General features: G+C 48.8%; 2 protein-coding genes across 3 annotated transcripts; both read right to left on the bottom strand.

The window, feature by feature from the left end:
• Window positions 1–12,684: 12,684 nt before the first annotated feature.
• On the bottom strand, window positions 12,685–27,208 carry LOC142920213 (uncharacterized). 2 transcript variants are annotated; one of them, XM_076062698.1, is made up of 6 exons: window positions 27,140–27,208; window positions 20,084–20,442; window positions 19,385–19,620; window positions 18,459–18,669; window positions 17,439–17,620; window positions 12,685–15,728 (listed from the first exon to the last, which is right to left on the bottom strand). In XM_076062698.1, the coding sequence occupies exons 2-6, from the start codon at window positions 20,229–20,231 to the stop codon at window positions 15,693–15,695; spliced, it is 813 nt and encodes a 270-aa protein (XP_075918813.1). In that variant the 5' UTR covers window positions 20,232–20,442; window positions 27,140–27,208; the 3' UTR covers window positions 12,685–15,692. The 2 variants fall into 2 exon arrangements, with proteins under 2 accessions (XP_075918813.1, XP_075918814.1); XM_076062699.1 differs by having other exon boundaries at window positions 12,685–14,321.
• Window positions 27,209–65,595: 38,387 nt separating this feature from the next.
• LOC142920212 (uncharacterized) lies at window positions 65,596–142,226 on the bottom strand. The gene is made up of 11 exons (XM_076062697.1): window positions 142,083–142,226; window positions 141,202–141,400; window positions 139,841–140,019; window positions 76,704–77,182; window positions 76,126–76,291; window positions 75,240–75,599; window positions 68,711–69,013; window positions 68,040–68,196; window positions 67,825–67,885; window positions 66,609–66,710; window positions 65,596–66,456 (listed from the first exon to the last, which is right to left on the bottom strand). Exons 1-11 carry the CDS (start codon window positions 142,174–142,176, stop codon window positions 66,409–66,411), a joined length of 2,148 nt encoding a protein of 715 aa, XP_075918812.1. The 5' UTR covers window positions 142,177–142,226; the 3' UTR covers window positions 65,596–66,408.
• Window positions 142,227–142,463: the final 237 nt, after the last annotated feature.

The raw sequence follows: 142,463 nt of genomic DNA, 5'->3' as shown, positions 1-142,463 counted from the left end.
GTTACGCAACAGCGCGTAGTTAACACCTCTACAGAAGCACTACGACAGAATGGCTACAATACTTAAATTAACAGTGCACTGAATGCCAAATCACGATCGCAAAGCAATACTGCTGAAAGCGATCAGATTGTTAAAACAATAAAAAAATCCATATATCTCAGGAGTAACTGACAAATTAGCCCGTGTTTTGCAAAAGCAAAACATTACAGTAAGATTTGGTACAGTACACAAAATTCAAAAATTAGTATCTTGCACTAAAGACGCATTACCAAAATTATCAACCGGTGTAACATCAGCATAAGACTAAAAGAACATCAAAGAAATATTAAATTATCTCAAACACAACTGTCGGCAGTGGCAGAACATGCTTGTCAACAAGGACACTCAATTGATTTTGATAACGTTGAAGTGTTGTGTAAAACGAATTATTACTGGCAAAGACTAATTAGAGAATCCATTGAAATTGAGAGGAATAGAAATAAGTTTAATCGCTCTGATAGCTACAGGCTTAGTGCGGCTTGGAAGCGTATTATTAAATAATACATATTACAATTCCTTATAGGGGAAACACATACTAATAAACGGACTACTAACGTAGCATATAATCACAATAACACACATTACAACTAATTACTAATCTACAACTCATTACTAATCATAACCATTGACTGATTACCAATCGATTATATAATTTCAATACCCTCCATCCGCCTCTAATCACTGCACCTGATATGAGTTAAATGATGACGTCAGCCTGCTGCTGCTCTATTTAAGACTGGGAGCAAGCGAGGGCTTTACCATTCTGGTGAATTGCCCGATGATGCTGGATGTAATTGTGGTGCCACAACAGCGAAGCCGCTCCGTCGAAATAGGGGCCGTCGCTGTGCTGCTGCGACCGAGAAGCCACCCGGCTCCCATCACAGCACTTCAACCGCCACCCCCCCCCCCACCTAAACACACACACACTCAAGTAGGGCCTCATGGGGAGGGGGGGGCACCTGCCCTGAGTTGTTACCCGAGAGGCCCCCTCGTGGGGATGCTCCACGGTTTCTCAGGGTCAGGGAATTGGCACCCCCCCCCAGGCCAAATGGCACTGCGGCGCCGTGGCTTAACTTAGAATTAAATGACCACGGCGAACTCACTGAGAACCGCAGTGAGGAGATGCTCAAGACACACGCGGACCAGCAGACAGGTGGGGAGCGGGGCAGCGCGGGTTAAGCGTCTCTACCCATGGTGCACCGCGGGCTAGCGTCTCTACCCATGATGCACCGCGGATTAACGGCCTGACCCGTGATGCACCGCGGATGGGCGGTGCGAGGGCTTTGAAAGGAGCATAAAAAGGGACGCTTTGGGGAAGCACGGGGCCATTTTTTTTATTTGACTGGAGATCAACAGGAGGGAGGGATCGAGGAGCCGTCACCTGACTGTTACTCGCACGTCCGTGAGATGGGGCAGAGAACAGCCAGATTCTGTTTACAGCATCATCTATCCGCGACCTCCATTGCTGCGAGGTTGGACCGTAAGTACGAGGGAGAGAGGTAAGACAAAGGGACGAAATTCGGAGAGAAAATAGAGGGCAGACAGGTCGATTAGGTATCAGGCAGTAGCGAGATAGGTTAGACCTGTCCTGCTGGTCCGTACTGACACGCACAGTCTAGTTCGTTTATTCGTGGGGAATAAACCGTCCGTAGGGTATAAACCGTGTCCTGTTGTCTCTGTGATTACGGAGGGGCGGTGCGTGGTGTGGCGAGCCTACCCGCGGTGATTCTTTTGTTTGCGCGTGAGTGAGTAATTTTACCCACGTGTTTACGCCCGCACGGGTGGGTCCACTCGGGGCTCGACGCGCATGCCGGGGCAGCAGTAACGTGCTATCACCCTGGGAATTAAAGTACGGGTCCTTCGATCATTAAATGCACTCGTGCGTGGTGTAGTGAGCCTCTGCATCGTGTGGTACTGGTTGCACTTCGCCCGCGCCAGTACGGGGGCGTGCAGGAGCAGCGGCGCTCACGGCACGCGCCGCGCGTGTAGCGCGTAGAGATCAATTGGTGAGCGGGTATTCCGCAGCGCAGCCTAATTAGTTGCTTCCGACCGGCTGCGAAGGTAAATGAAACAAGATTACACAATTCAAGCACGCGATGCTGCTGGCGGTGGTTACCGCGTGAGTAGAGCTGTGCCGTGAGGTACACGGGTACCCACGGGCATAATCATACACCGGGTGTTGCAGTTGTGGTAGTGGTATGAATTTAACGGAGGAGTCGGGGGCCAACGGCCCCGACAATTCGGTGATGGCGGGGGATGGTAGCCCCCACAAATGCGCATTTTTCTGTCTCCACCACCATAACCACAACCTTAGTAATGTGTGAACAACAGATCAATGTTGGTGAACCGATATACATGGGTTATCTCCACTGTAATGAAGGTGAGTGGTGCTGTTCAACAAAGCTGTAAGTATATTTGTACAGCCACTATACTGCAGTCTTTTTTCGGGAAGACTGGTTCCCATTAAGTGAAAAATGGATCTCCCCTTCTCACGCATCAAATTAGAGCAGAAATGTAAATATACACACAGCAGATTGAGCAGTTGCTAACATTCATCATCCATATTTCATTAGAATATTTACCCAGGAAAGCACCACCGAGACTGAAGACTACGTGCATAGATAAAAATGAATGCTCTTACAGACACCACAGTGCTGCCCTGCAAGTCGGGCGTGCAGAGTTTTACGATCTCTGCGTGATCCATAAACTCAGAGTTGCTGTGTAAGAGGAGTGTGGGCACCGTACTCCGCTGATGAAAAAAAGAGCTCCATCCTCTGCTTTCACAGATACCATTAAAACATTAACCTTGTTTATATAAAGTGTTTTAGAAATGCTTGACAAATTTCTTCAACTTCCTGGGAAGACTGTTAGAAAGTTCACAGACCTTCAATAATGCACACCATAAATTTCATCAATGTGGTATACTTTCATAAAACGTATATTTGAGCTTATTTCCATTCACATTAATGAATGGCATCTCGGCTTAAATAAAATTAACGTTATGCACACTTGAAGGTCAGAAGCTGTATTCCTGTATAATCATGTTTGAATGCAAAATGCAACCTATATGTTAACCTTATCCAGAAACACAAAGCAAAGTGTCACCATTGTCAAATATACATCTATCTGAGCTCGAGGGTGGAAGTTACACATTTATTGGCAGGCACCGGTCTCTGCATAGGATGACTCTTCTATTCTATTTAAGATGTATAGCAAGGTTGGCTACGTACTGTGCGAAAGAAGTTCAACATACACACATGAGGATTACAATAATCATAACGCGAATGATTTTTGTCCAGAATAGCCTCCTTCAGTCTCGAGATATTTGTGTCGAGAATACTGCCATTGGGATGCTGTGATGACGTTGATAGGCGACTGCAAACGTGGGAGGATGAGCACCCGGAGAAGATTCCTGACCTTCACGCTTCAAGGTCGCCCCTTCTTCATATTTCACCGTCACTCGTGGCCACGTAGCGAAGCGTTTTTCTGGATTTTGTTGTTGTTATTCTGTCTCTCACTGTTCAAATAAACGTATCATTAAAATTATAGACTGATCATTTCATTGTCATGGGGCTAACGTACAAAATCAGCAGGGGATCAAATACTTTTTTCCCTCACTGTAGACTCAACACTACCATAGACTCAACACTACCATAGACTCAACACTACCATAGACTCAACACTACCATAGACTCAACACTACCATAGACTCAACACTACCATAGACTCAACACTACCATAGACACAACACTACCATAGACACAACACTACCATAGACTCAACACTACCATAGACTCAACACTACCATAGACACAACACTACCATAGACTCAACACTACCACCCACAGACTCAACACTATCATAGACACAACACTACCATAGACTCAACACTACCACCCACAGACTCAACACTACCATAGACTCAACACTACCACCCACAGACTCAACACTACCACCCTTAGACTCAACACTACCATAGACTCAACACTACTATAGACTCAACACTGCACATACACTCAGCACTGCCCATAGACTCAGCACTACCCATGGACTCAACACTATACTATAGACTCAACACTGCCCATACACTTAGCACTGCCCATAGACTCAGCACTACCCATAGACTCAACACTACCACCCATAGACTCAACACTACCACCCATAGACTCAACACTACCACCCATAGACTCAACACTACTATGGACTCAACACTGCCCATACACGCAGCACTGTCCATAGACTCAACACTGCCATAGACTCAACACTGCCCATAGACTTATGGACCACAACGCCTGTGTCACCAGACTTATGGACCACAACGCCTCTACGTGTACAAATAATGTTTTTTACCAATTCCACTTTACAGTAAAATTGTAGACACGGCACAATATATATTTCTGAATCTTTATTTTTACTAACATTTTTTAAAATATTCTCCGTTAAGGCAAAATTCTGAAATATTGGATTTTTAACAAAGTCTTGTGAATTCACCTTGTATCTGATGAACAAGTTCAATTTGTGCAAATATTTTTTTCAAACGTATAAATAAAAATCATTGCTTACAAATATCAGCTCTATGTTTTCAAGTAAATACATTTTGGGTAGTGAATAAATTATAGTCTAAATAAGCTAGACATTTTTAAACAATCACGTGGTCCCTGTAGTCGTCCTTAGAGACACAAAATCTGCTTGAAACAGTTTATCAACATATATGAATACATTGATTCGAATAAGCAGAGTTAATTTCCTATTTATGGCATGCCGGTTATGTGTCAGTTATCGATATCAACATCACCTTATAAAAGAATAACATTTAATATATAAGCGCACAACTTTATCCGTGATGAACGCTGCACTTTGTCGTTTTCCTGCAGGGGGCGCTGTAAACCTACATGCGCCCCCTGCATGCGAACGACGGAGGCGCAGGGACAGACGCTCGATTACGTTGGAATCGATCTGCAGACGGCCAGCAGCTCCGTGTCGCCTTATCTCGATCCCGCGATCCCCTACCAGGTGAAAGTCCGCATCGAACCGAACCCCCGGCAAGGCCATCGTCTACTTAACGACGAGAGAACATTCACGCGCAATGTCCTTTTCAACGAAGTCTTCCAGATGTAAAATGAACTTTTAATGAAGAAATAATGTAAATCAAAACACAACACAATTCAAAGATGTTTCATTTTAAAACTTCAAAACGGAGCATCGGGTACTTGTGTGAATGCGTCCCTTCGTGTGCAAATGTTGTGACTTTCCTGGCCTGAAGGCCGTCAATGTGTTGGACCATTAAATGGTGCACAGCGTCTCAACAACAGCAGTGGGGTTTGCTTCAACCGATAGGTAACGAACATCCAGACGTCAATCAGCAAGGTGCACTTCTAGTCCCAGTTAGACAAAATCTACGTCAACACGTAAGACAAAACTATAATTCGTGTTGTAGAGAATGTACCTCCTCCCATACGTGTAACTTTTAAGTGGTATGCCTTGTAACTGATGAATGATCCGAGCGTGCTCCCTATTGCAAAGACAATGAGTTGCTCCAGAGGCAGACGCTTTGTGAAACACAAAAGTACCCTTTGACCTGTATTACAAGAACAACGGGTCTCACCCGAGTGATCTGTACAGGTTACTTCCAAACACACACACTTTGTCCTAATATCACTTAATCTAGATTTGAACACTTAATCAATGTTTGACACTCATAGAAAAAATGTTACATGTACACGCACAATCAGACAAGTATTCATTCTTAATTATTAACAGGCATATTAACAAAATTGAATTACTGCAGTGAAATATCCTGCATCAGGTTCCATCGTATTCACAAGAAGCTATTTTTAAAAATACGCACCGTCTGCTTAACAGTGTATGTACATATTCTTGGTTCTCAGTGCAGTCGAAACGTCGTGAGAATACTATTGTTTTATATTTTTATTATTTTATCATTTCCCTTCTACGTGACTTTACCAAAAGAACAAAGAATATGAATCCCTGCAGTCACGAAAGCTTTAAATCAAAAGTGTATGTACACCGTACTATTGCGGCATTCAAAACGAGTAGGCCGTTGCATGCTGGCGTCTGGGTCAAAATGTAGCAAATTCTAAACATTACACTACAAATAATAGATGAGGGCGCTTCGATGGCAACACAAGCAATCGTCATCAGGTGGGACAAGCACAGCAGCAATAAGAAGAAACTGCTGGAGTAGGCGCCTACTACTTCAGCAGTTTCTCTTGCTGTGGTTGTCCCACCTGATGACGATTGTGCGTGTTGTGATCTAAACGCCGTGACCTGTTATGTTTCTACCCACGTGGTGACTTTACCGAAAGAACTCAAGAGTGTGGATTCCTGCAGTCGCAAAAGCTTCGAGTCAATATTGCCTACAAACTACACAACCGAGATGACGCATCAATCAACGCCCCCTACTGACAGGCTCTTGTCCACATGCAGGCCGGTGCAGGGCCACCACCCTGTGCCACACAGGGGCAGCTGCTACTTGGGGATGCTCTTTGAGTGCTTCAGACGAGATACAAAACTCCGAGTTGCTGAGGCGTTAAGCAAGCACCGTGTAAATGCAATTATTATAACATAGTGAATGCTTGGGGGCTTGTCTCTCGCTCCTGGTTAGAGATCTACCCAACCCACAGGTCCACAAAGACTGGCCGCCCTTACTCTGCAGGTTGAACCTAGGAAATGAGTGTTCAACTTCACATTCTTGTCATTAAAGGCCTATGACAAAGGCGCATCTATTGGAGCGAGATAGTCTCTGGCTTACACATCTACCGCGTCTCCACTTGACTTTGTATTGTCTCGGAGGAAGTCCACCCACACCTCCACTTCCACAAACTGCTGGGAGTTGCCTCGCTCTGCCTCAGTCAGAATTCACCTCTGGCTTCACGTTGCCTCCACCAATGTGAAGGTCCGATTTTGGAGTTGAATCTTCATCTTCACATTTCACCTTCACTTCTTCGCTCTTCACCATCACTTCTTCACTCTTCACCATCACTTCTTCACATTTCAAATCGATACCTTTAAAAGTGTCCAAGCTGTGATTTTCTTCCGGTTCGTGTTTCATGAGGGATGGGCTCATTGCGGCACTTTGACTTTCACAAGCTGATTTCAGACTGCACTCCTTGTGGATCTTCTATTGCTTGTGTTCTCTGGTGTACTTGAAGATTTGATGAATGTGCAAATGCCTTCCCGCACACACTGCACTTGAAGGGTTTCTCTCCCGTGTGTGTTCTCTGGTGTGATTTAAGACCAGATGACCGTGAAAATGCCTTCACACACACACTGCACTTGAAGGGTTTCTCTCCCGTGTGTGTTCTCTGGTGTGATTTAAGACCAGATGACTGTGAAAATGCCTTCCCACACACACTGCACTTGAAGGGTTTCTCTCCCGTGTGTGTTCTCTGGTGTGTTTTAAGAGCAGATGAATCAGAAAATGTCTTCCCACACACTGCACAAGAAGGATTTCTCTTCCGTGTGTGTTCTCTGGTGTGTTTTAAGAGCAGATGACCGTGAAAACGCCTTCACACACACACTGCACTTGAAGGGTTTCTCTCCCGTGTGTGTTCTCTGGTGTGTTTTAAGAACAAATTAACATGAAAATGTCTTCCCACACACACTGCACTTGAAGGGTTTCTCTCCGGTGTGTGTTCTATGGTGTGTTACAAGATTACATGACTGTGCAAACGCCACCCCGCATATCGTGCACCTGAAGGGTTTCTCTCCCGTGTGTGTTCTCTGGTGGGTCTGAAGAACTGATGGCCATGCAAATGCCTTGTTACACACAGTACATTTGAAGGGTTTCTCTCCTGTGTGAGTTCTCTGGTGCCGTGGCAAGTTTCCAGTCCGATCCGTGCTGTATGCACGCTGGTCGCATTGTTGACTTGTCGTACCGAGCTGCGCTGAGTGCCTTTGCTCCATCAGACCAATTCTGCAGAGGAAGCGTCAGCTGCAGACAGAAAAAAAGAATATCCACACCATCTACACGTCAGGCACAGAGGAATGCACACTTGACTTACACGTCTATACTTATTAATATATTCATGATGTAGTGAAAAAGTTTCCCAAATTAATCAGATTTGATGACCGTGCAAATGCCTTCACGCACACACTGCAACTTGAAGGGTTTATCTCCCGTGTGTGTTCTCTGGTGTACTTTAAGATGTGGTGACTGTGCAAACGCCTTCACGCACAGAGTACACCTGAAGGGTTTCTCTCCACGGGCTGTTATGGCACACAATGAGAGGGAAAATGTCATAAATATGCCTGGAAGCCTTCATATCTTCAAGATGAATGTTAACCCAAAACTCTTAAGCACACAATTTCGGCTGTCTGACTACAAAATGAATATTTATGAAAGCTAAACTCAGCTGACAAAGCAAAGGGTGTTGAAAACAATACTATTTGTGTTATGCAGAAATGCATAAATTAACGTTCGATCATAACTTAGAGGTGTGAATCCAGGCTCAGATGTCCTTGAATGCTGGGATGAACGGTTCCGACTTCAGCTGAATGTGTGTGGTGTGTTCACCTCCTGTTTCCATTCTTATAAAGAGTTCCAGAGGAAAACAAAAATAAACTATTGTTTTGATAGAACCTCCGTGTTCAACAGAGTTAATAGACTTTACTGCAAACACAAACTTGACACTGTGACACACTGCCATGAGTAAACAGGTGGTGGTGTGACCAGAACCATGCCTGGCCACCTTCATCTGCTCAGCATTAATTCTTCCTCACTCCACCAAGTAATTAATCGAGGATCAATGAACATAGCCGAGGCTATCCGTGTCTGTCTCTCTCTCCCCGTGGTGAAGGTGTTCCCCTCCACACATTCAGAGTCAACAGCGGCATACGCTTAGCGTCTTTGACCGATAGACATTGACACACGTATTGTTGGTTCTTTCAGTAAAGTCACGTAGATAGAAAATAAAAATAACAGATTAAATTTAATAAGATAAAAACCACTTGTGTTGCAATCGAAATGTCGTGGGTTTTTTGCTTTATTTAAAAAAATATCTTTTTCATTTAATTTTATTGTTATTTTCATTGTTATTTTCTATCTACGTGACTTTACCGAAATAACCAAGAATATTAATTCCTACAGTCACCAAAGTTTTAAGTCAAAACATTCACACACGTTGACAAAGCCTCACCTTGTGTTGTTGTGGGCAGGTCGCTTCTGATATCAAGAGCGGTATAGCAGCTCAAGCGGGCTTGGCCTGGTGAAAAAAATAACGAAAATAAAAACTGCGTGAATATTTACAATAAAACAAAGTTACAAAGTGGCGAGCCGGGTGAAGACAAATTAAACTTAAGCGAGATTATTAAAGTAAACGCAATCAGGCGAGGGCAGGAGGCAAGGCCCCGCGTGGCTAGGCCCCGCATTGTAAAGTTCCAACCTGGACATCGATTCCCATGCTCACTGCTACTCAACTGACATCCCTACGAGAGAGAGGCTCTACCTTGGTAAACAACAACAACCACCACCACCATGAGAATTTCTCACCTCGGATTTCAGTGCAAGCGTGGATCGGCAGCCTCCTGTTACCTCGCGACGTCACGCGGAAGCAGGTTGGGGGAGTGTGAATACCTTGGTGACATGACGTCACTAGCGAGGTACACCTCCCGCTGGCACTTCATGCCGATGAGGTCATGCTGAGTGGTGACGTCACAGAGCGGGGATGGAGTTTAAGTTGATTTAGCTTCATTTTTCATTGCCCCCTCCCTTGAGTGCGTGAACTCAGCAACAACAACGTGGACATTATTGTGTGTACAGTGTGTGTGTACACTGTGTGTATGTACACTATGTGTATACACTGTGTGTGTACACACTGTGTGTGTACACACTGTATGTGTGTGTGTACACAGTGTACACGTACAGACTGTGTGTGTGTACACTGTGTGTGTGTACACTGTGTGTGTGTACACTGTGTGTGTGTGTACACTGTGTGTGTGTAGTGGGGGGCAAAGGCGGTGCATTGGCCAGTCATCTCAGTCAGTCGACCCATGGCATCTTATCATCAATTAATTTAGAAAAATTATTATTTTTATTTATTTGTATATTTTTTAATCTTTAATTTAGTTTATTTTTTGTATTCTATTTACGTGACTACCGAAAGAACCAGGAATATGGTAGTGCATTCTCTATTTGTTGCAGAGGTTCAAAGTTCAAATCCGACAGGCACACCTGGCTACCCCAGTAACATTCACCACAATATGCGCTGTTCTGCTTCACGGCGGATGTAAAACAGAGTATTGTGTCACTCACAAGGCACAGGTCATTGCATGCTGGTGTCACGGTCAAAAATTGTGGTTAATTCCAAACGTTGTCCAGAAACTCTACAACGGAAATGTTTGGCTACGTACGGTTTGAAAGAAGTGTTAGTCAAACAGAATGTGTGTTTAAACGTATCTTTGTACGAGCGGTAGGGCAGCGGTTAGCGCTACGCTGCGCTACGAACCCGGAGACCCGGGACCGTTTCCCGCTCACGGCCAACACCGCCAGTGACGATTATCTGAACCGGTCCTGGGCCTTCCCTAGGTCGACTCAGCCTAAAAATGAGTACCCAGTGTGATGTGAGCATCGCCACTCGGGAGACAAAGGTGGCCGGGCGCGGTGCTGGCTACCCACCCCCTCGTGTGCCGTGCCATCCTTCATAGGTGCTCGCTAACAGCACTTGCCCCTAGAGTCTGTTAATGCTCTACCGGGGATCTTTGTTCTTGTCGTTGTGTACGAGTGGGGAGCGGTAATTTAGTGGCTATCGCACTGCACTCATTAAACCGGTGACCCAAATTGGATTCCTGCTCATGACACACAACAGTGGCAGATATTTAAACCAGTCCTGGGTTTTCCCTACATCGATGTCGTCTTGAATGACTTCCGAGTGTGGTGTGTAAATATCAGGGGAGACAAAGGCGGCCCGGTGCGGTGTTGGCCACCCTCCCCCTAGAGTGCCGTGCGTGCCGGCGTTTATAGCTCACCATCAGCACTTGCCCCAGCAGTCTGTTGAAGGCTGTACGGGGGATCTTTGTGTGTGTTTGTGAGTGTGTGAGTGAGTGTGTGCAATAAGATCAGGCAATGACTGGCAGAGAAAATTGCTTGAGATTATTTTAAAAGCATGGGTTTAGAAAAGTGAACAAAGCATGTCTCTATTATGTGCATTACCATTGAAGGGTGCATTGGGTTCAAAGCCATCCGCATAGCCTCAAATCTGCATTAATGCCAATTTGTCTCTGTATTCTGCAGCAGGTACAAGCTAACCACTCAGCTATCTCAATGCTAAATTCTATGCTAATTCCATTGTCAAGATGTGTATGCCTTAACTTAGCTATTTCAATGCTAAATTCTATGCTAATCCCTTTAACAATGGGTGCCTCTGCGGGTGTGTATGCTTTAACTTTTAACATAGCTATTTCTGTGACCAGTCACAAGCTAATAATTCAGCCATTTCAATGCTAAATTATATGCTAATTCCTTTGTCAAGGCGCTTTGTTCCTCTCACACAGCTTAAAGGCCGTATCTGAACGTGGCTCTTTCACTCCAGCGCTGTCCTACCAGACAGTCTTGCCCCCTTCACCTGATGAAGGCCGCTTGTGTTGTGGCCGAAACGTCGTGAGAATATTATTGTGTTATTTTATTTTATCAATTTATTATTTTATTATCATTCTACGTGACTTTACCGAAAGAACCAAAGAAGAAGATCATAGTATTACAGATCCTCTCATGCGCTAACCCAGACTGATGTGAGTGCACGATTTCTGTATTACAGTTGTTTTTATTGTCCTTCACTGCATCGCGTTTCACGGTGAATAACCGTTGCCTGGAACATGTATGCTTAGTGGAAAAGATTTGTACATATTGGGCCAAATTTGCATTGTCTTAGAAATTACATGCAAATCAATCAATATGCAGTTCAGGTCAAATAAGACATTCCTTTTTAACGCTTTCCAACCAAGTTTGAGATGTTAATGCATTAGCTCTGTTCGTTCATAACTGCCCATCTGTCTGTAGCATGGCATTTCGATAACCCTCTTAAAGATGTATGGACTGATGCTGTACAAGAAGGATGTGGAGCTGAGTGGGCTTGCCGATGACCGGTACCAGCGGTGTCAAGATCGGCCTCTGTGGAGGAGGCTCGTGAAGCACGCTGCTGGGCAGTTGGAGGCAGTCGCCCTCCAGTAACAACGGAGGGCGGATGAGCGACGCTCACAACAACCAGCGGAGCGCCGGCCACACCAAGTCGGTGCAGTGGTGCCTCTGTCAGTCATCTTATTGAGCACACGGCACTTGGGTCTGTCCTGTGAGCTGGCAGAGAGCCTTCGACACATCACGTGGCCTCAACACGTAAGACAAAACTATAATTCGTGTTGTAGAGAATGTACCTCCTCCTATACGTGTAACTTTTAAGTGGTATGCCTCGTAACTGATGAATGATCCGAGTGTGCTCCCTATTTCAAAGACAATGAGTTGCTCCAGACGCTTCGTGAAACACAAAAGTACCCTTTGACCTGTATCACAAGAACAACGGGTCTCACCTGAGTTCTCTCTACAGGTTACTTCCAAACACACACACACTTTGTCCTAACGTCACTTAATCTATGTTTGACCCTTATAAATTAAATGATGCATGTACACACAAAATCAGACAAGTGTTTAATCGAAATAATTGACAGGCATTTTAACAACATTTAATTACTGCAGTGAAATATACTGCATCAGATAATATCTGATTAAGAAGCTATTTAAAAAAATATGCAGCGTCTGCTTAACAGTGGATGTAAAACATACTATTGTAGTGTCATTCAAAAACGAGTAGGCCATTGCATGCTGGCGAATTCTAAACATTAGCGACAAATTGCAGAGGGGTCAAATACTTATTTCCCTCATTAAAATGCAAATCAATTTATAACATTTTTTGACATGCGTTTTTCTGGATTTTTTTGTTGTCATTCTGTTCTCTCACTGTTCAAATAAACCTACCATTAAAATTACAGACTGATAATTTCTTCGTCTGCGGGAAAACGTACAAAATCAGCAGGGGATCAAATACTTATTTCCCTCAATGTACATATACACTGTGTGTACACACTGTGTGTGTGTATACACAGTGTGTATACAGTGTGTATACACTGTGTACATACACACTGTGCATGTACACACAGTGTGCGGGTTGACTGAATGAGGCGGTGTCCAGGTCTGGCTCAGGTGTCACTCCGCCACTTGACGGTTAGCCGTGACGGAGACTCAAACTCGGGCGGTGGAGTTCATCGCGCACCGCGCTCACCGCGGCGACAACCGCTCCACCCCACGCGTTATTGAAAGATGAAATTTTCACCGAAAACTTTTGCGGCTGCAGGAATTAAAATATTCCTCATTTGCCGTCTACGTGACTTCACCGAAAGAACCGAGAATATAGATATATGAAACACAACACACGATTCGCAATAGCTAAACGGTTTGCGCCTCGGTACATGCTAATTTGTGTCCCATTGTCTCTGAAACCCAGTCCCTCCATCTCTGGCTATTTAAGGCCTCGGTACAGAGCTGCTTCACCTCTTAACTGTTTGCGTGTCTCCCCCCATAGGTCTCTCTACGGTATGTATTCTATCACTATCTTAAATTTCACGCTCAACTTACAATTTAACAATCTTTGAAATAGCGTATTCAACCAGACCATGCGTTGTGTTTTAACCGACCGTCTGTGTTGCTTTGTACAGTTTCCAAATTTTGCTAAACCCTGTTTGATAAGTGTGATGCTCCATCTCTCTGTATCCCCTGGTATATCTGTGTTAATTCCTTCTCCTTAAGGTCTGTATATATATCTGCGGTTGTGTTTCCTCTACCTGATGATGATTGCTTGCGTTGCAATCGAAAAGTCGTATATTATGTAATTTTATTTTTTCTCATTTCTACGTGACTTTACCGAAAAAACCAAAGATTAATTCAGTGGATGTTTGTTCGATGCGACGTCGGTGTTGGCGCGTAGGGGGCTGCGTATTTGTGGAACGTCGTCGGTTCAGACTCAGAGTTTGCTGCCAGCGGCGGAGACCGCTGTGGCTCGCAGCTGTGGGCTTGTCGGAGCAAACCCCGAACTTGGGGGGGCTTGCCCCACTTCCTCCTCCCTCGGTGGCCGTACCAGACGAGAGCCGCTGACTTCTTTGCCAATGGAACCCATTTCAAAGCGTCTCTTCTTCTGCTGCTGCTGCTGCTCACCCAAGCATTGCCGCCACCCTTCCCAGATTGGCAGCTGTGAGCTCGTCGTGAAGATCCCTCATTGCTGCGACGCGAAAGACGACCACGATTACAAACAGCGTCTTACAACGACAATGCAACTGAAGATGTGGATAGCGGCGACTGGGCGCATTGGCAGCTCAGGCTACAGTACGGGAGAGTTTGATGTGTGCACGACCGTGTCTCGCGTTATATATTAATACATACGCCTACTCGGGATGTGTTTTTTAAGAGAGAAGGGCCTTTGTGGTGCTCGGTTTTTTTGTTATCACCTCTGACGGATTATGGCCCAAGTCGAACTTCGACTTTCATTTGAATGTTCAACCTCTTGACCCCGAGTAAGACTATACGCAGTTAATACCGCTCAGCTTATACAACAACACCTCGCTTTTACAGTTGTGTTTGATCAACCTCTTGACCCCGAGTAAGACAATACGCAGTTAATACAGCTAAGTTTTTACAACAACACCTCACTTTTACAGTTGTATTTGATCAACCTCTTGACCCCGAGTAAGACTATACACAGTTAATACCACTCAGCTTATACAACAACACCTCGCTTTTACAGTTGAGTTTGATCAACCTCTTGACCCCGAGTAAGACAATACGCAGTTAATCCCGCTCAGCTTATACATCAACACCTCGCTTTTACAGTTGTATTTCATCAACCTCTTGACCCTGAGTAAGACTATACACAGTCAATCCCGCGCAGCTTATACAATAGCCTCGCTTTTACATTTGTATTTGATCAACCTCTTGACCCCGAGTAAGACTATACACAGTTAATCCTGCTCAGCTTATACAACAATACCTCGCTTTTACAGTTGTATTTGATCAACCTCTTGACCCCGAGTAAGACTATACGCAGTCAATCCCGCGCAGCTTATACAACAATAGCCTCGCTTTTACAGTTGTATTTGATCAACCTCTTGACCCTGAGTAAGACTATACACAGTTAATCCTGCTCAGGTTAAACAACAATAACCTCGCTTTTACAGTTGTATTTGATCAACCTCTTGACCCTGAGTAAGACTATACACAGTTAATCCTGCTCAGGTTAAACAACAATAACCTCGCTTTTACAGTTGTATTTGATCAACCTCTTGACCCCGAGTAAGACTATACGAAGTTAATCCCGCTCAGTTTATACAATAGCCTTGCTTTTACAGTTGTATTTGATCAACCTCTTGACCCCGAGTAAGACTATACGCAGTTAATTCCACGCAGCTTATACAACAATACCTCGCTTTTACAGTTGTATTTGATCAACCTCTGCACACCTTATTCGTACGTAAATGGAATTGTAAATCCACGTGAGGCAGGTAGGACTTGTGACAGCCTTTATTACGAACGAGCTTTACTACCAGGCTTCGCCCGGGACTTGGATTATCGTCTTGGATTAATTTAATATTCCCTTTTATTTCAGTGGAAAACCCTGAAAAAACATTGATGCCTGCAAGAAAGAAAAACATCCGAAACAAATCAATTTAACTAAATCGGATTTCTTTCACTCAAGGAAATTGAACCTTAACCAGGCAACTCGGAAATGGAATGATGTGGCGAGCTGAGAATCGTCGCGTTCCCTTAGAAATTCCAGACGGCGTAAGCTGTGCAAATTTCATGACGATTTAAAGCTTTCGTGACTGCAAGGATTCAACTTCTTTGGTTCTTTCGGTAAAGTCACCAACACGTAGAATGAGAATAAAATAATAAATTAATAAAATAACACAATAAAATTCTCACGACGTTTTGGCCACAACACAAGTGGCCCTCTTCAGGTGAAAGGAACAGACCTGTCGTCCAACCTGAAGAGGGCCACTTGTGTCATGGCCGAAACGTCGTGAGAATTTTATTGTGTTATTTTATTCTATTAATTTATTATTTTATTCTCATTCTACGCGGCGACTTTGCCGAAAGAACCAAAAACGAAATTTCATGACGTTGGAGGGTCAGCGTTCGAGAGTTTTTTGCCGCTTCGCACAAACAGACGAATCTTTATTTTATTTCGATTTAAAGCTTTCGTGACTGCAAGGATTCATCTTCTTTGGTTCTTTCGGTAAAGTCACCATCACGTAGAATGAGAATAAAATAATACATTGATAAAATAAGATAATTTTATTGTCTTATTTTATTTTATCAATTTATTATTTTATTCTCATTCTACGTGGTGACTTTACCGAAAGAACCAAAGAAGACTTTATTTTATTATTTTATTGTTTCCCTTCAACGTGACTTTCCCGAAAGAGCTAAGAAGACGAACCTTCTGCTTTGTGTTTATGAGGGCGAACTGGAAACAGCCGCGTTGACTCAGAACATCGAGACAACGATGCGGCGCGTCTGTGCGGGACACACGGCCTACGCGGAGGCTTGGGGAGGGATGACGTCAGCAGGCAGACCGCGTGACGCTGCCGCATGCCGGTGACATCACAGACGTGACGTCACCGCTCACTTGACGTGCAAAATACACGAGTCTATTTTTATACTTTTTGCATTGTGTACAGTCTGGAAGCTACCCAAATGCCAAATTTCAAGTTTGTTTTGCATGTTGGGAGGCACACTAAACATTACTGCTCAGCGCCAAACGTTTGTTTAACGTTTGTTTAATGTTGTGAAAAAGAGTGCCGGGGTCACTCTTTTCACAGTGAACATCTACGTAGCCACCGTGATGAGGATGATGATGATGATGGCAGAGACATGCAAACTACTCCCCCTTTATTATCATTGTTACCATTATTATCGTTGTTTTTATCATTATCATTGTTATTAAAACTAGTTTATTGCACTTACAAGTGACTGCCAATCCACCACCACCACCACCACCGCCACCACCACCACCTCCATCACCACCGCCACAGCCACCTCCACCTCCACCACCACCTCCACCGCCACCGCCACCTCCACCGCCTCCGCCACCGCCACCACCACCGCCACTACCGCCTCCGCCGCCACCGCCACCGCCGCCGCCGCCTCCGCCTCCGCCGCCGCCTCCGCCATCGCCACTGCCACCGCCACCGCCGCCACCGCCACCGCCACCACCGCCACCACACACCGTCACCGCCACCTCCACCGCCACCACCACCACCACACACCGCCACCGCCACCTCCACCACCACCTCCACCACCACGACCACCACCACCCCCACCACCACCACCTCAACTGTACCTGCATCTCCACCTCTCCGCCGGTCGACTCTCTCCTCGCCCTCCGCGTCTGCGTGAGGCAGAAGGCGGCGACGCCGGCGATGGCGGTCAGCAGGAGGAAGCCGGTGGTGCAAGAAACGTCGCCCGCCGTCAAGGGAGCGGCCGAGACGGCCTCCACCGTGACGGAGACATCGGGAAACATCGCTGACACGCACACGGAGAGCACACACACGGTGACACACGGGGAGCATACACACACACGGTGACACACGGTGACACACGGTGACACACGTGGAGCACACGCACGGTGACACACGGTGACACACGGTGACACACGGGGAGCACACACACACACACACGGTGACACACGGTGACACACGCACGGTGACACACGGGGAGCACACGCACGGTGATACGCGGTGACACACGGTGACACACGGGGAGCACACGGTGACACACCGTGACACACGGTGACACATGGTGACACACACATGGTGACACACGGTGACACAAGGTGACACACACACGGTGTTACACGGTGACAAGCGGGGAGCACATGGTGACACACGCACGGTGACACACGGTGACACACGGTGACACACACATGGTGACACAAGGTGAGCACGGTGACACACACACGGTGACACACAGTGACACACGGTGACACACGCACGGTGACACACACACGGTGACACACACACGGTGACACACAGTGACACACGGTGACGCACGGTGACACACGGTGGCACACGGTGACACACACGGTGACACACGGTGACACACACACGGTGACACACGGTGACACGCGGTGACACACACACAGTGACACACAGTGACACACACACGGTGACACACGGTGACACACACACGGTGACACACGGTGACACACGGTGACCTTGGGGTCACTCTTGTTGTCACACCTCCCTAGCCACCGTGATGATGACGATGAGGACGATGACAGAGAGAGACGCAAACTCCACATATACAGCAGCAGCAGCAGGCGTCGTCAGGGTCGGGATGGAACCCACGACCTCCTGCGTACCAGGCGAGGCAGTCAACATCTTCCCGGCCCCCGCGGTCGTCGTGGCGGCGAGCGTGCGGCCCCCCGCCGGCACGACGAGCAGCCAGGCGGAGCGCCGAGCGAACCCCACGGCGTTGACCGCCAGGCAGGTGTAGCGGCCCGAGTCGTCCGTGCTGACGTTGCGCAGGTAGAGGACGTTCGTCTCCACGTCCGTGACCTCCACTCCGACCGTCTTGACGCGAACCGACGGGCGGCACGGAGAGAGCGAGGCGAGAGGAAGTCAGAATCTTGCGTTCCCACGCCAACGTGGGGTTCATTTTTTTGTATTTGTTGTTACTCAGCGAACGCGTAGAGTCTGAGCCAAGCCGGGAGCTTCTGGGTCCTGTTGTGTTGAGGGCGACGTCGGCCTCCGCTGAGTTTGGGTGGGTGGGTGGGTAGGTGAGTGAGTGGGTGGGTGAGTGGGTGGGTGAGTGAGTGAGTGGGTGGGTGAGTGAGTGAGTGGGTGAGTGGGTGGGTGAGTGGGTGGGTGAGTGAGTGGGTGGGTGAGTGGGTGGGTGAGTGAGTGGGTGAGTGAGTGGGCGAGTGTGTGAGTGGGTGAGTGAGTGGGTGAGTGGGTGGGTGAGTGTGGGTGGGTGAGTGGGTGAGTGAGTGAGTGAGTGGGTGGGTGAGTGAGTGAGTGAGTGGGTGGGTGGGTGAGTGGGTGGGTGGGTGAGTGGGTGAGTGGGTGGGTGGGTGAGTGAGTGGGTGAGTGGGTGGGTGAGTGAGTGAGTGAGTGGGTGAGTGAGTGAGTGGGTGAGTGAGTGGGTGAGTGGTAAGTGAGTGGTGAGTGAGTGAGTGAGTGGTGAGTGAGTGGTGAGTGAGTGAGTGGTGAGTGGGTGAGTGGGTGAGTGAGTGGGTGAGTGGATGAGTGAGTGGTGAGTGAGTGCCCCCATGCCTCGCTCGCTCACCGTGACAATGCGTACGTAGGGCGAGCTGTTGGGCGCCTCCAGGCTCCCGTTCACCTCCACGTGCTTGAGCCACTGCACGTGGTGGTGGTGCTGCTGGTGCTGGTGGTGGTGCTCATCGCCGCCATCGCCGCCCTGCTTCAGAACGACGCAGCGGAGCTGAGCGTCGCTCCCCACCACCGCCGTGACGTTGGCCGGGAGGCCGTCCTGCAGGGAGGGGCGCTGGGGCTGGCCCCGCCCTGCACGCCGGGGGGAGGGGGGGAGGGGGGAGCCGCCCCCCGGGTGGTGACGGGGTCAGGACGAGCGTCGGGGGTCACGGGGTCAAGGAGGGAGGAGAGGGAGTGTTACAGTGTGTGTGTGTGTAACACACACTGTGTGTATATAACACAGTGTGTGTAACACACTGTGTGTATATAACACACAGTGTGTTATATACACACAGTGTGTTATATACACACAGTGTGTTATATACACACTGTATGTAACACACTGTGTGTGTATAACACACACACACTGTGTGTGTATAACACACACACACTGTGTGTGTGTAACACACACAGTGTGTGTGTGTAACACACACACTGTGTGTGTAACACACACACTGTGTGTAACAGTGTTACTAACACACAGTGACACACACTGTCACACAGTGTGTGTGTGACAGTGTAACACACTTTGTGAGCTCCCCACTCGTCTCGTTACCTTCGTGAGCGGTCACCACCGCGTAGACGGCGGTGGCGGCGACACAGACTGCGAGGAGAGACCCCGGGAGAGACCCCAGACGCCTCCTCCTCCTCCTCCTGCTGCTGCTGCTGTACAGAGACGCCGTGCGGACAAATCCCGAGGCCATGGAGCTGATGGTGGTGGTGCTGGATCGTGGTGCTGGTGGATCGTGGTGGTGGATCGTAATGCTGGTGGATCGTGGTGGTGGTGCTGGTGGATCGTGGTGGTAGTGGATCGTAATGGTGGTGGTGCTGATGGGTGGTGGTGCTGCTGCTGGTGGTGCTGGTAGTGGTGGTGCTGCTGGTGCTGCTGGTGGTGGGTGGTGCTGATGGGTGGTGCTGGTGGTGTAAAAATTCTGCGTGCGTACAGGGAGGGAGAGAGGTGGTCAAGTTTTGACAGATTTTTGCATGTCTACTAAATGAATGGCCCCTTAATGGTTTTATTATATTTCATGTTATAATATTAAATATATAATACACCTTTTTGTTCGTAATTCTTTTTATAGATTTATTTCATATAATATAGCATTTTGTTTTAATGGATATATTATATTTTATATTTAGTATGTTATAATAAACCATTTTTTACGTAAAAAAATATATATTTATAAGTCTCCACAGAGCTACGTAGCTATTTTTTCAGAAGCGACCTGGCCACAAATGAAAGTTTAACTTAGTTGGCTTATCACGTGGACATGGATCGCAGCCAAATACCGGAGGACCCGGAGAAACATCCACACGATCACGGAGAGAGAGACACAAACTCCAAATATACAGCAGCAGCAGCAGGCATCGTCAGGGTCCGGATCGAACCCACGACCTCCTGTACATCAGGCGAGGTAGTTAACATCTCATAGCCACCGTGATGAGAGGCACACAAACTCCAAATATACAGCAGCAGGCATCGTCAAAGTCAGTATCGAACCCACGACCACCTGTATACCAGGCGAGGTAGTTAACATCTCACAGCCACCGTGATGAAATGCACACAAACTCTAAATATACAGCAGCAGCAGGCATCGTCAAAGTCAGGATCGAACCCACGACCTCCTGGATACCAGGCGAGGTAGTTAACATCTCATAGCCACCGTGATGAGAGGTACACAAACTCCAAATATACAGCAGCAGGCATCGTCAGGGTCAGGATCGAACCCACAACCTCCTGTATACCAGGCGAGGTAGTTAACATATCTCAGGGACATGATCTAACCCACGACTTCCTGTATACCAGGCGAGGTAGTTAACATCTCTCAGGGACATGATCTAACCCACGACCTCCTGTACACCAGGCGAGGTAGTTAACATCTCACAGCCCCCGTGATGATCGTCAGGGTCAGGATTGAACCCACGACCTCCTGTACACCAGGCGAGGTCGGTAACATCTCAGCCACCGTGATGAGAGGCACACAAACTCCAAATATACAGCAGCAGCAGGCATCGTCAGGGTCAGTATCGAACCCACGACCTCCTGTACACCAGGCGAGGTAGTTAACATCTCTCAGGGACATGATCTAACCCACGACCTCCTGTAAACCAGGCGAGGTAGTTGACATCTCTCAGGGACATGATCTAACCCACGACCTCCTGTACACCAGGCGAGGTAGTTCACATCTCTCAGGGACATGATCTAACCCACGACCTCCTGTACACCAGGCGAGGTAGTTAACATCTCTCAAAAACATGATCTAACCCACGACCTCCTGTACACCAGGCGAGGTAGTTCACATCTCTCAGGGACATGATCTAACCCACGACCTCCTGTACACCAGGCGAGGTAGTTAACATCTCTCAGGGACATGATCTAACCCACAACCTCCTGTATACCAGGCGAGGTAGTTAACATCTCTCAGGGACATGATCTAACCCACGACCTCCTGTACACCAGGCGAGGTAGTTAACATCTCTCAGGGACATGATCGAACCCACGACCTCCTGCACACCAGGCGAGGTAGTTAACATCTCATAGCCACCATTATGAGAGGTACACAAACTCCAAATATACAGCAACAGCAGGCATCGTCAGGGTCAGTATCGAACCCACGACCTCCTGCACACCAGGCGAGGTAGTTAACATCTCATAGCCACCATTATGAGAGGTACACAAACTCCAAATATACAGCAACAGCAGGCATCGTCAGGGTCAGTATCGAACCCACGACCTCCTGTACACCAGGCGAGGTAGTTAACATCTCTCAGGGACATGATCTAACCCACGACCTCCTGTACACCAGGCGAGGTAGTTGACATCTCTCAGGGACATTATCTAACCCACGACCTCCTGTACACCAGGCGAGGTAGTTCACATCTCTCAGGGACATGATCTAACCCACGACCTCCTGTACACCAGGCGAGGTAGTTAACATCTCTCAGGGACATGATCTAACCCACAACCTCCTGTATACCAGGCGAGGTAGTTAACATCTCTCAGGGACATGATCTAACCCACGACCTCCTGTACACCAGGCGAGGTAGTTAACATCTCTCAGGGACATGATCGAACCCACGACCTCCTGTACACCAGGCGAGGTAGTTAACATCTCTCAGGGACATGATCTAACCCACGAACTCCTGTAAACCAGGCGAGGTAGTTGACATCTCTCAGGGACATGATCTAACCCACGACCTCCTGTACACCAGGCGAAGTAGTTGACATCTCTCAGGGACATGATCTAACCCACGACCTCCTGTACACCAGGCGAGGTAGTTCACATCTCTCAGGGACATGATCTAACCCACGACCTCCTGTACACGAGGCGAGGTAGTTCACATCTCTCAGGGACATGATCTAACCCACGACCTCCTGTACACCAGGCGAGGTAGTTAACATCTCTCAGGGACATGATCTAACCCACAACCTCCTGTATACCAGGCGAGGTAGTTAACATCTCTCAGGGACATGATCTAACCCACGACCTCCTGTACACCAGGCGAGGTAGTTAACATCTCTCAGGGACATGATCGAACCCACGACCTCCTGTACACCAGGCGAGGTAGTTAACATCTCATAGCCACCATTATGAGAGGTACACAAACTCCAAATATACAGCAACAGCAGGCATCGTCAGGGTCAGTATCGAACCCACGACCTCCTGTACACCAGGCGAGGTAGTTAACATCTCTCAGGGACATGATCGAACCCACGACCTCCTGCACACCAGGCGAGGTAGTTGACATCTCTCAGGGACATTATCTAACCCACGACCTCCTGTACACCAGGCGAGGTAGTTCACATCTCTCAGGGACATGATCTAACCCACGACCTCCTGTACACAAGGCGAGGTAGTTAACATCTCTCAAAAACATGATCTAACCCACGATCTCCTGTACACCAGGCGAGGTAGTTCACATCTCTCAGGGACATGATCTAACCCACGACCTCCTGTACACCAGGCGAGGTAGTTAACATCTCTCAGGGACATGATCTAACCCACAACCTCCTGTAGACCAGGCGAGGTAGTTAACATCTCTCAGGGACATGATCTAACCCACGACCTCCTGTACACCAGGCGAGGTAGTTAACATCTCTCAGGGACATGATCGAACCCACGACCTCCTGTACACCAGGCGAGGTAGTTAACATCTCTCAGGGACATGATCTAACCCACGAACTCCTGTAGACCAGGCGAGGTAGTTAACATCTCTCAGAGACATGATCTAACCCACGACCTCCTGTATACCAGGCGAGGTAGTTAACATCTCTCAGGGACATGATCTAACCCACGACCTCCTGTATACCAGGCGAGGTAGTTAACATCTCTCAGGGAAATGATCTAACCCACGACCTCCTGTATACCAGGCGAGGTAGTTAACATCTCTCAGCGACATGATCTAACCCACGACCTCCTGTACACCAGGCGAGGTAGTTAACATCTCTCAGGGACATGATCGAACCCACGACCTCCTGTACACCAGGCGAGGTAGTTAACATCTCATAGCCACCGTGATGAGAGGCACACAAACTCCCAATATACAGCAGCAGCAGCAGGCATCGTCAGGGTCAGGATCGAACCCACGACTTCCCAGCCACCACTGCGCCCACTACTGACGGTGCTCGTGTGAGTCTCAATGCGTGACGCGTGATTTACCGACGGCGATGTAAAGTGGGGGGTGGGTGGAGGCCTCCGTCTGTTGCTGCATTGAGAATGACCGCAGTGGATATCCAAACCCTTTGTTCTGACTGCTGCAACGTCCCTGCTGCATTGTGGGAGCGGCGGTGGCGGTGCAGCGATTTGGTGGCGTGGAGCTGCAGCCTCCAGAGGGGTCCTGCTCCCCAAGGGTGAGGGCACGAGCTGGATTGGCTCTTGACCATCACCCCGCTCGTGACCTTGACCCTGATGCTCCTGACTTTGACCTTTACCCCATGCCTGACCTTGACCCTGCCCCCCCCCCCCCCCCCCCCCGAGGGCGGTGCCGCCGTAGGTGCTGCTGCTCGCTACTAGCACCACTTGCCCCTACAACCTGTTACAGTCTACATGGGGATGGGGAGATAGTTGTCTTGGCATTGACATTTTGAGTTTAAGTTTCGAGATACAAAAAAAATAATGAAAGTGAACACAGACATTGGGATGATGTTTGTATTTTATTTTTCTTTGCAACTAATTTTTCTTCGTGAGAATTGTAAAATGCAAAGGGGGGGTGGGAGGTGGTGGGGGGTGCAGTAATGAACAGTCACGTGACAACTCAGTGGCGGTCAATGTTGTCGGAGGGCCCCTGACGTGAAATGAACCAAACGGAAGTAAAAATCGAAATTCGTTTATTTTGGGCGACTCCGTCCCCACCGCGCACGTAAACGCCGTGACCCACCTGGCGCTGAGATAATTCTGTCCTCGTCATGGTGCGTCGTCCAAGCACAGCAGCGAGGACGAATGCGCAGACTGAACAAAATTTTGATTAGCGCATCGTGTAAAGCTCGTCGAGAGGAATAGTTCGCCTTGAACAGATATAAAATGACGTCGCAACGCAGTTCGTGCGAGAGCCGGGGGCTTACGGGACCCCGAGGTCCCACCATGAGGTTCGAATGTGTGAAGGTCTAACCAGATTCAGAGGGCACGGGGTCCACCCAGTTGAAATGGATGGTGGAGTCTTCCGGACTAGAGACACGAGGCAGTGTGCCCAATGAGACGAGAGAGAGACAACCACGCTGAGAGGTGTCACAGCAACAACAGCAGCAGCAACAACGGCAAGAACAGCATTAGAGGCACGGTTCCACGTCTACACGGACATCAGTGCCTCGCCGACCACGAGTTTGGGCCTAGTGGGTCGCCCACGTGGAAGAGCCTGGGTCGGGCCTAGTAATGCACGGTGTTGTGTCTGCTGCTATATTAACCAACTATTCGACCAAAACCATAAAAACACACAAACTACAGTTATAGTGTGCATTGAATAATCCGTGGCTGAAAGTTACGTAAAGTAGCTTACCTGATAATAGCGAGTGGAGTTTGTATTATATCCTTCTGTTTTGCAAAGTGAGCGAGGGTAGAGTTTGTATGATCTCCCCCTGTTCTAGAGAGTGGAATTTATATGATATCCCCCTGTTCTAAGAGAGTGGTGTTTGTATGATCTCCCCCTGTTCTAGAGAGTGGAGTTTGTATGATATCCCCTGTAGTGGAGTTTGTATGATCTCCCCCTGTTCTACAGAGTGAGTGGAGTTTGTGTGATCTCCCCTGTAGTGGAGTTTGTATGATCTCCCCCTGTTCTAGAGAGTGGAGTTTGTATGTTATCCCCCTGTTCTACAGAGTGAGTGGAGTTTGTATGATCTCCCGCTGTTCTACAGAGTGAGTGAAGTTTGTATGATCTCCCCCTGTTCTAGAGAGTGGAGTTTGTATGATATCCCCCTCTTCTACAGAGTGAGTGGAGTTTGTATGATCTCCCCCTGTTCTACAGAGTGAGTGGAGTATGTATGATCTCCCCCTGTTCTACAGAGTGAGAGAGTGGAGTTTGTATGATCTCCCCCTGTTGTAGAGAGTGGAGTTTATATGATCTCCCCCTGTTCCAAAGAGTGAGTGGAGTTTGTATGATTCCCCCTCTTCTACAGAGTGAGTGGAGTTTTTATGATCTCCCCCTGTTCTACAGAGTGAGAGAGTGGAGTTTTTATGATCTCCCCCTGTTCTAAAGAGTGAAGTTTGTTTGATCTCCCCCTCTTCTACAGAGTGAGGGCAGTTTGTATGATCTCCCACTGTTCTAGAGAGTGGAGTTTGTATGATCTCCCAATGTTCTAGAGAGTGGAGTTTGTATGATCTCCCCCTGTTCTACAGAGTCAGTGGAGTTTGTATGATCTCCCCCTGTTCTAGAGAGTGGAGTTTGTATGATCTCCCCCTGTTCTACAGAGTGGAGTTTGTATGATATCCCTCTGTTCTACATAGTTAGAGAGTGGAATTTGTATAATCTCTCCCTGTTCTACAGAGTGGAGTTTGTATGATCTCCCCCTGTACTACAGAGTGAGTGAGTGGAGTTTGTATGATCTCTTGCTGTGCTACAGAGGGAGTGATTGGAGTTTGTATGATCTCCCCCTGTTCTTGCTGATGGTTTTCTTGCTGATGGTTTTCACACCTGATGATGATTGCTTCTTGTGTTGCAGTCGAAACGTCGTGATAATTTTATTGTTTTATATTTTTATTATTTTAATGTTCCCCTTCTACGTGGTGGTGACTTTACCGACAGAACCAAGAATATGAATCCCTGCAGTCAAGAAAGCTTTAAATCAAAAGCTCACTTAATCAAACAAACTGAGTAAAACTTGGAAATGTAATGCAATGCAACACTGAGAGTCGATCAACACACAATAAACGCAAAGCCTGGTAGATTACTTTCTTACAAAGATTGCTCAACTAAGCGAGATAATTAAAGCAAACGCGATCAGGCGAGGGCAGGAGGCAAGGCCCCGCGTGGCTAGGCCCCGCGTTGTAAAGTTCCAACCTGGACATCGATTCCAATGCTCGCTGCTACTCAATTGACATCCCTACGAGAGAGCGAGGCTCTACCTCGGTAAACAACAACCACCACCAAAACCACCACAACCGCGATGAGAATTTCTCACCTCGGATTTCAGTTCACGCACGGAGCGGCAGATTTCTGTTACCTCGTGACGTCACGCAGCAGCAGTAGGTGACGTCACTTGCGTGGTACAAGAACACTCCCCTCCCGCAACGAGCGGGTCTTAATTTAAATAAATTATGTTAATGAGCCCGGCCCATACGTGGAGGGATGGGGCGTGGGTGCTGAACCCGTCGCAATAAACTCGCGACAGTCGACACGAATATATTATGTCAATGAGCCGCCAGTCACCGGGCGTAGCTTTGCCCAAATAAGGATTGTACTTGAACAGATAACGCAAGTTGACCCAGGCAGAGGTGACGTCACGCTCAAGGGCGCGGTAGACGGGGTGGGGTGAATACCTTGGTGACATGACGTCACTAGCGAGGGACACCTCCCCCTGGCGTTTCACGCCGATGAGGTGATGCTGAGTAGTGACGTCACAGAGCGGGATTGGAGTTTAAGTTGATTTAGATTCATTTTCCATTGCTCCCTCCCTTGAACTCAGCAACAACAACGTGGACATTGCATCCCACTGGGATTTTTAGCACACAGCGTTGGTGTACGGTGCTTTTCTCAGGAACATTTTGCTGTTTTTTTCATGGATTTTCTGTTTGCAGAGTCACACAAAGTAGTAACTTTAAGATGTGTTTTTTGTTCTTGTTTGTGTTTGTTGTGGTTGCACTTGATTCAAGAGCCGAATGGCTCACAGGGGTATACCAAATATATATCAACTGAAACTATTGTGTACACACTGTGTGTATGTAAACTGTGTGTGTACACTGTGTGTGCGTACACTGTGTGTGTGTACACTCTGTGTACACGTATACAGAGTGTGCACTGTGTGTGTGTGTACACTGTGTGTGTACAGTGTGTGTACACACTGTGTGTGTGTGTACACTGTGTGTCACTGTGCCTGGCATAAGCGTCGTGGTGACGTCACCGCCACTTAGTAGAGAATGGCGGTTGTTGTTGTGTCACTGTGTGTGTGTGTGTACACTATGTGTCACTGTGTGTGTCACTGTGTGTATATACACTGTGTGTGTACCCTGTGTGTGTACACTGTGTGTATACACTGTATGTGTGTACACTGTGTGTGTACAGTGTATACACTGTGTGCGTGTACACTGTCAGTGTGTACACTGTGTATACACTGTGTGTGTGTACGCTATGTGTGTATACACTGTGTGTGTACACTGTGTGCATGTGTACACTGTGTGTACACTGTGTGTACATTGTGTGTGTACACTGTGTGTGTGTACACTGTGTGTGTACACTGTGTGTGTGTACACTGTGTGTACACTGTTTGTGTCCGAACCCCCGGCAAGGCCATCTACTTAATGACGAGAGAAAATTCACACGAAATGTCCTTTTCAATGAAGTCTTCCAGATGTAAATTGATACAAGCTTTTAATGAAGAAATAAAATCATCTAATTCAAAACACAACACAATTCAAAGATGTTTCATTTTAAAACTTCAAAACGGAGCATGGGGTACTTGCGTGAATGCGTCCTTCGTGTGCCGTAAATGTTGTGACTTTCCTGGCCTGAAGGCCGTGAATGTGTTGGACCATTATTGGTGCACAGCGTCTCAACAACAGCAGTGGGGTTTGCTTCAACCGATAGGTAACGAACATCCAGACGTGAATCAGCAAGGAGCATTTCTAGTCCTAGTTAGACAAAATCTACGTCAACACGTAAGACAAAACTACAATTCGTGTTGTAGAGAATGTACCTCCTCCTATACGTGTAACTTTCAAGTGGTATGCCTTGTAACTGATGAATGATCCGAGCGTGCTCCCTATTTCAAAGACGATGAGTTGCTCCAGAGGCAGACGCTTCGTGAAACACAAGAGTTCTCTGTACAGGTTACTTCCAAAACACACACACACTTTGTCCTAACATCACTTATTCAATGTGTGAATCTCAGACAAAATATTACATGTACGCGCACAATCAGACGAGTATTCATTCTAAATCATTGACGGGCATATTAGCAGCATTGAATTACTGCAGCGAAATTGACTGCATCACGTTACATCGTATTAACAAGAAGTTATTTTACAAATACGCACCGTCTGCTTAACAGTGTATGTACAACATACTATTGTTGCGTCATTCAAAACGAGTAGGCCGTTGCATGCTGGCGTCTGGGTCAAAATGTATCAAACTCTAAACATTACGCTACAAATAATAGATCACGGAGTTTCGATGGCAACACAAGCAATCGTCATCAGGTGGGACAAGCACAGCAGCAATAAGAGGAAACTGCTGGAGTAGGGGCCTACTACTTCAGCAGTTTCTCTTGCTGTGGTTGTCCCACTTGATGACGATTGCTTGTGTTGTGATCTAAACGCCGTGATCTGTTATGTTTCTACCCACGTGGTGACTTTACCAAAAGAACTCAAGAGTGTGGATTCCTGCAGTCACGAAAGCTTCGAATCAAGATTGCCTACAAACTACACAACTGAGATGACGCATCAATCATCGCCCCCTACTGACAGGCTCTTGTCCATATGCAGGCCGGTGCAGGGCCACCACCTTGTGCCACACAGGGGCAGCTGCTACTTGGGGATGCTCTTCGAGTGCTTCAGACGAGATACAAAACTCCGAGTTGCTGAGGCGGTTAAGCAAGCACCGTGTAAATGCAATTATTATGATAACATAGTGAATGCTTGGGGGCTTATTGTCTCTCGCTCCTGGTTAGAGATCTACCCAACCCACGGGCCCACAAAGATTGGCGTCCTTACTCTGCAGGATGAACCTAAGAAATGAGTGTCCAACTTCACATTCTTGTCATTAAAGGCCTGTGACAAAGGTGCATCTATTGGAGCGACATCGTCTCTGGCTTACACATCTACCGGGTCTCCACTTGACTTTGTATTGTCTAGGAGCAAGTCCACCCACACCTCCACTTCCACAAACTGCTGGGAGTTGCCTCGCTCTGCCTCACAGTCAGAATTCTCCTCCTGCTTCACGTTGCCTCCGTCAATGTGATGGTCCGATTTTGGAGTTGAATCTTCATCTTCACATTTCACCTTCACTTCTTCGCTATTCACCATCACTTCTTCCCTCTTCACCATCACCTCTTCATATTTCACCTCGATAACTTTAAAAGTGTCCAAGTTGGGATTTTTTTCCGGTTTGTGTTTCACGAGGGATTGGCTTATTGTGGCACTTTGACTTTCACAAGCTGATTTCAGACTCCACTCCTTGCAGATCTTCTGATGCTTTTGTGTTCTCTGGTGTACTTGAAGATTTTATGAATGTGCAAACGCTTTCCTGCAGAGTGCACCTGAAGGGTTTCTCTCCCATGTGTGTTCTCTGGTGTACTTGAAGATGTGGTGACTGTGAAAACATCATCCCGCACAAAAAGCACCTGAAGGGTTTCTCTCCTGTGTGTGTTCTCTGGTGTATTTTAAGAGCAGATGACCGTGAAAATGCCTTCCCACACACAGTGCACTTGAAGGGTTTCTCTCCCGTGTGTGTACTCTGGTGTCTTTGCAGATTTGATGAATGTGCAAACGCCTTCCCGCACATCGTGCACCTGAAGGGTTTCACTCCCGTGTGTGTTCTCTGGTGTGTTACAAGATTACATGAATCTGAAAATGCGTTCCCACACACAGTGCACTTGAAGGGTTTCTCTCCTGTGTTCTCTGGTGTTTTTGAAGATGTGGTGACTGTGCAAACTCTGTGTGTGTACACTGTGTGTCCACTGTGTGTGTACACTGTGTATACACTGTTTGTGTATACTGTGTGTACACATTGTGTGTGTGTACACTATGTGTGTGTAGTAGGGGGCACAGGTGGTGCATTGGCCAGTCATTTCAGTCAGTCGACCCATGGCATCTTTTCATTAATTTATTTTCAATATATTTTTGTTATTTGTATTATTAAATTGTTAATTTATTATTTTTTATTTTTCTATCTACGTGACTTTACCGAAAGAACCAGGAATATGGTAGCGCATTCTCTATTTATTCCTGAGGTTCAAGGTTCAAATCCGACAGGCATATCTGGCTACCCCAGTAACATTCACCACAACATGCGCAGTCTGCTTAACAGCGGATGTCAAACAAACCACTGTGTCACTCACCACGCACATTGCATGTTGGTGTCACGGTCAAAATTGTGGCAATTCCAGTAACACTATCCAGAAACTCCACAAGGGAGATGACGCGTCAATGATCGCCCCCTACCGACAGACTCATGTCCACGTGCAGGCCGGTGCAGGGCCACCTTGTGCCACACAGGGGCAGCTGCCACTAGGGGGCGCCCTTCCATTGTTTGAGATGAGGTTCGATACGAAACACCGAGTTGCTGAGGCAATTAGGCAAGCGACTTAAGAGTGCAAATGTTTTATATATATTATTGGTTCTTTCGGTAAAGTCACGTTGAAGGGAAACAATAAAATAATTAAAAATATATAAAACAATTAAATTCTCACGACGTTTCGACTGTAACACAAGCAGTCATCATCAGGTGTGAAAACCAACGGCAAGAACATTTGAAAAAAGTGGCGGTTTGTATTTATCTTAAACATTAGCACCGCGGAGAGCGATTTGACAGTTTATTTAGAAGGACGAGTCCATCTATGTTCGGAAAAGAGGAGGGGGGAGACGAAAAATTAATGTATGTTGCCTGAAAGCCACCGTAAGCGTGAACAATCAATTAAGACCCGAAATGGTTTATCAAATCCTTCCAATGATTGCTAAGCCAGAATCCATCTTCTCGGTTGAAATTGTCTCTGTCGTGAGAATTATATTGTTTTATATATTTTTATTATTATTTTATTGTTTCCCTTCAACGTGACTTTACCGAAAGAACCAAGAATATTAATTCCTGCAGTCACCAAAGTTTTAAGTCAAAACATTCACACACGTTGACAAAGCCTCACCTTGTGTTGTTGTGGGCAGGTCGCTTCTGATAACAAGAGCGGTATAGCAGCTCAAGCGGGCTTGGCCTTGTGAAAAATATAAAAACTGCGTGAATATTTACAATAAAACAAAGCTACAAAGTGGCGAGCCGGGTGAAGACAAATTAAACTTAAAGCGAGATAATTAATCAGGCGAGGGCAGGAGGCAAGGCCCCGCGTGGCTAGGCCCCGCGTTGTAAAGTTCCAACTTGGACATCGATTCCCATGCTCGCTGCTACTCAACTGACATCCCTACGAGAGAGAGCGAGGCTCTACCTTGGTAAACAACAACAACCACCACCACCACCACAACGATGAGAATTTCTCACCTCGGATTTCAGTGCAAGCGCGCACACGGCAGCTTCCTGTTACCTCGCGACAGCAGGAAGTAGTATGACGTCACTTCCCTCCCTAGGGTGGCTCTGTAACTTAACAAATTATGTTAATGAGGCCGGCCCATATGTCGAGGGATGGGGGCGTGGGCGCTGAACCCGTCGCAATAAACTCGCGACTGCTTTAACGGAACATTATGTTAATGAGCCGCCAGTCACTGGGCGTAGCTTTGCCCAAATAAGGATTGCCACTGGAACGATATCGACCCAAGCGGAGGTGACGTCACGCTCAAGAGCGCGGTGGACGGGGGAGGGGTGACTACTGTGGTGACATGACGTCACTAGAGAGGTACACCTCCCCCTGGCGTTTCACGCCGATGAGGTAATGCAGAGTGGTGACGTCACAGAGTTGGAGTTTAAGTTGATTTAGATTCATTTTCCATTGCTCCCTCGCTTGGGTGTGTGAGCTTAGCAACAACGTGCACATTATTGTGTATACACTGTGAGTGTTTGTACACTGTGTGTATGTACACTATGTGTATACACTGTGTGTGTCACTGTGTGTCACTGTGTGTTGCTGTGTGTGTCACTGTGTCACTGTGTGTGTGTCATTGTGCCTGGCACAAGCTTCGTGGTGACGTCACCGCCACTTAGTGGCGAATAGCGATTGTTGTTGTGTCACTGTGTCACTGTGTGTGTGTCACTGTGTGTGTGTGTCACTGTGTGTGTGTCACTGTGTCACTGTGTGTGTGTCACTGTGTGTCACTGTGTCACTGTGTGTACACTGTGTGTGTATACTGCGTGTGCACACAATGTGTGCTACTGTGTCACTGTGTGTGTGTCACTGTGTGTATATACACTGTGTCCGGCAAAACAACCCCCTACCTCCTTGCGGTGCCAGACGGGCAACTCTGTCGTGGACAGTGCTGTGGGGGGAGGTCCAATTTTTGATTGGCTCCTCCCCTCATGGCATCTGTGTCCACCACAGGGGCTAAACGGGGGCTCTGGACTGGGTGCGAGGGGCTGGTAACCCCTCCACCTTCAATTAATTACCACTAAACCACGAGTTAAACTGAAATATGTAACTAATAAGCTTGTGCCGGAGGCCCCGGGGGGCCAGGCGTCTATGACGTCTCCTGGCCAAACCCCAATTGGCGGAGCCAGGAGATTGAATATTTACCCTCGGGGCTCCTCCAGAAACAACGAAAAGCCACTACGGGTGGCCACGTGGAATGTTCGAACGGTCACTGCGGAGGAGAGGCTGCCACTCCTCTGTCGGGAGCTGGACCAGTACCGCCTGGATCTATGTGGCATTCAAGAGGTCCGGTGGACCGGCTCTGGCTCCTGCCACCATGAGAGGTGGACAGTCCTCTACTCGGGGCAGCAGACTGCCAAACAACAGGGTGTGGCTCTTCTTTTGAACAAAAGAATGAAGGGGGCGTGGGAGCGTGGCGGTGAGGTGTGGGAAGCTGTAAGTCCCAGGCTACTTTGGGCTCGCCTTCCCATCAACCGGAGGCGAGGAATGGTGGTCGTGGTTACTTATGCCCCCACCGAAGATGAACATCCGTGGAGGGATGCAGGCAAAGCCAATGAGTCAGATGCCTTCTATGACCTCCTATCACAGATGCTGGCTAAAGTGGCCCCTCAGGATAGAGTCATCATGTTGGGTGACTTCAATGCCCGAGTTAGTCATGATACTGGCACCTGGTCTGGAGTGATTGGAGGGCATGGGCCAGATTAGCTCAACAACAACGGAAGGAGGCTGCTAGATTTTTGTGCAGCCCATGGGCTTGTAATTACCAACACGCTGTTCCGGCATCGGCGCATCCACACAACATCATGGATGCATGCCGGGTGCAAGCAAGAACATCTGCTGGACTACATAGTGACGGACCAGCAGATGTGAGCCCATGTCCTTGACACCAGGACCTACCGTGGAGCTGATCTGCCATCTGACCATCGGCTAGTCATCTGTAAGATGCGCCTGCCATTCTTCCACTCCTGTGGTGGGTGTACACCCAGGACCCCATTCCAACCTAAAGTGGCCTGGTCTCAGTTATCTGATGAAAGTTGCAAGCGAGAATTTCATCATCGCTTGCGGCTGGGATTGGCATCGTCCCCGACTCCTGATGTCGTGGGTAAATGGGCGAGGTTTAGGACTGTGACTCATGCAGCTGCAATGGCTGCTTTGGGTACGTGGTCCAGACCTCCCCTGAGACCCTGGCTGACAGAGGAGGTGTTCAGAATGGTTGAGAAAAAGCGACAGGCCCACTCTCAATGGCTACAGAATCCCACGTCAGAGAATGAGGAGGCTTACCGCAGCCTTCGCTCAGAGGTTCGGAGAGCCGTGAGGCGCTGCAAGGATGGGTGGTGGTCCCAGGTTGCTGAGGAGATGGAGTCTGCCTCAGTGGCCCGTGATCACAAATCTATATTTAACTCCATCAAAAAAGTAATCTGCAGCGCCACACCTATTACCATCATTAGGGGAAAATACGGTGACCCAATCTCCGACCCCCAGGAACAGGTTTGCAGATTTGCTGAGCATTTCTGTGAGGTCCTGGGGGAGGGAAAATCCTTCTGCCAGGAAAACATCGTGGCACAAAGTGAGGATGACCCTGCTGAGGCTGCGGTGCCTCAAATATTGGAAGAAGTCACCCCCTGTGAGTGGCTGGCTGAGGTGCCATCTGTTGAGGAAGTACTGAAGGCGATCCGGAGTCTGAGACCAGGAAAGGCAGCAGGCAGAGATGATCTCCCAAGCGAAATGCTGAGGGAGGGCGGCGTTTGTGCACAGACTGCCCTATATGACATCATAACAACAGTCTGGACCACTGGACGGGTTCCGCAGGATTGGAACGATGCCCTGGTGGTCCCCCTTTTTAAGAAGGGGGACCGCACAGACTGTAACAACTACAGGGGCATCTGACTCCTCAGTGTGCCGGAAAAGGTCCTGGCAAGGATTATTCAACATCGCCTTGCCAGGCACGCTAAGGAGAGACTTGCGGAGCCCCAATGCGGTTTCAGGAAAGGGCGGTCCTGCACAGATGCCATATTTTCTGTCCGTCTGCTACAGCAGAGGTATAGGGAATTCCAACAAGACCTACATCTCTGCTTTATTGACCTGGTCAAGGCCTATGATACCATCAGTAGGCCTTGGCTCTGGGTTGTTCTTCGTGCTTTTGGAGTACCTGACCCTCTGCTCACGATCATTAAGGACCTTCATGATGGTGAGCGGGCCCGGGTAAAACTACGTGGCCGGGAGTCACAGCCATTCCCTGTTAACCTTGGGGTGCGACAGGGATGTCCTCTGGCTCCCACATTATTTAACATCTATTTTGACCACGTCGTTCGTGAAGCCTTCAATAGCTGTACCGGTGGAATCTCCATATGGTAAAGATATAATGGGAGGCTGATCGACGCCCAGGTGCGGTCAAGGGATGGCTCCCTATTGCTCAACCACGTTATGTATGCTGATGATTTGGTATATTAATATTAATTCCTGCAGTCACCAAAGTTTTTAAGTCAAAACATTCACACACGTTAACAAAGCCTCACCTTGTGTTGTTGTGGGCAGGTCGCTTCTGATAACAAGAGCGGTATAGCAGCTCAAGCGGGCTTGGCCTGGTAACAAAAGAACGAAAATAAAAACTGCGTGAATATTTACAATAAAACAAAGTTACAAAGTGGCGAGCCGGGTGAAGACAAATTAAACTTAAGCGAGATAATTAAAGTAAACGCAATCAGGCGAGGGCAGGAGGCAAGGCCCCGCGTGGCTAGGCCCAACCTGGACATCGATTCCCATGCTCGCTGCTACTCAACTGACATCCCTACGAGAGAGAGAGGCTCTACCTTGGTACAACAACAACAACCACCACCACAACCACCACCACCACAACGATGAGAATTTCTCACCTCGGATTTCAGTGCAAGCGCGCACACGGCAGCTTCCTTTTACCTCGCGACAGCAGGAAGTAGTATGACGTCACTTCCCTCCCACGAGCGGCTCTAACTGAATAAATTATATTTATTCTATCTGAATAAATTATGTTAATGAGGCCGGCCCATATGTGGTGGGATGGGGGCGTGGGCGCACAACGCGTCGCGATAAACTCGCGACGGCTTTAACGAACACATTATGTTAATGAGCCACCAGTCACTGGGCGTAGCTTTGCCCAAATAAGGATTGCCACTGCAACGATATCGGCAGTGACCCAAGCGGAGGTGACGTCACGCTCAAGAGCGCGGTGGGCGAGGGGTGAATACCTTGGTGACATGACGTCACTAGCGAGGTACACCTCCCCCTGGCGTTTCACACCGATGAGGTATTGCAGAGTGGTGACGTCACAGAGTTGGAGTTTAAGTTTAGATTCATTTTCCATTGCTCCCTCCCTTGGGTGTGTGAGCTCAGCAACAACGTGGACATTATTGTGTATACACTGTGTGTGTGTACACTGTGTGTCACTGTGTGTCGCTGTGTGTGTCACTGTGTGTGTCACTGTGCGAGGCACAAGCGTCGTGGTGACGTCACCGCCACTTAGTGGCGAATGGCGGTTGTTGTTGTGTCACTGTGTCACTGTGTGTCACTGTGTCACTGTGTGTACACTGTGTGTGTACATTGTGTGTACACTGTGTGTGTGTACATTGTGTGTGTGTACACTGTGTGTACGCTATGTGTGTATACACTGTGTGTCACTATGTGTGTGTACACTGTGTGTAGTGTGTGTGTACACTGTGTGTGTGTACACTGTGTGTGTACACTGTGTGTACACTGTGAATGTACACTGTGTCTACACTGTGTGTGTGTACACTGTGTGTGTGTACACTGTTTGTGTCCGCATTGAACCGAACCCCCGGCAAGGCCATCTACTTAATGACGAGAGAAAATTTACACGAAATGTCCTTTTCAATGAAATCTTCCAGATGTAAATTGATACAAGCTTTTAATGAAGAAATAAAATCATCTAATTCAAAACACAACACAATTCAAAGATGTTTCATTTTAAAACTTCAAAACGGAGCATGGGGTACTTGCGTGAATGCGTCCTTCGTGTGCAAATGTTGTGACTTTCCTGGCCTGAAGGCCGTCAACGTGTTGGACCATTAAATGGTGCACAGCGTCTCAACAACAGCAGTGGGGTTTGCTTCAACCGATGGTTACGAACATCCAGACGTCAATCAACAGGGAGCATTTCTAGTCCCTGTTAGACAAAATCTACGTCAACACGTAAGACAAAACTACAATTCGTGTTGTAGAGAATGTACCTCCTCCTATATGTGTAACTTTCAAGTGGTATGCCTTGTAACCGATGAATGATCCGAGCGTGCTACCTATTTCAAAGACAATGAGTTGCTCCAGATGCTTCGTGGAACACAAAAACACCGTTTGACCTGTATCACAAGAACAACAGGTCTCACCTGAGTTCTCTGTACAGGTTACTTTCAAACACACACACACACACTTTGTCCTAACATCACTTAATCAATGTTTGACCTTTACAGATCAAATGTTACAAGTATGCACAAAACCAGACAAGTATTCATTCTAAATCATTGACAGGCATATTAACACAATTGGATTACTGCAGTGAAATATACTGCATCACGTTACATCGTATTAACAAGAAGCTTTAAAAAAAAGTTGCACAGTCTGCTTTACAGTGAATGTAAAACATACTATTGTGTCATTCAAAACGAGTAGGCCATTGCATGCTGGCGTCTGAGTGAAAATGTCGCAAATTCTAAACATTACCTACAAACTACACAACTGAGATGACACATCAATCATCACCCCCTACTGGCAGGCTCTTGTCCACATGCAGGCTGGTACAGGGCCACCACCCTGTGCCACACAGGGGCAGCTGCTACTTGGGGATGCTCTTCGAGTGTTTCAGACGAGGTACGACACAAAACTCCGAGTTGCTGAGGCGATTAAGCAAGCACCATGTAAAAGCAATTATGATAACATAGTGAATGCTTGGGAGCTTATTGGCTCTTGCTCCTGGTTAGAGATCTACCCAACCCATGGGCCCACAAAGTGTCCAACTTCACATTCTTGTCATTAAAGGCCTGTGACAAAGGTGCATCCATTGTAGCGACATCGTCTCTGGCTTACACATCTACTGGGTCTCCATTTGACTTTGTATTGTCTAGGAGCAAGTCCACCCACACCTCCACTTCCACAAACTGCTGGGAGTTGCCTCACTCTGCCTCAGTCAGAATTCTCCTCCTGCTTTACGATGTGAAGGTCCCATTTTGGAGTTGAATCTTCATCTTCACATTTTACCTTCACTTCTTCGCTCTTCACTTCTTCACATTTCACCATCACTTCTTCATATTTCACCTCGATACCTTTAAAAGTGTCCAAGCTGGGATTTTCGTCCGGTTCGTGTCTCATGAGGGATGGGCTCATTCTGTGTTCTCTGGTGTGTTTTAAGAGCAGATGACTGTGAAAATGCCTTCACACACACTGCACTTGAAGGGTTTCTCTCCCGTGTGTGTACTCTGGTGTGTTTTAAGAGATGACTGAAAATGTCTTCCCACACACACTGCACCTGAAGGGTTTCTCTCCCGTGTGTGTTCTCTGGTGTTTTAAGAGCAAATGACTGTACAAATGCCTTCCCACATACAGTGCACTTGAAGGGTTTCTCTCCCATGTGTGTTCTCTGGTGTGTTTTAAGAGATGAATCTGAAAATGTCTTCCCACACACAGTGCACTTGAAGGGTTTCTCTCCCGTGTGTGTTCTCTGGTGTTTTTTAAGAGCAGATGACTGTGCAAATGCCTTCCCACACACAGTGCCCTTGAAGGGTTTCTCTCCCGTGTGTGTTCTCTGGTGTGTTTTAAGAGCAGATGAATCTGAAAATGCCTTTCCACACACACTGCACTTGAAGGGTTTCTCTCCTGTGTGTGTTCTCTGGTATGCTATCTTAAATACTGCTATCTTAAATATGAAGCAGAACATTCCATCTGTTTGTTTGTGCGAAGCAGCAAAAACCTCTCCAGCGCCGAGCTCTGGCGTCGTGAAAATTTGCACAGCTGACGCTGTCTGGAATTTCTAAGTGAACGTGACTATTTTCAGCTCGCCACGTCATTATTCCCTTCCCGAGTGGCCGAAATCGACCTTACGTAGAAGTGGGGTAAGAGGTTGAATTTCCTTGAGTGAAAACATCCGATTTAGGTAAATTGATTTGTTTCGGCTTTTTTCTTTCTTGCAAGCATCAATTTTTCCAGGGTTTTTCAGTGAAATAGAAGGGAATGTGAAGTTAATCCAAGACAATAATCCAAGTCCCGGGCGAAGCTGGGTAGTGAAGCTCGTTACTAATAAACCCCAATGATCCTATCAAAATTAGGGATTTCGATCGGATCGTTGGGGGGGCACGTGCCACCCCACCCCCCACTGGCTCCACCACTGTCACACACTGGCATGGTTCACAGGTGGTGGTGTGTCCAGACCCACGCCTGGCCACATTCACCTGCTCAGTATTAATGCTTCCTCACTCACCAAGTAGTTAATTGAGGATCAATCAACACAGCCGAGGCTGCGTGTCTCTCTCCCCATGGTCGTGTGGATTTCCTTCCCGATCCCCCGGTCTCCCCTCTACATGTAGAGAATGAACACCGCCACGCGTCTAGAGTGAACACCGCCACGCGTCTAGAGTGAACACCACCCCGAGTCTAGAGTGAACACCGCCACACATCTAGAGTGAACACCACTAAGCGTCTAGAGCAGTGGTTCTTAACCTTGTTGGAGGTACCGAACCCCACCAGTTTCATATGCGCATTCACCGAACCCCTCTTTAGTGAAAAATAAAATGTGATTTTTTTCAAATTCAAGACGTAGATATGTTTTTTACTGGTACACAAAATGAGCCGTGCATGAACATTACCTTGTTCAAAGAATAAAACCAACACAATGCATAAACTCACAACAAATTACATACCTGGAAATCAATGTGACTTCTGCTGTTGCCTTTGAGAGATCAGTTCAGATATGCGTGGCTTCACCTTGGCAAGTGCCACTCTCATGTCATTTTCACAGCAAAGTCTGTTCCTTTTCTTCGTTTTTATGTCCAGCATCCTCGAAAAGGATTGCTCACAAAGATATGTTGTAACAAATGGTATAAAAAAAATCCAGGGCTTTCTGAGCAATAACTGGATACTTGTTCATTTGTCGACACCAAAACGTTGAGAGCGTTGTTGTTCTGAAGAGTTGCTGTTGAACCTGGCTCTGCTGAATTTCAATGATTTCGTCGAGGAATTCATCATTGACATCTGCTGTTTCAACAGCAAACGTGAACGGCTGTCTCACCCATGCTGGATATGACTCTCTTGTAGGGAAATATCCGTCGAGAGACTTTGCAAGCTCATCTAAGTGCGTGGCAATTGTTTGCTTCAGTTCCGTGGATACAGAAATATCTCCGATTCCAGACACATCTTCGATCTTACTTGCACAGTCGTCCAGAAGCGGGAAGTTTGCGAAGTTATTGTTCTCTGTTCGTCGTTTCCATAACGGTAGCTTTTTTTTAAAAGCCTTCAGGTGTTCTTCCGCTTCCATGATATTGACTCCACCACCCTGCATCTGCTGATTGAGATGATTGAGAGCTGCGAATATATCAGCCATGTACGCTAAAATGAGAATGAACTCAGGATTTTTGAAGCAATCTGCATGACAGTGTTGGTGCTCTTGCAAAAACAGGGCTAATTCCACACGCATGGCAAAAACACGATTCAGCACCTGTCCCCGGGATAACCACCGAATATTAGAATGGAGCAGAAGTACCTCAAATTCAGAGCCCATTTCTTTACACAGCTCACTGAAGATGCGGTGCCTCAGAGCACTTTTTCGCACATAGTTCACACATTCCACCACAGTTTTTAATACTTCTGCCATTTTTAGAGGTAAGGTTTTTGTTGCCAACGCATGCCTGTGCAGAATACAATGCGTCACAATGATGTGTGGTGCATCGGCCTTTACTAGCGCACCAAAACCAGACTTTCTTCCCAGCATGACTGGAGCTCCGTCCGTACAAACTGCAGAAACCATATCCCATGAAAGATTGTTGTCTCTGAAGAAGTCATCCACAAGCTTCTTCACATCGGCTGCCTTCGTTGTTGTTGTAAGAGGCTTACAAAATAAAAACTCTTCTTTTATCATGTCGTCTTTCACATAGCGTACAAAAACAGCAAGCTGGCTTAGATCAGAAACGTCTGTGGTTTCGTCGAGTTGAAGGCTGAATTTTGCCGGGCTTGAAATCAGATCCGCGACTACTTGAGCCAAGATGTCTTTACTCATGTCTTCTATTCTGTCACTGACGGTGTCATTTGAAAGGGGAATTTGGGATAATTTACCTTCGGCCGCTGTTCCGAGTATCAGATTCGCCATCTTTAATGCAGCTGGTTTCACAAGTGTTTCACCAATGGTGTGTGGCTTGCCCTGCTTTGCGATCAGGTAAGCAACTTCGTACGATGCTGTCAGGATCGGTTTGTTAACAGGTACAAATCCAAGAGCAGGCAGAGTGGCCCTTTCATCGAAACTGGCTCTCTTCACCCTGAATTCAGCAAGTGTTGTGTTCTTGTATTCCCCGTCTCCATGCAGCTTCAAGAAGTGTTCCTTTAGTTTTGCCGGTGCAAGACTAGAGTTGCTCAACTTGGTGTTGCAAATCATGCAGATAGGACGCTCACTCCCATCACGTTCCGTGATACATGAGAATCCATGTTGTACATATTCGTCCGACCACTTTCTTCTTTTGCCCGACATAGTATGGATAAAATATTAAAGAAAACACACGACGTACGACAACAACAGTCACACGTTGACTACTGAGTACGCACTAAATTCCCCGCAGCGCTGATTGGCCAAGCAGTGTAGCATGATCATCTGCAGCCAGTGATGGCCAAGCGGGCCGTGTGTGTCATCACAAATTTACACAATAATTCAAGTGTGTCCGGACCTCCGTGGCGGGGGCTCTGCCGAACCCCTGAGATCGACTCACCGAACCCCTGGGGTTCGATCGAACCCAGGTTAAGAACCACTGGTCTAGAGTGAACACCACCCCGAGTCTAGAGTGAACACCACCCCGAGTCTAGAGTGAACACCACCCCGAGTCTAGAGTGAACACCACCCCGAGTCTAGAGTGAACACCACCACGCGTCTAGAGTGAACACCACTAAGCGTCTAGAGTGAACACCGCCACGTGTCTAGAGTGAACACCACCCCGAGTCTAGAGTGAACACCACCACGTGTCTAGAGTGAACACCGCCACGCGTCTAGAGTGAACACCACCCCGCCACGTATCTAGAGTGAACACCACCACCCATCTAGAGTGAACACCACCAAGCATCTAGAGTGAACACCACCACGCTGTTGACAAGCCCCACCTTACACCATTGGTAACCTCATTTGCCAGTAACAAAATATGATAAAAAAATGTTTACCCTTTTATCTGGCAACAAAACTGACACCTTTTTTACAAGGAGTCATGTTCACATTAACCACAATACCTGCGGTCGGAACGCAAACACAAAACAACAACTCTGATACTATTCTTAGTTTTTTCGGTAAAGTCACGTTGAAGAGAAACAACAAAATAATAAAATATATATAAAACAATAAAAAAATTCTCACGACGTTTCGACCATAACTCAAACGGTCATCTTCAGGTGTGTTGGTTTGCATAAATTTATTTTTAAACGGCGCATTTATTTAAAAAACGTTAGCGTCACGCGCAGCGATTTGGCAGTTTGCCCAGGACTAGTCCATCTATATTTTGAAAAGAGGAGGGGGGAGACGAAATGTTGTTATAATGTATGCTGTCTGAAAGCCACTGTAAGCGTGAACAATCAATTAAGAACTGAAATGGTTTATCAAATCTTTCCAATGATTGCTAAGATAGAATCCATCTTCTCAGGTGAAATTGTCTCTGTGCTTGTATATGTGGATAGCCTCATGAACGAATCTCTCATGGAAGCCAGATGGCTTACAAAGAACCTCTGTCTTGGAAAAGTCAATGGCATGTGAGCCTACTGAATTAGAACAATGATCTGCTACGGCCGAGGTGTTGGTCCTACCGTGTTTAAGGTCTGCTTTATGTTCACGAATGCGGTCCCGAGACATGGCGTTTGGTTTCTCCAATGTAACTACCACAGAGGCAACTTAGTTTGTAGACACCAGGGTATTGTATGTCCATTTTATTAGCCATTTTATTAGCTGTTATTTTAATTTTATTTTATATCTACGTGACTTTACCGAAAGAACCAAGAATATTAATTCCTGCAGTCACCAAAGTTTTAAGTCAAAACATTCACACACGTTGACAAAGCCTCACCTTGTGTTGTTGTGGGCAGGTTGCTTCTGATAACAAGAGCGGTATAGCAGCTCAAGCGGGCTTGGCGTGGTAACAAAAGAAAATAAAAACTGCGTGAATATTTACAATAAAACAAAGTTACAAAGTGGCGAGCCGAGTGAAGACAAATTAAACTTAAGCGAGATAATTAAAGTAAATGCAATCAGGCGAGGGCAGGAGGCAAGGCCCCGCGTGGCAAGGCCCCGCGTTGTAAAGTTCCAACCTGGACGTCGATTCCCATGCTCGCTGCTACTCAACTGACATCCCTACGAGAGAGAGGCTCTACCTTGGTAAACAACAACAACAACAACCACCACCACCACAACGATGAGAATTTCTCACCTCGGATTTCAGTGCAAGCGCGCACACAGCAGCTTCCTGTTACCCCGCGACAGCAGGAAGTAGTATGACGTCACTTCCCTCCCAAGAGCGGCTCTCTAACTGAATAAATTATATGCTTAGTTTTTTCGGTAAAGTCACGTTGAAGGGAAACAACAAAATACAATATTGTTTTATATATATTTTATTATTTTGTTGTTTCCCTTCAACGTGACTTTACCGAAAAAACTAAGAATATGAATTACTGCAGTCACGAAAGCTTTAAATCAAAATTGAACAAATTATGTTAATGAAGCTGGACCCTACGTCAGGGATGGGGGCATAGGCGCTGAACCCGTCGCAATAAACTCGCGACGGCTTTAACGGATACATTATGTTAATGAGCAACAAATCACTGGGCGTAGCTGTGCCCAAATAAGGATTGCCACTGGAACAATATCGGCAGTGACCCAAGCGGAGGTGACGTCATGCTTAAGAGCACGGTAGACGGGGAGGGGTGAATACCTTGGTGACATGACGTCACTATCGAGGTACACCTCACCCTGTCGTTTCACGCCGATGAGGTAATGCAGAATGGTGACGTCACAGAGTTGGAGTTTACGTTGATTTAGATTCATTTTCCATTGCTCCCTCCCTTGGGTGTGTGAGCCCAGCTACAACAACGTGGACATTATTGTGTATACACTGTGTGTGTGTACGTACACTGTGCGCGTACACTGTGTGTTTACACTGTGTGTACACTGTGTGTATACACTGTGTGTGTGTACACTATGTGTGTATACACTGTGTGTGTGTACACTGTGTGTGTGTACACTGTGTATACACTGTGTGTCACTGTGTGTCACTGTGTGTCGCTCTGTGTCACTGTGTGTCACTGTGTGTGTCACTGTGTCACTGTGTGTGTGTACACTGTGTGTGTACACTGTGTGTACATTGTGTGTACACTGTGTATAAACTGTTTGTATACACTGTGTGTACATTGTGTGGGTGTACATTGTGTGTGTACACTGTGTGTGTGTACACTGTTTGTGTCCACATTGAACCGAACTCCCGGCAAGGCCATCTACTTAACGTTGAGAGAAAATGCACACGAAATCTCCTTTTCAATGAAGTCTTCCAGATGTAAATTAATACAAGCTTTTAATGAAGAAATAAAATCATCTAATTCAAAACACAACACAATTCAAAGATGTTTCATTTTAAAACTTCAAAACGGAGCATGAGGTACTTGCATGAAGGCGTCCTTCGTGTGCAAATGTTGTGACTTTCCTGGCCTGAAGGCCGTCAATGTGTTGGACCATTATTGGTGCACAGCGTCTCAACAACTGCAGTGGGGTTTGTTTCAACCGATGGTTACGAACATCCCGACGTGAATCAGCAAGGTGCATTTCTAGTCCCAGTTAGACAAAATCTACGTCAACACGTAAGACAAAACTACAATTCGTGTTGTAGAGAATGTACCTTCTCCTATACGTGTAACTTTTAAATGGTATGCCTTGTAACTGATGAATAATCCGAGCGTGCGCCCTATTTCAAAGACGATGAGTTGCTCCAGAGGCAGACGCTTCGTGAAACACAAAAGTACCCTTTGACCTGTATCACAAGAACAACGGGTCTCACCCGAGTTCTCTTTACAGGTTACTTCCAAACACACACACACACACTTTGTCCTAACATCACTTATTCAATGTTTGTTCCTCATACAAAATGTTACATGCACGCGCACAATCAGACAAGTATTCATTCTAAATCATTGACGGGAATATTAACAACATTGAATTACTGCAGCGAAATTGACTGCATCACGTTACATCGTATTAACAAGAAGTTATTTTACAAATACGCACCGTCTGCTTAACAGTGTATGTACAACGTACTATTGTTGCGTCATTCAAAACGAGTAGGCCGTTGCATGCTGGCGTCTGGGTCAAAATGTAGCAAATTTAAAACATTACACTACAAATAATAGATCACGGCACTTCGATGGCAACACAAGCAATCGTCATCAGGTGGGACAAGCACAGCAGCAATAAGAGGAAACTGCTGGAGTAGGCGCCTACTACTTCAACAGTTTCTCTTGCTTTGGTTGTCCCACCTGATGACGATTGTTCGTGTTGCGATCTAAACGCCGTGGTCTGTTATGTTTCTACCCACGTGGTGACTTTACCGAAAGAACTCAAGAGTGTGGATTCCTGCAGTCACGAAAGCTTCGAATCAAGATTACCTACAAACTACACAACTGAGATGACACATCAATCATCACCCCCTACTGGCAGGCTCTTGTCCACATGCAGGCTGGTGCAGGGCCACCACCCTGTGCCACACAGGGGCAGCTGCTACTTGGGGATGCTCTTCGAGCGTTTCAGACGAGGTACGACACAAAACTCCGAGTTGCCGAGGCGATTAAGCGAGCAAAGCGTAAAAGCAATTATCATGAGAACATCGTGAATGCTTGGGAGCTTATTGGCTCTCGCTCCTGGTGAGAGATTGACCCAACCCACATGTCCACAAAGACTGGCCGCTCTTACTCTGCAGGTTGAACCTAGGAAATGAGTGTTCAACTTCACATTCTTGTCATTAAAGGCCTGTGACAAAGGTGCATCTATTGTAGCGACATCGTCTCTGGCTTACACATCTACCGGGTCTCCACTTGACTTTGTATTGTCTCGGAGGAAGTCCACCCACACCTCCACTTCCACAAACTGCTGGGAGTTGCCTCGCTCTGCCTCACAGTCAGAATTCTCCTGAGAACATCGTGAATGCTTGGGAGCTTATTGGCTCTCGCTCCTGGTGAGAGATTGACCCAACCCACATGTCCACAAAGACTGGCCGCTCTTACTCTGCAGGTTGAACCTAGGAAATGAGTGTTCAACTTCACATTCTTGTCATTAAAGGCCTGTGACAAAGGTGCATCTATTGTAGCGACATCGTCTCTGGCTTACACATCTACCGGGTCTCCACTTGACTTTGTATTGTCTCGGAGGAAGTCCACCCACACCTCCACTTCCACAAACTGCTGGGAGTTGCCTCGCTCTGCCTCACAGTCAGAATTCTCCTCCTGCTTCACGTTGCCTCCATCGATGTGAAGGTCCCATTTTGGAGTTTCATCTTCATCTTCACATTTCACCTTCACTTCTTCCCTCTTCACCATCACCTCTTCCCTTTTCACCATCACGTCTTCGCTCTTCACCATCACCTCTTCATATTTCACCTCGATACCTTTAAAAGTGTCCAAGCTGGGATTTTCTTCCGGTTCTTGTTTCATGAGGGATGGGCTCATTGCGGCACTTTGACTTTCACAAGCTGATTTCAAACTCCTCTCCTTGTGGATCTTCTGATGCTTCTGTGTTCTCTGGTGTACTTGAAGATTTGATGAATGTGCAAATGCCTTCACGCACACACTGCACTTGAAGGGTTTCTCTCCCGTGTGTGTTCTCTGGTGTACTTTAAGATGTGGTGACTGTGCAAACGCTTTCCCGCACAGAGTGCACTTGAAGGGTTTCTCTCCCGTGTGTGTTCTCTGGTGTATTACAAGATTACATGAATCTGAAAATGTCTTCCCACACACACTGCACTTGAAGGGTTTCTCTCCCGTGTGTGTTCTCTGGTGTTTTTTAGAGGAGATGAATCTGAAAATGCCTTCCCACACACACTGCACTGGAAGGGTTTCTCTCCCGTGTGTGTTCTCTGGTGTAATATGAGATTATATGACTGTGTAAACGCCATCCCACACACACTGCACCTGAAGGGTTTCTCTCCCGTGTGTGTTCTCTGGTGTTTTACAAGAGCAGATGAATCTGAAAATGTCTTCCCACACACACTGCACTTGAAGGGTTTCTCTCCCGTGTGTGTTCTCTGGTGTACTTTAAGATGTGGTGACTGTGCAAATGCCTTCCCGCACAGAGTGCACCTGAAGGGTTTCTCTCCCGTGTGTGTTCTCTGGTGGGTCTGAAGAACTGATGGCCATGCAAATGCCTTGTTACACACAGTACATTTGAAGGGTTTCTCTCCTGTGCGAGTTCTCTGGTGCCGTGTCAAATTTCCAGTCCGGTCCGTGCTGTATGCACGCTGGTCGCATTGTTGACTTGTCGTACCGAGCTGCGCTGAGTGCCTTTGCTCCATCAGACCAATTCTGCAGAGGAAGCGTCAGCTGCAGACATAAAAAAATAATATCCACACCATCTACACGTCAGGCACAGAGGAATGCACACGTGACTTACACGTCTATACTTATTAATATATTCATGATGTAGTGAAAAAGTTTTCCAAATGAATCAGATTTGATGAATCTGCAAACGCCTTCCCGCACAGAGTGCACCTGAAGGGTTTCTCTCCACGGGCTGTTATGGCACACAATGAGAGGGCAAATGTCATTAATATGCCTGGAAGCCTTCATATCTTCAAGATGAATGTTAACCCAAAACTCTAAGCACACAATATCGGCTGTCTGACTACAAAAGGAATATTTATGAAAGCTAAATTCAGCTGACATAGCAAAGGGTGTTGAAAACAATACTATTTGTGATATGCAGAAATGCATAAATTAACGTTCAATCGCAACTTAGAGGTGTGAATCCAGGCTCAGATGTCCTTTAATGCTGGGATGAACAGTTCCGACTTCAGCTGAATGTGTGTGCTGTGTTCACCTCCTGTTTCCATTCTTATAAAGAGTTCCAGAGGAAAACAAAAATAAACTATTGTTTTGATATAACCTCCGTGTTCAACAGAGTTAATAGACTTTACTGCAAACACAAACTTGACACTGTCACACACTGCTATGAGTAAACAGGTGGTGGTGTGACCAGAACCATGCCTGGCCACCTTCATCTGCTCAGCATTAATTCTTCCTCACTCCACCAAGTAATGAATCGAGGATCAATCAACATAGCCGAGGCTATCCGTGTCTCTGTCTCTCTCTCCCCGTGGTGAAGGTGTTCCCCTCCACACATTCAGAGTCAACAGTGGCACGCGCTTAGCGTCTTTGACCGATAGATACATTGACACACGTATTGTTGGTTCTTTCAGTAAAGTCACTTAGATAGAAAATAAAAATAACAGATTAAATTGAATAAGATAAAGACCACTTGTGTTGCGATCGAAACGTCGTGGGTTTATTGCTTTATTTTCTAATTTTATTTTTCATTAAATTTATAATCTGTTATTTTCATTTTATTTTCTATCTACGTGACTTTACCGAAAGAACCAAGAATATTAATTCCTGCAGTCACCAAAGTTTTAAGTCAAAACATTCACACACGTTGACAAAGCCTCACCTTGTGTTGTTGTGGGCAGGTCGCTTCTGATAACAAGAGCGGTATAGCAGCTCAAGCGGGCTTGGCCTGCTAACAAAATAAAATAAAAACTGCGTGAATATTTACAATAAAACAAAGTTACAAAGTGGCGAGCCGGGTGAAGACAAATTAAACTTAAGCGAGATAATTAAAGTGAATGCAATCAGGCGAGGGCAGGAGGCAAGGCGCCGCGTGGCTAGGCCCCACGTTGTAAAGTTCCAACCTGGACATCGATTCCCATGCTCGCTGCTACTCAACTGACATCCCTACGAGAGAGAGAGGCTCTACCTTGGTAAACAACAACAACAACCACCACCACAACGACCACCACCACCACAACGATGAGAATTTCTCACCTCGGATTTCAGTGCAAGCGCGCACACGGCAGCTTCCTGTTGCCTCGCGACAGCAGGAAGTAGTATGACGTCACTTCCCTCCCAAAAGCGGCTCTGTAACTGAATAAATTATGTTAATGAGGCCTGCCCATATGTCGAGGGATGGGGGCGTGGGCGCTGAACCCGTCGCAATAAACTCGCGACGGCTTTAACGGACACATTATGTTAATGAGCCGCCAGTCACTGGGCGTAGCTTTGCCCAAATAAGGATTGCCACTGGGACGATATCGGAAGTGACCCAGGCGGAGGTGACGTCACGCTCAAGAGCGCGGTGGACGGGGGTCGGGGTGAATACCTTGGTGACATGACGTCACTAGCGAGGTACACCTCCCTCTGGCGTTTCACGCCGATGAGGTAATGCAGAGTGGTGACGTCACAGAGTTGGAGTTTAAGTTGATTTAGATTCATTTTACATTGCTCCCTCCCTTGGGTGTGTGAGCTCAGCAACAACGTGGACATTATTGTGTATACACTGTGTGTGTATACACTGTGTGTGTGTACACTGTGTGTATGTACACTGTGTGTGTACACTATGTGTATACACTGTGTGTGTGTGTACACTGTGTGCACACTATGTGTATACACTGCGTGTGTGTACACTGTGCGTGTACACTTGTGTGTGTACACTATGTGTACACTGTGTGTGTCACTGTGTGTCGCTGTGTGTCACTGTGTCACTGTGTGTGTCACTGTGCCTGGCACAAGCGTCGTGGTGACGTCACCGCCACTTAGTGGCAAATGGCGGTTGTTGTGTCACTGTGTATACTATGTGTGTGTCACTGTGTGTGTCAGTGTCAGTGTGTGTACACTGTGTATACACTGTGTCACTGTGTGTCACTGTGTGTCGCTGTGTCACTGTGTGTGTGTACACTGTGTGTGTGTATATATACATTGTGTGTGTACACTGTGTGTATATATACACTGTACCCTGTGTGTTTGTACACTGTGTATATACTGTATGTACACTGTGTGTACACTGTGTACTGTTTGTGTACACTGTGTATACACTGTGTGTGTACACTGTGTATAAACTGTGTGTGTACGCTGTGTGTGTGTACACTGTGTGTGTACAATGTGTGTGTACATTGTGTGTGTACACTGTGTATGTAGACTGTGTGTATACACTGTGTGTATACTGTGTGTGTGTACACTGTGTGTACATTCTGTGTGTACACAATGTGTGTGTGTACACTGTTTGTGTACAGTGTGTACACTGTGTGTACAGTGTGCGTACACTGTATGTACACTGTGTGTGCATTGTGTGTACATTGTGTGTGTGTACATTGTGTGTATACACTGTGTGTGTACACTGTGTGTATACACTGTGTGTGTATACACTGTGTGTGTGTACACTGTTTGTGTCCGCATTGAACCGAACCCCCGGCAAGGCCATCTACTTAATGACGAGAGACAATTCACACGAAATGTCCTTTTCAATGAAGTCTTCCAGATGTAAATTGATACAAGCTTTTAATGAAGAAATAAAATCATCTAATTCAAAACACAACACAATTCAAAGATGTTTCATTTTAAAACTTCAAAAACGAAGCATGGGGTACTTGCGTGAATGCATCCTTCGTGTGCAAATGTTGTGACTTTCCTGGCCTGAAGGCCGTCAATGTGTTGGTCCCTTATTGGTGCACAGCGTCTCAACAACAGCAGTGGGGTTTGCTTCAACCGATAGGTACGAACATCCAGACGTCAATCAGCAAGACACATTTCTAGTCCTAGTTAGACAAAATCTACGTCAACACGTAAGACAAAACTACAATTCGTGTTGTAGAGAATGTACCTCCTCCTATACGTGTAACTTTTAAGTGGTATGCCTTGTAACTGATGAATGATCCGAGGGTGCTACCTATTTCAAAGACAATGCGTTGCTCCAGATGCTTCGTGGAACACAAAAACACCATTTGACCTGTATCACAAGAACAATGGGTCTCACCTGAGTTCTCTGTACAGGTTACTTTCAAACACACACACACACACTTTGTCCTAACATCACTTATTCAATGTTTGACCCTTATAGATCAAATGTTACAAATATGCACAAAATCAGACACGTATACATTCTAAATTATTGACAGGCATATTAACAAAATTGGATTACTGCAGTGAAATATACTGCATCACGTTACATCGTATTAACAAGAAGCTTTTAAAAAAAAGCTGCACAGTCTGCTTCACAGTGTATGTAAAACATACTGTTGTGTCATTCAAAACGAGTAGGCCATTGCATGCTGGCGTGTGAGTGAAAATTTAGCAAATTCTAAACATTACCTACAAACTACACAACTAAGATGACACATCAATCATCGCCCCCTACTGACAGGCTCTTGTCCACATGCAGGCCAGTGCAGGGCCACCACCTTGTGCCACACAGGGGCAGCTGCTACTTGGGGATGCTCAAGCGTTTGAGATACAAAACTCCGAGTTGCTGAGGCGATTAAGCAAGCACCATGTAAAAGCAATTATTATGATAACATAGTGAATGCTTGGGGGCTTATTGTCTCTCGCTCCTGGTTAAAGATCTACCCAACCCACGGGCCCACAAAGTGTTCAACTTTGCATTCTTGTCATTAAAGGCCTGTGACAAAGGTGCATCTATTGGGGCAACATCGTTTCTGGCTTACACATCTACCGGGTCTCCACTTGACTTTGTATTGTCTAGGAGCAAGTCCACCCACACCTCCACTTCCACAAACTGCTGGGAGTTGCCTCACTCTGACTCACAGTCAGAATTCTCCTCCTGCTTCACGATGTGAAGGTCCCATTTTGGAGTTGAATTTTCATCTTCACATTTTACCTTCACTTCTTCGCTCATCACTTCTTCACATTTCACCTTCACCTCTTCATATTTCACCTTCACCTCTTCATATTTCACCTTTATACCTTAAAAGTGTCTAAGCTGGGATTTTCGTCTGGTTCTTGTTTCATGAGGGATGGGCTCATTGCGGCACTTTGACTTTCACAAGCTGATTTCAGACTCCACTCCTTGTGGATCTTCTGATGCTTCTGTGTTCTCTGGTGTACTTGAAGATTTGATGAATGTGCAAATGCCTTCCCGCACACACTGCACTTGAAGGGTTTCTCTCCTGTGTGTGTTCTCTGGTGTTTTACAAGAGCAGATGACTGTGCAAACGCCTTCACGCACACACTGCACTTGAAGGGTTTCTCTTCCGTGTGTGTTCTCTGGTGTACTTTAAGATGTGGTGACTGTGCAAACGCCTTCCTGCACAGAGTGCACCGGAAGGGTTTCTCTCCCGTGTGTGTTCTCTGGTGGGTCTGAAGAACTGATGGCCATGCAAATGCCTTGTTACACACAGTACATTTGAAGGGTTTCTCTCCTGTGCGAGTTCTCTGGTGCCGTGTCAAATTTCCAGTCCGATCCGTGCTGTATGCACGCCGGTCGCATTGTTGACTTGTCGTACCGAGCTGCTGTGCTGAGTGCCTTTGCTCCATCAGACCAGCGTCAGCTGCAGACAGAAAATACGAATATCCACACCATCTACACCTGAGGCGCGTGCGGCCAGCAGCGGCTGGCGGGGGCATTTGTGAGGGGGCTGAGGGAGCTGACGGAGGGGGCCGACGGAGCCGAGGGGCCCGACGGAGCCGGGGGGGCCGGGGGGGGCCGACGGAGTCGGGGGGGGGGCGACGGAGCTGGGGGGGAGCGACGGAGCCAGGGGGGGCCAACGGAGTCGGCAGGGGGGGGGCCGACGGAGCTGGGGGGGGCGACGGAGCTGTGGGGGGCCGACGGAGCCGAGGGGGCTGACGGAGCCGGGGGGCCCGGGGGGGGCCGACGGAGCCAGGGGGGCCGATGGAGTCGGAGGGGTGCGACGGAGCTGGGGGGGGGGCGACGGAGCCAGGGGGGGCCAACGGTGTCGGGAGGGGGGGGGCCGACGGAGCCGGGGGGGGCCGACGGGGGTGGGGGCAGGGCCGACGGAGCCAGGGGGGGGCCGACGGAGCTGGGGGGGGCCAACGGTGTCGGGGGGGGGGGCGACGAAGCCAGGGAGGGGCGACGGAGCCGGGGGGGGGGGCGACGGAGCTGGGGGGGCGACGGAGCTGGGGGGGTGGGTGACAGAGCTGGAGGGGGGGCCGACAGAGCTGGGGGGGGGGCGACGGAGCCAGCGGGGGGGCGATGGAGCCGGGGGGGGGCGACGGAGTCAACAGGGGGAACGGGGCGACGGCGCAAGCAGATGGAGCCGACACTGACTTTCTCACACATTATGCACTGACTCACTCACACATCATACACTGACTCACTCACACACCATACACTGACTCACTCACACATCATGCACTGACTCACTCACACATCATACACTGACTCACTCACACATCATACACTGACTCACTCTCACATCATACACTGACTCACTCACACATCATACACTGACTCACTCACACATCATACACTGACTCACTCACACCATGCACTGACTCACTCACACCATGCACTGACTCACTCACACATCATACACTGACTCACTCACATCATACACTGACTCACTCACACCATGCACTGACTCACTCACACATCATACACTGACTCACTCACACCATGCACTGACTCACTCACACATCATACACTGACTCACTCACACACCATACACTGACTCACTCACACATCATACACTGACTCACTCACACACCATACACTGACTCACTCACACATCATACACTGACTCACTCACACATCATACACTGACTCACTCACACATCATACACTGACTCACTCACACATCATGCACTGACTCACTCACACATCATACACTGACTCACTCACACATCATACACTGACTCACTCTCACATCATACACTGACTCACTCACACATCATACACTGACTCACTCACACATCATACACTGACTCACTCACACCATGCACTGACTCACACCATGGACTGACTCACTCACACATCATACACTGACTCACTCACACCATGCACTGACTCACTCACACCATGCACTGACTCACTCACACATCATGCACTGACTCACTCACACATCATACACTGACTCACTCACACATCATACACTGACTCACTCTCACATCATACACTGACTCACTCACACATCATACACTGACTCACTCACACATCATACACTGACTCACTCACACCATGCACTGACTCACTCACACCATGCACTGACTCACTCACACATCATACACTGACTCACTCACACCATGCACTGACTCACTCACACATCATACACTGACTCACTCACACCATGCACTGACTCACTCACACCATGCACTGACTCACTCACACATCATACACTGACTCACTCACACATCATACACTGACTCACTCACACATCATACACTGACTCACTCACACATCATACACTGGCTCACTCAAACATCATACACTGACTCACACCATGCACTGACTCACTCACACATCATACACTGACTCACTCACACATCATACACTGACTCACTCACACAATGCACTGACTCACTCACACATCATACACTGACTCACTCACACCATGCACTGACTCACTCACACATCATACACTGACTTTCTCACACATACACTGACTCACTCACACCATGCACTGACTCACTCACACATTATGCACTGACTCACTCACACATCATACACTGACTCACTCACACCATGCACTGACTCACTCACACATCATACACTGACTCACTCACACCATGCACTGACTCACTCACACCATGCACTGACTCACTCACACATCATGCACTGACTCGCTCATCATGCGCTTACTCACTCACACATCATACACTCGCACAACCACTGACTCATTCACTCATCATACACAGGTTCACTCATTGTTTGCTGGCTCACTTGCACATCATACACTGACTCACTCATCATGCGCTGACTAACACATCGTGCGCTGACTCACACATCATACACTCACACTGCCACTAACTCGCTCACACATCATACACTCGCTCACACATCATTCACTAACTCACTCTTCATACGCTGACTCGCACATCATACACTCACTCACTCTGCTGCTGACTCACTCACACATCATACACTGGGAGTGTCGTGCTGCCAGCTATGGCTGCAGTTTTTTTGTCGTACGTGTTATGTATATCGTTTATTGTTAAATTTAAATTCACAGTTCCTATGATTACTGTTGTTACATTGTTTTTACAGCTTTATTTTGGTGATTTGAAAACATATGGTTAATCTAAATTGTCTTATGGTTGTTGTTGTTGGCTTGCACCACATTGATTTTAACACACAGCGTTTTAACATGTTTTTTTGCGTGGAATATTTGCTGGTTTATTCCAGAATGTTTCTGTTACGCATTGTCGCTTTAAGATGTTCTGTGTTCAAATTTTGTTTGTTGCGGTTGCACCCGACTTAAGAGCCGCATGGCTCACAGGGCTATACCTAATCAATGAAACTTGAAAACTTGAAACCCTCTCTCTCACGCAAATGCCAGACACAACGCAGATGATCGCCACTGAACACTGCCACCGCCCGATGTCGACCACCACCCCCGGTTGAAGTCATCAAGTGGTTGTGCCCGTGGCCATGGCAACGGGGGCTGCTGGAGGCTCCACGAGGCTTGGAGGTCGTCGTCATGGAGATTTACAAACTCGTCATCATCATCGTCGTCATGGAGATTAACACTCGTCATCATCATCGTCATGGAGATTTACAAACTCGTCATCATCATCGTCGTCATCATGGAGATTAACAAACTCATCGTCATCGTCATGGAGATTGACAAACTCATCATCATCATCGTCTTTATGGAGATTTACAAACTCGTCATCATCATCGTCGTCATGGAGATTGACAAACTCATCGTCATCATCATCATGGAGATTTACAAACTCATCATCGTCATGGAGATTTACAAACTCATCATCATCGTCGTCATGGAGATTGACAAACTCGTCATCATCATCATCATCGTCATGGAGATTTACAAACTCATCATCATCGTCGTCATGGAGATTGACAAACTCGTCATCATCATCGTCGTCATGGAGATTTACAAACTCGTCATCATCATCATCGTCATGGAGATTAACAAACTCGTCATCATTATCATGGAGATTTACAAACTCATCGTCATCATGGAGATTTACAAACTCGTCATCATCATCGTCGTCATGGAGATTTACAAACTCAACATCATCATCGTCATGGAGATTTACAAACTCGTCATCATCATCGTCGTTATGGAGATTGACAAACTCATCATCATCGTCATGGAGATTTACAAACTCGTCATCACCGTCGTCATGGAGATTAACAAACTCGTCATCATCATTGTCGTCATGGAGATTGACAAACTCGTCATCATCATCGTCGTTATGGAGATTGACAACCTCATCATCATCGTCATGGAGATTTACAAACTCGTCATCATCATCGTCGTCATCATGGAGATTAACAAACTCATCGTCATCGTCATGGAGATTGACAAACTCATCATCATCATCGTCTTTATGGAGATTTACAAACTCGTCATCATCATCGTCGTCATGGAGATTGACAAACTCATCGTCATCATCATCATGGAGATTTACAAACTCATCATCGTCATGGAGATTTACAAACTCATCATCATCGTCGTCATGGAGATTGACAAACTCGTCATCATCATCATCATCGTCATGGAGATTTACAAACTCATCATCATCGTCGTCATGGAGATTGACAAACTCGTCATCATCATCGTCGTCATGGAGATTTACAAACTCGTCATCATCATCATCGTCATGGAGATTAACAAACTCGTCATCATTATCATGGAGATTTACAAACTCATCGTCATCATGGAGATTTACAAACTCGTCATCATCATCGTCGTCATGGAGATTTACAAACTCAACATCATCATCGTCATGGAGATTTACAAACTCGTCATCATCATCGTCGTTATGGAGATTGACAAACTCATCATCATCGTCATGGAGATTTACAAACTCGTCATCACCGTCGTCATGGAGATTAACAAACTCGTCATCATCATTGTCGTCATGGAGATTGACAAACTCGTCATCATCATCGTCGTTATGGAGATTGACAACCTCATCATCATCATCGTCGTCGTCATGGAGATTGATAAACTCATATTCTTAGCTCTTTCGGTAAAGTCACGTTGAAGGGAAACAAAAAAATAATAAAGTATATATTATATATATTTTATTATTGAAGGGAAACAATAAAATAATAATATATATAAAACAATAAAAATTATCACGTTTCGACCATAACACAAACGGTCGTCATCAGGTGTGTCGGTTTGCATTAATTTATTTATTTTAAACGGTGCATTTATTTATATTAAAAAAACGTCAGCGCCACGCGCAGCGATTTGGCAGTTTATTTAGAAGGACTAGTCCATCTATGTTCTGAAAAGAGGGGGGAGACGAAAAATTAATGTATGCTGTCTGAAAGCCACTGTAAGCGTGAACAATCAATTAAGACCTGAAATGGTTTATCAAATCTTTCCAATGATTGCTAAGCCAGAATCCATCTTCTCGGTTGAAATTGTCTCTGTGCTTGTATATGTGGATAGCCTCATGAACGAATCTCTCATGGTAGCCAGATGGCTTACAAAGAACCTGTCTTGGAAAAGTCAATGTCATGTTAGCCTACTGAATTATAACAATGATCTGCCACGGCCGAGGTGTTGGTCCTACCGTGTTTAAGGTCTGCTTTGTGTTCACGAATGCGGTCCGAGACATGGCGTTTGGTTTCTCCAATGTAACTACTACCACAGAGGCAACTTAGTTTGTAGACATCAGGGTACTGTATGTCCGGAATCACATCTTTTACAGACGGAACCAGATCACGGATTTTATGTAATGTGTTGAAACGGACCTGGATCTTGTGTTTATTCAAGATTTTGGAGATCTTTTTTGTGATCACCGCAATGTAGGGTAAAGTGATGGTTTTGAAAGGCTCCTCAAGAGGGTCCTTCTTCATGGTTTGAGTGATAGCTTTGCGGATTGTATAGTCGGAGTAACCATTAGCCTTAAGAGCTTGGTGTACGTGCTTGAGTTCACTGCCTATGTGTTCCTGGTCGGATATGCATTGGGCTCTATGATACTCTTGATGAGAGAATTCTTCTGTGATGGATGGTGGTGGGAATCCGGTTTCAGATAAGCATCCGTATGGGTAGCTTTCCTGTAGACAGAGTGGCTCATTGAACCATCAGGTCTCTTTTTAATGACATCCAAAAAAGGTATCTTGCCATCTATTTCGACTTCCATGGTAAATCTGACGGCTGGGTGTATGGAATTGATGTGGTCGAAGAATTGGTCTAGAGCAGGCCGGCCATGTGGCCAGATGACAAAGTCATCCACGTACCTCTTCCATAAGGTTGGGTGCAGAGTGGCAGTCTGGATGGCGTCAGTCTCAAATTACTCCATGAAAATGTTAGCTATAACCGGAGATAGGGGGGAGCCCATTGGGGTGCCCTCAGTTTGTTTGTAGAAAGTTCCATTCCAAGTGAAGTATGTATTGGTTAAACAGTGTCTCACCAGGGTGGGTACCTCAGTGTTTAGTCCTTGATGAACCAAGTCTTCAATGATTGTGATGGTGTCAGGTACAGGAACCTTGGTGAATAAGGAAACTACATCAAAACTGACAAGCAGGTCGTCTGGGGACAGGGGAATACCCTTGATTGTCGATACCAGGTGAGTAGAATTTTGTACCGCAGAGGTGGTTTTTCCAGTGAAAGGACGCAGGATTTCAGACATCGTGATAATTTTTATTGTTTTATATATTTTATTATTTTATTGTTTCCCTTAAACGTGACTTTACCGAAAGAGCTAAGAATATAAACATGTAGCTGTGATAACCAAACACATCTCCTGCAAAGAACTTGAAATTATGCTCGTGACAGATTCTATTAATCTTAATCATGGCATCCTGAGGGCACCCGGTCAGGCATATCTGCACGGTCAGAAACAAAAACCAAGACAAATGTTCAATTACAGTACATCTAGCATATGATACAAGAACCATCTTGGTTGGGTAAGTCATACAAAATGTAATTTCTATATTCTTTGGGTCTTTCGGTAAAGCCACGTAGATAGAAAACATAATGAAAATAAAAACAATATCACGTTTCCATCGCAACACAAGCAATCGTCTTGTGTTGCGAGTAAATTCCTTTTATTATACATGTAACATTGAGGAATTAGTTGTATAATAAAAAAAATGTTAAAAAAGAGATGTTAAAAACATATTATACGCACGTTTACTATAACATTATCTTCAAGTCTGCTTATAAAACAGCTTTCGTTATAAAAGTGGAAGGTTTTAATCAACAGTGTATACATGCTGCTGCCATCCTGTGGCTTACATTAACATGGATGGCGACTGCACTGCATGTTCTATACTAAACACACTTCTTATTCCTCCTATTCTTACCTGAAATTATATTTGGTAAATGAAATTGGCCTCCGAGGCATTTACAGCGCTAATTATCTGAATATTTCTCAATTTATTGATGCAATGCACACGTAACAAGAGGATTACAGCTGTAAAACATTAAGATAGCATGGCTAGCGATAAAGCATCTCCCCAGCAATATTCTCCATCAATAAAACAAATTACGAGTTTGGTTGTTTAAACATTGCTTTTTAAGTTTATTAGGCTAATGGGGATTTAATCTTACCTTTTTGGGGAGCAAATCAGACCGTTGTCTTATATTTGTACATCACTTTATTAATTCACCACTGGATGAGGGCTTTCCACCATGTGAGTTGTGAGGATTATGGTGAGAGCAGGAGCATTAAGATGATAGAGCTGCCCACCATGAAGCATAACAGCAGCCTGCACTAAGCCGGTTTGTATGGTGGTCACCGATCGACGCACGATCCAGACTCAACCGTGCTGAGCTTCCGAGATCGTGTGAGATCGGACACATTCCTGGTGACTTGGTTAATTAATTAACCCAGTTGCACTCGATTTTTTTGGGGATTTTTAATGCTTTGTTTTACGTAACCCCCCACCCCCCCTTCTCTACTTTTCTAGAAGGAATTTTTTTTTCTTCACGGCGCGCTCATCAGTAAGCCCCCCCCCGTGCCTTGAGGCCCCCCCGTGCCTCGAGGCCCCCCCGTGCCTCGAGGCCCCCCCGTGCCTCGAGGCCCCCCCCGTGCCTCGAGGCCCCCCTGTGCCTCGAGGCCCCCCCGTGCCTCGAGGCCACCCCGTGCCTCGAGGCCCCCCGTGCCTTGAGGCCCCCCCGTGCCTTGAGGCCCCCCCGTGCCTTGAGGCCCCCCCGTGCCTCAAGGCCCCCCCCCGTGCCTCGAGGCCCCCCCCCCCCGTGCCGCGAGGCGGAGCGCAGTACCGCTCCGGTCGCGTCGGCGAGCGGGAACGGAAGCGGCACTCGTCCACGACGCCGCCCGCCCCGGCGCCCCCGCCGCCACGGCCCTCGCCCCGCCGCGCCGCGTAGAAGCCGTCGGTGCCCCACGCGAACCGCGGCGCCTCCATCAGCTCGGAGCCGCGGAGCGTCCTGGCCGAGCGGGGATCTCACCGCAGCGTGGCGCGCGGCGCCAGCCACGCCGGGGCCTGGACGAGGCGGTGCGGACGCGGCCGGCGGCTTGAGTGGAGGAGGCTCATGGCGATGGGGGAGCGGTGCCGCCCCTGCTTGCCGCTGCTTGCTGCCGCCGTGATCGCGGTGAGGGTAAGAACGGCGAAGCATAGTTCATAGTTAGTTCATAGTTCATTTATGTTGGTATAGCCCTGTGAGCCATTCGGCTCTTGAATCGGGTGCAATCGCAACAAACAAAACAAACATGAACAAGAAAACATCTTGAAGTGATCTTCTTTGGTTCTTTCGGTAAAGTCACGTAGAATGATAATAAAATAATAAATTGATAAAATAAAATAACACAATAATATTCTCACGACGTTTCGGCCACAACACAAGCGGCCTTCATCAGGTGAAGGGGGGCGAGACTGTCTGGTAGGACAGCGCTGGAGTGAAAGAGCCACGTTCAGATACGGCCTTTAAGCTGTGTGAGAGGAACAAAGTGCCTTGACAAAGGAATTAGCATATAATTTAGCATTGAAATGGCTGAATGATTAGCTTGTGACTGGTCACAGAAATAGCTATGTTAAAAGTTAAAGCATACACACCCGCAGAGGCACCCATTGTTAAAGGGATTAGCATGGAATTTAGCATTGAAATAGCTAAGTTAAGGCATACACATCTTGACAATGGAATTAGCATAGAATTTTGCATTTAGAAAGCTGAGTGATTAGCTTGTACCTGCTGCAGAAATAGAGCTTGTACCTGCTGCAGAAATAGCTACGTTAAAGTCAGAGCATACACATTCACCGAGGCCCTTAGTACAAATCAAACAGGAGAATTTAGCATTGAAATAACTAGGCGAATCCAGCATTGAAACAAGTGAGTGATTAGCTAGTGACTGGTCACAGAAATGACTACACATCTGAGCTATTCACAGTACTATATAGTGAACCAATAAAAACTAAAATATAAATTACCTTCATGTTATCAATAAACTCTATATTCTCCAATCAGCTAAGCTACCAACAATAAGTCGTTATATATCACAATGCTATATGGCGAAAAAATGGGTGGATTCTTACCCTCAAATTTCAGCACCACGGGCCCCGTTCAGACGGACGAGTTCGTCCATGGTCGGAACAGAGGAGGGGGAGAGAGACAGCTGCGAGGCCCTAGTATGCTCCATATTGTAAAACTATACCATTAACCGTGGTGTGAGAGGTATTAAGAGGCAATGCTGGCGAAAGAGCTGCGGTCTGAAGGTCATCGTAAAAATACAATTAATTAAGAACAGAAATGATTTAAAACATCTTTCCAGTGGTTACTAAGCCTGAATCCATCTTCTCGGTTGAAATTGTCTCTGTGCTTGTATATGTGAATGGCCTCATGAACGAATCTCTCATGGTAGCCGGTTGGTTTGCAAAGAACCTCCGTCTTGGAGAAGTCAATGTCATGTGAGCCCACTGAATTATAACAGTGATCTGCCACGGCAGAGGAGTTCGTCCTACCGTGTTTCAAGTCTGCTTTGTGTTCGCGGATGCGGTCCGAGATATGTTTTTTGGTTTCTCCAATGTAGCTACTACAAATCCAGGAAAAAAACATCAAAATATTCCTGAAATAGCACCGTACACCAACGCTGTGTGCAAAAATCCCAGTGGAATGCAAGTCAAATAACAACAACCACAAGACAACTAAGATTAAGGCCATCAGTCTAACTCCGTACTACAATAAACAAAAACATGGCCAAAACCAAAAAAACTTTTCGAAATCACCAAAATAAAAGCCATGAATGCAATGTGGCTCCCTCCACTTGCCGGATTTCAGCCCCTTCACGCCTCGCTCCTCGCCTCACCTCCTCTCTCTCCTTGCCTCACCTCCTCTCTCTCCTTGCCTCACCTCCTCTCTCTCGCCACACCTCCTCTCTCTCGCCTAAACTCCGCACCTCAAATCACTCCCTTCTCGTCACCTCACACCACCAAACTCCCCACCCGTAGGCACGTGACTGCCCCTCCCCCCATCACGAGACCCGCCCACCGCCTCCCCTCTGGGGGGGGGGCGCGGGGGATCGTTGTCTCTAATTTGTCAACAAAGCGCCATCGCCACGCGTGAGCAGCCACTAGAGGGCGCCATTGTCAAGACACGCGCCAGCTTCAGTGCTTTTGCATTTAAAGACGTCACACGAGACGGGGGTGTGGGCCAGCAACCACGCCCGGCCGCCTTTGTCTCCCCCCCCCCCCCCCCAGTTTGACCGGTTACGTCTTTGATGGTGTTGGGTAGGGCGCATCCGTGAGCGGGAATCGAACTCGGGTGTCTGTCGGGCGCCTCTCTTCGGATGTGTTTGGCAGTGAATTGTTTTGTAGTTTGTTTTGGCTGCGTGCGAGTCTATGGGTCTCTGTGTGAGTCTATGGGTCTCTATGGGTCTCTGTGTGAGTCTATTGCTCTGTGATTCTGTGGCTGTCTGTGTGAGTCGATGGCTCTTCGTGTGAGTCTATGTCTCTGTGATTCTGTGGCTGTCTGTGTGAGTCGATGGCTCTCTGTGTGAGTCTATCGCTGTGATTCTGTGGCTGTCTGTGTGAGTCGATGGCTCTCCGTGTGAGTCTATGTCTCTGTGATTCTGTGGCTCTGTGTGAGTCAATGGCTCTCCGTGTGAGTCTATGGCTCTGTCGTTGTGTGACTCTGTCATTCTGTGGCTCTCCGTGTGAGTCTGTCTCTGTGATTGTGGCTCTCCGTGTGAGTCTATGGCTCTGTCATTGTGTGGCTCTGTGTGAGTCGATGGCTCTGTCATTGTGTGGCTCTGTGTGAGTCTGTGGCTCTCCGTGTGAGTCTATGGCTCTCTGTGTGAGTCTATGGCTCTGTGATTCTGTGGCTCTCTGAGTCTGTAGCTCTCTGTGTGAGTCTCTGGCTCTGTGATTCTGTGGCTCTGTTTGAGTCTGTAGCTCTCTGTGTGAGTCTATGGCTATGTGATTCTGTGGCTGTCTGTGTGAGTCTCTGGCTCTCTGTGTGAGTCTATGGCTCTGTGATTCTGTGGCTCTCTGTGTGAGTCTGTGGCTCTCTGTGTGAGTCTATGTCTCTGTGATTCTGTGGTGCTCCGTGTGAGTCAATGGCTCTCCGTGTTGCGATCTAAACGTGGTGGTATTTTTTCTTCACTTTATTTGTTCTATCTACGTGACTTTACTGAAAGAACCAGAGAATATGAATAAGCAGTAAGGCTCTGGGTGAACGGGCAGAAGAACATCACAAAACAATCGACGGATCCTACTAATGTAGTGTGTCGTAGTGTATAATGTAGTATATAGTGCAGTGTATAGTGTAGTGTATAGTAGTATAGTGTAGTGTATATAGTGTATAGTGTAGCATATAGTGTAGTATATATAGTGTGTAGTGTATAGTGTGTAGTGTAGTATATATATAGTGTGTAGTGTATAGTGTAGTGTATAGTGTAGTGTATAGTGTAGTGTATTGTATAGTGTAGTATATATAGGGTAGTGTATAGTGTAGTGTATGGTGTAGTGTATAGTGTAGTGTATAGTGTAGTGTAGTACACTAGTACAGCACACTGGTGGGTTAGCGAGCCAAGCAACAACAGAGCGTAGTATATATGTGTAGTGTAGTGTATAGTGTAGTGTATAGTAGTGTATAGTGTAGTGTATAGTGTAATGTATAGTGTAGTATATAGTGTAGTGTATAGTGTAGTGTATAGTGTGATGTAGTGTAGTGTAGTACACTAGTACAGCACACTGGTGGGTTAGCGAGCCAAGCAACAAAATAGTGTTGTATATATATAGTGTGTAGTGTATAGTGTATAGTATAGTGTGTAGTGTAATATATATAGTGTAGTATATATAGTGTGTAGTGGAGTGTATAGTGTAGTGTGTAGTGTATAGTATAGTGTATAGTGTAGTGTAGTAGACTAATACAGAACAGTGGTGGGTTAAATTTCGATTTAAAGCTTTCGTGACTGCAAGGATTCATCTTCTTTGGTTCTTTCGGTAAAGTCACGTAGAATGAGAATAAAATAATAAATTGATAAAATAAAATAACACAATAATATTCTCACGACGTTTCGGCCACAACACAAGCGGCCTTCATCAGGTGAAGGGACGAGCCTGTCTGGTAGAACAGCGCTGTCCAGTGTGCTGTCCCTTCACCTGATGAAGGCCGCTTGTGTTGTGGCCGAAACGTCGTGAGAATATTATTGTGTTATTTATTTTATTAATTTATTATTTTATTCTCATTCTACGTGACTTTACCGAAAGAACCAAAGAAGACTGGTGGGTTAGCGAGCCAAGCAACAACATTTGCACTCTGGATACCGTGACATTTCGCCAGCAATCACAACAACCAGCTTCATCAGGCGACAGCGACAATTGTGCATTTATTCATTCACACAATCTAACCCGGATGATATCGGCTCGCCGAAAACCAACAGCGTCAAACTACGAAAGTGCTGCGGCATCGCGGGAGCGGCCGATGAAACTGGCCGGGTTCGGGGAGAAATAAAAAAACCGAGATGCTGACGTGGCGCAGGAAGGCTCACGCCGTTGTACGCGCCATCGTGACGCCGCTTGTCGCCCCGGTAAAACAATAATATAAACACGCGGTACTCCCTCTCGGTGCCGGACGTCGTGACGGACCGTGCCGATGTCGCCGCTCGTCGACCCCCGGCCACGCGAGGGCGAATTTAAATTCTCCCCCCACCCCCTTCTCCCTGGCTCCCTGGCACGACGCCCGGTCGCCTCCCGTCCAGCGGCACAACGCCGGGGGAAAGCGCTGGGAGGTGAGAGACCGTCGCGAAGACTAAAATAAAATAACAAAAAACTGCGTCCGGTAACGGAGAGCTCTTTCGTAAAACAAAATTCCCACCCCCACCCCACCCAAAAAAAAGTGAAAAGCCAAACTCGGGGCACCGATTGTAACCGGCACAAGGCAAATATCCCCCAATGCTGAAAAACATCGCTCAGTTGGGATCAAACAACAACAACAATTCTTCTTGGTTCTTACGGGGGGGGGGGGGTTCACCCGCTCGCGAAGCGACAATCCCCGGCGTTGCCGCCGGCAACCGGAGGCACGGCAAGGCGGGGCACGGCAAGGTGGAGCACGGCAAGGCGGAGCACGGCAAGGTGGAGCACTCTCGCTCCTCCCCGCCCCACCCCGAGCCGCTTCTCAAAAATCTTCCTTCCACTCCTCATCGTCATCTTCGTCTGTGAAAACCTGCGGGGGTCGGAATAAATTAGAGAGACGGTGACCGACCCCACCCCCACCCCCCACCCACTGGGGTGGCCAGAAGCGGATCGCTCACTCAGCCTAAGCAGTGGACGGACACTCGCTCACCGCTCGCTCGCTCGCCACCCACCCCTCCTCACCGTGTAGTCGTAGCTGCCAGCTCCGCTGTCTTGGTGCTGAGGCTGCGGTGGCAACTCGTGCAGCTCCATATCCGCCTTGTTGCCACTCTCTAGCATTAGCAACTACACACGGAGCATCCCCACAACACGCACAGTGTGTGGTGAGTCTGTGGGCTCTGTGTGGTGAGTCTGTGGGTCTCTGTGTGGTGAGTCTGTGGGTGTCTCTGTGTGGTGAGTCTGTGGGTCTCTGTGTGGCGAGTCTGTGGATCTCTGTGTGGTGAGTCTGTGGGTCTCTGTGTTGTGAGTCTGTGGGTCTCTGTGTGGTGAGTCTGTGGGTCTCTGTGTGGTGAGTCTGTGGGTCTCTGTGTGGTGAGTCTGTGGGTCTCTGTGTGGTGAGTCTGTGGGTCTCTATGTGGTGAGTCTGTGGGTCTCTGTGTGGTGAGTCTGTGGGTCTCTGTCTGGTGAGTCTGTGGGTCTCTGTGTGGTGAGTCTGTGAGTATCTGTTTGGTGAGTCTGTGGGTCTCTGTGTGGTGAGTCTGTGGGTATCTGTCTGGTGAGTCTGTGGGTCTCTGTGTGGTGAGTCTGTGGGTATCTGTCTGGTGAGTCTATGGGTTTCTGTGTGGTGAGTCTATGGGTCTCTGTGTGGTGAGTCTGTGGGTATTAATTTGGCAATCGTCATCAGGAGGCGAAACGAGGGGGAAGAAAGTTGCTGAGCAGGCAGCAGGCTGTTTTAAAGTTTTAAAGTTGGGTGTAGCCCAAGGGTCATAAACAAAGTGGGCACAACTTTACCGAAAGACCCAAAGAAAATGAATTCCTGCAGTCATGAAAGCTTTAGGTCGAGTCTAAGTGTGTCTCTATATATACACTACACTATACACTACACTATACACTACACTACTATACACTACACTATACACTACACTATACACTACACTACACACTACTATACACTACACTACTATACACTACACTATACACACTACACTAGTATACACTACACTATACACTACACTATACACTACACTATACACTACACACTACACTATACACTACACTACACACTATACACTACTATACACTACACTAGTATACACTACACTATACACTACACTATACACTACACTACACACTAAACTATACACTACACTACACACTACACTATACACTACACTACACACTACACTACACTATACACTACACTATACACCCCTCTGTGTCCTGGCGGTGTGCCACTCACGTAGCCACGGTCGCCCTCCGCGTTTCTCTGTGGTGCCTTGGGGAGAGTGGGGGGATCCTCCCTGCACGCATGTGGGTAGTGGGGGGGTAGTGGGGGGGTAGTGAGGGGGTAGTGGGGGGGGTGGTGGGGGGGGGCACAACGGCAGGTCGTCACAAAGATGACCCCGCGGGCACCGCCGACGTCCGCCCCACGTCCGAGAGAAGCGAGCGACTCACGTGGGGCCCCAGGGCTCCTGCCAATGCTGCTGCTGCCGGCGGCGTCGGCGGCGGTAGAGCAGCAGCAGCAGCAGCAGCGTGGCCACCAGGGCGAGGGACACGGCGAGGATCGCGGCCGGAGCGGCCCAGCTGGCCCGGCCCGCCGCCGCCGCCTTCTCTGCGTGGCACAACAACAATCCCCCGCGTGGCGTCAGCGTGCCGCCGTAGCACGACGACGACAACCGCCGCGATGACCACACGCGCCAGGCTAGGTGCGCTTTGAGGCTCGTGGCGCTCGCACCCGGGCGTTGCGGGTCGAGGGAGCGAGACGAAGGGACGGACGGAGACAAAGTCTCCCCCGTAAAGGCCCCGGCGGACTGTCGGGGCGGGTGCCGTTAGCGAGTATCAGCAGCTGTGAAGGCCGTGATTGTGACAAACGAGGGGATGGGTGGCCAGAACAGGGACACACACACGGACACACACACGGACACGCACACACACACACACACACGGACACGCACGCACACACACACACACACGCACGCGGACACGCACGCACACACACGCACAAGCACGCATACGGACAGACAACCATGCACACGCACACGGACAGACACGCACCAACACACGTGCATGCACGCACAAACGTACACGGACACACACACATGCAACATTCAGAGATGCGAACAAACCTGTTCGTGTGTCCAGTTGCCTGTTCAGACTGAAAGTCGTGAGTTCAACCGGCGTGCAACAGACGGCGGTGGTGGCGTCTACATCGGTAGAACGTGAAGATCCAGTGTCATTTACATCTGTAGAACGTGAAGATCCAGTGTAATTTACATCTGTAGAACGTGAAGAACCAGTGGCAGAACGTGAAGAACCAGTGGCCTCTACATCTGTAGAACGTGAAGAACCAGTGGCATCTACATCTCCAGAAGGTGAAGAACCAGTGGCATCTACATCTCCAGAAGGTGAAGAACCAGTGGCATCTACATCTGCAAAACGAGAAGAACCAGTGACATTAATATCAACAGAATACGAAAAACCAGTGACATGTACATCTGCAGAATGTAAAGAACCAGTGCCATCTACATCTACAGAATGTGAAGAACCAGTGGCATCTACATCTGCAGAACGTGAAGAACCAGTGGGATCTACATCTGTAGAACGTGAAGAACCAGTGGCATCTACATCTGTAGAAGGTGAAGAACCAGTGGCATCTACATCTGTAGAACGTGAAGAACCAGTGGCATCTACATCTGCAGAACGCGAAGAACCAGTGGCCTCTACATCTGCAGAACGTGAAGATCCAGTGTCATTTACATCTGCAGAACATGAAGAACCAGTGGCATCTACATTTGCAGAGCGTGAAGAACCAGTGGCATCTACATCTGCAGACAGTGAAGAACCAGTGGCATCTACATCTGCAGAGCGTGAAGAACCAGCGGCATCTAATCTGCAGAACGTGAAGAATCAGTGGCATCTACATCTGCTGAACGTGAAGAACCAGTGGCATCTACATCTGCAGAGCGTGAAGAACCAGCGGCATCTACATCTGTAGAACGTGAAGAACCAGTGGCATCTACATCTGCAGAACGTGAAGAACCAGTGGCATCTACATCTGCAGAACGTGAAGAATTAGTGGCATCTACATCTGCAGAGCGTGAAGAACCAGTGGCATCTACATCTGCAGAGCGTGAAGAATTAGTGTAATCTACATCTGTAAAAGGTGAAGAACAAGTGGCATCTACATCTGCAGAACGTGAAGAACCAGTGGCATCTACATCTGCAGAACGTGAAGAACCAGTGGCATCTACATCTGCAGAACGTGAAGAACCAGTAGCATCTACATCAGCTTTGGGTCTCTGTGTGAGTCTATGGGTCTCTGTCTGAGAAGTCTATGGGTGTCTGTGTGAGTAGTCTATGGGTGTCTGTGTGATGAGTCTATGGGTCTCTGTGTGAGTAGTCTATGGGTCTCTGTGTGAGTCTATGGGTCTCTGTGTGAGTAGTCTATGGGTGTCTGTGTGATGACTCTATGGGTCTCTGTGTGAGTCTATGGGTGTCTGTGAGTAGTCTATGGGTGTCTGTGTGAGTAGGCTATGGGTGTCTGTATGATGAGTCTATGGGTCTCTGTGTGAGTCTATGGGTCTCTGTGTGAGTAGTCTATGGGTCTCTGTGTGAGTAGTCTATGGGTCTCTGTGTGAGTCTATGGGTGTCTGTGTGAGTCTATGGGTCTCTGTGTGAGTGGTCTATGGGTCTCTGTGTGAGTCTATGGGTGTCTGTGTGAGTCTATGGGTCTCTGAGTGAGTAGTCTATGGGTCTCTGTGTGAGTAGTCTATGGGTGTCTGTGTGATGAGTCTATGGGTCTCTGTGCGAGTAGTCTATGGGTCTCTGTGTGAGTAGTCTATGGGTGTCTGTGTGGTGAGTCTATGGGTGTCTGTGTGAGTAGTCTATGGGTCTCTATGTGAGTAGTCTATGGGTCTCGGTGTGATGAGTCTATGGGTCTCTGTGTGAGTCTATGGGTCTCTGTGTGAGTAGTCTATGGGTGTCTGTGTGATGAGTCTATGGGTCTCTGTGTGAGTCTATGGGTCTCTCTGTGAGTAGTCTATGGGTGTCTGTGTGATGAGTCTATGGGTCTCTGTCTGAGTCTATGGGTCTCTGTGTGAGTAGTCTATGGGTCTCTGTGTGAGTAGTCTATGGGTCTCTGTGTGAGTCTGTGGGTCTCTGTGTGAGTAGTCTATGGGTCTCTATGTGAGTAGTCTATGGGTCTCTTTGTGAGTCTGTGGGTCTCTGTGTGAGTAGTCTATGGGTCTCTGTGTGAGTAGTCTATGGGTCTTCTTTGGTTCTTTCGGTAAAGTCACATAGAATGAGAATAAAATAATAAATTTATAAAATAAAAAAACGCAATAAAATTCTCACGACGTTTCGGCCACAACATCAGGTGAAGGGACGGGACTGTCTGGAGGACAGCGCTGGAGCGAACAAAGCCACGCTCAGATCGCGACCTTTAAGCTGTGTGAGAAGAAACAAAGCGCCTTGACAAAGGAATTAGCATAGAATTTAGCATTGAAATGGCTGAGTGATTAGCTTGTGACTGGTCACAGAAATGGCTATGTTAAAGTCAAAGCATACACATCCACAGAGGCACCCCTTGACAAAGGAATTAGCATAGACTTTAGCATTGAAATAGCTGAGTGATTAGCTTGTGACTGGTCACAGAAATGGCTATGTTAAAGTCAAAGCATACACATTCACAGAGGCACCTAGTACAAATCAAACAGGAGAATTTAGCATTGAAATAACTAGGAGAATTTAGCATTGAAATAACTGAGTGATTAGCTTGTGACTGGTCACAAAAATGCCTATGTTAAAGTCAAAGCCTACACATCTGAGCAATTCACAGTAACTGGGTATACACTACACTATATAATGAATACTACATAGTAAACCAATAAAAAACTAAAATATAAATTACCCCAATGTTATCAATAAACTCTATATTCTCCAATCAGCTAAGCTACCAACAATAAGTCGTTATATATCACAATGCTATATGGCGAAAAAATGGGTGGATTCTTACCCTCAACTTTAGCACCACTGATAGCTACGAGCCCCGTTCAGACGGACGAGTTCATCCATGGTCGGAACAGAGGAGGGGGAGAGAGACAGCTGCGCGGCGCTGTTATACTCCATGTTGTAAACCATACCATTAACCGTGGTGTGATAGGTATTAAGAGTCAATGCCAGCGAAAGAGCTGCGGTCTGAAGGTCATCGTAAAATACAATTAATTAAGAACGTAAATGGTTTAAAAAATCTTTCCAATGGTTACTAAGCCAGAATCCATCTTCTCGGTTGAAATTGTCTCTGTGCTTGTATATGTGAATGGCCTCATGAACGAATCTCTCATGGTTGCCGGTTGGTTTGGAAAGAACCTCCGTCTTGGAGAAGTCAATGTCATGTGAGCCCACTGAATTATAACAGTGACCTGCCACGGCAGAGGAGTTCGTTCTACCGTGTTTCAAGTCTGCTTTATGTTCGCAGATGCGGTCCGAGATATGTCCTTTGGTTTCTCCAATGTAGCTACTACCACAGAGGCACTTTAGTTTGTAAACGCCCAGGTACTGTATGTCTGGAACAGCATCTTTTACAGATGGAACCAGATCACGGATTTTATGTACTGTGTTGAATCGGACCTGGATCTTGTGTTTATTCAGGATTTTGGAGATCTTTTGAGTGACCCCTGCAATGTAGGGTAAGGTGATGGTTTTGAGTGGCTCCACAAGAGGATCCTTCTTCATGACTGGAGTGATGGCTTTGCGGATTGTGTAGTCGGAGTAACCATTAGCCCTGAGAGCCTGGTGTACGTGCTTGAGTTCTGGTAATGTGTTCATTGGGCTCTATGGTATAGAGTCTTGATGAGGGAGTTCTTCTGGGATGGATGGTGGTGGGAATCCGGTTTCAAGTAAGCATCTGTATGGGTAGCTTTCCTGTAGACAGAGTGGCTCATTGAACCATCATGTGTCCTTTTAATTAAGACATCCAAAAAGGGTAGTTTGCCATTTTTTTCGACCTCCATGGTAAATCTGTTGGCTGGGTGTATGGAATTGATGTGGTCGCAGAATTGGTCTAGAGCAGGCTGGCCATGTGGCCAGATGACAAAGGTGTCATCCACGTACCTCTTCCATAAGGTCGGGCGTAGAGTGGCAGTCTGGATGGCGTCAGTTTCAAATTTTTCCATGAATATGTTGGCTACAACCGGAGATAGGGGGGAGCCCATTAGGGTGCCCTCAGTTTGTTTGTAGAAAGTTCCATTCCAGGTGAAGTTTGTGTTGGTTAAGCAATGTCTCACCAGGCGGGGGTACATCAGTATGCAGTCCTTGATGAACCAGGTCTTCAATGATAGCGATGGTGTCAGGTACCGGGACTTTGGTGAACAAGGACACCACATCAAAACTGACAAGCAGGTCGTCTGGGGACAGGGAAATGCCTTTGATTGTCAATACAAGGTGAGTCGAATTTAGTACCGCAGAGGTGGTTTTTCCAGTGAAAGGTCGCAGTATATCAGCAAGAAAACGTGCCAGTTTATAGGTGGGGGAGTTGATAGTAGAGACTATGGGACGAAAGGGTGTATCTTCTTTGTGTACCTTTGGAAGGCCATATAATCTTGGTGGTCTGGCAGCAGAGGGTTTCAACGAGAACTGTTTGGTCTGATCAATTAATGCTGTTGAATCAGAGATGATTTTGTTCGTTTTGGTAACCAGGCTGTTGGTGGGATCTCTTTTTATTTTTGTATAGCTGCCATCGTTGAGCAGTTCTTGAATTTTGTTGTTATATTCTGTTTTGTCCATGATGACAGTGGCTACCATGAGAGATTCGTTCATGAGGCCATTCACATATACAAGCACAGAGACAATTTCAACCGAGAAGATGGATTCTGGCTTAGTAACCATTGGAAAGATGTTTTAAACCATTTCGTTCTTAATTAATTGTATTTTACGATGACCTTCAGACCGCAGCTCTTTCGCTGGCATTGACTCTTAATACCTCTCACACCACGGTTAATGGTGTGGTTTACAACATGGAGTATAACAGCGCCTCGCAGCTGTCTCTCTCCCCCTCCTCCGTTCTGACCATGGATGAACTCGTCCGTCTGAACGGGGCTCTTAGCTATCCGTGATGCTAAAGTTGAGGGTAAGAATCCACCCATTTTTTCGCCAGATAGCATTGTGATATATAACGACTTATTGTGGTAGCTTAGCTGATTGGAGAATATATAGAGTTCATTGATAACATTGAGGTAATTTATATTTTAGTTTTTTATTGGTTTACTATATAGTATTCATTATATAGTGTAGTGTATACCCAGTTACTGTGCCATTTCTGTGACCAGTCACAAGCTAATCACTCAGTTATTTCAATGCTAAATTCTCCTAATTATTTCAATGCTAAATTCTCCTGTTTGATTTGTACTAGGTGCCTCTGTGAATGTGTATGCTATGACTTTAACATAGCCATTTCTGTGACCAGTCACAAGCTAATCACTCAGCTATTTCAATGCTAAAGTCTATGCTAATTCCTTTGTCAAGGGGTGTCTCTGTAGATGTGTATGCATTGACTTTAACATAGCCATTTCTGTGACCAGTCACAAGCTAATCACTCAGCTATTTCAATGCTAAATTCTATGCTAATTCCTTTGTCAAGGCGCTTTGTTTCTTCTCACACAGCTTAAAGGTCGCGATCTGAGCGTGGCTTTGTTCGCTCCAGCGCTGTCCTCCAGACAGTCTCGTCCCTTCACCTGATGAAGGCCGCTTGTGTTTTGGCCAGAACGTCATGAGAATTTTATTGTGTTATTTTATTTTATCAATATATTATTTATTCTCATTCTACGTGTCTTTACCGAAAGAACCAAAGAAGATGAATCCTTGCAGTCACGAAAGCTTTAAATCGAAATTTAGTCTATGGGTGTCTGTGTGAGTAGTCTATGGGTCTCTGTGTGAGTAGTCTATGGGTGTCTGTGTGAGTAGTCTATGGGTCTCTGTGTGAGTAGTCTATGGGTGTCTGTGTGAGTAGTCTATGGGTGTCTGTGTGAGTAGTCTATGGGTCTCTGTGTGAGTAGTCTATGGGTGTCTGTGTGATGAGTCTATGGGTCTCTGTGTGAGTAGTCTATGGGTGTCTGTGTGAGTAGTCTATGGGTCTCAGTGTCAGTAGTCTATGGGTCTCTGTGTGAGTAGTCTATGGGTGTCTGTGTGAGTAGTCTATGGGTCTCTGTGTGAGTAGTCTATGGGTCTCTGTGTGAGTAGTCTATGGGTCTCTGTGTGATGAGTCTATGGGTCTCTGTGTGAGTAGTCTATGGGTCTCTGTGTGAGTCTATGGGTCTCTCTGTGAGTAGTCTATGGGTCTCTGTGTGAGTAGTCTATGGGTGTCTGTGTGAGTCTATGGGTCTCTGCGTTGAGTAGTCTATGGGTCTCTGAGTGAGTAGTTTATGGGTCTCTGTGTGAGTAGTCTATGGGTCTCTGTGTGAGTCTATGGGTCTCTGTGTGAGTAGTCTATGGGTCTCTGTGTGAGTAGTCTATGGGTGTCTGTGTGAGTCATCTATGGGTCTCTGTGTGAGTAGTCTATGGGTCTCTGCGTGATGAGTCTATGGGTCTCTGTGTGAGTAGTCTATGGGTGTCTGTGTGATGAGTCTATGGGTCTCTGCGTGGGGCAGTGCCAATCCTCACCGATGACAGAGAGGTTGACCCTCCCCTCGAAGTTGCCGTGGGGGAAGGTGGCCACGTGGCAGAGGAAGAGGCCCCCGTCGCCAGCCCGCACGTCCAGCAGCTCCAGCGAGACGTCGCCGGGAGGCCCCCCAACGCGGAACCGCAGTCGGCCCGCGAGGGACGAGTTGGAGTACGCCGTGCCGTGCAGCGGGCTGAGCGTGGCCAAATTGGCCCCCGCCCAGACGTCGTCACGGGAGGCGTTCAGCCAGTTGGCCTGCACCACCACCACGGCCGCACCCCACAGGACGCAGCGCAGCAGCGCCACCTTCTGGCCGACGACTGCCGTGACCTGGCCGTCCGTGTCGACACCCACACGAGGGGCTGGGTGGGAAGACCACACAGAGACTCATAGACTACTCATAGAGACCCATAAACTACTCACACAGACACTCATAGACTACTCACAGAGACCCATAGACTACTCACACAGAGACCCATAGACTACTCACACAGAAACCCATAGACTACTCGCACAGAGACCCATAGACTACTCGCATAGAGACCCATAGACTACTCACACAGAGACCCATAGACTTCTCACGCAGAGACCCAAAGACTACTCATAGAGACCCATAGACCACTCACACAGAGACCCATAGACTACTCACACAGAGACCCATAGACTACTCACGCAGAGACCCATAGACTACTCACGCAGAGACCCATAGACTACTCATAGAGACCCATAGACTACTCACACAGAGACCCATAGACTACTCATAGAGACCCATAGACTACTCACACAGAGACCCATAGACCACTCATAGAGACCCAAGGCTACTCACACAGAGACCCACTTCACACGCACAAAAATACCTCTCACTCATTCACCCAGCCACCCACTCACCCACGGTGCTGTGTGGTGGAGGGACGGAGACACACGACAGTGGAGACCACTCCCCTGCCTTCCACCGTGGGAAGTCGGCTACCATTCTCACGCGGACGCAGTACTCATCCTCGCGTCCCGGCAGAAGCATAATTTGGTGTTGGTACCGGCATCCGATGAAGCGTTCCTGGCAGTAAGCATCATCATCATCAGTAGTAGCAGCAGTAGTAGTAGTAGCAGCAACAGCATCAGTAGTAGTAGCATCATCAGTAGTAGTGTCATTGGTAGTATCATCATCAGTATCATCATCATCATCAGTAGTAGTAGCAGTAGTAGTAGCAGCAACAGCATCATCATCAGTAGTAGCAGCATCATCAGTAGTAGTGTCATTGGTAGTAGCATCATCAGTATCATCATCATCAGTAGTAATAGCAGCAGTAGTAGTAGCAGCAACAGCAGCAGTAGTAGTAGCATCATCAGTAGTAGTGTCATTGGTAGTATCATCATCATCAGTAGCAGCATCACCACCCACCCATTCAACCACACACATCTCCCGCCACAACCTCCCGACCCCCGTCACAACTCCGGCAACCTCTCACCGTGCGTCGAACGCCGCCTCTTGTCGAGATGTCAACCTGATGGTGGAACTCCACGTCGTGCGACACCAGCGTCCTCAACCCACGCCCGACGGAGACCAACAACGACAGCTTCCACACCTCCGGCTCTCCGTCAACCACCGCCTCCAACTCCCCAGCCTCCCCAGGACCATCGTCGTCGAGGTTGTCGCCATCGACGTCGTAGTCACGGCGGTCATCGTCACCGCCGTCACGGCCATCGTCATCGTCGTCGAAGTCGTCGCCATCGACCTCAACGTTATAGTCACGGCGGTCGTCATCACCGCCGTCACGGACATCGTCATCATCGTTGTCGTTGTAGCCATCATCGTCGTTGTCTTCATCGTCACCCACAATACCGCACTCCTCATCCTTCTCCTCCTCACCATGACCATCGCCCTCCTCCTCCTTCCCCAGCGTCAGTTTGTTGAGCCTCAGGGTGAACGACGGAGCGCTGAGCACAGCTGAGACACGGGAGAGGGGGGGTCATGGCGAGGGATGTTTGTGTGATCTCCCCCTGTCCTACAGAGTGTGCGGAGTTTGTGTGATCTCCCCCTGTCCTACAGAGTGAGTGAGTGGAGATTGTGTGATCTCCCCCTGTTCTACAGAGTGAGTGGAGTTTGTGTGATCTCCCCGTGTTCTACAGAGTGAGTGGAGTTTGTGTGATCTCCCCCTGTCCTACAGAGTGAGTGGAGTTTGTGTGATCTCCCCCTGTTCTACAGTGAGTGAGTGGAGTTTGTATGATCTGCCTCTGTTCTACAGAGTGTGTGAGTGGAGTTTGTATGATCTCCCCCTGTCCTACAGAGTGAGTGAGTGGAGTTTGTATGATCTGCCCCTGTCCTACAGAGTGAGTGGAGTTTGTGTGATCTCCCCCTGTTCTACAGAGTGAGTGTGTGGAGTTTGTGTGATCTCCCTCTGTTTTACAGAGTGGAGTTTGTATGATCTCCCCCTGTCCTACAGAGTGAGTGGAGTTTGTGTGATCTCCCCCTGTTCTACAGAGTGAGTGAGTGGAGTTTGTGTGATCTCCCCGTGTTCTACAGAGTGTGTGGAGTTTGTGTGATCTCCCCCTGTCCTACAGAGTGAGTGTGAGACGAGTTTGTGTGATCTCCCCCTGTCCTACACAGAGTGTGTGGAGTTTGTGTGATCTCCCGCTGTTCTACAGAGTGTGTGGAGTTTGTGTGATCTCCCCCTGTCCTACAGAGTGAGTGGAGTTTGTGTGATCTCCCCCTGTCCTACAGAGTGTGTGAGTGGAGTTTGTGTGATCTCCCCCTGTTTACAGAGTGAGTGGAGTTTGTGTGATCTCCCCCTGTCCTACAGAGTGTGTGGAGTTTGTGTGATCTCCCCCTGTCCTACAGAGTGAGTGGGGTTTGTGTGATCTCCCCCTGTCCTACAGAGTGAGTGGAGTTTGTGTGATCTCCCCCTGTCCTACAGAGTGTGTGGAGTTTGTGTGATCTCCCGCTGTTCTACAGAGTGTGTGGAGTTTGTGTGATCTCCCCCTGTCCTACAGAGTGAGTGGAGTTTGTGTGATCTCCCCCTGTCCTACAGAGTGTGTGAGTGGAGTTTGTGTGATCTCCCCCTGTTTACAGAGTGAGTGGAGTTTGTGTGATCTCCCCCTGTCCTACAGAGTGTGTGGAGTTTGTGTGATCTCTCCCTGTCCTACAGAGTGAGTGGGGTTTGTGTGATCTCCCCCTGTCCTACAGAGTGTGTGAGTGGAGTTTGTGTGATCTCCCCTTGTCCTACAGTGAGTGAGTGTAGTTTGTGTGATCTCCCCCGGTCCTACAGAGTGAGTGTGTGGAGTTTGTGTGATCTCCCCCTGTTCTACAGTGAGTGAGTGGAGTTTGTATGATCTCCCCCTGTCCTACAGAGTGAGTGAGTGGAGTTTGTGTGATCTCCCCCTGTCCTACAGAGTGAGTGGTGTTTGTGTGATCTCTCCCTGTCCTACAGAGTGAGTGGAGTTTGCGTGATCTCCCCCTGTCCTACAGAGTGAGTGGAGTTTGTGTGATCTCCCCCTGTCCTACAGAGTGAGTGGAGTTTGTGTGATCTCCCCCTGTTCTACAGTGAGTGAGTGGAGTTTGTATGATCTCCCCCTGTCCTACAGAGTGATTAGAGTTTGTGTGATCTCCCCCTGTTCTACAGAGGAGTGTGTGGAGTTTGTGTGATCTCCCCCTGTTTTACAGAGTGAGTGGAGTTTGTATGATCTCCCCCTGTCCTACAGAGTGAATGAGTGGAGTTTGTGTGATCTCCCCCTGTCCTACAGAGTGAATGAGTGGAGCTTGTGTGATCTCCCCCTGTCCTACAGGGTGAGTGGAGTTTGTGTGATCTCCCCCTGTCCTACAGAGTGTGTGAGTGGAGTTTGTGTGATCTCCCCCTGTTCTACAGAGTGAGTGGAGTTTGTGTGATCTCCCCCTGTCCTACAGAGTGAGTGAGTGGAGTTTGTGTGATCTCCCCCTGTCCTACAGAGTGAGTGGAGTTTGTGTGATCTCCCCCTGTCCTACAGAGTGAGTGGAGTTTGTGTGATCTCCCTCTGCCCTACAGAGTGAGTGGAGTTTGTGTGATCTCCCCCTGTTCTACAGTGAGTGAGTGGAGTTTGTATGATCTCCCCCTGTCCTACAGAGTGATTAGAGTTTGTGTGATCTCCCCCTGTTCTACAGAGGAGTGTGTGGAGTTTGTGTGATCTCCCCCTGTTTTACAGAGTGAGTGGAGTTTGTATGATCTCCCCCTGTCCTACAGAGTGAATGAGTGGAGTTTGTGTGATCTCCCCCTGTCCTACAGAGTGAATGAGTGGAGCTTGTGTGATCTCCCCCTGTCCTACAGGGTGAGTGGAGTTTGTGTGATCTCCCCCTGTCCTACAGAGTGTGTGAGTGGAGTTTGTGTGATCTCCCCCTGTCCTACAGAGTGAGTGGAGTTTGTGTGATATCCCCCTGTCCTACAGAGTGAGTGAGTGGAGTTTGTGTGATCTCCCCCTGTCCTACAGAGTGAGTGGAGTTTGTGTGATCTCCCCCTGTCCTACAGAGTGAGTGGAGTTTGTGTGATCTGCCCCTGTTCTACAGAGTGAGTGGAGTTTGTGTGATCTCCCCCTGTTCTACAGAGTGAGTGGAGTTTGTGTGATCTCCCCCTGTTCCACAGAGTGAGTGTGAGTGGAGTTTGTGTGATCTCCCCCTGTCCTACAGAGTGTGTGAGCGTAGTTTGTATGATCTCCCCCTGTCCTACAGTGTGAGTGAGTGGAGTTTGTGTGATCTCCCCCTGTTCTACAGAGTGAGTGGAGTTTGTGTGATCTCCCCCTGTTCTACAGAGTGAGTGGAGTTTGTGTGATCTCCCCCTGTTCCACAGAGTGAGTGCGAGTGGAGTTTGTGTGATCTCCCCCCGTCCTACAGAGTGTGTGAGTGGAGTTTGTATGATCTCCCCCTGTCCTACAGAGTGTGTGAGTGGAGTTTGTGTGATCTCCCCCTGTTCTACAGAGTGAGTGGAGTTTGTGTGATCTCCCCCTGTACTACAGAGTGAGTGGAGTTTGTATGATCTCCCCCTGTTCTACAGATTGAGTGAGTGGAGTTTGTGTGATCTCCCCCTGTTCTACAGAGTGAGTGGAGTTTGTGTGATCTCCCCCTGTCCTACAGAGTGTGTGAGTGGAGTTTGTGTGATCTCCCCCTGTTTACAGAGTGAGTGGAGTTTGTGTGATCTCCCCTTGTCCTACAGTGAGTGAGTGTAGTTTGTGTGATCTCCCCCGGTCCTACAGAGTGAGTGTGTGGAGTTTGTGTGATCTCCCCCTGTTCTACAGTGAGTGAGTGGAGTTTGTATGATCTCCCCCTGTCCTACAGAGTGAGTGAGTGGAGTTTGTGTGATCTCCCCCTGTCCTACAGAGTGAGTGGTGTTTGTGTGATCTCTCCCTGTCCTACAGAGTGAGTGGAGTTTGCGTGATCTCCCCCTGTCCTACAGAGTGAGTGGAGTTTGTGTGATCTCCCCCTGTCCTACAGAGTGAGTGGAGTTTGTGTGATCTCCCCCTGTTCTACAGTGAGTGAGTGGAGTTTGTATGATCTCCCCCTGTCCTACAGAGTGATTAGAGTTTGTGTGATCTCCCCCTGTTCTACAGAGGAGTGTGTGGAGTTTGTGTGATCTCCCCCTGTTTTACAGAGTGAGTGGAGTTTGTATGATCTCCCCCTGTCCTACAGAGTGAATGAGTGGAGTTTGTGTGATCTCCCCCTGTCCTACAGAGTGAATGAGTGGAGCTTGTGTGATCTCCCCCTGTCCTACAGGGTGAGTGGAGTTTGTGTGATCTCCCCCTGTCCTACAGAGTGTGTGAGTGGAGTTTGTGTGATCTCCCCCTGTTCTACAGAGTGAGTGGAGTTTGTGTGATCTCCCCCTGTCCTACAGAGTGAGTGAGTGGAGTTTGTGTGATCTCCCCCTGTCCTACAGAGTGAGTGGAGTTTGTGTGATCTCCCCCTGTCCTACAGAGTGAGTGGAGTTTGTGTGATCTCCCTCTGCCCTACAGAGTGAGTGGAGTTTGTGTGATCTCCCCCTGTTCTACAGTGAGTGAGTGGAGTTTGTATGATCTCCCCCTGTCCTACAGAGTGATTAGAGTTTGTGTGATCTCCCCCTGTTCTACAGAGGAGTGTGTGGAGTTTGTGTGATCTCCCCCTGTTTTACAGAGTGAGTGGAGTTTGTATGATCTCCCCCTGTCCTACAGAGTGAATGAGTGGAGTTTGTGTGATCTCCCCCTGTCCTACAGAGTGAATGAGTGGAGCTTGTGTGATCTCCCCCTGTCCTACAGGGTGAGTGGAGTTTGTGTGATCTCCCCCTGTCCTACAGAGTGTGTGAGTGGAGTTTGTGTGATCTCCCCCTGTCCTACAGAGTGAGTGGAGTTTGTGTGATATCCCCCTGTCCTACAGAGTGAGTGAGTGGAGTTTGTGTGATCTCCCCCTGTCCTACAGAGTGAGTGGAGTTTGTGTGATCTCCCCCTGTCCTACAGAGTGAGTGGAGTTTGTGTGATCTGCCCCTGTTCTACAGAGTGAGTGGAGTTTGTGTGATCTCCCCCTGTTCTACAGAGTGAGTGGAGTTTGTGTGATCTCCCCCTGTTCCACAGAGTGAGTGTGAGTGGAGTTTGTGTGATCTCCCCCTGTCCTACAGAGTGTGTGAGCGTAGTTTGTATGATCTCCCCCTGTCCTACAGTGTGAGTGAGTGGAGTTTGTGTGATCTCCCCCTGTTCTACAGAGTGAGTGGAGTTTGTGTGATCTCCCCCTGTTCTACAGAGTGAGTGGAGTTTGTGTGATCTCCCCCTGTTCCACAGAGTGAGTGCGAGTGGAGTTTGTGTGATCTCCCCCCGTCCTACAGAGTGTGTGAGTGGAGTTTGTATGATCTCCCCCTGTCCTACAGAGTGTGTGAGTGGAGTTTGTGTGATCTCCCCCTGTTCTACAGAGTGAGTGGAGTTTGTGTGATCTCCCCCTGTACTACAGAGTGAGTGGAGTTTGTATGATCTCCCCCTGTTCTACAGATTGAGTGAGTGGAGTTTGTGTGATCTCCCCCTGTTCTACAGAGTGAGTGGAGTTTGTGTGATCTCCCCCTGTTCTACAGAGTGAGTGGAGTTTGTGTGATCTCCCCTTGTCCTACAGAGTGAGTGGAGTTTGTGTGATCTCCCCCTGTTCTACAGTGAGTGGGTGGAGTTTGTATGATCTGCCCCTGTTCTACAGAGTGTGTGAGTGGAGTTTATATGATCTCCCCCTGTCCTACAGAGTGAGTGAGTGGAGTTTGTATGATCTCCCCCTGTCCTACAGAGTGAGTGGAGTTTGCGTGATCTCCCCCTGTTCTACAGAGTGAGTGTGTGGAGTTTGTGTGATCTCCCCCTGTTTTACAGAGTGGAGTTTGTATGATCTCCCCCTGTCCTACAGAGTGAGTGAGTGGACTTTGTGTGATCTCCCCCTGTTCTACAGAGTGAGTGGAGTTTGTGTGATCTCTCCCTGTTCTACAGAGTGAGTGGAGTTTGTGTGATCTCCCCCTGTCCTACAGAGTGAGTGAGTGGAGTTTGTGTGATCTCCCCCTGTTCTACAGAGTGAGTGTGTGGAGTTTGTGTGATCTCCCCCTGTTCTACAGTGTGAGTGGAGTTTGTGTGATCTCCCCCTGTCCTACACAGCAAGTGAGTTGAGTTTGTGTGATCTCCCCCTGTCCTACAGAGTGAGTGAGTGGAGTTTGTGTGATCTCCCCCTGTCCTACAGAGTGAGTGAGTGAGTTGAGTTTGTATGATCTCCCCATCCTACAGAGTGAGTGAATGGAGTTTGTGATCTCCCCCTGTTCTACAGAGTGAGTGGAGTTTGTGTGATCTCTCCCTGTTCTACAGAGTGAGTGGAGTTTGTGTGATCTCTCCCTGTTCTACAGAGTGAGTGGAGTTTGTGTGATCTCCCCCTGTCCTACAGAGTGAGTGAGTGGAGTTTGTGTGATCTCCCCCTGTTCTACAGAGTGAGTGTGTGGAGTTTGTGTGATCTCCCCCTGTTCTACAGTGTGAGTGGAGTTTGTGTGATCTCCCCCTGTCCTACACAGCAAGTGAGTTGAGTTTGTGTGATCTCCCCCTGTCCTACAGAGTGAGTGAGTGGAGTTTGTGTGATCTCCCCCTGTCCTACAGAGTGAGTGAGTGAGTTGAGTTTGTATGATCTCCCCATCCTACAGAGTGAGTGAATGGAGTTTGTGATCTCCCCCTGTTCTACAGAGTGAGTGGAGTTTGTGTGATCTCCCCCTGTCCTACACAGCGAGTGAGTGGAGTTTGTGTGATCTCCCCCTGTCCTACAGAGTGAGTGAGTGGAGTTTGTGTGATCTCCCCCTGTCCTACAGAGTGAGTGGAGTTTGTGTGATCTCCCCCTGTTCTACAGAGTGAGTGGAGTTTGTGTGATCTCCCCCTGTCCTACAGAGTCAGTGAGTGGAGTTTGTGTGATCTCCCCCTGTCCTACAGAGTGAGTGGAGTTTGTGTGATCTCCCCCTGTTCTACAGTGAGTGAGTGGAGTTTGTATGATCTCCCCCTGTCCTACAGAGTGAGTAGAGTTTGTGTGATCTCCCCCTGTCCTACACAGCAAGTGAGTTGAGTTTGTGTGATCTCCCCCTGTCCTACAGAGTGAGTGAGTGGAGTTTGTGTGATCTCCCCCTGTACTACAGAGTGAGTGAGTGGAGTTTGTGTGATCTCTCCCTGTCCTACAGAGTGAGTGGAGTTTGTATGATCTCCCCCTGTCCTACAGAGTGAGTGAGTGGACTTTGTGTGATCTCCCCCTGTTCTACAGAGTGAGTGTGTGGAGTTTGTGTGATCTCCCCCTGTTCTACAGTGTGAGTGGAGTTTGTGTGATCTCCCCCTGTCCTACACAGCAAGTGAGTTGAGTTTGTGTGATCTCCCCCTGTCCTACAGAGTGAGTGAGTGGAGTTTGTGTGATCTCCCCCTGTCCTACAGAGTGAGTGAGTGAGTTGAGTTTGTATGATCTCCCCGTCCTACAGAGTGAGTGAATGGAGTTTGTGATCTCCCCCTGTTCTACAGAGTGAGTGGAGTTTGTGTGATCTCCCCCTGTCCTACACAGCGAGTGAGTGGAGTTTGTGTGATCTCCCCCTGTCCTACAGAGTGAGTGAGTGGAGTTTGTGTGATCTCCCCCTGTCCTACAGAGTGAGTGGAGTTTGTGTGATCTCCCCCTGTTCTACAGAGTGAGTGGAGTTTGTGTGATCTCCCCGTGTCCTACAGAGTCAGTGAGTGGAGTTTGTGTGATCTCCCCCTGTCCTACAGAGTGAGTGGAGTTTGTGTGATCTCCCCCTGTTCTACAGTGAGTGAGTGGAGTTTGTATGATCTCCCCCTGTCCTACAGAGTGAGTAGAGTTTGTGTGATCTCCCCCTGTTCTACAGAGTGAATGAGTGGAGTTTGTGTGATCTCCCCCTGTACTACAGAGTGAGTGAGTGGAGTTTGTGTGATCTCCCCCTGTCCTACACAGCAAGTGAGTTGAGTTTGTGTGATCTCCCCCTGTCCTACAGAGTGAGTGAGTGGAGTTTGTGTGATCTCCCCCTGTACTACAGAGTGAGTGAGTGGAGTTTGTGTGATCTCTCCCTGTCCTACAGAGTGAGTGGAGTTTGTGTTATTTCCCCCTGTCCGACAGAGTTTGTGAGTGGAGTTTGTGTGATCTCCCCCTGTCCTACAGAGTGAATGAGTGGAGCTTGTGTGATCTCCCCCTGTCCTACAGAGTGAGTGGAGTTTGTGTGATCTCCCCCTGTTCTACAGTGAGTGAGTGGAGTTTGTATGATCTGCCCCTGTTCTACAGAATGTGTGGGTGGAGTTTATATGATCTCCCCCTGTCCTACAGAGTGAGTGAGTGGAGTTTGTATGATCTCCCCCTGTCCTACAGAGTGAGTGGAGTTTGTGTGATCTCCCCCTGTTCTACAGAGTGAGTGTGTGGAGTTTGTGTGATCTCCCCCTGTTCTACAGAGTGAGTGAGTGGAGTTTGTGTGATCTCTCCCTGTTCTACAGAGTGAGTGGAGTTTGTGTGATCTCCCCCTGTCGTACAGAGTGAGTGAGTGGAGTTTGTGTGATCTCCCCCTGTTCTACAGAGTGAGTGTGTGGAGTTTGTGTGATCTCCCCCTGTTCTACAGTGTGAGTGGAGTTTGTGTGATCTCCCCCTGTCCTACACAGCAAGTGAGTTGAGTTTGTGTGATCTCCCCCTGTCCTACAGAGTGAGTGAGTGGAGTTTGTGTGATCTCCCCCTGTCCTACAGAGTGAGTGAGTGAGTTGAGTTTGTATGATCTCCCCGTCCTACAGAGTGAGTGAATGGAGTTTGTGATCTCCCCCTGTTCTACAGAGTGAGTGGAGTTTGTGTGATCTCCCCCTGTCCTACACAGCGAGTGAGTGGAGTTTGTGTGATCTCCCCCTGTACTACAGAGTGAGTGAGTGGAGTTTGTGTGATCTCTCCCTGTCCTACAGAGTGAGTGGAGTTTGTGTTATTTCCCCCTGTCCGACAGAGTTTGTGAGTGGAGTTTGTGTGATCTCCCCCTGTCCTACAGAGTGAATGAGTGGAGCTTGTGTGATCTCCCCCTGTCCTACAGAGTGAGTGGAGTTTGTGTGATCTCCCCCTGTTCTACAGTGAGTGAGTGGAGTTTGTATGATCTGCCCCTGTTCTACAGAGTGTGTGGGTGGAGTTTATATGATCTCCCCCTGTCCTACAGAGTGAGTGAGTGGAGTTTGTATGATCTCCCCCTGTCCTACAGAGTGAGTGAGTGGAGTTTGTGTGATCTCCCCCTGTTCTACAGAGTGAGTGTGTGGAGTTTGTGTGATCTCCCCCTGTTCTACAGTGTGAGTGGAGTTTGTGTGATCTCCCCCTGTCCTACAGAGTGAGTGGAGTTTGTATGATCTCCCCCTGTCCTACAGAGTGAGTGAGTGGACTTTGTGTGATCTCCCCCTGTTCTACAGAGTGAGTGGAGTTTGTGTGATCTCTCCCTGTTCTACAGAGTGAGTGGAGTTTGTGTGATCTCCCCCTGTCCTACAGAGTGAGTGAGTGGAGTTTGTGTGATCTCCCCCTGTTCTACAGAGTGAGTGTGTGGAGTTTGTGTGATCTCCCCCTGTTCTACAGTGTGAGTGGAGTTTGTGTGATCTCCCCCTGTCCTACACAGCAAGTGAGTTGAGTTTGTGTGATCTCCCCCTGTCCTACAGAGTGAGTGAGTGGAGTTTGTGTGATCTCCCCCTGTCCTACAGAGTGAGTGAGTGAGTTGAGTTTGTATGATCTCCCCGTCCTACAGAGTGAGTGAATGGAGTTTGTGATCTCCCCCTGTTCTACAGAGTGAGTGGAGTTTGTGTGATCTCCCCCTGTCCTACACAGCGAGTGAGTGGAGTTTGTGTGATCTCCCCCTGTCCTACAGAGTGAGTGAGTGGAGTTTGTGTGATCTCCCCCTGTCCTACAGAGTGAGTGGAGTTTGTGTGATCTCCCCCTGTTCTACAGAGTGAGTGGAGTTTGTGTGATCTCCCCCTGTCCTACAGAGTCAGTGAGTGGAGTTTGTGTGATCTCCCCCTGTCCTACAGAGTGAGTGGAGTTTGTGTGATCTCCCCCTGTTCTACAGTGAGTGAGTGGAGTTTGTATGATCTCCCCCTGTCCTACAGAGTGAGTAGAGTTTGTGTGATCTCCCCCTGTTCTACAGAGTGAATGAGTGAAGTTTGTGTGATCTCCCCCTGTACTACAGAGTGAGTGAGTGGAGTTTGTGTGATCTCCCCCTGTCCTACACAGCAAGTGAGTTGAGTTTGTGTGATCTCCCCCTGTCCTACAGAGTGAGTGAGTGGAGTTTGTGTGATCTCCCCCTGTACTACAGAGTGAGTGAGTGGAGTTTGTGTGATCTCTCCCTGTCCTACAGAGTGAGTGGAGTTTGTGTTATTTCCCCCTGTCCGACAGAGTTTGTGAGTGGAGTTTGTGTGATCTCCCCCTGTCCTACAGAGTGAATGAGTGGAGCTTGTGTGATCTCCCCCTGTCCTACAGAGTGAGTGGAGTTTGTGTGATCTCCCCCTGTTCTACAGTGAGTGAGTGGAGTTTGTATGATCTGCCCCTGTTCTACAGAGTGTGTGGGTGGAGTTTATATGATCTCCCCCTGTCCTACAGAGTGAGTGAGTGGAGTTTGTATGATCTCCCCCTGTCCTACAGAGTGAGTGGAGTTTGTGTGATCTCCCCCTGTTCTACAGAGTGAGTGTGTGGAGTTTGTGTGATCTCCCCCTGTTCTACAGAGTGAGTGAGTGGAGTTTGTGTGATCTCTCCCTGTTCTACAGAGTGAGTGGAGTTTGTGTGATCTCCCCCTGTCGTACAGAGTGAGTGAGTGGAGTTTGTGTGATCTCCCCCTGTTCTACAGAGTGAGTGTGTGGAGTTTGTGTGATCTCCCCCTGTTCTACAGTGTGAGTGGAGTTTGTGTGATCTCCCCCTGTCCTACACAGCAAGTGAGTTGAGTTTGTGTGATCTCCCCCTGTCCTACAGAGTGAGTGAGTGGAGTTTGTGTGATCTCCCCCTGTCCTACAGAGTGAGTGAGTGAGTTGAGTTTGTATGATCTCCCCGTCCTACAGAGTGAGTGAATGGAGTTTGTGATCTCCCCCTGTTCTACAGAGTGAGTGGAGTTTGTGTGATCTCCCCCTGTCCTACACAGCGAGTGAGTGGAGTTTGTGTGATCTCCCCCTGTCCTACAGAGTGAGTGAGTGGAGTTTGTGTGATCTCCCCCTGTCCTACAGAGTGAGTGGAGTTTGTGTGATCTCCCCCTGTTCTACAGAGTGAGTGGAGTTTGTGTGATCTCCCCCTGTCCTACAGAGTCAGTGAGTGGAGTTTGTGTGATCTCCCCCTGTCCTACAGAGTGAGTGGAGTTTGTGTGATCTCCCCCTGTTCTACAGTGAGTGAGTGGAGTTTGTATGATCTCCCCCTGTCCTACAGAGTGAGTAGAGTTTGTGTGATCTCCCCCTGTCCTACACAGCAAGTGAGTTGAGTTTGTGTGATCTCCCCCTGTCCTACAGAGTGAGTGAGTGGAGTTTGTGTGATCTCCCCCTGTACTACAGAGTGAGTGAGTGGAGTTTGTGTGATCTCCCCCTGTCCTACAGAGTGAGTGGAGTTTGTGTGATCTCCCCCTGTTCTACAGTGTGAGTGGAGTTTGTGTGATCTCCCCCTGTCCTACAGAGTGAGTGGAGTTTGTATGATCTCCCCCTGTCCTACAGAGTGAGTGAGTGGACTTTGTGTGATCTCCCCCTGTTCTACAGAGTGAGTGGAGTTTGTGTGATCTCTCCCTGTTCTACAGAGTGAGTGGAGTTTGTGTGATCTCCCCCTGTCCTACAGAGTGAGTGAGTGGAGTTTGTGTGATCTCCCCCTGTTCTACAGAGTGAGTGTGTGGAGTTTGTGTGATCTCCCCCTGTTCTACAGTGTGAGTGGAGTTTGTGTGATCTCCCCCTGTCCTACACAGCAAGTGAGTTGAGTTTGTGTGATCTCCCCCTGTCCTACAGAGTGAGTGAGTGGAGTTTGTGTGATCTCCCCCTGTCCTACAGAGTGAGTTAGTGAGTTGAGTTTGTATGATCTCCCCGTCCTACAGAGTGAGTGAATGGAGTTTGTGATCTCCCCCTGTTCTACAGAGTGAGTGGAGTTTGTGTGATCTCCCCCTGTCCTACACAGCGAGTGAGTGGAGTTTGTGTGATCTCCCCCTGTCCTACAGAGTGAGTGAGTGGAGTTTGTGTGATCTCCCCCTGTCCTACAGAGTGAGTGGAGTTTGTGTGATCTCCCCCTGTTCTACAGAGTGAGTGGAGTTTGTGTGATCTCCCCCTGTCCTACAGAGTCAGTGAGTGGAGTTTGTGTGATCTCCCCCTGTCCTACAGAGTGAGTGGAGTTTGTGTGATCTCCCCCTGTTCTACAGTGAGTGAGTGGAGTTTGTATGATCTCCCCCTGTCCTACAGAGTGAGTAGAGTTTGTGTGATCTCCCCCTGTTCTACAGAGTGAATGAGTGAAGTTTGTGTGATCTCCCCCTGTACTACAGAGTGAGTGAGTGGAGTTTGTGTGATCTCCCCCTGTCCTACACAGCAAGTGAGTTGAGTTTGTGTGATCTCCCCCTGTCCTACAGAGTGAGTGAGTGGAGTTTGTGTGATCTCCCCCTGTACTACAGAGTGAGTGAGTGGAGTTTGTGTGATCTCTCCCTGTCCTACAGAGTGAGTGGAGTTTGTGTTATTTCCCCCTGTCCGACAGAGTTTGTGAGTGGAGTTTGTGTGATCTCCCCCTGTCCTACAGAGTGAATGAGTGGAGCTTGTGTGATCTCCCCCTGTCCTACAGAGTGAGTGGAGTTTGTGTGATCTCCCCCTGTTCTACAGTGAGTGAGTGGAGTTTGTATGATCTGCCCCTGTTCTACAGAGTGTGTGGGTGGAGTTTATATGATCTCCCCCTGTCCTACAGAGTGAGTGAGTGGAGTTTGTATGATCTCCCCCTGTCCTACAGAGTGAGTGGAGTTTGTGTGATCTCCCCCTGTTCTACAGAGTGAGTGTGTGGAGTTTGTGTGATCTCCCCCTGTTCTACAGAGTGAGTGAGTGGAGTTTGTGTGATCTCTCCCTGTTCTACAGAGTGAGTGGAGTTTGTGTGATCTCCCCCTGTCGTACAGAGTGAGTGAGTGGAGTTTGTGTGATCTCCCCCTGTTCTACAGAGTGAGTGTGTGGAGTTTGTGTGATCTCCCCCTGTTCTACAGTGTGAGTGGAGTTTGTGTGATCTCCCCCTGTCCTACACAGCAAGTGAGTTGAGTTTGTGTGATCTCCCCCTGTCCTACAGAGTGAGTGAGTGGAGTTTGTGTGATCTCCCCCTGTCCTACAGAGTGAGTGAGTGAGTTGAGTTTGTATGATCTCCCCGTCCTACAGAGTGAGTGAATGGAGTTTGTGATCTCCCCCTGTTCTACAGAGTGAGTGGAGTTTGTGTGATCTCCCCCTGTCCTACACAGCGAGTGAGTGGAGTTTGTGTGATCTCCCCCTGTCCTACAGAGTGAGTGAGTGGAGTTTGTGTGATCTCCCCCTGTCCTACAGAGTGAGTGGAGTTTGTGTGATCTCCCCCTGTTCTACAGAGTGAGTGGAGTTTGTGTGATCTCCCCCTGTCCTACAGAGTCAGTGAGTGGAGTTTGTGTGATCTCCCCCTGTCCTACAGAGTGAGTGGAGTTTGTGTGATCTCCCCCTGTTCTACAGTGAGTGAGTGGAGTTTGTATGATCTCCCCCTGTCCTACAGAGTGAGTAGAGTTTGTGTGATCTCCCCCTGTCCTACACAGCAAGTGAGTTGAGTTTGTGTGATCTCCCCCTGTCCTACAGAGTGAGTGAGTGGAGTTTGTGTGATCTCCCCCTGTACTACAGAATGAGTGAGTGGAGTTTGTGTGATCTCCCCCTGTCCTACAGAGTGAGTGGAGTTTGTGTGATCTCCCCCTGTTCTACAGTGTGAGTGGAGTTTGTGTGATCTCCCCCTGTCCTACAGAGTGAGTGGAGTTTGTATGATCTCCCCCTGTCCTACAGAGTGAGTGAGTGGACTTTGTGTGATCTCCCCCTGTTCTACAGAGTGAGTGGAGTTTGTGTGATCTCTCCCTGTTCTACAGAGTGAGTGGAGTTTGTGTGATCTCCCCCTGTCCTACAGAGTGAGTGAGTGGAGTTTGTGTGATCTCCCCCTGTTCTACAGAGTGAGTGTGTGGAGTTTGTGTGATCTCCCCCTGTTCTACAGTGTGAGTGGAGTTTGTGTGATCTCCCCCTGTCCTACACAGCAAGTTAGTTGAGTTTGTGTGATCTCCCCCTGTCCTACAGAGTGAGTGAGTGGAGTTTGTGTGATCTCCCCCTGTCCTACAGAGTGAGTGAGTGAGTTGAGTTTGTATGATCTCCCCGTCCTACAGAGTGAGTGAATGGAGTTTGTGATCTCCCCCTGTTCTACAGAGTGAGTGGAGTTTGTGTGATCTCCCCCTGTCCTACACAGCGAGTGAGTGGAGTTTGTGTGATCTCCCCCTGTCCTACAGAGTGAGTGAGTGGAGTTTGTGTGATCTCCCCCTGTCCTACAGAGTGAGTGGAGTTTGTGTGATCTCCCCCTGTTCTACAGAGTGAGTGGAGTTTGTGTGATCTCCCCCTGTCCTACAGAGTCAGTGAGTGGAGTTTGTGTGATCTCCCCCTGTCCTACAGAGTGAGTGGAGTTTGTGTGATCTCCCCCTGTTCTACAGTGAGTGAGTGGAGTTTGTATGATCTCCCCCTGTCCTACAGAGTGAGTAGAGTTTGTGTGATCTCCCCCTGTTCTACAGAGTGAATGAGTGGAGTTTGTGTGATCTCCCCCTGTACTACAGAGTGAGTGAGTGGAGTTTGTGTGATCTCCCCCTGTCCTACACAGCAAGTGAGTTGAGTTTGTGTGATCTCCCCCTGTCCTACAGAGTGAGTGAGTGGAGTTTGTGTGATCTCCCCCTGTACTACAGAGTGAGTGAGTGGAGTTTGTGTGATCTCTCCCTGTCCTACAGAGTGAGTGGAGTTTGTGTTATTTCCCCCTGTCCGACAGAGTTTGTGAGTGGAGTTTGTGTGATCTCCCCCTGTCCTACAGAGTGAATGAGTGGAGCTTGTGTGATCTCCCCCTGTCCTACAGAGTGAGTGGAGTTTGTGTGATCTCCCCCTGTTCTACAGTGAGTGAGTGGAGTTTGTATGATCTGCCCCTGTTCTACAGAGTGTGTGGGTGGAGTTTATATGATCTCCCCCTGTCCTACAGAGTGAGTGAGTGGAGTTTGTATGATCTCCCCCTGTCCTACAGAGTGAGTGGAGTTTGTGTGATCTCCCCCTGTTCTACAGAGTGAGTGTGTGGAGTTTGTGTGATCTCCCCCTGTTCTACAGAGTGAGTGAGTGGAGTTTGTGTGATCTCTCCCTGTTCTACAGAGTGAGTGGAGTTTGTGTGATCTCCCCCTGTCGTACAGAGTGAGTGAGTGGAGTTTGTGTGATCTCCCCCTGTTCTACAGAGTGAGTGTGTGGAGTTTGTGTGATCTCCCCCTGTTCTACAGTGTGAGTGGAGTTTGTGTGATCTCCCCCTGTCCTACAGAGTGAGTGAGTGGAGTTTGTGTGATCTCCCCCTGTCCTACAGAGTGAGTGAGTGAGTTGAGTTTGTATGATCTCCCCGTCCTACAGAGTGAGTGAATGGAGTTTGTGATCTCCCCCTGTTCTACAGAGTGAGTGGAGTTTGTGTGATCTCCCCCTGTCCTACACAGCGAGTGAGTGGAGTTTGTGTGATCTCCCCCTGTCCTACAGAGTGAGTGAGTGGAGTTTGTGTGATCTCCCCCTGTCCTACAGAGTGAGTGGAGTTTGTGTGATCTCCCCCTGTTCTACAGAGTGAGTGGAGTTTGTGTGATCTCCCCCTGTCCTACAGAGTCAGTGAGTGGAGTTTGTGTGATCTCCCCCTGTCCTACAGAGTGAGTGGAGTTTGTGTGATCTCCCCCTGTTCTACAGTGAGTGAGTGGAGTTTGTATGATCTCCCCCTGTCCTACAGAGTGAGTAGAGTTTGTGTGATCTCCCCCTGTCCTACACAGCAAGTGAGTTGAGTTTGTGTGATCTCCCCCTGTCCTACAGAGTGAGTGAGTGGAGTTTGTGTGATCTCCCCCTGTACTACAGAGTGAGTGAGTGGAGTTTGTGTGATCTCTCCCTGTCCTACAGAGTGAGTGGAGTTTGTATGATCTCCCCCTGTCCTACAGAGTGAGTGAGTGGACTTTGTGTGATCTCCCCCTGTTCTACAGAGTGAGTGGAGTTTGTGTGATCTCTCCCTGTTCTACAGAGTGAGTGGAGTTTGTGTGATCTCCCCCTGTCCTACAGAGTGAGTGAGTGGAGTTTGTGTGATCTCCCCCTGTTCTACAGAGTGAGTGTGTGGAGTTTGTGTGATCTCCCCCTGTTCTACAGTGTGAGTGGAGTTTGTGTGATCTCCCCCTGTCCTACACAGCAAGTGAGTTGAGTTTGTGTGATCTCCCCCTGTCCTACAGAGTGAGTGAGTGGAGTTTGTGTGATCTCCCCCTGTCCTACAGAGTGAGTGAGTGAGTTGAGTTTGTATGATCTCCCCGTCCTACAGAGTGAGTGAATGGAGTTTGTGATCTCCCCCTGTTCTACAGAGTGAGTGGAGTTTGTGTGATCTCCCCCTGTCCTACACAGCGAGTGAGTGGAGTTTGTGTGATCTCCCCCTGTCCTACAGAGTGAGTGAGTGGAGTTTGTGTGATCTCCCCCTGTCCTACAGAGTGAGTGGAGTTTGTGTGATCTCCCCCTGTTCTACAGAGTGAGTGGAGTTTGTGTGATCTCCCCCTGTCCTACAGAGTGAATGAGTGGAGCTTGTGTGATCTCCCCCTGTCCTACAGAGTGAGTGGAGTTTGTGTGATCTCCCCCTGTTCTACAGTGAGTGAGTGGAGTTTGTATGATCTGCCCCTGTTCTACAGAGTGTGTGGGTGGAGTTTATATGATCTCCCCCTGTCCTACAGAGTGAGTGAGTGGAGTTTGTATGATCTCCCCCTGTCCTACAGAGTGAGTGGAGTTTGTGTGATCTCCCCCTGTTCTACAGAGTGAGTGTGTGGAGTTTGTGTGATCTCCCCCTGTTCTACAGAGTGAGTGAGTGGAGTTTGTGTGATCTCTCCCTGTTCTACAGAGTGAGTGGAGTTTGTGTGATCTCCCCCTGTCATACAGAGTGAGTGAGTGGAGTTTGTGTGATCTCCCCCTGTTCTACAGAGTGAGTGTGTGGAGTTTGTGTGATCTCCCCCTGTTCTACAGTGTGAGTGGAGTTTGTGTGATCTCCCCCTGTCCTACACAGCAAGTGAGTTGAGTTTGTGTGATCTCCCCCTGTCCTACAGAGTGAGTGAGTGGAGTTTGTGTGATCTCCCCCTGTCCTACAGAGTGAGTGAGTGGAGTTTGTGTGATCTCCCCCTGTCCTACAGAGTGAGTGAGTGAGTTGAGTTTGTATGATCTCCCCGTCCTACAGAGTGAGTGAATGGAGTTTGTGATCTCCCCCTGTTCTACAGAGTGAGTGGAGTTTGTGTGATCTCCCCCTGTCCTACACAGCGAGTGAGTGGAGTTTGTGTGATCTCCCCCTGTCCTACAGAGTGAGTGAGTGGAGTTTGTGTGATCTCCCCCTGTCCTACAGAGTGAGTGGAGTTTGTGTGATCTCCCCCTGTTCTACAGAGTGAGTGGAGTTTGTGTGATCTCCCCCTGTCCTACAGAGTCAGTGAGTGGAGTTTGTGTGATCTCCCCCTGTCCTACAGAGTGAGTGGAGTTTGTGTGATCTCCCCCTGTTCTACAGTGAGTGAGTGGAGTTTGTATGATCTCCCCCTGTCCTACAGAGTGAGTAGAGTTTGTGTGATCTCCCCCTGTCCTACACAGCAAGTGAGTTGAGTTTGTGTGATCTCCCCCTGTCCTACAGAGTGAGTGAGTGGAGTTTGTGTGATCTCCCCCTGTACTACAGAGTGAGTGAGTGGAGTTTGTGTGATCTCTCCCTGTCCTACAGAGTGAGTGGAGTTTGTGTGATCTCCCCCTGTTCTACAGTGAGTGAGTGGAGTTTGTATGATCTCCCCCTGTCCTACAGAGTGAGTAGAGTTTGTGTGATCTCCCCCTGTCCTACACAGCAAGTGAGTTGAGTTTGTGTGATCTCCCCCTGTCCTACAGAGTGAGTGAGTGGAGTTTGTGTGATCTCCCCCTGTACTACAGAGTGAGTGAGTGGAGTTTGTGTGATCTCCCCCTGTCCTACAGAGTGAGTGGAGTTTGTGTGATCTCCCCCTGTTCTACAGAGTGAGTGGAGTTTGTGTGATCTCCCCCTGTCCTACAGAGTGAGTGGAGTTTGTGTGATCTCCCCCTGTTCTACAGTGAGTGAGTGGAGTTTGTATGATCTGCCCCTGTTCTACAGAGTGTGTGGGTGGAGTTTATATGATCTCCCCCTGTCCTACAGAGTGAGTGAGTGGAGTTTGTATGATCTCCCCCTGTCCTACAGAGTGAGTGGAGTTTGTGTGATCTCCCCCTGTTCTACAGAGTGAGTGTGTGGAGTTTGTGTGATCTCCCCCTGTTCTACAGAGTGAGTGAGTGGAGTTTGTGTGATCTCTCCCTGTTCTACAGAGTGAGTGGAGTTTGTGTGATCTCCCCCTGTCGTACAGAGTGAGTGAGTGGAGTTTGTGTGATCTCCCCCTGTTCTACAGAGTGAGTGTGTGGAGTTTGTGTGATCTCCCCCTGTTCTACAGTGTGAGTGGAGTTTGTGTGATCTCCCCCTGTCCTACACAGCCAGTGAGTTGAGTTTGTGTGATCTCCCCCTGTCCTACAGAGTGAGTGAGTGGAGTTTGTGTGATCTCCCCCTGTCCTACAGAGTGAGTGAGTGGAGTTTGTGTGATCTCCCCCTGTCCTACAGAGTGAGTGAGTGAGTTGAGTTTGTATGATCTCCCCGTCCTACAGAGTGAGTGAATGGAGTTTGTGATCTCCCCCTGTTCTACAGAGTGAGTGGAGTTTGTGTGATCTCCCCCTGTCCTACACAGCGAGTGAGTGGAGTTTGTGTGATCTCCCCCTGTCCTACAGAGTGAGTGAGTGGAGTTTGTGTGATCTCCCCCTGTCCTACAGAGTGAGTGGAGTTTGTGTGATCTCCCCCTGTTCTACAGAGTGAGTGGAGTTTGTGTGATCTCCCCCTGTCCTACAGAGTCAGTGAGTGGAGTTTGTGTGATCTCCCCCTGTCCTACAGAGTGAGTGGAGTTTGTGTGATCTCCCCCTGTTCTACAGTGAGTGAGTGGAGTTTGTATGATCTCCCCCTGTCCTACAGAGTGAGTAGAGTTTGTGTGATCTCCCCCTGTCCTACACAGCAAGTGAGTTGAGTTTGTGTGATCTCCCCCTGTCCTACAGAGTGAGTGAGTGGAGTTTGTGTGATCTCCCCCTGTACTACAGAGTGAGTGAGTGGAGTTTGTGTGATCTCTCCCTGTCCTACAGAGTGAGTGGAGTTTGTATGATCTCCCCCTGTCCTACAGAGTGAGTGAGTGGACTTTGTGTGATCTCCCCCTGTTCTACAGAGTGAGTGGAGTTTGTGTGATCTCTCCCTGTTCTACAGAGTGAGTGGAGTTTGTGTGATCTCCCCCTGTCCTACAGAGTGAGTGAGTGGAGTTTGTGTGATCTCCCCCTGTTCTACAGAGTGAGTGTGTGGAGTTTGTGTGATCTCCCCCTGTTCTACAGTGTGAGTGGAGTTTGTGTGATCTCCCCCTGTCCTACACAGCAAGTGAGTTGAGTTTGTGTGATCTCCCCCTGTCCTACAGAGTGAGTGAGTGGAGTTTGTGTGATCTCCCCCTGTCCTACAGAGTGAGTGAGTGAGTTGAGTTTGTATGATCTCCCCGTCCTACAGAGTGAGTGAATGGAGTTTGTGATCTCCCCCTGTTCTACAGAGTGAGTGGAGTTTGTGTGATCTCCCCCTGTCCTACACAGCGAGTGAGTGGAGTTTGTGTGATCTCCCCCTGTCCTACAGAGTGAGTGAGTGGAGTTTGTGTGATCTCCCCCTGTCCTACAGAGTGAGTGGAGTTTGTGTGATCTCCCCCTGTTCTACAGAGTGAGTGGAGTTTGTGTGATCTCCCCCTGTCCTACAGAGTGAATGAGTGGAGCTTGTGTGATCTCCCCCTGTCCTACAGAGTGAGTGGAGTTTGTGTGATCTCCCCCTGTTCTACAGTGAGTGAGTGGAGTTTGTATGATCTGCCCCTGTTCTACAGAGTGAGTAGAGTTTGTGTGATCTCCCCCTGTTCTACAGAGTGAATGAGTGAAGTTTGTGTGATCTCCCCCTGTACTACAGAGTGAGTGAGTGGAGTTTGTGTGATCTCCCCCTGTCCTACACAGCAAGTGAGTTGAGTTTGTGTGATCTCCCCCTGTCCTACAGAGTGAGTGAGTGGAGTTTGTGTGATCTCCCCCTGTACTACAGAGTGAGTGAGTGGAGTTTGTGTGATCTCTCCCTGTCCTACAGAGTGAGTGGAGTTTGTGTTATTTCCCCCTGTCCGACAGAGTTTGTGAGTGGAGTTTGTGTGATCTCCCCCTGTCCTACAGAGTGAATGAGTGGAGCTTGTGTGATCTCCCCCTGTCCTACAGAGTGAGTGGAGTTTGTGTGATCTCCCCCTGTTCTACAGTGAGTGAGTGGAGTTTGTATGATCTGCCCCTGTTCTACAGAGTGTGTGGGTGGAGTTTATATGATCTCCCCCTGTCCTACAGAGTGAGTGAGTGGAGTTTGTATGATCTCCCCCTGTCCTACAGAGTGAGTGGAGTTTGTGTGATCTCCCCCTGTTCTACAGAGTGAGTGTGTGGAGTTTGTGTGATCTCCCCCTGTTCTACAGAGTGAGTGAGTGGAGTTTGTGTGATCTCTCCCTGTTCTACAGAGTGAGTGGAGTTTGTGTGATCTCCCCCTGTCGTACAGAGTGAGTGAGTGGAGTTTGTGTGATCTCCCCCTGTTCTACAGAGTGAGTGTGTGGAGTTTGTGTGATCTCCCCCTGTTCTACAGTGTGAGTGGAGTTTGTGTGATCTCCCCCTGTCCTACACAGCCAGTGAGTTGAGTTTGTGTGATCTCCCCCTGTCCTACAGAGTGAGTGAGTGGAGTTTGTGTGATCTCCCCCTGTCCTACAGAGTGAGTGAGTGGAGTTTGTGTGATCTCCCCCTGTCCTACAGAGTGAGTGAGTGAGTTGAGTTTGTATGATCTCCCCGTCCTACAGAGTGAGTGAATGGAGTTTGTGATCTCCCCCTGTTCTACAGAGTGAGTGGAGTTTGTGTGATCTCCCCCTGTCCTACACAGCGAGTGAGTGGAGTTTGTGTGATCTCCCCCTGTCCTACAGAGTGAGTGAGTGGAGTTTGTGTGATCTCCCCCTGTCCTACAGAGTGAGTGGAGTTTGTGTGATCTCCCCCTGTTCTACAGAGTGAGTGGAGTTTGTGTGATCTCCCCCTGTCCTACAGAGTCAGTGAGTGGAGTTTGTGTGATCTCCCCCTGTCCTACAGAGTGAGTGGAGTTTGTGTGATCTCCCCCTGTTCTACAGTGAGTGAGTGGAGTTTGTATGATCTCCCCCTGTCCTACAGAGTGAGTAGAGTTTGTGTGATCTCCCCCTGTCCTACACAGCAAGTGAGTTGAGTTTGTGTGATCTCCCCCTGTCCTACAGAGTGAGTGAGTGGAGTTTGTGTGATCTCCCCCTGTACTACAGAGTGAGTGAGTGGAGTTTGTGTGATCTCTCCCTGTCCTACAGAGTGAGTGGAGTTTGTATGATCTCCCCCTGTCCTACAGAGTGAGTGAGTGGACTTTGTGTGATCTCCCCCTGTTCTACAGAGTGAGTGGAGTTTGTGTGATCTCTCCCTGTTCTACAGAGTGAGTGGAGTTTGTGTGATCTCCCCCTGTCCTACAGAGTGAGTGAGTGGAGTTTGTGTGATCTCCCCCTGTTCTACAGAGTGAGTGTGTGGAGTTTGTGTGATCTCCCCCTGTTCTACAGTGTGAGTGGAGTTTGTGTGATCTCCCCCTGTCCTACACAGCAAGTGAGTTGAGTTTGTGTGATCTCCCCCTGTCCTACAGAGTGAGTGAGTGGAGTTTGTGTGATCTCCCCCTGTCCTACAGAGTGAGTGAGTGAGTTGAGTTTGTATGATCTCCCCGTCCTACAGAGTGAGTGAATGGAGTTTGTGATCTCCCCCTGTTCTACAGAGTGAGTGGAGTTTGTGTGATCTCCCCCTGTCCTACACAGCGAGTGAGTGGAGTTTGTGTGATCTCCCCCTGTCCTACAGAGTGAGTGAGTGGAGTTTGTGTGATCTCCCCCTGTCCTACAGAGTGAGTGGAGTTTGTGTGATCTCCCCCTGTTCTACAGAGTGAGTGGAGTTTGTGTGATCTCCCCCTGTCCTACAGAGTGAATGAGTGGAGCTTGTGTGATCTCCCCCTGTCCTACAGAGTGAGTGGAGTTTGTGTGATCTCCCCCTGTTCTACAGTGAGTGAGTGGAGTTTGTATGATCTGCCCCTGTTCTACAGAGTGAGTAGAGTTTGTGTGATCTCCCCCTGTTCTACAGAGTGAATGAGTGAAGTTTGTGTGATCTCCCCCTGTACTACAGAGTGAGTGAGTGGAGTTTGTGTGATCTCCCCCTGTCCTACACAGCAAGTGAGTTGAGTTTGTGTGATCTCCCCCTGTCCTACAGAGTGAGTGAGTGGAGTTTGTGTGATCTCCCCCTGTACTACAGAGTGAGTGAGTGGAGTTTGTGTGATCTCTCCCTGTCCTACAGAGTGAGTGGAGTTTGTGTTATTTCCCCCTGTCCGACAGAGTTTGTGAGTGGAGTTTGTGTGATCTCCCCCTGTCCTACAGAGTGAATGAGTGGAGCTTGTGTGATCTCCCCCTGTCCTACAGAGTGAGTGGAGTTTGTGTGATCTCCCCCTGTTCTACAGTGAGTGAGTGGAGTTTGTATGATCTGCCCCTGTTCTACAGAGTGTGTGGGTGGAGTTTATATGATCTCCCCCTGTCCTACAGAGTGAGTGAGTGGAGTTTGTATGATCTCCCCCTGTCCTACAGAGTGAGTGGAGTTTGTGTGATCTCCCCCTGTTCTACAGAGTGAGTGTGTGGAGTTTGTGTGATCTCCCCCTGTTCTACAGAGTGAGTGAGTGGAGTTTGTGTGATCTCTCCCTGTTCTACAGAGTGAGTGGAGTTTGTGTGATCTCCCCCTGTCGTACAGAGTGAGTGAGTGGAGTTTGTGTGATCTCCCCCTGTTCTACAGAGTGAGTGTGTGGAGTTTGTGTGATCTCCCCCTGTTCTACAGTGTGAGTGGAGTTTGTGTGATCTCCCCCTGTCCTACACAGCAAGTGAGTTGAGTTTGTGTGATCTCCCCCTGTCCTACAGAGTGAGTGAGTGGAGTTTGTGTGATCTCCCCCTGTCCTACAGAGTGAGTGAGTGAGTTGAGTTTGTATGATCTCCCCGTCCTACAGAGTGAGTGAATGGAGTTTGTGATCTCCCCCTGTTCTACAGAGTGAGTGGAGTTTGTGTGATCTCCCCCTGTCCTACACAGCGAGTGAGTGGAGTTTGTGTGATCTCCCCCTGTCCTACAGAGTGAGTGAGTGGAGTTTGTGTGATCTCCCCCTGTCCTACAGAGTGAGTGGAGTTTGTGTGATCTCCCCCTGTTCTACAGAGTGAGTGGAGTTTGTGTGATCTCCCCCTGTCCTACAGAGTCAGTGAGTGGAGTTTGTGTGATCTCCCCCTGTCCTACAGAGTGAGTGGAGTTTGTGTGATCTCCCCCTGTTCTACAGTGAGTGAGTGGAGTTTGTATGATCTCCCCCTGTCCTACAGAGTGAGTAGAGTTTGTGTGATCTCCCCCTGTCCTACACAGCAAGTGAGTTGAGTTTGTGTGATCTCCCCCTGTCCTACAGAGTGAGTGAGTGGAGTTTGTGTGATCTCCCCCTGTACTACAGAGTGAGTGAGTGGAGTTTGTGTGATCTCCCCCTGTCCTACAGAGTGAGTGGAGTTTGTGTGATCTCCCCCTGTTCTACAGTGTGAGTGGAGTTTGTGTGATCTCCCCCTGTCCTACAGAGTGAGTGGAGTTTGTATGATCTCCCCCTGTCCTACAGAGTGAGTGAGTGGACTTTGTGTGATCTCCCCCTGTTCTACAGAGTGAGTGGAGTTTGTGTGATCTCTCCCTGTTCTACAGAGTGAGTGGAGTTTGTGTGATCTCCCCCTGTCCTACAGAGTGAGTGAGTGGAGTTTGTGTGATCTCCCCCTGTTCTACAGAGTGAGTGTGTGGAGTTTGTGTGATCTCCCCCTGTTCTACAGTGTGAGTGGAGTTTGTGTGATCTCCCCCTGTCCTACACAGCAAGTTAGTTGAGTTTGTGTGATCTCCCCCTGTCCTACAGAGTGAGTGAGTGGAGTTTGTGTGATCTCCCCCTGTCCTACAGAGTGAGTGAGTGAGTTGAGTTTGTATGATCTCCCCGTCCTACAGAGTGAGTGAATGGAGTTTGTGATCTCCCCCTGTTCTACAGAGTGAGTGGAGTTTGTGTGATCTCCCCCTGTCCTACACAGCGAGTGAGTGGAGTTTGTGTGATCTCCCCCTGTCCTACAGAGTGAGTGAGTGGAGTTTGTGTGATCTCCCCCTGTCCTACAGAGTGAGTGGAGTTTGTGTGATCTCCCCCTGTTCTACAGAGTGAGTGGAGTTTGTGTGATCTCCCCCTGTCCTACAGAGTCAGTGAGTGGAGTTTGTGTGATCTCCCCCTGTCCTACAGAGTGAGTGGAGTTTGTGTGATCTCCCCCTGTTCTACAGTGAGTGAGTGGAGTTTGTATGATCTCCCCCTGCCCTACAGAGTGAGTAGAGTTTGTGTGATCTCCCCCTGTTCTACAGAGTGAATGAGTGGAGTTTGTGTGATCTCCCCCTGTACTACAGAGTGAGTGAGTGGAGTTTGTGTGATCTCCCCCTGTCCTACACAGCAAGTGAGTTGAGTTTGTGTGATCTCCCCCTGTCCTACAGAGTGAGTGAGTGGAGTTTGTGTGATCTCCCCCTGTACTACAGAGTGAGTGAGTGGAGTTTGTGTGATCTCTCCCTGTCCTACAGAGTGAGTGGAGTTTGTGTTATTTCCCCCTGTCCAACAGAGTTTGTGAGTGGAGTTTGTGTGATCTCCCCCTGTCCTACAGAGTGAATGAGTGGAGCTTGTGTGATCTCCCCCTGTCCTACAGAGTGAGTGGAGTTTGTGTGATCTCCCCCTGTTCTACAGTGAGTGAGTGGAGTTTGTATGATCTGCCCCTGTTCTACAGAGTGTGTGGGTGGAGTTTATATGATCTCCCCCTGTCCTACAGAGTGAGTGAGTGGAGTTTGTATGATCTCCCCCTGTCCTACAGAGTGAGTGGAGTTTGTGTGATCTCCCCCTGTTCTACAGAGTGAGTGTGTGGAGTTTGTGTGATCTCCCCCTGTTCTACAGAGTGAGTGAGTGGAGTTTGTGTGATCTCTCCCTGTTCTACAGAGTGAGTGGAGTTTGTGTGATCTCCCCCTGTCGTACAGAGTGAGTGAGTGGAGTTTGTGTGATCTCCCCCTGTTCTACAGAGTGAGTGTGTGGAGTTTGTGTGATCTCCCCCTGTTCTACAGTGTGAGTGGAGTTTGTGTGATCTCCCCCTGTCCTACAGAGTGAGTGAGTGGAGTTTGTGTGATCTCCCCCTGTCCTACAGAGTGAGTGAGTGAGTTGAGTTTGTATGATCTCCCCGTCCTACAGAGTGAGTGAATGGAGTTTGTGATCTCCCCCTGTTCTACAGAGTGAGTGGAGTTTGTGTGATCTCCCCCTGTCCTACACAGCGAGTGAGTGGAGTTTGTGTGATCTCCCCCTGTCCTACAGAGTGAGTGAGTGGAGTTTGTGTGATCTCCCCCTGTCCTACAGAGTGAGTGGAGTTTGTGTGATCTCCCCCTGTTCTACAGAGTGAGTGGAGTTTGTGTGATCTCCCACTGTCCTACAGAGTCAGTGAGTGGAGTTTGTGTGATCTCCCCCTGTCCTACAGAGTGAGTGGAGTTTGTGTGATCTCCCCCTGTTCTACAGTGAGTGAGTGGAGTTTGTATGATCTCCCCCTGTCCTACAGAGTGAGTAGAGTTTGAGTGATCTCCCCCTGTCCTACACAGCAAGTGAGTTGAGTTTGTGTGATCTCCCCCTGTCCTACAGAGTGAGTGAGTGGAGTTTGTGTGATCTCCCCCTGTACTACAGAGTGAGTGAGTGGAGTTTGTGTGATCTCTCCCTGTCCTACAGAGTGAGTGGAGTTTGTATGATCTCCCCCTGTCCTACAGAGTGAGTGAGTGGACTTTGTGTGATCTCCCCCTGTTCTACAGAGTGAGTGGAGTTTGTGTGATCTCTCCCTGTTCTACAGAGTGAGTGGAGTTTGTGTGATCTCCCCCTGTCCTACAGAGTGAGTGAGTGGAGTTTGTGTGATCTCCCCCTGTTCTACAGAGTGAGTGTGTGGAGTTTGTGTGATCTCCCCCTGTTCTACAGTGTGAGTGGAGTTTGTGTGATCTCCCCCTGTCCTACACAGCAAGTGAGTTGAGTTTGTGTGATCTCCCCCTGTCCTACAGAGTGAGTGAGTGGAGTTTGTGTGATCTCCCCCTGTCCTACAGAGTGAGTGAGTGAGTGAGTTGAGTTTGTATGATCTCCCCGTCCTACAGAGTGAGTGAATGGAGTTTGTGATCTCCCCCTGTTCTACAGAGTGAGTGGAGTTTGTGTGATCTCCCCCTGTCCTACACAGCGAGTGAGTGGAGTTTGTGTGATCTCCCCCTGTCCTACAGAGTGAGTGAGTGGAGTTTGTGTGATCTCCCCCTGTCCTACAGAGTGAGTGGAGTTTGTATGATCTCCCCCTGTCCTACAGAGTGAGTGGAGTTTGTGTGATCTCCCCCTGTTCTACAGAGTGAGTGTGTGGAGTTTGTGTGATCTCCCCCTGTTCTACAGAGTGAGTGAGTGGAGTTTGTGTGATCTCTCCCTGTTCTACAGAGTGAGTGGAGTTTGTGTGATCTCCCCCTGTCGTACAGAGTGAGTGAGTGGAGTTTGTGTGATCTCCCCCTGTTCTACAGAGTGAGTGTGTGGAGTTTGTGTGATCTCCCCCTGTTCTACAGTGTGAGTGGAGTTTGTGTGATCTCCCCCTGTCCTACACAGCAAGTGAGTTGAGTTTGTGTGATCTCCCCCTGTCCTACAGAGTGAGTGAGTGGAGTTTGTGTGATCTCCCCCTGTCCTACAGAGTGAGTGAGTGGAGTTTGTGTGATCTCCCCCTGTCCTACAGAGTGAGTGAGTGAGTTGAGTTTGTATGATCTCCCCGTCCTACAGAGTGAGTGAATGGAGTTTGTGATCTCCCCCTGTTCTACAGAGTGAGTGGAGTTTGTGTGATCTCCCCCTGTCCTACACAGCGAGTGAGTGGAGTTTGTGTGATCTCCCCCTGTCCTACAGAGTGAGTGAGTGGAGTTTGTGTGATCTCCCCCTGTCCTACAGAGTGAGTGGAGTTTGTGTGATCTCCCCCTGTTCTACAGAGTGAGTGGAGTTTGTGTGATCTCCCCCTGTCCTACAGAGTCAGTGAGTGGAGTTTGTGTGATCTCCCCCTGTCCTACAGAGTGAGTGGAGTTTGTGTGATCTCCCCCTGTTCTACAGTGAGTGAGTGGAGTTTGTATGATCTCCCCCTGTCCTACAGATTGAGTAGAGTTTGTGTGATCTCCCCCTGTCCTACACAGCAAGTGAGTTGAGTTTGTGTGATCTCCCCCTGTCCTACAGAGTGAGTGAGTGGAGTTTGTGTGATCTCCCCCTGTACTACAGAGTGAGTGAGTGGAGTTTGTGTGATCTCTCCCTGTCCTACAGAGTGAGTGGAGTTTGTATGATCTCCCCCTGTCCTACAGAGTGAGTGAGTGGACTTTGTGTGATCTCCCCCTGTTCTACAGAGTGAGTGGAGTTTGTGTGATCTCTCCCTGTTCTACAGAGTGAGTGGAGTTTGTGTGATCTCCCCCTGTCCTACAGAGTGAGTGAGTGGAGTTTGTGTGATCTCCCCCTGTTCTACAGAGTGAGTGTGTGGAGTTTGTGTGATCTCCCCCTGTTCTACAGTGTGAGTGGAGTTTGTGTGATCTCCCCCTGTCCTACACAGCAAGTGAGTTGAGTTTGTGTGATCTCCCCCTGTCCTACAGAGTGAGTGAGTGGAGTTTGTGTGATCTCCCCCTGTCCTACAGAGTGAGTGAGTGAGTTGAGTTTGTATGATCTCCCCGTCCTACAGAGTGAGTGAATGGAGTTTGTGATCTCCCCCTGTTCTACAGAGTGAGTGGAGTTTGTGTGATCTCCCCCTGTCCTACACAGCGAGTGAGTGGAGTTTGTGTGATCTCCCCCTGTCCTACAGAGTGAGTGAGTGGAGTTTGTGTGATCTCCCCCTGTCCTACAGAGTGAGTGGAGTTTGTGTGATCTCCCCCTGTTCTACAGAGTGAGTGGAGTTTGTGTGATCTCCCCCTGTCCTACAGAGTGAATGAGTGGAGCTTGTGTGATCTCCCCCTGTCCTACAGAGTGAGTGGAGTTTGTGTGATCTCCCCCTGTTCTACAGTGAGTGAGTGGAGTTTGTATGATCTGCCCCTGTTCTACAGAGTGTGTGGGTGGAGTTTATATGATCTCCCCCTGTCCTACAGAGTGAGTGAGTGGAGTTTGTATGATCTCCCCCTGTCCTACAGAGTGAGTGGAGTTTGTGTGATCTCCCCCTGTTCTACAGAGTGAGTGTGTGGAGTTTGTGTGATCTCCCCCTGTTCTACAGAGTGAGTGAGTGGAGTTTGTGTGATCTCTCCCTGTTCTACAGAGTGAGTGGAGTTTGTGTGATCTCCCCCTGTCGTACAGAGTGAGTGAGTGGAGTTTGTGTGATCTCCCCCTGTTCTACAGAGTGAGTGTGTGGAGTTTGTGTGATCTCCCCCTGTTCTACAGTGTGAGTGGAGTTTGTGTGATCTCCCCCTGTCCTACACAGCAAGTGAGTTGAGTTTGTGTGATCTCCCCCTGTCCTACAGAGTGAGTGAGTGGAGTTTGTGTGATCTCCCCCTGTCCTACAGAGTGAGTGAGTGGAGTTTGTGTGATCTCCCCCTGTCGTACAGAGTGAGTGAGTGAGTTGAGTTTGTATGATCTCCCCGTCCTACAGAGTGAGTGAATGGAGTTTGTGATCTCCCCCTGTTCTACAGAGTGAGTGGAGTTTGTGTGATCTCCCCCTGTCCTACACAGCGAGTGAGTGGAGTTTGTGTGATCTCCCCCTGTCCTACAGAGTGAGTGAGTGGAGTTTGTGTGATCTCCCCCTGTCCTACAGAGTGAGTGGAGTTTGTGTGATCTCCCCCTGTTCTACAGAGTGAGTGGAGTTTGTGTGATCTCCCCCTGTCCTACAGAGTGAGTGAGTGGAGTTTGTGTGATCTCCCCCTGTCCTACAGAGTGAGTGGAGTTTGTGTGATCTCCCCCTGTTCTACAGTGAGTGAGTGGAGTTTGTATGATCTCCCCCTGTCCTACAGAGTGAGTAGAGTTTGTGTGATCTCCCCCTGTCCTACACAGCAAGTGAGTGGAGTTTGTGTGATCTCTCCCTGTCCTACAGAGTGAGTGGAGTTTGTATGATCTCCCCCTGTCCTACAGAGTGAGTGAGTGGACTTTGTGTGATCTCCCCCTGTTCTACAGAGTGAGTGGAGTTTGTGTGATCTCTCCCTGTTCTACAGAGTGAGTGGAGTTTGTGTGATCTCCCCCTGTCCTACAGAGTGAGTGAGTGGAGTTTGTGTGATCTCCCCCTGTTCTACAGAGTGAGTGTGTGGAGTTTGTGTGATCTCCCCCTGTTCTACAGTGTGAGTGGAGTTTGTGTGATCTCCTCCTGTCCTACACAGCAAGTGAGTTGAGTTTGTGTGATCTCCCCCTGTCCTACAGAGTGAGTGAGTGGAGTTTGTGTGATCTCCCCCTGTCCTACAGAGTGAGTGAGTGAGTTGAGTTTGTATGATCTCCCCGTCCTACAGAGTGAGTGAATGGAGTTTGTGATCTCCCCCTGTTCTACAGAGTGAGTGGAGTTTGTGTGATCTCCCCCTGTCCTACACAGCGAGTGAGTGGAGTTTGTGTGATCTCCCCCTGTCCTACAGAGTGAGTGAGTGGAGTTTGTGTGATCTCCCCCTGTCCTACAGAGTGAGTGGAGTTTGTGTGATCTCCCCCTGTTCTACAGAGTGAGTGGAGTTTGTGTGATCTCCCCCTGTCCTACAGAGTGAATGAGTGGAGCTTGTGTGATCTCCCCCTGTCCTACAGAGTGAGTGGAGTTTGTGTGATCTCCCCCTGTTCTACAGTGAGTGAGTGGAGTTTGTATGATCTGCCCCTGTTCTACAGAGTGTGTGGGTGGAGTTTATATGATCTCCCCCTGTCCTACAGAGTGAGTGAGTGGAGTTTGTATGATCTCCCCCTGTCCTACAGAGTGAGTGGAGTTTGTGTGATCTCCCCCTGTTCTACAGAGTGAGTGTGTGGAGTTTGTGTGATCTCCCCCTGTTCTACAGAGTGAGTGAGTGGAGTTTGTGTGATCTCTCCCTGTTCTACAGAGTGAGTGGAGTTTGTGTGATCTCCCCCTGTCGTACAGAGTGAGTGAGTGGAGTTTGTGTGATCTCCCCCTGTTCTACAGAGTGAGTGTGTGGAGTTTGTGTGATCTCCCCCTGTTCTACAGTGTGAGTGGAGTTTGTGTGATCTCCCCCTGTCCTACACAGCAAGTGAGTTGAGTTTGTGTGATCTCCCCCTGTCCTACAGAGTGAGTGAGTGGAGTTTGTGTGATCTCCCCCTGTCCTACAGAGTGAGTGAGTGGAGTTTGTGTGATCTCCCACTGTCCTACAGAGTGAGTGAGTGAGTTGAGTTTGTATGATCTCCCCGTCCTACAGAGTGAGTGAATGGAGTTTGTGATCTCCCCCTGTTCTACAGAGTGAGTGGAGTTTGTGTGATCTCCCCCTGTCCTACACAGCGAGTGAGTGGAGTTTGTGTGATCTCCCCCTGTCCTACAGAGTGAGTGAGTGGAGTTTGTGTGATCTCCCCCTGTCCTACAGAGTGAGTGGAGTTTGTGTGATCTCCCCCTGTTCTACAGAGTGAGTGGAGTTTGTGTGATCTCCCCCTGTCCTACAGAGTCAGTGAGTGGAGTTTGTGTGATCTCCCCCTGTCCTACAGAGTGAGTGGAGTTTGTGTGATCTCCCCCTGTTCTACAGTGAGTGAGTGGAGTTTGTATGATCTCCCCCTGTCCTACAGAGTGAGTAGAGTTTGTGTGATCTCCCCCTGTCCTACACAGCAAGTGAGTTGAGTTTGTGTGATCTCCCCCTGTCCTACAGAGTGAGTGAGTGGAGTTTGTGTGATCTCCCCCTGTACTACAGAGTGAGTGAGTGGAGTTTGTGTGATCTCTCCCTGTCCTACAGAGTGAGTGGAGTTTGTATGATCTCCCCCTGTCCTACAGAGTGAGTGAGTGGACTTTGTGTGATCTCCCCCTGTTCTACAGAGTGAGTGGAGTTTGTGTGATCTCTCCCTGTTCTACAGAGTGAGTGGAGTTTGTGTGATCTCCCCCTGTCCTACAGAGTGAGTGAGTGGAGTTTGTGTGATCTCCCCCTGTTCTACAGAGTGAGTGTGTGGAGTTTGTGTGATCTCCCCCTGTTCTACAGTGTGAGTGGAGTTTGTGTGATCTCCCCCTGTCCTACACAGCAAGTGAGTTGAGTTTGTGTGATCTCCCCCTGTCCTACAGAGTGAGTGGAGTTTGTGTGATCTCTCCCTGTTCTACAGAGTGAGTGGAGTTTGTGTGATCTCCCCCTGTCCTACAGAGTGAGTGAGTGGAGTTTGTGTGATCTCCCCCTGTCCTACAGAGTGAATGAGTGGAGCTTGTGTGATCTCCCCCTGTCCTACAGAGTGAGTGGAGTTTGTGTGATCTCCCCCTGTTCTACAGTGAGTGAGTGGAGTTTGTATGATCTGCCCCTGTTCTACAGAGTGTGTGGGTGGAGTTTATATGATCTCCCCCTGTCCTACAGAGTGAGTGAGTGGAGTTTGTATGATCTCCCCCTGTCCTACAGAGTGAGTGGAGTTTGTGTGATCTCCCCCTGTTCTACAGAGTGAGTGTGTGGAGTTTGTGTGATCTCCCCCTGTTCTACAGAGTGAGTGAGTGGAGTTTGTGTGATCTCTCCCTGTTCTACAGAGTGAGTGGAGTTTGTGTGATCTCCCCCTGTCGTACAGAGTGAGTGAGTGGAGTTTGTGTGATCTCCCCCTGTTCTACAGAGTGAGTGTGTGGAGTTTGTGTGATCTCCCCCTGTTCTACAGTGTGAGTGGAGTTTGTGTGATCTCCCCCTGTCCTACACAGCAAGTGAGTTGAGTTTGTGTGATCTCCCCCTGTCCTACAGAGTGAGTGAGTGGAGTTTGTGTGATCTCCCCCTGTCCTACAGAGTGAGTGAGTGGAGTTTGTGTGATCTCCCCCTGTCCTACAGAGTGAGTGAGTGAGTTGAGTTTGTATGATCTCCCCGTCCTACAGAGTGAGTGAATGGAGTTTGTGATCTCCCCCTGTTCTACAGAGTGAGTGGAGTTTGTGTGATCTCCCCCTGTCCTACACAGCGAGTGAGTGGAGTTTGTGTGATCTCCCCCTGTCCTACAGAGTGAGTGAGTGGAGTTTGTGTGATCTCCCCCTGTCCTACAGAGTGAGTGGAGTTTGTGTGATCTCCCCCTGTTCTACAGAGTGAGTGGAGTTTGTGTGATCTCCCCCTGTCCTACAGAGTCAGTGAGTGGAGTTTGTGTGATCTCCCCCTGTCCTACAGAGTGAGTGGAGTTTGTGTGATCTCCCCCTGTTCTACAGTGAGTGAGTGGAGTTTGTATGATCTCCCCCTGTCCTACAGATTGAGTAGAGTTTGTGTGATCTCCCCCTGTCCTACACAGCAAGTGAGTTGAGTTTGTGTGATCTCCCCCTGTCCTACAGAGTGAGTGAGTGGAGTTTGTGTGATCTCCCCCTGTACTACAGAGTGAGTGAGTGGAGTTTGTGTGATCTCTCCCTGTCCTACAGAGTGAGTGGAGTTTGTATGATCTCCCCCTGTCCTACAGAGTGAGTGAGTGGACTTTGTGTGATCTCCCCCTGTTCTACAGAGTGAGTGGAGTTTGTGTGATCTCTCCCTGTTCTACAGAGTGAGTGGAGTTTGTGTGATCTCCCCCTGTCCTACAGAGTGAGTGAGTGGAGTTTGTGTGATCTCCCCCTGTTCTACAGAGTGAGTGTGTGGAGTTTGTGTGATCTCCCCCTGTTCTACAGTGTGAGTGGAGTTTGTGTGATCTCCCCCTGTCCTACACAGCAAGTGAGTTGAGTTTGTGTGATCTCCCCCTGTCCTACAGAGTGAGTGAGTGGAGTTTGTGTGATCTCCCCCTGTCCTACAGAGTGAGTGAGTGAGTTGAGTTTGTATGATCTCCCCGTCCTACAGAGTGAGTGAATGGAGTTTGTGATCTCCCCCTGTTCTACAGAGTGAGTGGAGTTTGTGTGATCTCCCCCTGTCCTACACAGCGAGTGAGTGGAGTTTGTGTGATCTCCCCCTGTCCTACAGAGTGAGTGAGTGGAGTTTGTGTGATCTCCCCCTGTCCTACAGAGTGAGTGGAGTTTGTGTGATCTCCCCCTGTTCTACAGAGTGAGTGGAGTTTGTGTGATCTCCCCCTGTCCTACAGAGTGAATGAGTGGAGCTTGTGTGATCTCCCCCTGTCCTACAGAGTGAGTGGAGTTTGTGTGATCTCCCCCTGTTCTACAGAGTGAGTGTGTGGAGTTTGTGTGATCTCCCCCTGTTCTACAGAGTGAGTGAGTGGAGTTTGTGTGATCTCTCCCTGTTCTACAGAGTGAGTGGAGTTTGTGTGATCTCCCCCTGTCGTACAGAGTGAGTGAGTGGAGTTTGTGTGATCTCCCCCTGTTCTACAGAGTGAGTGTGTGGAGTTTGTGTGATCTCCCCCTGTTCTACAGTGTGAGTGGAGTTTGTGTGATCTCCCCCTGTCCTACACAGCGAGTGAGTGGAGTTTGTGTGATCTCCCCCTGTCCTACAGAGTGAGTGAGTGGAGTTTGTGTGATCTCCCCCTGTCCTACACAGCGAGTGAGTGGAGTTTGTGTGATCTCCCCCTGTCCTACAGAGTGAGTGAGTGGAGTTTGTGTGATCTCCCCCTGTCCTACAGAGTGAGTGGAGTTTGTGTGATCTCCCCCTGTTCTACAGAGTGAGTGGAGTTTGTGTGATCTCCCCCTGTCCTACAGAGTCAGTGAGTGGAGTTTGTGTGATCTCCCCCTGTCCTACAGAGTGAGTGGAGTTTGTGTGATCTCCCCCTGTTCTACAGTGAGTGAGTGGAGTTTGTATGATCTCCCCCTGTCCTACAGATTGAGTAGAGTTTGTGTGATCTCCCCCTGTCCTACACAGCAAGTGAGTTGAGTTTGTGTGATCTCCCCCTGTCCTACAGAGTGAGTGAGTGGAGTTTGTGTGATCTCCCCCTGTACTACAGAGTGAGTGAGTGGAGTTTGTGTGATCTCTCCCTGTCCTACAGAGTGAGTGGAGTTTGTATGATCTCCCCCTGTCCTACAGAGTGAGTGAGTGGACTTTGTGTGATCTCCCCCTGTTCTACAGAGTGAGTGGAGTTTGTGTGATCTCTCCCTGTTCTACAGAGTGAGTGGAGTTTGTGTGATCTCCCCCTGTCCTACAGAGTGAGTGAGTGGAGTTTGTGTGATCTCCCCCTGTTCTACAGAGTGAGTGTGTGGAGTTTGTGTGATCTCCCCCTGTTCTACAGTGTGAGTGGAGTTTGTGTGATCTCCCCCTGTCCTACACAGCAAGTGAGTTGAGTTTGTGTGATCTCCCCCTGTCCTACAGAGTGAGTGAGTGGAGTTTGTGTGATCTCCCCCTGTCCTACAGAGTGAGTGAGTGAGTTGAGTTTGTATGATCTCCCCGTCCTACAGAGTGAGTGAATGGAGTTTGTGATCTCCCCCTGTTCTACAGAGTGAGTGGAGTTTGTGTGATCTCCCCCTGTCCTACACAGCGAGTGAGTGGAGTTTGTGTGATCTCCCCCTGTCCTACAGAGTGAGTGAGTGGAGTTTGTGTGATCTCCCCCTGTCCTACAGAGTGAGTGGAGTTTGTGTGATCTCCCCCTGTTCTACAGAGTGAGTGGAGTTTGTGTGATCTCCCCCTGTCCTACAGAGTGAATGAGTGGAGCTTGTGTGATCTCCCCCTGTCCTACAGAGTGAGTGGAGTTTGTGTGATCTCCCCCTGTTCTACAGAGTGAGTGTGTGGAGTTTGTGTGATCTCCCCCTGTTCTACAGAGTGAGTGAGTGGAGTTTGTGTGATCTCTCCCTGTTCTACAGAGTGAGTGGAGTTTGTGTGATCTCCCCCTGTCGTACAGAGTGAGTGAGTGGAGTTTGTGTGATCTCCCCCTGTTCTACAGAGTGAGTGTGTGGAGTTTGTGTGATCTCCCCCTGTTCTACAGTGTGAGTGGAGTTTGTGTGATCTCCCCCTGTCCTACACAGCAAGTGAGTTGAGTTTGTGTGATCTCCCCCTGTCCTACAGAGTGAATGAGTGGAGCTTGTGTGATCTCCCCCTGTCCTACAGAGTGAGTGGAGTTTGTGTGATCTCCCCCTGTTCTACAGTGAGTGAGTGGAGTTTGTATGATCTGCCCCTGTTCTACAGAGTGTGTGGGTGGAGTTTATATGATCTCCCCCTGTCCTACAGAGTGAGTGAGTGGAGTTTGTATGATCTCCCCCTGTCCTACAGAGTGAGTGGAGTTTGTGTGATCTCCCCCTGTTCTACAGAGTGAGTGTGTGGAGTTTGTGTGATCTCCCCCTGTTCTACAGAGTGAGTGAGTGGAGTTTGTGTGATCTCTCCCTGTTCTACAGAGTGAGTGGAGTTTGTGTGATCTCCCCCTGTCGTACAGAGTGAGTGAGTGGAGTTTGTGTGATCTCCCCCTGTTCTACAGAGTGAGTGTGTGGAGTTTGTGTGATCTCCCCCTGTTCTACAGTGTGAGTGGAGTTTGTGTGATCTCCCCCTGTCCTACACAGCAAGTGAGTTGAGTTTGTGTGATCTCCCCCTGTCCTACAGAGTGAGTGAGTGGAGTTTGTGTGATCTCCCCCTGTCCTACAGAGTGAGTGAGTGGAGTTTGTGTGATCTCCCCCTGTCCTACAGAGTGAGTGAGTGAGTTGAGTTTGTATGATCTCCCCGTCCTACAGAGTGAGTGAATGGAGTTTGTGATCTCCCCCTGTTCTACAGAGTGAGTGGAGTTTGTGTGATCTCCCCCTGTCCTACACAGCGAGTGAGTGGAGTTTGTGTGATCTCCCCCTGTCCTACAGAGTGAGTGAGTGGAGTTTGTGTGATCTCCCCCTGTCCTACAGAGTGAGTGGAGTTTGTGTGATCTCCCCCTGTTCTACAGAGTGAGTGGAGTTTGTGTGATCTCCCCCTGTCCTACAGAGTCAGTGAGTGGAGTTTGTGTGATCTCCCCCTGTCCTACAGAGTGAGTGGAGTTTGTGTGATCTCCCCCTGTTCTACAGTGAGTGAGTGGAGTTTGTATGATCTCCCCCTGTCCTACAGATTGAGTAGAGTTTGTGTGATCTCCCCCTGTCCTACACAGCAAGTGAGTTGAGTTTGTGTGATCTCCCCCTGTCCTACAGAGTGAGTGAGTGGAGTTTGTGTGATCTCCCCCTGTACTACAGAGTGAGTGAGTGGAGTTTGTGTGATCTCTCCCTGTCCTACAGAGTGAGTGGAGTTTGTATGATCTCCCCCTGTCCTACAGAGTGAGTGAGTGGACTTTGTGTGATCTCCCCCTGTTCTACAGAGTGAGTGGAGTTTGTGTGATCTCTCCCTGTTCTACAGAGTGAGTGGAGTTTGTGTGATCTCCCCCTGTCCTACAGAGTGAGTGAGTGGAGTTTGTGTGATCTCCCCCTGTTCTACAGAGTGAGTGTGTGGAGTTTGTGTGATCTCCCCCTGTTCTACAGTGTGAGTGGAGTTTGTGTGATCTCCCCCTGTCCTACACAGCAAGTGAGTTGAGTTTGTGTGATCTCCCCCTGTCCTACAGAGTGAGTGAGTGGAGTTTGTGTGATCTCCCCCTGTCCTACAGAGTGAGTGAGTGAGTTGAGTTTGTATGATCTCCCCGTCCTACAGAGTGAGTGAATGGAGTTTGTGATCTCCCCCTGTTCTACAGAGTGAGTGGAGTTTGTGTGATCTCCCCCTGTCCTACACAGCGAGTGAGTGGAGTTTGTGTGATCTCCCCCTGTCCTACAGAGTGAGTGAGTGGAGTTTGTGTGATCTCCCCCTGTCCTACAGAGTGAGTGGAGTTTGTGTGATCTCCCCCTGTTCTACAGAGTGAGTGGAGTTTGTGTGATCTCCCCCTGTCCTACAGAGTGAATGAGTGGAGCTTGTGTGATCTCCCCCTGTCCTACAGAGTGAGTGGAGTTTGTGTGATCTCCCCCTGTTCTACAGTGAGTGAGTGGAGTTTGTATGATCTGCCCCTGTTCTACAGAGTGTGTGGGTGGAGTTTATATGATCTCCCCCTGTCCTACAGAGTGAGTGAGTGGAGTTTGTATGATCTCCCCCTGTCCTACAGAGTGAGTGGAGTTTGTGTGATCTCCCCCTGTTCTACAGAGTGAGTGTGTGGAGTTTGTGTGATCTCCCCCTGTTCTACAGAGTGAGTGAGTGGAGTTTGTGTGATCTCTCCCTGTTCTACAGAGTGAGTGGAGTTTGTGTGATCTCCCCCTGTCGTACAGAGTGAGTGAGTGGAGTTTGTGTGATCTCCCCCTGTTCTACAGAGTGAGTGTGTGGAGTTTGTGTGATCTCCCCCTGTTCTACAGTGTGAGTGGAGTTTGTGTGATCTCCCCCTGTCCTACACAGCAAGTGAGTTGAGTTTGTGTGATCTCCCCCTGTCCTACAGAGTGAGTGAGTGGAGTTTGTGTGATCTCCCCCTGTCCTACAGAGTGAGTGAGTGGAGTTTGTGTGATCTCCCCCTGTCGTACAGAGTGAGTGAGTGAGTTGAGTTTGTATGATCTCCCCGTCCTACAGAGTGAGTGAATGGAGTTTGTGATCTCCCCCTGTTCTACAGAGTGAGTGGAGTTTGTGTGATCTCCCCCTGTCCTACACAGCGAGTGAGTGGAGTTTGTGTGATCTCCCCCTGTCCTACAGAGTGAGTGAGTGGAGTTTGTGTGATCTCCCCCTGTCCTACAGAGTGAGTGGAGTTTGTGTGATCTCCCCCTGTTCTACAGAGTGAGTGGAGTTTGTGTGATCTCCCCCTGTCCTACAGAGTGAGTGAGTGGAGTTTGTGTGATCTCCCCCTGTCCTACAGAGTGAGTGGAGTTTGTGTGATCTCCCCCTGTTCTACAGTGAGTGAGTGGAGTTTGTATGATCTCCCCCTGTCCTACAGAGTGAGTAGAGTTTGTGTGATCTCCCCCTGTCCTACACAGCAAGTGAGTGGAGTTTGTGTGATCTCTCCCTGTCCTACAGAGTGAGTGGAGTTTGTATGATCTCCCCCTGTCCTACAGAGTGAGTGAGTGGACTTTGTGTGATCTCCCCCTGTTCTACAGAGTGAGTGGAGTTTGTGTGATCTCTCCCTGTTCTACAGAGTGAGTGGAGTTTGTGTGATCTCCCCCTGTCCTACAGAGTGAGTGAGTGGAGTTTGTGTGATCTCCCCCTGTTCTACAGAGTGAGTGTGTGGAGTTTGTGTGATCTCCCCCTGTTCTACAGTGTGAGTGGAGTTTGTGTGATCTCCTCCTGTCCTACACAGCAAGTGAGTTGAGTTTGTGTGATCTCCCCCTGTCCTACAGAGTGAGTGAGTGGAGTTTGTGTGATCTCCCCCTGTCCTACAGAGTGAGTGAGTGAGTTGAGTTTGTATGATCTCCCCGTCCTACAGAGTGAGTGAATGGAGTTTGTGATCTCCCCCTGTTCTACAGAGTGAGTGGAGTTTGTGTGATCTCCCCCTGTCCTACACAGCGAGTGAGTGGAGTTTGTGTGATCTCCCCCTGTCCTACAGAGTGAGTGAGTGGAGTTTGTGTGATCTCCCCCTGTCCTACAGAGTGAGTGGAGTTTGTGTGATCTCCCCCTGTTCTACAGAGTGAGTGGAGTTTGTGTGATCTCCCCCTGTCCTACAGAGTGAATGAGTGGAGCTTGTGTGATCTCCCCCTGTCCTACAGAGTGAGTGGAGTTTGTGTGATCTCCCCCTGTTCTACAGTGAGTGAGTGGAGTTTGTATGATCTGCCCCTGTTCTACAGAGTGTGTGGGTGGAGTTTATATGATCTCCCCCTGTCCTACAGAGTGAGTGAGTGGAGTTTGTATGATCTCCCCCTGTCCTACAGAGTGAGTGGAGTTTGTGTGATCTCCCCCTGTTCTACAGAGTGAGTGTGTGGAGTTTGTGTGATCTCCCCCTGTTCTACAGAGTGAGTGAGTGGAGTTTGTGTGATCTCTCCCTGTTCTACAGAGTGAGTGGAGTTTGTGTGATCTCCCCCTGTCGTACAGAGTGAGTGAGTGGAGTTTGTGTGATCTCCCCCTGTTCTACAGAGTGAGTGTGTGGAGTTTGTGTGATCTCCCCCTGTTCTACAGTGTGAGTGGAGTTTGTGTGATCTCCCCCTGTCCTACACAGCAAGTGAGTTGAGTTTGTGTGATCTCCCCCTGTCCTACAGAGTGAGTGAGTGGAGTTTGTGTGATCTCCCCCTGTCCTACAGAGTGAGTGAGTGGAGTTTGTGTGATCTCCCACTGTCCTACAGAGTGAGTGAGTGAGTTGAGTTTGTATGATCTCCCCGTCCTACAGAGTGAGTGAATGGAGTTTGTGATCTCCCCCTGTTCTACAGAGTGAGTGGAGTTTGTGTGATCTCCCCCTGTCCTACACAGCGAGTGAGTGGAGTTTGTGTGATCTCCCCCTGTCCTACAGAGTGAGTGAGTGGAGTTTGTGTGATCTCCCCCTGTCCTACAGAGTGAGTGGAGTTTGTGTGATCTCCCCCTGTTCTACAGAGTGAGTGGAGTTTGTGTGATCTCCCCCTGTCCTACAGAGTCAGTGAGTGGAGTTTGTGTGATCTCCCCCTGTCCTACAGAGTGAGTGGAGTTTGTGTGATCTCCCCCTGTTCTACAGTGAGTGAGTGGAGTTTGTATGATCTCCCCCTGTCCTACAGAGTGAGTAGAGTTTGTGTGATCTCCCCCTGTCCTACACAGCAAGTGAGTTGAGTTTGTGTGATCTCCCCCTGTCCTACAGAGTGAGTGAGTGGAGTTTGTGTGATCTCCCCCTGTACTACAGAGTGAGTGAGTGGAGTTTGTGTGATCTCTCCCTGTCCTACAGAGTGAGTGGAGTTTGTATGATCTCCCCCTGTCCTACAGAGTGAGTGAGTGGACTTTGTGTGATCTCCCCCTGTTCTACAGAGTGAGTGGAGTTTGTGTGATCTCTCCCTGTTCTACAGAGTGAGTGGAGTTTGTGTGATCTCCCCCTGTCCTACAGAGTGAGTGAGTGGAGTTTGTGTGATCTCCCCCTGTTCTACAGAGTGAGTGTGTGGAGTTTGTGTGATCTCCCCCTGTTCTACAGTGTGAGTGGAGTTTGTGTGATCTCCCCCTGTCCTACACAGCAAGTGAGTTGAGTTTGTGTGATCTCCCCCTGTCCTACAGAGTGAGTGGAGTTTGTGTGATCTCTCCCTGTTCTACAGAGTGAGTGGAGTTTGTGTGATCTCCCCCTGTCCTACAGAGTGAGTGAGTGGAGTTTGTGTGATCTCCCCCTGTCCTACAGAGTGAATGAGTGGAGCTTGTGTGATCTCCCCCTGTCCTACAGAGTGAGTGGAGTTTGTGTGATCTCCCCCTGTTCTACAGTGAGTGAGTGGAGTTTGTATGATCTGCCCCTGTTCTACAGAGTGTGTGGGTGGAGTTTATATGATCTCCCCCTGTCCTACAGAGTGAGTGAGTGGAGTTTGTATGATCTCCCCCTGTCCTACAGAGTGAGTGGAGTTTGTGTGATCTCTCCCTGTTCTACAGAGTGAGTGGAGTTTGTGTGATCTCCCCCTGTCCTACAGAGTGAGTGAGTGGAGTTTGTGTGATCTCCCCCTGTCCTACAGAGTGAATGAGTGGAGCTTGTGTGATCTCCCCCTGTCCTACAGAGTGAGTGGAGTTTGTGTGATCTCCCCCTGTTCTACAGTGAGTGAGTGGAGTTTGTATGATCTGCCCCTGTTCTAAAGAGTGTGTGGGTGGAGTTTATATGATCTCCCCCTGTCCTACAGAGTGAGTGAGTGGAGTTTGTATGATCTCCCCCTGTCCTACAGAGTGAGTGGAGTTTGTGTGATCTCCCCCTGTTCTACAGAGTGAGTGTGTGGAGTTTGTGTGATCTCCCCCTGTTCTACAGAGTGAGTGAGTGGAGTTTGTGTGATCTCTCCCTGTTCTACAGAGTGAGTGGAGTTTGTGTGATCTCCCCCTGTCGTACAGAGTGAGTGAGTGGAGTTTGTGTGATCTCCCCCTGTTCTACAGAGTGAGTGTGTGGAGTTTGTGTGATCTCCCCCTGTTCTACAGTGTGAGTGGAGTTTGTGTGATCTCCCCCTGTCCTACACAGCAAGTGAGTTGAGTTTGTGTGATCTCCCCCTGTCCTACAGAGTGAGTGAGTGGAGTTTGTGTGATCTCCCCCTGTCCTACAGAGTGAGTGAGTGGAGTTTGTGTGATCTCCCCCTGTCCTACAGAGTGAGTGAGTGAGTTGAGTTTGTATGATCTCCCCGTCCTACAGAGTGAGTGAATGGAGTTTGTGATCTCCCCCTGTTCTACAGAGTGAGTGGAGTTTGTGTGATCTCCCCCTGTCCTACACAGCGAGTGAGTGGAGTTTGTGTGATCTCCCCCTGTCCTACAGAGTGAGTGAGTGGAGTTTGTGTGATCTCCCCCTGTCCTACAGAGTGAGTGGAGTTTGTGTGATCTCCCCCTGTTCTACAGAGTGAGTGGAGTTTGTGTGATCTCCCCCTGTCCTACAGAGTCAGTGAGTGGAGTTTGTGTGATCTCCCCCTGTCCTACAGAGTGAGTGGAGTTTGTGTGATCTCCCCCTGTTCTACAGTGAGTGAGTGGAGTTTGTATGATCTCCCCCTGTCCTACAGAGTGAGTAGAGTTTGTGTGATCTCCCCCTGTCCTACACAGCAAGTGAGTTGAGTTTGTGTGATCTCCCCCTGTCCTACAGAGTGAGTGAGTGGAGTTTGTGTGATCTCCCCCTGTACTACAGAGTGAGTGAGTGGAGTTTGTGTGATCTCTCCCTGTCCTACAGAGTGAGTGGAGTTTGTATGATCTCCCCCTGTCCTACAGAGTGAGTGAGTGGACTTTGTGTGATCTCCCCCTGTTCTACAGAGTGAGTGGAGTTTGTGTGATCTCTCCCTGTTCTACAGAGTGAGTGGAGTTTGTGTGATCTCCCCCTGTCCTACAGAGTGAGTGAGTGGAGTTTGTGTGATCTCCCCCTGTTCTACAGAGTGAGTGTGTGGAGTTTGTGTGATCTCCCCCTGTTCTACAGTGTGAGTGGAGTTTGTGTGATCTCCCCCTGTCCTACACAGCAAGTGAGTTGAGTTTGTGTGATCTCCCCCTGTCCTACAGAGTGAGTGAGTGGAGTTTGTGTGATCTCCCCCTGTCCTACAGAGTGAGTGAGTGAGTTGAGTTTGTATGATCTCCCCGTCCTACAGAGTGAGTGAATGGAGTTTGTGTGATCTCCCCCTGTCCTACAGAGTGAGTGAGTGGAGTTTGTGTGATCTCCCCCTGTCCTACAGAGTGAGTGGAGTTTGTGTGATCTCCCCCTGTTCTACAGAGTGAGTGGAGTTTGTGTGATCTCCCCCTGTCCTACAGAGTGAATGAGTGGAGCTTGTGTGATCTCCCCCTGTCCTACAGAGTGAGTGGAGTTTGTGTGATCTCCCCCTGTTCTACAGTGAGTGAGTGGAGTTTGTATGATCTGCCCCTGTTCTACAGAGTGTGTGGGTGGAGTTTATATGATCTCCCCCTGTCCTACAGAGTGAGTGAGTGGAGTTTGTATGATCTCCCCCTGTCCTACAGAGTGAGTGGAGTTTGTGTGATCTCCCCCTGTTCTACAGAGTGAGTGTGTGGAGTTTGTGTGATCTCCCCCTGTTCTACAGAGTGAGTGAGTGGAGTTTGTGTGATCTCTCCCTGTTCTACAGAGTGAGTGGAGTTTGTGTGATCTCCCCCTGTCGTACAGAGTGAGTGAGTGGAGTTTGTGTGATCTCCCCCTGTTCTACAGAGTGAGTGTGTGGAGTTTGTGTGATCTCCCCCTGTTCTACAGTGTGAGTGGAGTTTGTGTGATCTCCCCCTGTCCTACACAGCAAGTGAGTTGAGTTTGTGTGATCTCCCCCTGTCCTACAGAGTGAGTGAGTGGAGTTTGTGTGATCTCCCCCTGTCCTACAGAGTGAGTGAGTGGAGTTTGTGTGATCTCCCCCTGTCCTACAGAGTGAGTGAGTGAGTTGAGTTTGTATGATCTCCCCGTCCTACAGAGTGAGTGAATGGAGTTTGTGATCTCCCCCTGTTCTACAGAGTGAGTGGAGTTTGTGTGATCTCCCCCTGTCCTACACAGCGAGTGAGTGGAGTTTGTGTGATCTCCCCCTGTCCTACAGAGTGAGTGAGTGGAGTTTGTGTGATCTCCCCCTGTCCTACAGAGTGAGTGGAGTTTGTGTGATCTCCCCCTGTTCTACAGAGTGAGTGGAGTTTGTGTGATCTCCCCCTGTCCTACAGAGTCAGTGAGTGGAGTTTGTGTGATCTCCCCCTGTCCTACAGAGTGAGTGGAGTTTGTGTGATCTCCCCCTGTTCTACAGTGAGTGAGTGGAGTTTGTATGATCTCCCCCTGTCCTACAGAGTGAGTAGAGTTTGTGTGATCTCCCCCTGTCCTACACAGCAAGTGAGTTGAGTTTGTGTGATCTCCCCCTGTCCTACAGAGTGAGTGAGTGGAGTTTGTGTGATCTCCCCCTGTACTACAGAGTGAGTGAGTGGAGTTTGTGTGATCTCTCCCTGTCCTACAGAGTGAGTGGAGTTTGTATGATCTCCCCCTGTCCTACAGAGTGAGTGAGTGGACTTTGTGTGATCTCCCCCTGTTCTACAGAGTGAGTGGAGTTTGTGTGATCTCTCCCTGTTCTACAGAGTGAGTGGAGTTTGTGTGATCTCCCCCTGTCCTACAGAGTGAGTGAGTGGAGTTTGTGTGATCTCCCCCTGTTCTACAGAGTGAGTGTGTGGAGTTTGTGTGATCTCCCCCTGTTCTACAGTGTGAGTGGAGTTTGTGTGATCTCCCCCTGTCCTACACAGCAAGTGAGTTGAGTTTGTGTGATCTCCCCCTGTCCTACAGAGTGAGTGGAGTTTGTGTGATCTCTCCCTGTTCTACAGAGTGAGTGGAGTTTGTGTGATCTCCCCCTGTCCTACAGAGTGAGTGAGTGGAGTTTGTGTGATCTCCCCCTGTTCTACAGAGTGAGTGTGTGGAGTTTGTGTGATCTCCCCCTGTTCTACAGTGTGAGTGGAGTTTGTGTGATCTCCCCCTGTCCTACACAGCAAGTGAGTTGAGTTTGTGTGATCTCCCCCTGTCCTACAGAGTGAGTGAGTGGAGTTTGTGTGATCTCCCCCTGTCCTACAGAGTGAGTGAGTGAGTTGAGTTTGTATGATCTCCCCGTCCTACAGAGTGAGTGAATGGAGTTTGTGATCTCCCCCTGTTCTACAGAGTGAGTGGAGTTTGTGTGATCTCCCCCTGTCCTACACAGCGAGTGAGTGGAGTTTGTGTGATCTCCCCCTGTCCTACAGAGTGAGTGAGTGGAGTTTGTGTGATCTCCCCCTGTCCTACAGAGTGAGTGGAGTTTGTGTGATCTCCCCCTGTTCTACAGAGTGAGTGGAGTTTGTGTGATCTCCCCCTGTCCTACAGAGTCAGTGAGTGGAGTTTGTGTGATCTCCCCCTGTCCTACAGAGTGAGTGGAGTTTGTGTGATCTCCCCCTGTTCTACAGTGAGTGAGTGGAGTTTGTATGATCTCCCCCTGTCCTACAGAGTGAGTAGAGTTTGTGTGATCTCCCCCTGTTCTACAGAGTGAATGAGTGGAGTTTGTGTGATCTCCCCCTGTACTACAGAGTGAGTGAGTGGAGTTTGTGTGATCTCCCCCTGTCCTACACAGCAAGTGAGTTGAGTTTGTGTGATCTCCCCCTGTCCTACAGAGTGAGTGAGTGGAGTTTGTGTGATCTCCCCCTGTACTACAGAGTGAGTGAGTGGAGTTTGTGTGATCTCTCCCTGTCCTACAGAGTGAGTGGAGTTTGTGTTATTTCCCCCTGTCCGACAGAGTTTGTGAGTGGAGTTTGTGTGATCTCCCCCTGTCCTACAGAGTGAATGAGTGGAGCTTGTGTGATCTCCCCCTGTCCTACAGAGTGAGTGGAGTTTGTGTGATCTCCCCCTGTTCTACAGTGAGTGAGTGGAGTTTGTATGATCTGCCCCTGTTCTACAGAGTGTGTGGGTGGAGTTTATATGATCTCCCCCTGTCCTACAGAGTGAGTGAGTGGAGTTTGTATGATCTCCCCCTGTCCTACAGAGTGAGTGGAGTTTGTGTGATCTCCCCCTGTTCTACAGAGTGAGTGTGTGGAGTTTGTGTGATCTCCCCCTGTTCTACAGAGTGAGTGAGTGGAGTTTGTGTGATCTCTCCCTGTTCTACAGAGTGAGTGGAGTTTGTGTGATCTCCCCCTGTCGTACAGAGTGAGTGAGTGGAGTTTGTGTGATCTCCCCCTGTTCTACAGAGTGAGTGTGTGGAGTTTGTGTGATCTCCCCCTGTTCTACAGTGTGAGTGGAGTTTGTGTGATCTCCCCCTGTCCTACACAGCAAGTGAGTTGAGTTTATGTGATCTCCCCCTGTCCTACAGAGTGAGTGAGTGGAGTTTGTGTGATCTCCCCCTGTCCTACAGAGTGAGTGAGTGAGTTGAGTTTGTATGATCTCCCCGTCCTACAGAGTGAGTGAATGGAGTTTGTGATCTCCCCCTGTTCTACAGAGTGAGTGGAGTTTGTGTGATCTCCCCCTGTCCTACACAGCGAGTGAGTGGAGTTTGTGTGATCTCCCCCTGTACTACAGAGTGAGTGAGTGGAGTTTGTGTGATCTCTCCCTGTCCTACAGAGTGAGTGGAGTTTGTGTTATTTCCCCCTGTCCGACAGAGTTTGTGAGTGGAGTTTGTGTGATCTCCCCCTGTCCTACAGAGTGAATGAGTGGAGCTTGTGTGATCTCCCCCTGTCCTACAGAGTGAGTGGAGTTTGTGTGATCTCCCCCTGTTCTACAGTGAGTGAGTGGAGTTTGTATGATCTGCCCCTGTTCTACAGAGTGTGTGGGTGGAGTTTATATGATCTCCCCCTGTCCTACAGAGTGAGTGAGTGGAGTTTGTATGATCTCCCCCTGTCCTACAGAGTGAGTGGAGTTTGTGTGATCTCCCCCTGTTCTACAGAGTGAGTGTGTGGAGTTTGTGTGATCTCCCCCTGTTCTACAGAGTGAGTGAGTGGAGTTTGTGTGATCTCTCCCTGTTCTACAGCGTGAGTGGAGTTTGTGTGATCTCCCCCTGTCCTACAGAGTGAGTGAGTGGAGTTTGTGTGATCTCCCCCTGTTCTACAGAGTGAGTGTGTGGAGTTTGTGTGATCTCCCCCTGTTCTACAGTGTGAGTGGAGTTTGTGTGATCTCCCCCTGTCCTACAGAGTGAGTGGAGTTTGTATGATCTCCCCCTGTCCTACAGAGTGAGTGAGTGGACTTTGTGTGATCTCCCCCTGTTCTACAGAGTGAGTGGAGTTTGTGTGATCTCTCCCTGTTCTACAGAGTGAGTGGAGTTTGTGTGATCTCCCCCTGTCCTACAGAGTGAGTGAGTGGAGTTTGTGTGATCTCCCCCTGTTCTACAGAGTGAGTGTGTGGAGTTTGTGTGATCTCCCCCTGTTCTACAGTGTGAGTGGAGTTTGTGTGATCTCCCCCTGTCCTACACAGCAAGTGAGTTGAGTTTGTGTGATCTCCCCCTGTCCTACAGAGTGAGTGAGTGGAGTTTGTGTGATCTCCCCCTGTCCTACAGAGTGAGTGAGTGAGTTGAGTTTGTATGATCTCCCCGTCCTACAGAGTGAGTGAATGGAGTTTGTGATCTCCCCCTGTTCTACAGAGTGAGTGGAGTTTGTGTGATCTCCCCCTGTCCTACACAGCGAGTGAGTGGAGTTTGTGTGATCTCCCCCTGTCCTACAGAGTGAGTGAGTGGAGTTTGTGTGATCTCCCCCTGTCCTACAGAGTGAGTGGAGTTTGTGTGATCTCCCCCTGTTCTACAGAGTGAGTGGAGTTTGTGTCATCTCCCCCTGTCCTACAGAGTCAGTGAGTGGAGTTTGTGTGATCTCCCCCTGTCCTACAGAGTGAGTGGAGTTTGTGTGATCTCCCCCTGTTCTACAGTGAGTGAGTGGAGTTTGTATGATCTCCCCCTGTCCTACAGAGTGAGTAGAGTTTGTGTGATCTCCCCCTGTTCTACAGAGTGAATGAGTGGAGTTTGTGTGATCTCCCCCTGTACTACAGAGTGAGTGAGTGGAGTTTGTGTGATCTCCCCCTGTCCTACACAGCAAGTGAGTTGAGTTTGTGTGATCTCCCCCTGTCCTACAGAGTGAGTGAGTGGAGTTTGTGTGATCTCCCCCTGTACTACAGAGTGAGTGAGTGGAGTTTGTGTGATCTCTCCCTGTCCTACAGAGTGAGTGGAGTTTGTGTTATTTCCCCCTGTCCGACAGAGTTTGTGAGTGGAGTTTGTGTGATCTCCCCCTGTCCTACAGAGTGAATGAGTGGAGCTTGTGTGATCTCCCCCTGTCCTACAGAGTGAGTGGAGTTTGTGTGATCTCCCCCTGTTCTACAGTGAGTGAGTGGAGTTTGTATGATCTGCCCCTGTTCTACAGAGTGTGTGGGTGGAGTTTATATGATCTCCCCCTGTCCTACAGAGTGAGTGAGTGGAGTTTGTATGATCTCCCCCTGTCCTACAGAGTGAGTGGAGTTTGTGTGATCTCCCCCTGTTCTACAGAGTGAGTGTGTGGAGTTTGTGTGATCTCCCCCTGTTCTACAGAGTGAGTGAGTGGAGTTTGTGTGATCTCTCCCTGTTCTACAGAGTGAGTGGAGTTTGTGTGATCTCCCCCTGTCGTACAGAGTGAGTGAGTGGAGTTTGTGTGATCTCCCCCTGTTCTACAGAGTGAGTGTGTGGAGTTTGTGTGATCTCCCCCTGTTCTACAGTGTGAGTGGAGTTTGTGTGATCTCCCCCTGTCCTACACAGCAAGTGAGTTGAGTTTGTGTGATCTCCCCCTGTCCTACACAGCAAGTGAGTTGAGTTTGTGTGATCTCCCCCTGTCCTACAGAGTGAGTGAGTGGAGTTTGTGTGATCTCCCCCTGTCCTACAGAGTGAGTGAGTGGAGTTTGTGTGATCTCCCCCTGTCCTACAGAGTGAGTGAGTGAGTTGAGTTTGTATGATCTCCCCGTCCTACAGAGTGAGTGAATGGAGTTTGTGATCTCCCCCTGTTCTACAGAGTGAGTGGAGTTTGTGTGATCTCCCCCTGTCCTACACAGCGAGTGAGTGGAGTTTGTGTGATCTCCCCCTGTCCTACAGAGTGAGTGAGTGGAGTTTGTGTGATCTCCCCCTGTCCTACAGAGTGAGTGAGTGGAGTTTGTGTGATCTCCCCCTGTCCTACAGAGTGAGTGAGTGAGTTGAGTTTGTATGATCTCCCCGTCCTACAGAGTGAGTGAATGGAGTTTGTGATCTCCCCCTGTTCTACAGAGTGAGTGGAGTTTGTGTGATCTCCCCCTGTCCTACACAGCGAGTGAGTGGAGTTTGTGTGATCTCCCCCTGTACTACAGAGTGAGTGAGTGGAGTTTGTGTGATCTCTCCCTGTCCTACAGAGTGAGTGGAGTTTGTGTTATTTCCCCCTGTCCGACAGAGTTTGTGAGTGGAGTTTGTGTGATCTCCCCCTGTCCTACAGAGTGAATGAGTGGAGCTTGTGTGATCTCCCCCTGTCCTACAGAGTGAGTGGAGTTTGTGTGATCTCCCCCTGTTCTACAGTGAGTGAGTGGAGTTTGTATGATCTGCCCCTGTTCTACAGAGTGTGTGGGTGGAGTTTATATGATCTCCCCCTGTCCTACAGAGTGAGTGAGTGGAGTTTGTATGATCTCCCCCTGTCCTACAGAGTGAGTGGAGTTTGTGTGATCTCCCCCTGTTCTACAGAGTGAGTGTGTGGAGTTTGTGTGATCTCCCCCTGTTCTACAGAGTGAGTGAGTGGAGTTTGTGTGATCTCTCCCTGTTCTACAGCGTGAGTGGAGTTTGTGTGATCTCCCCCTGTCCTACAGAGTGAGTGAGTGGAGTTTGTGTGATCTCCCCCTGTTCTACAGAGTGAGTGTGTGGAGTTTGTGTGATCTCCCCCTGTTCTACAGTGTGAGTGGAGTTTGTGTGATCTCCCCCTGTCCTACAGAGTGAGTGGAGTTTGTATGATCTCCCCCTGTCCTACAGAGTGAGTGAGTGGACTTTGTGTGATCTCCCCCTGTTCTACAGAGTGAGTGGAGTTTGTGTGATCTCTCCCTGTTCTACAGAGTGAGTGGAGTTTGTGTGATCTCCCCCTGTCCTACAGAGTGAGTGAGTGGAGTTTGTGTGATCTCCCCCTGTTCTACAGAGTGAGTGTGTGGAGTTTGTGTGATCTCCCCCTGTTCTACAGTGTGAGTGGAGTTTGTGTGATCTCCCCCTGTCCTACACAGCAAGTGAGTTGAGTTTGTGTGATCTCCCCCTGTCCTACAGAGTGAGTGAGTGGAGTTTGTGTGATCTCCCCCTGTCCTACAGAGTGAGTGAGTGAGTTGAGTTTGTATGATCTCCCCGTCCTACAGAGTGAGTGAATGGAGTTTGTGATCTCCCCCTGTTCTACAGAGTGAGTGGAGTTTGTGTGATCTCCCCCTGTCCTACACAGCGAGTGAGTGGAGTTTGTGTGATCTCCCCCTGTCCTACAGAGTGAGTGAGTGGAGTTTGTGTGATCTCCCCCTGTCCTACAGAGTGAGTGGAGTTTGTGTGATCTCCCCCTGTTCTACAGAGTGAGTGGAGTTTGTGTCATCTCCCCCTGTCCTACAGAGTCAGTGAGTGGAGTTTGTGTGATCTCCCCCTGTCCTACAGAGTGAGTGGAGTTTGTGTGATCTCCCCCTGTTCTACAGTGAGTGAGTGGAGTTTGTATGATCTCCCCCTGTCCTACAGAGTGAGTAGAGTTTGTGTGATCTCCCCCTGTTCTACAGAGTGAATGAGTGGAGTTTGTGTGATCTCCCCCTGTACTACAGAGTGAGTGAGTGGAGTTTGTGTGATCTCCCCCTGTCCTACACAGCAAGTGAGTTGAGTTTGTGTGATCTCCCCCTGTCCTACAGAGTGAGTGAGTGGAGTTTGTGTGATCTCCCCCTGTACTACAGAGTGAGTGAGTGGAGTTTGTGTGATCTCTCCCTGTCCTACAGAGTGAGTGGAGTTTGTGTTATTTCCCCCTGTCCGACAGAGTTTGTGAGTGGAGTTTGTGTGATCTCCCCCTGTCCTACAGAGTGAATGAGTGGAGCTTGTGTGATCTCCCCCTGTCCTACAGAGTGAGTGGAGTTTGTGTGATCTCCCCCTGTTCTACAGTGAGTGAGTGGAGTTTGTATGATCTGCCCCTGTTCTACAGAGTGTGTGGGTGGAGTTTATATGATCTCCCCCTGTCCTACAGAGTGAGTGAGTGGAGTTTGTATGATCTCCCCCTGTCCTACAGAGTGAGTGGAGTTTGTGTGATCTCCCCCTGTTCTACAGAGTGAGTGTGTGGAGTTTGTGTGATCTCCCCCTGTTCTACAGAGTGAGTGAGTGGAGTTTGTGTGATCTCTCCCTGTTCTACAGAGTGAGTGGAGTTTGTGTGATCTCCCCCTGTCGTACAGAGTGAGTGAGTGGAGTTTGTGTGATCTCCCCCTGTTCTACAGAGTGAGTGTGTGGAGTTTGTGTGATCTCCCCCTGTTCTACAGTGTGAGTGGAGTTTGTGTGATCTCCCCCTGTCCTACACAGCAAGTGAGTTGAGTTTGTGTGATCTCCCCCTGTCCTACAGAGTGAGTGAGTGGAGTTTGTGTGATCTCCCCCTGTCCTACAGAGTGAGTGAGTGGAGTTTGTGTGATCTCCCCCTGTCCTACAGAGTGAGTGAGTGAGTTGAGTTTGTATGATCTCCCCGTCCTACAGAGTGAGTGAATGGAGTTTGTGATCTCCCCCTGTTCTACAGAGTGAGTGGAGTTTGTGTGATCTCCCCCTGTCCTACACAGCGAGTGAGTGGAGTTTGTGTGATCTCCCCCTGTCCTACAGAGTGAGTGAGTGGAGTTTGTGTGATCTCCCCCTGTCCTACAGAGTGAGTGGAGTTTGTGTGATCTCCCCCTGTTCTACAGAGTGAGTGGAGTTTGTGTGATCTCCCCCTGTCCTACAGAGTCAGTGAGTGGAGTTTGTGTGATCTCCCCCTGTCCTACAGAGTGAGTGGAGTTTGTGTGATCTCCCCCTGTTCTACAGTGAGTGAGTGGAGTTTGTATGATCTCCCCCTGTCCTACAGAGTGAGTAGAGTTTGTGTGATCTCCCCCTGTCCTACACAGCAAGTGAGTTGAGTTTGTGTGATCTCCCCCTGTCCTACAGAGTGAGTGAGTGGAGTTTGTGTGATCTCCCCCTGTACTACAGAGTGAGTGAGTGGAGTTTGTGTGATCTCTCCCTGTCCTACAGAGTGAGTGGAGTTTGTATGATCTCCCCCTGTCCTACAGAGTGAGTGAGTGGACTTTGTGTGATCTCCCCCTGTTCTACAGAGTGAGTGGAGTTTGTGTGATCTCTCCCTGTTCTACAGAGTGAGTGGAGTTTGTGTGATCTCCCCCTGTCCTACAGAGTGAGTGAGTGGAGTTTGTGTGATCTCCCCCTGTTCTACAGAGTGAGTGTGTGGAGTTTGTGTGATCTCCCCCTGTTCTACAGTGTGAGTGGAGTTTGTGTGATCTCCCCCTGTCCTACACAGCAAGTGAGTTGAGTTTGTGTGATCTCCCCCTGTCCTACAGAGTGAGTGAGTGGAGTTTGTGTGATCTCCCCCTGTCCTACAGAGTGAGTGAGTGAGTTGAGTTTGTATGATCTCCCCGTCCTACAGAGTGAGTGAATGGAGTTTGTGTGATCTCCCCCTGTCCTACAGAGTGAGTGAGTGGAGTTTGTGTGATCTCCCCCTGTCCTACAGAGTGAGTGAGTGAGTTGAGTTTGTATGATCTCCCCGTCCTACAGAGTGAGTGAATGGAGTTTGTGATCTCCCCCTGTTCTACAGAGTGAGTGGAGTTTGTGTGATCTCCCCCTGTCCTACACAGCGAGTGAGTGGAGTTTGTGTGATCTCCCCCTGTCCTACAGAGTGAGTGAGTGGAGTTTGTGTGATCTCCCCCTGTCCTACAGAGTGAGTGAGTGGAGTTTGTGTGATCTCCCCCTGTCCTACAGAGTGAGTGAGTGAGTTGAGTTTGTATGATCTCCCCGTCCTACAGAGTGAGTGAATGGAGTTTGTGATCTCCCCCTGTTCTACAGAGTGAGTGGAGTTTGTGTGATCTCCCCCTGTCCTACACAGCGAGTGAGTGGAGTTTGTGTGATCTCCCCCTGTACTACAGAGTGAGTGAGTGGAGTTTGTGTGATCTCTCCCTGTCCTACAGAGTGAGTGGAGTTTGTGTTATTTCCCCCTGTCCGACAGAGTTTGTGAGTGGAGTTTGTGTGATCTCCCCCTGTCCTACAGAGTGAATGAGTGGAGCTTGTGTGATCTCCCCCTGTCCTACAGAGTGAGTGGAGTTTGTGTGATCTCCCCCTGTTCTACAGTGAGTGAGTGGAGTTTGTATGATCTGCCCCTGTTCTACAGAGTGTGTGGGTGGAGTTTATATGATCTCCCCCTGTCCTACAGAGTGAGTGAGTGGAGTTTGTATGATCTCCCCCTGTCCTACAGAGTGAGTGGAGTTTGTGTGATCTCCCCCTGTTCTACAGAGTGAGTGTGTGGAGTTTGTGTGATCTCCCCCTGTTCTACAGAGTGAGTGAGTGGAGTTTGTGTGATCTCTCCCTGTTCTACAGCGTGAGTGGAGTTTGTGTGATCTCCCCCTGTCCTACAGAGTGAGTGAGTGGAGTTTGTGTGATCTCCCCCTGTTCTACAGAGTGAGTGTGTGGAGTTTGTGTGATCTCCCCCTGTTCTACAGTGTGAGTGGAGTTTGTGTGATCTCCCCCTGTCCTACAGAGTGAGTGGAGTTTGTATGATCTCCCCCTGTCCTACAGAGTGAGTGAGTGGACTTTGTGTGATCTCCCCCTGTTCTACAGAGTGAGTGGAGTTTGTGTGATCTCTCCCTGTTCTACAGAGTGAGTGGAGTTTGTGTGATCTCCCCCTGTCCTACAGAGTGAGTGAGTGGAGTTTGTGTGATCTCCCCCTGTTCTACAGAGTGAGTGTGTGGAGTTTGTGTGATCTCCCCCTGTTCTACAGTGTGAGTGGAGTTTGTGTGATCTCCCCCTGTCCTACACAGCAAGTGAGTTGAGTTTGTGTGATCTCCCCCTGTCCTACAGAGTGAGTGAGTGGAGTTTGTGTGATCTCCCCCTGTCCTACAGAGTGAGTGAGTGAGTTGAGTTTGTATGATCTCCCCGTCCTACAGAGTGAGTGAATGGAGTTTGTGATCTCCCCCTGTTCTACAGAGTGAGTGGAGTTTGTGTGATCTCCCCCTGTCCTACACAGCGAGTGAGTGGAGTTTGTGTGATCTCCCCCTGTCCTACAGAGTGAGTGAGTGGAGTTTGTGTGATCTCCCCCTGTCCTACAGAGTGAGTGGAGTTTGTGTGATCTCCCCCTGTTCTACAGAGTGAGTGGAGTTTGTGTCATCTCCCCCTGTCCTACAGAGTCAGTGAGTGGAGTTTGTGTGATCTCCCCCTGTCCTACAGAGTGAGTGGAGTTTGTGTGATCTCCCCCTGTTCTACAGTGAGTGAGTGGAGTTTGTATGATCTCCCCCTGTCCTACAGAGTGAGTAGAGTTTGTGTGATCTCCCCCTGTTCTACAGAGTGAATGAGTGGAGTTTGTGTGATCTCCCCCTGTACTACAGAGTGAGTGAGTGGAGTTTGTGTGATCTCCCCCTGTCCTACACAGCAAGTGAGTTGAGTTTGTGTGATCTCCCCCTGTCCTACAGAGTGAGTGAGTGGAGTTTGTGTGATCTCCCCCTGTACTACAGAGTGAGTGAGTGGAGTTTGTGTGATCTCTCCCTGTCCTACAGAGTGAGTGGAGTTTGTGTTATTTCCCCCTGTCCGACAGAGTTTGTGAGTGGAGTTTGTGTGATCTCCCCCTGTCCTACAGAGTGAATGAGTGGAGCTTGTGTGATCTCCCCCTGTCCTACAGAGTGAGTGGAGTTTGTGTGATCTCCCCCTGTTCTACAGTGAGTGAGTGGAGTTTGTATGATCTGCCCCTGTTCTACAGAGTGTGTGGGTGGAGTTTATATGATCTCCCCCTGTCCTACAGAGTGAGTGAGTGGAGTTTGTATGATCTCCCCCTGTCCTACAGAGTGAGTGGAGTTTGTGTGATCTCCCCCTGTTCTACAGAGTGAGTGTGTGGAGTTTGTGTGATCTCCCCCTGTTCTACAGAGTGAGTGAGTGGAGTTTGTGTGATCTCTCCCTGTTCTACAGAGTGAGTGGAGTTTGTGTGATCTCCCCCTGTCGTACAGAGTGAGTGAGTGGAGTTTGTGTGATCTCCCCCTGTTCTACAGAGTGAGTGTGTGGAGTTTGTGTGATCTCCCCCTGTTCTACAGTGTGAGTGGAGTTTGTGTGATCTCCCCCTGTCCTACACAGCAAGTGAGTTGAGTTTGTGTGATCTCCCCCTGTCCTACAGAGTGAGTGAGTGGAGTTTGTGTGATCTCCCCCTGTCCTACAGAGTGAGTGAGTGGAGTTTGTGTGATCTCCCCCTGTCCTACAGAGTGAGTGAGTGAGTTGAGTTTGTATGATCTCCCCGTCCTACAGAGTGAGTGAATGGAGTTTGTGATCTCCCCCTGTTCTACAGAGTGAGTGGAGTTTGTGTGATCTCCCCCTGTCCTACACAGCGAGTGAGTGGAGTTTGTGTGATCTCCCCCTGTCCTACAGAGTGAGTGAGTGGAGTTTGTGTGATCTCCCCCTGTCCTACAGAGTGAGTGGAGTTTGTGTGATCTCCCCCTGTTCTACAGAGTGAGTGGAGTTTGTGTGATCTCCCCCTGTCCTACAGAGTCAGTGAGTGGAGTTTGTGTGATCTCCCCCTGTCCTACAGAGTGAGTGGAGTTTGTGTGATCTCCCCCTGTTCTACAGTGAGTGAGTGGAGTTTGTATGATCTCCCCCTGTCCTACAGAGTGAGTAGAGTTTGTGTGATCTCCCCCTGTCCTACACAGCAAGTGAGTTGAGTTTGTGTGATCTCCCCCTGTCCTACAGAGTGAGTGAGTGGAGTTTGTGTGATCTCCCCCTGTACTACAGAGTGAGTGAGTGGAGTTTGTGTGATCTCTCCCTGTCCTACAGAGTGAGTGGAGTTTGTATGATCTCCCCCTGTCCTACAGAGTGAGTGAGTGGACTTTGTGTGATCTCCCCCTGTTCTACAGAGTGAGTGGAGTTTGTGTGATCTCTCCCTGTTCTACAGAGTGAGTGGAGTTTGTGTGATCTCCCCCTGTCCTACAGAGTGAGTGAGTGGAGTTTGTGTGATCTCCCCCTGTTCTACAGAGTGAGTGTGTGGAGTTTGTGTGATCTCCCCCTGTTCTACAGTGTGAGTGGAGTTTGTGTGATCTCCCCCTGTCCTACACAGCAAGTGAGTTGAGTTTGTGTGATCTCCCCCTGTCCTACAGAGTGAGTGAGTGGAGTTTGTGTGATCTCCCCCTGTCCTACAGAGTGAGTGAGTGAGTTGAGTTTGTATGATCTCCCCGTCCTACAGAGTGAGTGAATGGAGTTTGTGATCTCCCCCTGTTCTACAGAGTGAGTGGAGTTTGTGTGATCTCCCCCTGTCCTACACAGCGAGTGAGTGGAGTTTGTGTGATCTCCCCCTGTCCTACAGAGTGAGTGAGTGGAGTTTGTGTGATCTCCCCCTGTCCTACAGAGTGAGTGGAGTTTGTGTGATCTCCCCCTGTTCTACAGAGTGAGTGGAGTTTGTGTGATCTCCCCCTGTCCTACAGAGTCAGTGAGTGGAGCTTGTGTGATCTCCCCCTGTCCTACAGAGTGAGTGGAGTTTGTGTGATCTCCCCCTGTTCTACAGTGAGTGAGTGGAGTTTGTATGATCTCCCCCTGTCCTACAGAGTGAGTAGAGTTTGTGTGATCTCCCCCTGTTCTACAGAGTGAATGAGTGGAGTTTGTGTGATCTCCCCCTGTACTACAGAGTGAGTGAGTGGAGTTTGTGTGATCTCCCCCTGTCCTACACAGCAAGTGAGTTGAGTTTGTGTGATCTCCCCCTGTCCTACAGAGTGAGTGAGTGGAGTTTGTGTGATCTCCCCCTGTACTACAGAGTGAGTGAGTGGAGTTTGTGTGATCTCTCCCTGTCCTACAGAGTGAGTGGAGTTTGTGTTATTTCCCCCTGTCCGACAGAGTTTGTGAGTGGAGTTTGTGTGATCTCCCCCTGTCCTACAGAGTGAATGAGTGGAGCTTGTGTGATCTCCCCCTGTCCTACAGAGTGAGTGGAGTTTGTGTGATCTCCCCCTGTTCTACAGTGAGTGAGTGGAGTTTGTATGATCTGCCCCTGTTCTACAGAGTGTGTGGGTGGAGTTTATATGATCTCCCCCTGTCCTACAGAGTGAGTGAGTGGAGTTTGTATGATCTCCCCCTGTCCTACAGAGTGAGTGGAGTTTGTGTGATCTCCCCCTGTTCTACAGAGTGAGTGTGTGGAGTTTGTGTGATCTCCCCCTGTTCTACAGAGTGAGTGTGTGGAGTTTGTGTGATCTCCCCCTGTTCTACAGTGTGAGTGGAGTTTGTGTGATCTCCCCCTGTCCTACACAGCAAGTGAGTTGAGTTTGTGTGATCTCCCCCTGTCCTACAGAGTGAGTGAGTGGAGTTTGTGTGATCTCCCCCTGTCCTACAGAGTGAGTGAGTGAGTTGAGTTTGTATGATCTCCCCGTCCTACAGAGTGAGTGAATGGAGTTTGTGATCTCCCCCTGTTCTACAGAGTGAGTGGAGTTTGTGTGATCTCCCCCTGTCCTACACAGCGAGTGAGTGGAGTTTGTGTGATCTCCCCCTGTACTACAGAGTGAGTGAGTGGAGTTTGTGTGATCTCTCCCTGTCCTACAGAGTGAGTGGAGTTTGTGTTATTTCCCCCTGTCCGACAGAGTTTGTGAGTGGAGTTTGTGTGATCTCCCCCTGTCCTACAGAGTGAATGAGTGGAGCTTGTGTGATCTCCCCCTGTCCTACAGAGTGAGTGGAGTTTGTGTGATCTCCCCCTGTTCTACAGTGAGTGAGTGGAGTTTGTATGATCTGCCCCTGTTCTACAGAGTGTATGAGTGGAGTTTGTATGATCTCCCCCTGTTCTACAGAGTGTGTGGGTGGAGTTTATATGATCTCCCCCTGTCCTACAGAGTGAGTGAGTGGAGTTTGTATGATCTCCCCCTGTCCTACAGAGTGAGTGGAGTTTGTGTGATCTCCCCCTGTTCTACAGAGTGAGTGTGTGGAGTTTGTGTGATCTCCCCCTGTTCTACAGAGTGAGTGAGTGGAGTTTGTGTGATCTCTCCCTGTTCTACAGCGTGAGTGGAGTTTGTGTGATCTCCCCCTGTCCTACAGAGTGAGTGAGTGGAGTTTGTGTGATCTCCCCCTGTTCTACAGAGTGAGTGTGTGGAGTTTGTGTGATCTCCCCCTGTTCTACAGTGTGAGTGGAGTTTGTGTGATCTCCCCCTGTCCTACACAGCAAGTGAGTTGAGTTTGTGTGATCTCCCCCTGTCCTACAGAGTGAGTGAGTGGAGTTTGTGTGATCTCCCCCTGTCCTACAGAGTGAGTGAGTGAGTTGAGTTTGTATGATCTCCCCGTCCTACAGAGTGAGTGAATGGAGTTTGTGATCTCCCCCTGTTCTACAGAGTGAGTGGAGTTTGTGTGATCTCCCCCTGTCCTACACAGCGAGTGAGTGGAGTTTGTGTGATCTCCCCCTGTGCTACAGAGTGAGTGAGTGGAGTTTGTGTGATATCCCCCTGTCCTACAGAGTGAGTGGAGTTTGTGTGATCTCCCCCTGTCCTACAGAGTCAGTGAGTGGAGTTTGTGTGATCTCCTCCATTCCTACAGAGTGAGTGGAGTTTGTGTGATCTCCCCCTGTTCTACAGTGAGTGAGTGGAGTTTGTATGATCTCCCCCTGTCCTACAGAGTGAGTAGAGTTTGTGTGATCTCCCCCTGTTCTACAGAAGGAGTGTGTGGAGTTTGTGTGATCTCCCCCTGTTTTACAGAGTGAGTGGAGTTTGTATGATCTCCCCCTGTCCTACAGAGTGAATGAGTGGAGTTTGTGTGATCTCCCCCTGTACTACAGAGTGAGTGAGTGGAGTTTGTGTGATCTCTCCCTGTCCTACAGAGTGAGTGGAGTTTGTGTGATTTCCCCCTGTCCGACAGAGTTTGTGAGTGGAGTTTGTGTGATCTCCCCCTGTCCTACAGAGTGAATGAGTGGAGCTTGTGTGATCTCCCCCTGTCCTACAGAGTGAGTGGAGTTTGTGTGATCTCCCCCTGTCCTACAGAGTGAGTGAGTGGAGTTTGTGTGATCTCCCCCTGTCCTACAGAGTGAGTGGAGTTTGTGTGATCTCCCCCTGTCCTACAGAGTGAGTGGAGTTTGTGTGATCTCCCCCTGTTCTACAGAGTGAGTGGAGTTTGTGTGATCTCCCCCTGTTCCAAAGAGTGAGTGGAGTTTGTGTGATCTCCCCCTGTTCTACAGAGTGAGTGGAGTTTGTGTGATCTCCCCCTGTTCCAAAGAGTGAGTGTGAGTGGAGTTCGTGTGATCTCCCCCTGTCCTACAGAGTGTGTGAGTGGAGTTTGTATGATCTCCCCCTGTCCTACAGTGTGAGTGAGTGGAGTTTGTGTGATCTCCCCCTGTTCTACAGAGTGAGTGGAGTTTGTGTGATCTCCCCCTGTTCTACAGAGTGAGTGGAGTTTGTGTGATCTCTCCTTGTTCCACAGAGTGAGTGTGAATGGAGTTTGTGTTATCTCCCCCTGTCCTACAGAGTATGTGAGTGGAGTTTATATGATCTCCCCCTGTCCTTCAGAGTGTGTGAGTGGAGTTTGTGTGATCTCCCCCTGTTCTACAGAGTAAGTGGAGTTTGTATGATCTCCCCCTGTTCTACAGATTGAGTGAGTGGAGTTTGTGTGATCTCCCCCTGTTCTAGAGAGTGTGTGAGTGGAGTTTGTGTGATCTCCCCCTGTTCTACAGAGTGAGTGGAGTTTGTGTGATCTCCCCCTGTCCTACAGAGTGAGTGAGTGGAGTTTGTGTGATCTCCCCCTGTTCTACAGTGAGTGAGTGGAGTTTGTATGATCTGCCCCTGTTCTACAGAGTGTATGAGTGGAGTTTGTATGATCTCCCCCTGTCCTACAGTGAGTGAGTAGAGTTTGTATGATCTCCCCCTGTCCTACAGAGTGAGTGGAGTTTGTGTGATCTCCCCCTGTTCTACAGAGTGAGTGCGTGAAGTTTGTGTGATCTCCCCCTGTTTTACAGAGTGGAGTTTGTATGATCTCCCCCTGTCCTACAGAGTGAGTGAGTGGAGTTTGCGTGATCTCCCCCTGTTCTACAGAGTGAGTGAGTGGGGTTTGTGTGATCTCTCCCTGTTCTACAGAGTGAGTGGAGTTTGTGTGATCTCCCCCTGTCCTACAAAGTGAGTGAGTGAGTGAGTGGAGTTTGTGTGATCTCCCCCTGTTCTACAGAGTGAGTGAGTGGAGTTTGTGTGATCTCCCCCTGTTTTACAGAGTGAGTGTGTGGAGTTTGTGTGATCTCCCCCTGTTCTACAGTGTGAGTGGAGTTTGTGTGATCTCTCCCTGTCCTACACAGCAAGTGAGTTGAGTTTGTGTGATCTCCCCCTGTCCTACAGAGTGAGTGAGTGGAGTTTGTGTGATCTCCCCCTGTCCTACAGAGTGAGTGAGTGAGTTGAGTTTGTATGATCTCCCCCTGTCCTACAGAGTGAGTGAATGGAGTTTGTGATCTCCCCCTGTTCTACAGAGTGAGTGGAGTTTGTGTGATCTCCCCCTGTCCTACACAGCGAGTGAGTGGAGTTTGTGTGTTCTCCCCCTGTTCTACAGAGTGAGTGGAGTTTGTGTGATCTCCCCCTGTCCTACAGAGTGAGTGGAGTTTGTGTGATCTCCCCCTGTTCTACAGAGTGAGTGTGTGGAGTTTGTGTGATCTCCCCCTGTTCTACAGAGTGAGTGAGTGGAGTTTGTGTGATCTCTCCCTGTTCTACAGAGTGAGTGGAGTTTGTGTGATCTCCCCCTGTCCTACAGAGTGAGTGAGTGGAGTTTGTGTGATCTCCCCCTGTTCTACAGAGTGAGTGTGTGGAGTTTGTGTGATCTCCCCCTGTTCTACAGTGTGAGTGGAGTTTGTGTGATCTCCCCCTGTCCTACACAGCAAGTGAGTTGAGTTTGTGTGATCTCCCCCTGTCCTACAGAGTGAGTGAGTGGAGTTTGTGTGATCTCCCCCTGTCCTACAGAGTGAGTGAGTGAGTTGAGTTTGTATGATCTCCCCGTCCTACAGAGTGAGTGAATGGAGTTTGTGATCTCCCCCTGTTCTACAGAGTGAGTGGAGTTTGTGTGATCTCCCCCTGTCCTACACAGCGAGTGAGTGGAGTTTGTGTGATCTCCCCCTGTGCTACAGAGTGAGTGAGTGGAGTTTTTTTTTATCTCCCCCTGTCCTACAGAGTGAGTGGAGTTTGTGTGATCTCCCCCTGTTCTACAGAGTGAGTGGAGTTTGTGTGATCTCCCCCTGTCCTACAGAGTCAGTGAGTGGAGTTTGTGTGATCTCCTCCATTCCTACAGAGTGAGTGGAGTTTGTGTGATCTCCCCCTGTTCTATAGTGAGTGAGTGGAGTTTGTATGATCTCCCCCTGTCCTACAGAGTGAGTAGAGTTTGTGTGATCTCCCCCTGTTCTACAGAAGGAGTGTGTGGAGTTTGTGTGATCTCCCCCTGTTTTACAGAGTGAGTGGAGTTTGTATGATCTCCCCCTGTCCTACAGAGTGAATGAGTGGAGTTTGTGTGATCTCCCCCTGTACTACAGAGTGAGTGGAGTTTGTGTGATCTCTCCCTGTCCTACAGAGTGAGTGGAGTTTGTGTGATTTCCCCCTGTCCGACAGAGTTTGTGAGTGGAGTTTGTGTGATCTCCCCCTGTCCTACAGAGTGAATGAGTGGAGCTTGTGTGATCTCCCCCTGTCCTACAGAGTGAGTGGAGTTTGTGTGATCTCCCCCTGTCCTACAGAGTGAGTGAGTGGAGTTTGTGTGATCTCCCCCTGTCCTACAGAGTGAGTGGAGTTTGTGTGATCTCCCCCTGTCCTACAGAGTGAGTGGAGTTTGTGTGATCTCCCCCTGTTCTACAGAGTGAGTGGAGTTTGTGTGATCTCCCCCTGTTCCAAAGAGTGAGTGGAGTTTGTGTGATCTCCCCCTGTTCTACAGAGTGAGTGGAGTTTGTGTGATCTCCCCCTGTTCCAAAGAGTGAGTGTGAGTGGAGTTTGTGTGATCTCCCCCTGTCCTACAGAGTGTGTGAGTGGAGTTTGTATGATCTCCCCCTGTCCTACAGTGTGAGTGAGTGGAGTTTGTGTGATCTCCCCCTGTTCTACAGAGTGAGTGGAGTTTGTGTGATCTCCCCCTGTTCTACAGAGTGAGTGGAGTTTGTGTGATCTCCCCTTGTTCCACAGAGTGAGTGTGAGTGGAGTTTGTGTTATCTCCCCCTGTCCTACAGAGTGTGTGAGTGGAGTTTGTATGATCTCCCCCTGTCCTACAGAGTGTGTGAGTGGAGTTTGTGTGATCTCCCCCTGTTCTAGAGAGTGTGTGAGTGGAGTTTGTGTGATCTCCCCCTGTTCTACAGAGTGAGTGGAGTTTGTGTGATCTCCCCCTGTTCTACAGTGAGTGAGTGGAGTTTGTATGATCTGCCCCTGTTCTACAGAGTGTATGAGTGGAGTTTGTATGATCTCCCCCTGTCCTACAGTGAGTGAGTAGAGTTTGTATGATCTCCCCCTGTCCTACAGAGTGAGTGGAGTTTGTGTGATCTCCCCCTGTTCTACAGAGTGAGTGTGTGGAGTTTGTGTGATCTCCCCCTGTTTTACAGAGTGGAGTTTGTATGATCTCCCCCTGTCCTACAGAGTGAGTGAGTGGAGTTTGTGTGATCTCCCCCTGTTCTACAGAGTGAGTGAGTGGGGTTTGTGTGATCTCTCCCTGTTCTACAGAGTGAGTGGAGTTTGTGTGATCTCCCCCTGTCCTACAAAGTGAGTGAGTGAGTGAGTGGAGTTTGTGTGATCTCCCCCTGTTCTACAGAGTGGGTGAGTGGAGTTTGTGTGATCTCCCCCTGTTTTACAGAGTGAGTGTGTGGAGTTTGTGTGATCTCCCCCTGTTCTACAGTGTGAGTGGAGTTTGTGTGATCTCCCCCTGTCCTACACAGCAAGTGAGTTGAGTTTGTGTGATCTCCCCCTGTCCTACAGAGTGAGTGAGTGGAGTTTGTGTGATCTCCCCCTGTCCTACAGAGTGAGTGAGTGAGTTGAGTTTGTATGATCTCCCCCTGTCCTACAGAGTGAGTGAATGGAGTTTGTGATCTCCCCCTGTTCTACAGAGTGAGTGGAGTTTGTGTGATCTCCCCCTGTCCTACACAGCAAGTGAGTGGAGTTTGTGTGTTCTCCCCCTGTCCTACAGAGTGAGTGAGTGGAGTTTGTGTGATCTCCCCCTGTTCTACAGTGTGAGTGGAGTTTGTGTGATCTCCCCCTGTCCTACACAGCGAGTGAGTGGAGTGTGTGTGATCTCCCCCTGTTCTACAGTGTGAGTGGAGTTTGTGTGATCTTCCCCTGTCCTACACAGCGAGTGAGTGGAGTTAGTGTGATCTCTCCCTGTGAGCCGAAGACACACACACAGGCAGAAAAAGTCACAGACATACACAGAGACACAAACACACAGAGAGACACACACAGACAAAGATGACAAAGATCCTCTGTGTAGCCTGAAAAACACCGTTGGGGCAAGTGCTGTTAGTGAGCACCAGACAGGCACGGACAAAGAGAGACACAGAGAGAGAGACACAGAGAGAGACACACACACACAGACACAGAGAGAGACACACACACAGAGACACAGAGAGAGAGACACACACAAAGACACAGGCATATGTACAATCTCGTGCCACTCACTTTCCCTCAAGGGCACGACCACAACCGCTACCCAGGGTGAGGATCGCGATGGCGAGGATGAGAAGGAGAATCTCACACGGAGGAGGTAGCGGCCACCGGGATCGTCCAGCGCCGAGGAGACGTCGCACCGCGTCTCCGTTGTGGCAGCGCAGACGGTCTGCCAGCGGGCTCGTCTGAAGCTGCGCAGACAGAGACACAGGGAGGAGTGGTGAGGGTGGTGAGGAGCCAGTGGGTGAGAGAGACGTGTGTGTGTGTGAGTGGGTTGGTGGGTGAGTGGGTTGGTGAGTGAGTGGGTGAATGGGTGTGTGTGTGAGTGAGTGGGTTGGTGGGTGAGTGGGTTGGTGAGTGAGTGGGTGAGTGGGTTGGTGAGTGGGTGAATGGGTTGGTGAGTGAGTGGGTGAATGGGTGAGTGGGTGATTGAATGGGTGAGTGAGTGGGTGATTGAGTGGGTTGGTGAGTGAGTGGGTGAGGGGGTTGGTGAGTGGGTTGGTGAGTGAGTGGGTGAGTGAGTGGGTTGGTCAGTGAGTGGGTTGGTGAGTGGGTTGGTGAGTGAGTGGGTGAGTGGGTGGGTGAGTGGGTTGGTGAGTGGGTAAGTTGGTTGGTGAGTGGATGAGTGAGTGGGTTGGTGAGTGAGTGGGTGAGTGAGTGGGTTGGTGAGTGAGTGGGTGAGTGGGTTGGTGAGTGAGTGGATGAGTGGGTGGGTGAGTGGGGTGGTGAGTGAGTGGGTAAGTTGGTTGGTGAGTGGGTGAGTGAGTGGGTTGGTGAGTGAGTGGGTTGGTGAGTGGGTTGGTGAGTCAGTGGGTGAGTGGGTGGGTGAGTGGGTTGGTGAGTGAGTGGGTAATTGGTTGGTGAGTGGGTGAGTGGGTTGGTGAGTGAGTGGGTGAGTGAGTAGGTTGGTGAGTGAGTGGGTGAGTAAGTGAGTGGGTGAGTGAGTGGGTGAGTGGGTTGGTGAGTGGGTTGGTGAGTGAGTGGGTGAGTGAGTGGGTTGTGAGTGAGTGGCTGAGTGAGTGAATGGGTTGGTGAGTGAGTGGGTTGGTGAGTGAGTGGGTTGGTGAGTGGGTTGGTGAGTCAGTGGGTGAGTGGGTGGGTGAGTGGGTTGGTGAGTGAGTGGGTAATTGGTTGGTGAGTAGGTGAGTGAGTGGGTTGGTGAGTGAGTGGGTGAGTGAGTAGGTTGGTGAGTGAGTGGGTGAGTAAGTGAGTGGGTGAGTGGGTTGGTGAGTGGGTTGGTGAGTGAGTGGGTGAGTGAGTGGGTTGTGAGTGAGTGGGTTGTGAGTGAGTGGCTGAGTGAGTGGGTGAGTGAATGGGTTGGTGAGTGAGTGGGTTGGTGAGTGAGTGGCTGAGTGAGTGAGTGAGCATCTCACAGTTTGCTCTGAACTGTGTATGTAACATTCAGGAACGTTGAGTTGGTCGTGGTCGTGGTGGTCGAGTTGATGGTTAAAGGATCAACAAGTGGGGGTCTATCCCCTCCATCCCCACTGGGAGCCGCTTCAACGGGGTCCCAGCAAAGGGTCGCCAGGAGGTCTCGAGACTCCAAACGAACATTCAGTGGGAACAGCGGAACTGGGCAGATGGGGAAAAACACTCAAGAGTGCGCTAACCACTGCACCACCACTCCTCACTCACACACACAGTGCGTTAACCACTGCACCACCACTCCCCACACACTTACACACACAGTGTGTTAACCACTGCACCACCACTCCACACACACACAGTGCGTTAACCACTGCACCACCACTCCCCACTCACACCCACACAGTGCGCTAACCACTGCACCACCACTCCCCACTCACACACAGTGCGTTAACCACTGCACCACCACTCCCCACAAACACAGAGTGCGTTAACCACTGCACCACCACTCCCCACACACTCCCACAGTGCGCTAACCACTGCACCACCACTCCCCACTCACAGACACACAGTGCGCTAACCACTGCACCACCACTCCCCACCCACACACACAGTGCGCTAACCACTGCACCACCACTCCCCACCCACACACACAGTGCGCTAACCACTGCACCACCACTCCCCACACACTCACACAGTGCGCTAACCACTGCACCACCACTCACACACAGTGCGCTAACCACTGCACCACCACTCCTCACTCACACAGTGCGCTAACCACTGCACCACCACTCCCCACTCACACACAGTGCGCTAACCACTGCACCACCACTCCCCCCACAATCACAACCTGGCACCCGATTTATCGACCACCTCGGGCTCTGCTCACCGTGGCTGCTGCACGTGACGAGGTGGTGGAGGAGGAGGAGAAGCAGGATGAAGGGGAAGAGTAGGCCAAGTTTGTAGAGTTTCGACATCGCCATTAACCCCACACGCAGCCACGCGTCCGCCTCACCCAAGTCACGTGCTGAGGAAATCGATTCAAGGTTAAATTAAAAACTCGGATCGATTCCTATGGGGATAACATATGCGAATCGATAGTGGTCAAAAATCGAGCCGATGGCATCGATCCCTATTGGGACTGCATTGGAATTGACGTTGGTCGTGAGTGTAAAATGGAATCGAATACATTTTCGATAACATGGGAATTGATTATGGCGATTTGTTCTAATAACATAGGAATCGATCTAGCTAGTGATTTAAAGCGTAT

Source organism: Petromyzon marinus, unplaced genomic scaffold, assembly GCF_048934315.1.
Source record: "Petromyzon marinus isolate PM22_M1 ecotype Great Lakes invasive population unplaced genomic scaffold, UKy_Petmar_22M1.pri1.0 PM_G_Scaffold_7, whole genome shotgun sequence".
Classification (NCBI taxonomy): domain Eukaryota; kingdom Metazoa; phylum Chordata; class Hyperoartia; order Petromyzontiformes; family Petromyzontidae; genus Petromyzon; species Petromyzon marinus.
The sequence above is the reverse complement of the archived record's forward strand: the minus strand, read 5'-3'. Positions and strand labels throughout refer to the sequence as shown.

Bases quoted from the DNA above. Each gene is read 5' to 3' on its own strand.
- LOC142920213 (XM_076062698.1), bottom strand. From the start codon at position 20,231: ATGGCCTCGGGATTTGTCCGCACGGCGTCTCTGTACAGCAGCAGCAGC. The intron at 17,621-18,458 runs GTACGCAGGAGG...TGTGCGTGTCAG, and splicing joins GATGTTGACTGCCTCGCCTG to CGATGTTTCCCGATGTCTCC. The intron at 15,729-17,438 runs GTACAGTTGAGG...TCTTTCTTGCAG, and splicing joins GCGGAGAGGTGGAGATGCAG to GCATCAATGTTTTTTCAGGG.
- LOC142920212 (XM_076062697.1), bottom strand. From the start codon at position 142,176: ATGGCGATGTCGAAACTCTACAAACTTGGCCTACTCTTCCCCTTCATC. The intron at 75,600-76,125 runs GTGAGTGGGTGG...CTTCCCACCCAG, and splicing joins TCCACCACACAGCACCGTGG to CCCCTCGTGTGGGTGTCGAC. The intron at 66,457-66,608 runs GTGAGGAGGGGT...CGACCCCCGCAG, and splicing joins CTGGCAGCTACGACTACACG to GTTTTCACAGACGAAGATGA.